The sequence below is a fragment of the Rana temporaria genome, chromosome 3 (assembly GCF_905171775.1).
Source record: "Rana temporaria chromosome 3, aRanTem1.1, whole genome shotgun sequence".
NCBI lineage: Eukaryota > Metazoa > Chordata > Amphibia > Anura > Ranidae > Rana > Rana temporaria.
In genome coordinates, this window is record NC_053491.1 from 60977506 (window position 1) to 61121684 (window position 144179).

Here is a 144179-nt window from a genome sequence, read left to right on the forward strand (position 1 = left end):
GGTTCTCTTCCACCGCCGGGGGGGTCGCTTTTATAAAAGCGCCCACCCCCCGGCGGGTTTCCTCCGACGTCTTCGGCGGGGGGTGGTGTGCTTCTCAGGGGGGGGCTTCTTCCGCTATTCGGGGGGGTCTTCTCCGCTATCCGGGGGGGTCTTCTCCACTCTCCGGGGTCTTCTTCTATGTTCGCCGCTCTCCGCTGTTGACTCGGCGCACCCCGGTTCTTCCTCCCGCTGTCCGGTGCCTTCTCCTTCAGGGCTGAGCGTCTTCTTCTTCTTCTTCTTCTTCTTCTTCTTCCGTGCTGTGACATGCACGTGGGTCTGGGTAGGTATCACATGGGTAGGTACCAGAGCATGATGGGACTGTGAGGCCTATATAAGTCCGATGCAAGCCGCGCACCATGTCATTGCAGCGAGAAGAGGCGACGTGTCAACATCGGGAGAAGAGAAGACGAAAAAGACGTCACAGCCCAGAAGAAGAAGAAGACGTCACAGCACGGAAGAAGAAGAAGAAGACGCTCAGCCCTGAAGGAGAAGGCACCGGACAGCGGGAGGAAGAACCGGGGTGCGCCGAGTCAACAGCGGAGAGCGGCGAACATAGAAGAAGACCCCGGAGAGTGGAGAAGACCCCCCCGGATAGCGGAGAAGACCCCCCGGATAGCGGAAGAAGCCCCCCCCTGAGAAGCACACCACCCCCCGCCGAAGACGTCGGAGGAAACCCGCCGGGGGTGGGCAATTTTATAAAAGCGACCCCCCCGGCGGTGGAAGAGAACCAGACGGCGGCGAAGAAGAGCGCCCCCCCCCCGAAGACGTCAAAGAAGAAGCCCCCCTGGTAAAAAGAGCTAAAGAAGACAGGGGGTGCCTCCGGAGCAGACTAATAAATTATTTTAAAAACCCTTGTGTTGTGTTTATTGACTTTAACATTTTTCCTCCAGGTGAATGGGTAGGGGTACTATGTACCCCATATCCATTCACTTAGGGTGGGGGGCCGGTATCTGGGGGCCCCCTTATTAAAGGGGGCTCCCAGATTCCGATAAGCCTCCCGCCCGCAGACCCCTACAACCAACGGCCAGGGTTGTCAGGAAGGGGCCCTGTCCTCATCAACATGGGGACAGGGTGCTCTGGGGTGGGGGGGCCCCGCACTGCGCCCCCCTGCCCCAGAGCACCCAACCCCCCCATGTTGAGGGCATGCAGCCTGGTACGGCTCAGGAGGGGGGGGGGCGCCGGTCGTCCCCACTCCTTTCCTGGCCGGCCGGGTAGCGTGCTTTGGATAAGGGTCTGGTATGGATTGTAGGGGGACCCCCTACGCCGTTTTTTCGGCGTAGGGGGGCTCTCCTTACAACCCATAACCGACCTAAGGGCCCGGTATGCTCCTGAGGGGGGAACGCATGCCGGATTTTTATTTAAAATCCGGCGGGGACTTCCCCCTCAGGATTCATAACAGACGCCGCACACGTGTAGAATTGGCGGGAATCCAAGTCGGAGCTCCCGTCGCTTCTATGACGCGCTTGCTGGAAAGTGCTGTCACTATTCAAGCGAGTGCGAGATGTCGGCACCCTGTCGTCGAGAATCAGCGCAATGCCGTTGTGCTAAAAACACATTCTCGGCGGCAGGTACTGTATATTTAAACCTCTGAGGGCATCCAATTAGAATGCCTCCTAAAAGTACCAATCATAACCCGCCTAGCCTGTTCTTCCAGCAGGGAAGAAGAAGAAGAAAGAAAGCAGCTGGGATTTCAAATCCCTAGACCGGTAATGCGGAGAACTGATGTCTCCTAGCTTGTGTTTGCCAGCCTATGGTACAGCAGGGCTGAGGAGGGATGGGAAGGGGGTCCAGTGTAAGTTCACCTTACAGATTTTCTATAAAGGAGAACTTGCACTTTAATTCACACCCAATATTCAGCAGAATTTAGCCATGCCCATTTTTATCATGGTGCTCTGTGTGCTGCATGTCTTCTCCACCCCAACGTGTCATCATTCATCGGAGAGGATTTAAAAAAAGTTAAAGAGGTTGTAAAGGAAAAAAGTTTTTTTCATAATAAGCATCCTTTACCTGCAGACATTCCTCTTTTCACTTCCTCATTGTTCGTTTTTGCTCAGAAGTTGCTTTATTTCGTCTCTGTTCTGTTCACTTCCTGCTTGTCTGATTGTTACTCACCAGCATGAAGGGAGGCTTTACTGCGGTGGTCAGTAATGTCCTCGCCCCCTCCTGGGAACTACATCTGTGCGGCAGGATGTGCTCTACGTGTTAGAGACTTCAAGGAGGTGTGAATTACTGGGCGTGCCGCAATGCATACTGGGAAATGTAGCTCTTACATGAACAAGCACCCCAAACCAGGAAGTGAATGAGAGAACAGAAACTAGAATGCCGGAGGTGATATAGATGAAGGAATTTAATAGGTATTTACTCGTTTTTTTAACAGAATCATTACACTATTCTGTCTGTCTACCTTGCAGACATTAATTTTAGGCAAAAAAATGTTTTCCTTTACAACTCCTTTAATCTGTTTATACCTAAACCTTGTGAATAAAACATACGTTTAGTTATCTAATGTCTTCTAATCCAGCCCCAGTAGAGGCGCATTATTTGTTGGACACCATACCAAGACTTTTCTATTTCTCTGGCTTTTAATCCTTTCTTTGCTGAGGAAGAATAAAAAAAGTGGCAAAGAATGATGACACACATCAGGGTAATATGCAGGGTTCCTCAAACACAGTCAAACACAGCAGTGTGCTTAACTGAGAGCCTGCAGCTAATTATGTTCTAGTTTCCTGCGCCTAGTGATGTATGAAACCAAGCTGCAAATTAGATATTTATGACTTTAATAAAAACCACTGAAAATCCACATATTGACGTTTATATGGGGCATGCAAATGGAATTAAATGAGCACTAATGTATCTTAACATCACATTAGGAAAGCAGTTTAAAAAATAAAAACAAAATAGCTAGAGATTTGTACTAAAACCATGGCAGTGTTGGTACTTGCTTATTTATGGCCTTCATTGTATTGCAATGTTTTGCCTAGCTTTGTGGTAAATGGCAGCGAAATACAGCTAGCAGTGGAGAATCGTAAATAGCAAGTACGTTTATACGAAGGAATTATGTTAATATAGAAATGAACTGTAGATATGAAATACGTTAAAGGAGAACACAGTCAGGACACTAGTACTGCAGGTTTTTTTTTCTTTGAATTTTTAATTTTTTTTGTTGTTGTTGTAAACTGCAACAGTAGCGGCAAAAAGGGTACAAAGCTGTTTTCAGTGGCTCAAGTCTCGTACACACGCTTGGTTTTCTTGGCAAGAAAACTGCTGGCAGAGCTTTCTTGCCGAGTTAACCGTGCGTGTGTACGAGGCTTTGAGGTCTCTCGTCAAGAAAACTGCCCAGAATCTAGACGAGAAAAATAGAGAACCTGCTCTCTATTTTCTCGTCGTGATTCTCGGCCGTGTTTTCCTGCCGAGAAACCCGAGCGTTTGTATACTTACCTGTCGCCGTGGAAACCCGCGCATGCTCGAAATGACTTTGACGTATGCGCAGTAGCTTCCAAGGCATAGGTAGGGTGTAGCAAGATGGCGGCGATGCGGCGCATGCTCGTCGTAGTCGATGACGTCACCGCGTTCGTGCCATTGAAAAGAACGGTGGTTCTTTTGAATGGCCTGTGTGTACACTCGGCCGGCAAGAGAATCTTGCCAAGAATCTCATCAGGAAAAACGTTTTTTTCCAGACAAGATTCTGGGACATGTGTACAGGGCTTAAGAGTGAAATTATTTGATAAAGGAAAGGGTGGGTGAAGATGCACACTTGGGCCCGGATTCACAAATCACTTACGCCGACGTATCTCGAGATACGCCGCGTAAGTCTATCTATGCGCAGTCGTATCTGTGCGCCGTGCCCACAATCTGAGATACGCCTAAAAATAGGCTTCCTACGACCGACGTAACTTGCCTACGCCGTCGTATCGTGGGCGCATATTTACGCTGTGCGCATTTTCCACTCCCATTGATTTTCTATGCACATATGCAAATGAGGGAGATACGCCGATTCTCGAATGTAGTTGCGCCCGGAGCATAATATACGCGGGTTGCGTAAGTTGTACGTCCGGCGTAAAGTTATTCCCCATATAGGAGGCGCAACTCATGCAAAGGTATGGACCAGGGAACACAAGCCACCGTATCTTTTGTCGTTTACGTTGTACATGAATATGGCTAGGCATAGGTTACGTTTACTTCGTAGGCAGTGATCCGTCGTATCTTAGGGAGTAGTTCCAACATGATTCTGAGCATGCGCACAGGGTTGCGGCCACGGGACGGCGCATGCGCCGTTCATTTTAAGTACTTTTATGACGCTTGGCCCATCATTTGCATGGGGTCACGCCTCATTAGCATGGCTCACGTCCACTTTCACCTACGATGGCTTACGGCAAGGAAACCCAGCGTATCTTTAACAGCGAGTGGGAGCAAGTGCTTGCATCTGTGCGCTGCGCCGGCGTAGCGTAAAAGATATACGCTATGGCGGCATAAATATGCGTCGATGTATGTGAATACGGGCCTTGATATTTAGGGTTCGTTTACGCCAGAACATGGTGCAGGAATCCCGCGTTCCGTGTGTGTTTCCAGCACAACATTCAAAACTCACTGGGTGTGCGATCTGCTGCTGGTATCAATATATTGCAAACAACACCTTAAATGTAGATTGCAAACACATAGGGGTGGATTTACTAAAGGAAGACAGACGGTGCACTTTCCAAAGTATAGTTACATTCTGTAAGTGCAGTTGCTCCAGATCTCTTAGTAATTGAGTTAAAGCTTCACTTTTCATAGAAAACGTATTCACATGCAGGGAAAAAAATATATATATTTTTGCTTGCACGATTGGATGATGGAAGTCAGCATAGCTTCTGCTCATTTACTAAGTTCTGGAGCATCTGCAAAGTGCACAGTCTATTTGCCTTTAGAAAATCAACCCCAGTGGCCCAGATTCAAGAAGCACTTGCGCCTGTGTAACCATAGGTTACACAGCGCAATTGCTTACTTGCCCCAGCGTTACGAATGCTCCTGATTCAGGAACATCGTAACGCCGACTGCAGCCTAAAATCTGCGTGGCATAAGGCTCTTATGCCACTCATATCTTAGGCTGCATTCTAGTGATGGCCGCTAGGTGGCGTTCCCGTTGTGCTCAGTGTATAGTATGCAAATTGCATACTAACACCGATTCACAACGTTGCGCGAGCCCTGCGTACGCAATTTACGTAGTTTGCGTACGTCGGGTTTCGCGTAAGGTTGCACATCCTAAAAGCAGGGGCAGCCAATGCTAAAGAATACCCGTCGTTCCCGCGTTGCGAAATTTAAAATCTATGTCGTTTGCGTAAGTGATTCGTGAATGGCGCTGGACGCCATTCATGTTCACTTTGAAGCAAATGACGTCCTTGCGACGTCATTTGCCGCAATGCACGTCGGGAAAGTTTCCCGACGGAGCATGCGCTCTACGCTCGGCGTGGGAGCACGCCTAATTTAAATGATTCCCGTCCCCTACGGGATCATTTACATTAGGCGCCCTTACGCAGGGCAAGTTTACACAGCGCACACGCAATTTACGGAGCTACTGCTCCGTGAATCGCGGGTAGCGCAGGAAATTCGCGGGGGCGCAGGGCAAAAACGCTGCCCTGCGTCTCCGTAACTAAGGGGCAAATCTACCTGAATCCGGGCCAGTGTGTTTTTGAAAAGTAGTGCGTGCTCTACTTTTTTGGGTGATCCAGTGCAATTTCTGCCCATTCAAATAAATTGGAGGAAAATCACACCGCCATCCAGGTGTGAAAGGGTCCTTAGTTTGCTAAATCATGATGCATCATAAACAGTTGCTATTTTTTCAAATAAAATATTTGTTTTCACCCTTTATTGCAGTTCAGAGCTGTAGCTTCTTTGCAACCTTGCCCCGTCTATCAGCATGTAATGCAGCGATTGTTGCACGGTATGTTGCATGGTGGGTTTCTTTATGGCGACAACAGTGGAACATATACACAGCCACTTGTTGTCTCCATTGCAAGCTTTTGTTACATGTGCATAATTAACTACTTGCCGACCAGCCGCCGCAGTTCTACGGCGGCAGGTCGGCTCCCCTGCGCGAGAGCCCGTACTATAACGTCGGCTCTCTAAGCGGCCCCCCGCTCGTCCCTGACTCCCGTGCCCGGCGGGTGCGATCGCCGCCGGGCACCTGCGTTACAGAGTGAGGACCGGGAGCTGTGTGTGTAAACACACAGCTCCCGGTCCTGTCAGGGGAGAAATGCCTGACTGTCTGTTCATACAATGTATGAACAGCGATCAGTCATTTCCCCTAGTGAGGCCACCCCCCTACAGTTAGAACACACCCAGGGAACATACTTAACCCCTTCCCCGCCCCCTAGTGTTAACCACTTCACTGCCAGTGGCATTTTTATAGTAATCCAATGCATTTTTATAGCACTGAACGCTATAAAAATGCCAATGGTCCCAAAAATGTGTCAAAAGTGTCCGAAGAGTCCGTCATACCGAAAAAAAATCGCTGATCGCCGCCATTACTAGTAAAAAAAATATATTAATAAAAATGCAATAAAAATAACCCCTATTTTGTAAATTGTCAGTTAAAGCGACGCAGTGCCGAATCGCAAAAAGGGGCCCAGTCATTGAGCAGCAATATGGTCCGGGGGTGAAGTGGTTAATCTGGTTCACAGGAGAGCAGAAATAAGTGTACTTCTGTGACCCATAAGAGAAGTAGAGCCAAAAGTGCTTTGACCATACTTCTCCTTTAACATACCTCCCAACTTTTTGAGACAGTACTGAGGGACCCCTAATAGCAAAAGTATGCAGGCATAGGAAACACCCCCCTGCCAGGCCCCATTAATGGAGAATTATATTAAAAAAAATGATTAGTTAAACCCACAAGTGTTTTTTCTTACCACTACTGCTCTTTTATGCTGGGATTTGAAATTTACAATAGCAGACATTGAGGAAAGGTTTAGCACTGGGAAACACTTTTTAACCTGCCTGGCGGTATCCCCGAGCGTGACTCGGGATCTTTTTTTCATGCTGCGATCGGTACCCCCGAGTCACGCTCGGGGTAGCTGTGCAGAGTGTGCAGCGGCGCGGCTTACCTGCTCGCAGCATCCACAGACAAGTTACTCACCTTGTCCCTGGATCCTGCGATGCATCCCCGCTGTGTGAGCGAGCGGGACCTCGCTCGATTCACACAGCGTCCTCCTGTGCCGCCGATCTCCGTTCCCTGCGACGTTACGACGCACGGGGGCGGAAAATGGCGCCAAATTCAAAAAAGTAAACAAACACAATACATACAGTATACTGTAATCTTATAGATTACAGTACTGTATGTAAAAAATACACCCCTCTTGTCCCTAGTGGTCTGTCCAGTGTCCTACATGTACTTTTGTATAATAAAAACTGTTCTTTCTGCCTGCAAACTGTAGATTGTCCATAGCAACCAAAAGTGTCCCTTTATGTCAAAAGTGGTTTTAGAGCAGCTAGAAAACAGCGATAATAAATTATAATCACTTGCAGAATTGTGCGATAGCGATTTGTGGGGAAATACGTCATAACAAAATAAAAGTAATGACAGCAACAATTCTGCAACTGAGCAAATTTCAGTGATTTTGAGTTGATTACATTATTGAATAATTTTTATTATAATTATATTATTAATTGTTATAATTATTTATAATTATTTATTATATTATAATTTATAATTTTGTTTTTTAAAAAAAAAATCATACCTGGGATGCCTACTAGACTCTTGTTTGGTCAGATTTAAGTGAGTTATTCCTAAAAATTACAGGCCTACAGTATAAAACGCCAAATTTCCTTGCAAATAATTGTACCGCTTTTGGTACGTAATTCCAGACAGAATCATACCGCCAGGGAGGTTAAAGGTGAATAATAGTGCATTTTATATACATCTATATAGATCAGACTAAAATGAGGGACAAAGGAGGAGGAGTAAGGGACAGAGGGACATTGTTCCAAATCAGGGGCAGTACCTCAAAATCAGGGACAATAACTTTTAACCCTATATACTGCTACAGAATTTCATCACTTAGGTTTCTGCTTTCACTCCCTCTGACTGCTGTGGAAGAAGCTAATTGACTGATCTGTGCACCATTCGCTTCAGTGGAATGCAGGGGAGACATCAGAGGTCTAATAATATGATATCATCTTGAGGGTTATTGGCCCCCTATCTAATAGCAATAAAGTTAACAAATGAAGTGTAAAAAATGAGTGTAAAAAAAGTGCACTTAAAAGTTCACCTTTGGGAACATGCCAGATGTTCCCAATGCTGCAGTCGCTGTGCGATCTCCCCTCACCCCTCCCTGTGACAGCAGTATAGGGATAAGTACCCTGTACTAGTTGTCACTTTGAAATCAGCACGGCTGTGCGGAGCTTCACCCACACAGCCGTGTCATTCATACACAAAGCTCCATGTGTGAATGATCTACAAGACCTGACATACTTTGCGGCTGTCGGTTTGTAGTTCTCACTGAACTACCATGATGCTTTGGAGCGCCGTGGTAGTTCACTGATTCTTCCTGTCAGTGTATCTGCTTGCCCACATGGGATGTACGGGCACACAGATACTCTGACAGATCTGGAGGAGATCTGCAGATCGCTGGTGCAATGCTTTACAGATTACATTTTTTTTTAATTTTTACAGGTAAAAAAATGTGTATTTATTATTTTTTTTCTAAAAAGTGAAATTATCCTTAAACCACTTAAAGCGGAGTTCCAACCACAATTAGCACTTTTTAAATGTATGTCCTTTCATCATGCGTTGTTATAATATAAATCCGGTCACTTACTATTTTACAATCCGCCATCGCTCCGCATAGTTATTCAAAAAAAGTTTTTTTCTTTTTTAGGTCTAATGAGCACAATAATGAAAAAAAAAAATTTGGGATGGAAACTCCACTTTAAGGACTGGCTCACATGGATATATGTCGGCAGAATGGCCGTATATTTACGTCAGTTTGAATTTACCGCATTGCAGACGTGCGTACGCCTGCCGCAAGCTCTGTGACTATGCCCGCGGGACCCGTTGACTCGATGTCCGCCGGTGTCCCACAATCGGGTCACAGAGCTGAAGAATGTGTAGATGCAAGTGCAGACACATCATCTCCCCGTTCTGCCTAGTGACATGTCACTCTCATTGGGAACAGTGATCAGTGATGTGTCACTCGTAGCCACGCCCCCTAACAGTTAGAATCACTCCCTAGGACTCACTTAACCCCTTTTTAGCCCCCTAGTGGTTAACCCCTTCCCTGACAGTCACATTTACACAGTAACCAGTGCATTTTTATAGCACTGATGGCTGTATAAATGTGAATGGTCCCAAAAGTGTCTGATGTGTCCGCCATAATTTCGCAGTCACGATAAAAATCGCTGATCGCCGCCATTACTAGAAAAAAAAAATATTTATAAAAATGCCATAAAACTATTCCCTATTTTGTAGATGCTATAACTTTTGCGCAAACCAATCAATACACGCTTATTGTGATTTTGTTTTTTTACCAAAAATATGTAGAAGAATACGTATCGACGTAAACTGAGGAAAAAATATAGTTTTTTTGGGGATATTCATTATAGCAAAAAGTAAAAATGATTGCTTTTTTTTCCAATTTGTTGCTTTATTTTTGTTTATAGCGCCAAAAAAAATGCAAGAGGTGATCAAATACCACCAAAAGAAAGCTCTATTTATGGGAAAAAAGGACATCAATTTTGTTTGGGAGCCACGTCGCAAAAAGTGGCCTCGTCATTTGCCAGCCAAATGGTCCGGGGCTGAAGTGGTTAAAGACCTTTAAAAAATGTTGAACCTGTCAGACCCCCACATACACACATAAGGCTTTTAGCAATTTCAATACTGGGCATTTTCACCACTCCGATGGGGCTACACACGATCGGAATATCCGATGGAAAAAGTCCAACTGACTTTTTCCATCTGATATTCCGATCGTGTGTACAAGGCATAAGTCAGACAAACAACCATAAGATTACAGAAGAACAATGTTTAACCTTGACATGTTGAGTATCTATATACTTGGCACAACCTATTTTTTTTATATTTTACCAAAAATCGGGTATATATAGACGTCAGTGTATTTTTTTACTGAAAATTTGCGCTTGATAAACTGTTGTGCTAATATTTTGTGACATGAATAAGCCCCTTCGGGTAAAAAATGTTAGCGAGGCTTTAGGCTGGGTTATGTTGCTTGCCAGCTATGGCTGAATATACTGGCATGCCAGTGAATTCATTGGAGTGCAACCTTTTGTGTTTGTTACATGTGTGGATCACGGATGGGTTCCTGGGATTGGCACATCCACGTGTTGTACAGAATCTTCATTGGTTAATGCTCATAGAAGAACAGGTAATTACTACGTACAGTATATGCATACATTACACCCACAAAGGAGATTAAGGAAAAAAGAGATACGAGATCTCTTTATTTATAAAGTGCAAATGAAAAAAAAAAATATTCATGCAATAGTGTGTTTGTGCCTCCATCTTTATGTAGGTAGAATTAATGATTTGTACAAACATCTATAAATATCTGTTTGACATCGCTCTTCAGCTAGAGATTTTGAAAATGACATCTTTAACATCATCGGCTGGCCGTGACCTACGATTCTTGACACGATCATACGCATTAGGCTTCTAGAACTTATCACTTTGACATGTGCCTCATTTTTATTTCAGTTGATTCACTTACATACATGCCACAAACATTTGGTTTCATTACTAGAAAATTCTGCACGATTCTGTATTTCTTTTTTTTTTGCATTATGCCATATTGGACAATGCCATTCTTTTATTTTTTATATTATGAAGTTGTTTGAGTAGAAACCAGTCTCTGTTATGGGGCAGTACAAGGAAAGAGGGGGGTGGAGGCGCCAACTGTGATATTCTTAATGTTTGTGGATAATGTAAGTATAGTATATATACTCACAGGTTCACTTTGAAATGAAGTCCATCGAGGATGGGGGTGTCCTTAGGTCTGTAGATGCCGGTCTGCAGGCTCTGGTGGTGTTTCCCTGACTTCTCAGAGATGTCACATGACAGGAAGCTCCGCGCTGTCCAGTCTGGAACACGGTGTGAAGCTTCCTGTCATGTGACATCGCTGAGAAGTCAGGGAAACACCACCAGAGCCTGCAGACTGGCATCTACAGACCTAAGGACACCCCCATCCTCGATGGACTTCATTTCAAAGTGAACCTGTGAGTATATATACTATACTTACATTATCCACAAACATTAAGAATATCACAGTTGGCGCCCCCACCCCCCTCTTTCCTTGTACTGTTTTGCTGACAGAGGTTATGGACACCCTCTGAGGATGGCTGCCTCTTCTTGCCTTTTGAGACACAGACTGACTTAGAAGTGCCATTAGAGCCACTATTACCATTGTTTTAAAGGCATCACATCACCACGAGCGCCGGAATCCCCCCTCTCTATGATCTGTTATGGGGCACATGGTTTTCCTCCTTTAAGATGATGGACATTTTGGAGTTAAACATCATACATGTTTAGTCATTGACCAGGGTCACATACCCTGAGAGCCGGTTCACACAGGGGCGACCTGGGATCCGACTTGGAGCCGTCTTAATACACACTACTGAAGTCGCTCCGACTTCAGAAAAGGTTCCTTTACTACTTCAATCCGACTTCTAGGCAACTTGTACCCATTGGTTTCAATGGAAGTTGCCTCAGAAGTCTGATCACTGTCTTAACTGAAGCAACAATACAGGAAGATAACATACATTTCTCAGGCAAACCCCTCCCTCCCCACTCCCTCCCACAGAGCTGATTGTTGTTTGATTGCTCACTGGAAAGCCTCCTGTCCTGGAGGCAACTTGAAGTTGCCTTGTAAGTTGCCTGATGATTCATACTCAAGTCGTGTCCAAGTTGCCTCCCAAAGTCGTGCTGGAAGTCGTGTTGCCCCTGTGTGAACCGACTCTGACAGGTGATAATTATTGTGTTACTATTCATGCTTATTTTAATTATACATATATTTCATGCTATACATTATTGGATTTGAATGTGTGATGTGTCAAACTCTATTGTCCTCAATTTTATGTCATTTACTAATACTATATATTGATTAGCTTGATGTAACCCTTTCCCTTATGAAACTAACTAGATGAGTATATCAATATCCACTTCCCGACCTCCTCATGTACACTTACGTCGGCAGAATGGCACGGATAGGCACAATCACGTACCTGTACGTCCTCTGCTAGACGTGGGTGGGGGGTCCGATCGGGACCCCCCCCCGGTACATGCGGAGGTCGGGTCCGCTCGGGGAGCGATCCGGGACGACGGCGCGGCTATTTGTTTATAGCCGCTCCGTCGCGATCGCTCCCCGGAGCTGAAGAACGGGGAGAGCCGTATGTAAACACGGCTTCCCCGTGCTTCACTGTGGCGGCGCATCGATCGGGTGATCCCCTTTATGGGGGAGACTCGATCGATGACGTCATTCCTACAGCCACACCCCCCTACACTAGTAAACACATACACAGTGATCCCTAAATGTTACAGCGCCCCCTGTGTTTAACTCCCAAACTGCAACTGTCATTTTCACAATAAACAATGCAATTTAAATGCATTTTTTGCTGTGAAAATGACAATGGTCCCAAAAATGTGTCAAAATTGTCCGAAGTGTCCGCCATAATGTCGCAGTCACGAAAAAAATCGCTGATCGCCGCCATTACTAGTAAAAAAAATAAAAATGCAAAAAAACTATCCCCTATTTTGTAAACGCTATAAATTTTGCGCAAACCAACCGATAAACGATTATTGCGATTTTTTTTACCAAAAATAGGTAGAAGAATACGTATCGGCCTAAACTGAGGAAAACATTTTTTTTATATATGTTTTTGGGGGATATTTATTACAGCAAAAAGTAAAAAATATTGCATTTTTTTCAAAATTGTCGCTCTATTTTTGTTTATAGCGCAAAAAATAAAAACCGCAGAGGTGATCAAATACCACCAAAAGAAAGCTCTATTTGTGGGGAAAAAAGGACGCCAATTTTGTTTGGGAGCCACGTCGCACGACCGCGCAATTGTCTGTTAAAGCGACGCAGTCCCGAACTGTAAAAACCCCTTGGGTCTTTAGCCAGCATATTGGTCCGGGGCTTAAGTGGATATAATAGTTATTGAGGGAGCTATGGTAATCTAACCCATTCCATATGTATTTCTGCTAGCTACTATATAGGGCTTTTCAAAATGTTTTACTTTTTTGGGCTGCATTCACAGTGAAAATGTGGGCACAAAAGTGCAACAACAGGATTTCAAAATGACTGCCAGTTGCCTCGCTATAATGTGAATCTGCATGCTTGTTGTGAGCTAATATCTCAAAGTTTTGACCCCAAAGCTAGCCAGTCAGCAAGCATTTTTATAAGGTCAGCAGTGGCACCCACTATTTTTTTCCATACAAGCTTCCTTCAGTTAGTACCTCTGTCACTTCATGGAAGATGCACATCTTTTTTAGTAGGAGATTAAATTCTCCTGGCCAGAGGAAGAACCGGAATTGTAAGAAGCATTGGAGTTGAAATAAGCATCACTTGATCTCTCCATTTGAAATAAGCATTACTTGGCCCCTCCTGTTAAAATAAGCATTACTTGGTCCCTCAAATTGAATTAAGCATTATTTGGCCCCTCCAACTAAAATAGGCATTATTTGGTCATGGCAGTAGCTGTTATGGCAATTTTATGCAAGCACCACAAGGCTGGAATAATTATATTCAGTCATTCTGTGTTTATGTAACTCGGCAGGTTCTATGTGGTTGTAGACCTCAATATATATGGCCTCCAACCTCTCTCTAATGCTTCTATTGCTTATCTCTGCTCTCCATGTCTTTCTTTATATTTCCCTCAGGCCAAATTGTCAACACAACAAATCATATTCCCGCTAAAAGCAAAGCAATTATCGCTTTGGTACCTCTGTTCAAAGCTGGTAAGCTGGATTGATAGAGGTTGCAGTGGGAGACATGGCTGTAGTGATATCGGAGCTGGTACAGGTGATAGTCTTGATAAAAGCATCTCTTTCAAAATTTCATTTGCTCATTTTAGAGTTTTCATATCTGTCAAACAGTTTTGATGTTGGAAGAAGCTACTGTTCGTCTCCATTGTACAATATTTGATGAACATAACATACTTTTTCCTTGCACTTGTATTATTAATATACAATATTTATATAGTGCCACCAGTTTACACAGCACTTTACAATATGAAGGAAGTCAGCACAGTTGCAATACAGTTCAATACAGAAGAATTATGGGAGCCCTGCATGTGAAATTTACATTTAAAAAGGGAGAGGGAAGTGGTACAAAACATAAAAGCCATGGGGGGTAAGCTGATGGACATGGTTGAAGTACAGTTTTTAGGTCAAGGTGAGGTCGGCTTCCCTGAATAAATGAGTGTTCAGGGATCTCCTAAAGGCAGACAGGGTAAGAAGTAACTGATAACAGATTGTGGTAGGGACTTCCAGAGGATGGGAGAAGTTCTAAAAAATGTCTGGAGGTGATAATGAAAGGAGGTGATGAGGGAACTGGAAATCAGGAGGTCTTGGGAGGAGTGGACACCATGAGACATTATCAATTGGCCCAGGGAAGAGGTCTCGAAAAAGAAAGGGCCTAAGGACAGAGGCCAAATATTTAGTTAGATTTGTAAACAGTGATTTAGGAGGTACAGTACATTGTAGTTCTCTGTATTATATTTCATACCAGTGCATTATCATAAACAGCCTAGTGTAAAAACAATAATTATCTATAAACCAAAAATCACTGACTGAGGGCGAGAAAGGGAATCTTCATAGACACAGCTTGAATGGCAGTAAAGCCCACAGTACTGGTGTTACAACCCTTGTTCACCTATATGGTCATGCTATCGTAGCAAGCTTCCTAGCACTGTCTGAAAATGTGTACATGTGCCTGGCCCAGCCAGAATACGTGCCATATGGAAATGGTGATAATTCTGTATGGCCCTATCCTGACTTTTCTATGGCAGTGAGCATCTAATGATATCTGTATTTGAGGTACGGTATATACTGTATGCATTTGATAATCAGGTTGGGGAATGTAAACTATGGATTTTCTGTGTAACTCTGTATCACTTTAAAGAAACACATTGATAGATACATACAAATATTTTCAACAACAAAACATTGTAACCTGCGGTGTAGGACAAAGTTCCCTAATGTATGTGGGAAAGGCATATTTTTATCATTTTGGATGGAGCAATAATTGTCAATAATTTTATTTTTTTGCCATTACAGAGATTTTCACTTTGCTTCTTGTCCCATACCCAAACAGGAAGTGAGAGGAAATCCCTGTAAATCAAGGGAATTTCTTGGGGACCCCCAGGTGACCAGAACTAGTGTACCCATTGGAAGATTTCCACTTTTCTGGGGACAATCCAAAGTTTGTGTGATTTCTTTTTCTTTCACTTTCAAATGATAATGGTAAACAGGACAAATAGAGAGGGTAAATCTCTATACCAGGGGCACAGACATCAATAAAAACTGACAGGTGTTCTAATCCCTCTCCACTCTATCCAAAACGAACACTTTTGCCTTTAGTTATACTTTAAGGCAGGGGTAGGCAACCTTGGCCCTCCAGCTTTGGTGAAACTACACATCCCATCATGCCTCTGCCTCTAGAAATCATAACTTTGATTGGTAAGGTCTAACAATGTCTCATGAGAATTGTAGTTTCAAAACCGTTGGAGGGCCAAGGTTGCCTACCCCTGCTTTAAGGCCTCCTTCACACAGCTGTTCGAAATAGTCAGTTGCACCATGAGACCCCTTCTCGACCTTCACATTGTGATTAGGCACGAATAACACTGCCTGATGAGTTAGGCAAGGAGTTGACGTTTTGCAAATGTCTCTATTCTATTCACCACTTTTGAAACTCGCAGCAAGTATACCATAAATGCACCCTATTGCATTTACAGTTTAGGTGCAGTTGTAAAGTGATAATTTCCCAGATGAAAATTGTAAAAAAAAAATTCCAGGGCATTTGCAGAGTCTTATTTGCTGCACAATAGGCAAGCTTGTTGGTGGCAACTTGCTAGAAACTGGATTGCTAAAGAACACAGGCCAAAAGAGCTGCAGGACCCGCAGCTTCCTAGCGCTTTCTGAAAAATGTCATATGCTGGAACCCATCTATAGAGAATAAGAACCATATGGAAATTGCCACCATTCTGTATGGTCCTACTTAACCACATTAGCAGTAAGCATCTAACACTATCTGTATTGGAGGTTTCCAGAACAAAAAAGGAATCAATTTGTTTCCAATGTGTATTGTAGGGCAATTATATCTTTGTGGACAAGATGCTACCAAAGGTTAACGCTAAATGTGTACATTTTGGAGCAGAAATGCCTCTTCAACTGCTTAGCCTATATCAAGTCAGCACAGTGTGACTTGGTATAGGGCCGGATCTGTTCGATGCTGGCCAATATTCACTATGGCCAGGTCTAAGACAGAATGTTAAAAATTAAAATCTGTTTTTTTTTGGTTATGCTTTAACACAAAGGCCTATAATTTCTCAACTCATTTGGATGTTTCTTTTAACTTTTTATGAGCAATAGCACCTTTTGATAAAGCTTAATTTTACAATTCAATCCTCTAATAACCATTATATATTCACTGTAATATTACAGTTTCATAAGCACTATACACAACAGTGAAACAGCAAAAACATTCAATAGGTAACAATACAGGAATGCCACATAAAATGAGCTTTCCATTTACAGAGGGCTTTTGAAAGAGATTGTGGGAGATTGTGATTCTGGGTTACTAAAGAATGAGTGTATATTGATATGAAAATGTATTTTAAAGACACTGGGCTGGATTCAGATACATTGGCGTATCTGTCCGCCCGGCGTAACGTATCTGAGATACGTTACGCCTCTCTAACTTTGGGCGCAAGTTCTTTATTCAGAAAGAACTTGCGCCCTTAGTTACGGCGGTGTAACGTATCTGTTGCGGCGTAAGGCCGCGTAATTCAAATGGGGATGTAGGGGGCGTGTTTTATTTAAATTTGTGTTGACCCCGCTTTTTTTACTTTTTATTTGAACAGCGCATGCGCCATCCGTAAAATATCCCAGTGCGCATGCTCGAAATTCCGCCGCAAAGATGTCATTGCTTTTGACGTGAACGTAAATTACGTCCATCCGTATTCGCGAATGACTTACGCAAACAACGTAAAATTTCAAAACTCGGCGCGGGAACGACGGCCATACTTAACATTAGCTACCCCTCATATAGCAGGGGTCACTATCAGGAGATACGCCGTCGTATCTCTTTCTGAATCCGGCCCACTGTATACTTTCAAATGTTTTTCTTGCTTTACCTTGGTATTAAATAGTTATATTCCATGAGTTGTTTGTGTGCCTTACCTTCAGGGCTTTTTTTCAGCGGGAACGCAGTTCCGACACCTCTAGCGCTGAATGCATGTTATGGTAATGGATACTGGGGTATGCTGGCAGAATCCATTTTTGTGTGAGGGTCTATTGTTGCTGGGGGTGGGGCAATTGTTGAGGGAGAGATCCATTATTGCTGGCTGCTGGAGGGTCTATTGAAGTTGACTGCTGGGAAATTTGTTGTTGGTGGGGGTCTATTTTTACTGGGCTGAATCTATTGTCGCTAGGGTGGTATTTTTTTAACAGGTGGTCGATTGTTGCTGGGGGGTATAATGTTGTGTGGGGGAACTATTGCTACTAAAGTGGATCTAGTGGTGCTGGGGGTATCTATTATTTCTGGGGTATCTATTGTTGCTGGGGTGGAGTCTATTTTTGCTGCGGGATCTATTGTTGCTGGGGTGGGTCTTTTGTTGCTGGCTGCAGAGCATTTATTTTACTGATTTTCATTTTATCATTAATAAATTCTATAAAAAACTACTTAGCACCACAAAAATAATACTTGCTTTTGTAGTCACCAAAATGGCTGGTACTGGAAAGTAGGTAGGGGTAGAACCGAGGGACGGTGCTCAGGGTGGGTAGGGGGCAGAGGCAAGTAGTGACTCAGAAGGGGGGGGGGGAGTTCCTGCACCTTGTCTCTGAGGGAAAAAAAGCATTGCTTATCTTGTAATGATGAGAGCAAGTATTGTGGCTGCAATTTATAATGGCATGGGTGATTGATTCCCTTATATCCATGTATTTCTATAGCTCACTTGTTCCTATTCATTAAAGGGACAGGCAAATTCTTATTCCCTGTCACCCCTGACAGGACTTCCAACTTCACCCGGTCTTCCTTCCGGGTTCGCAGACTCCGGTCCTTTGAGTGGCCAAGCCGCGATGATGTCATTCCCACACGAGTCACTGTTTACGGCACGGGTATACCGTTCCTTCAAAACGCATGCCTCGGTGATGTCGCCGACTGCAGAGGCACTCAATATCTCCTTAACAGTGCATGTTTAGGAGATATTTCTTGTGCCCACAGGTAAGTTTTATTACAGTGCGGGAAAAAAATATTTGATCCCCTGGTGATTTTGTACGTTTGCTCACTGACAAAGAAATTATCAGTCTATAATTTTAATGGTAGGTTTATTTTAACAGTGAGAGACAGAATAACAACAAAAATATCTTGAAAAATGCATTTAAAAAAGGACAAGATTGTAGACCTACACAAGGCTGGAATGGGCTACAAGACCATCACCAAGCAGCTCTGGTGAGAGGATGACAACAGTTTGTGCGAAAATTCACAAAGAGAACACAAGGTGTGCAGTAATTTTTTTTTAACTTTAATGTATATAAATAGATCAACTCACATTTAAGTGGAAAGTACAGGCATGGTATAGCCTGAGCTCTTGGCCTGGGAACCTCAGACAACGTCTGTCTAGGAGAGCAAAAGCCTGCCATTCCCTGTGTTTCACGCCTCGTTCTGAGGCTACCTTCCGGAGCCGGCGAATCCATCTGTCGGAAAGAACATCTCTGTAACCAAGGAACAACATGGCCCAGAACTCGGGAGCGTCACCCTGACATGATCTACACCATGCTTGTACTTTACACTTAAATGTGAGTTGATCTATTTATGTAAATTCAATTTTTTTTTTAAAACACCTTCACCCAGAGCCACCTCTCTCCTTGTTCTCTTTCAGCCCCCTGGAACATGGTTTCTGTTCTATTATGATGGCAGCCCTGCTTGCATCCTTTGGACGTTTTTTAACCCCTTCTTTAATTTATACATAGACTTTGTTTTAGACCCCCGCTCAAGAAAGCACATGCACGGGTCCATCTGAAGTTTGCTAATGAACATCTGAAAGATTCAGAGGATAAATGGGTGAAAGTGTTGTGGTCAGATGAGACCGAAATCAAGCTCTTTGGCATCAACTCAACTCACCATGTTTGGAGGAGGAAGAATGCTGCCTATGACCCCAAGAACACAATCCCCACCAACAAACACGGAGTGGAAACATTATTCTTTGGAGAAGTTTTTCTGCTAAGGGGACAGGACAAGTTCAATGCATCAAAGGGACCGTCAAATCTATGGTGAGAACCTCCTTCCCTCAGCCAGGGCATTGAAAATGGGTTGTGGATGGGTCTTCCAGCATGATAATGACCCAAAACACACAGCTAAGGCAACAAAGAAGTGTCTCAAGAAGGTCCTAGAGTGGCCTAGCCAGTCTCCAGACCTTAAACCCATAGAAAATATGTGTAGGGAGCTGAAGGTTCGAGTTACCAAGTGTCAGCCTCGAAACCTTATTGACTTGGAGAGGATCTGCAAAGAGGATTGGGACAAAATCCCTCCTGAGATGTGTGGAAACCTGGTGGCCAACTAAAAGAAAAGTCTGGCCTCTGTGATTGCCAACAAGGGTTTTGCCACCAAGTACTAAGTGATGTTTTGTGAAGGGGTCAAATAATTAAATGCAAATCAATTTATAACTTTTTTTAAATGCATTTTTTGGGATATTTATGTTGTCTTTCTCTCACTGATAAAATAAACCTGCCATTAAAATTGAAGACAGATAATTTCTTTGTCAGTGGGCAAACTTATAAAATCAGCAGGGGATCAAATACTTTTCCCCCCTCACTGTATAAGCTTACCTGAAGGTAGAAGTGTCCATGGGGACTTTACTACCACTTTAACCGCTTCTGGAGCGCTCCACGTACATTTACTGCAGCAGGTCGTCCATATATACCAATATGTGATTTCACTCTTTCTGGTCTGGGGGGCACGCCACTGGCGACCAGCTCCCGCTGTGATTGGACACAGCAAGAGCCAATCAGCGGGTCCTGTGTCCGCCTGGACCCACGATCATTCCCGAGGCAGACAGAACGGTAAACAAGTAAGATTGCCATTTTGTGACAGGAGAAGACAGATCTTTTGTTTCTGCTAAGCAGGTGCATGGATCTCTGTCTTCTTACAGTACAAGCGTCCCCCACCCCAGAAATCACTCCCTAGGGACACAGTTAACCCTTTGATTGCCCCCAGTGTTAATCTCTCCCCTGCCAGTGTCATTAGTGCAGTTACAGTGCATACTATTTAGCACTGATCACTGTATTGGTGTCACTGGTCCCCAAAAAAGTTTCAAAAGTGACACCTAGTGTCCAATTTGTGTGCCACATTGTCGCAGTACCGCTATAAGTCACTAATCGCCATCATTACTAGTAAAGAAAAAAAAATCCATAAAAATATCCCATAGTTTGTAGACGCTTTAACTTTTGCGCAAACCAATCAATATACGCTTATTGGGATTTTACCAAAAGTATGTAGCTGAATACAGCGATTCTATTTTTTTATTATGTGTTAAACTCACTAGCCTGCCGGTGCAGTTGTCATATTCTTCCCTACACTACACTAGGCTTCTGGAGAGGGGGCGATTAAACTGATCCTGTTGCTTTGTCCTGCATTAGTAAAGCTGGGGTTACTGTTTTTTTTTTTTTACTGTTCCAACCATATGCAAGGATAAAGTGAGATTCAAAATTATTATTTTATTTCGGTATTTTATTTTAACTTTTCATGCGGTGTTAAAAACCCAAAAGTACAGAATTATTTACACATTCACAATACAACTTTACAAGATATCTACACGTTAAAGTACTCTAAAGAACAGGATAGAGCAACTTATTTCAATGGTTACTTTTATATGCTGGACGAATATAAAAAAGATACAATCTGATTTAACCTTTGCACAAATGGATAAAGCACTTTTATTAAATTATTTTTTTTTCACCTAAATTGAATGTTAGAAACATCAACATAAATACTGATAGAACTCACATTACGATCTACAAGGCAGTACAATGTTATCCAAGTTAACAGAGTTTGTGGTTTGGCTTCTTCAGGCTCTAGTGCTCACACCACAATCTTACACATGAAAACACATCAGCATTTTCACTTAAAAAAAAAAAAAAAAATCCCGAATGACAACGTTGACATAGATTGCATAACTGGTAGTCATTAAATTAAAATATTGCCCCAAATCTAAAAATTAGAGTTCTCAGCTTTGGCCACAAGAAATACAGTTCAACATATTTTTATGTATTTTTTATATAGACTGTTTAAAAAATAATAATAATAGTGAAGTAATTAATTTTATTTCCCTTCTCTGTGTATAAAATATAATCTAGTTAGACACAAATTTAGCTGAAGGTTTCTTTTGAATAACACTAAAACAAATGCAACCTCTGCTTTGAAAACAGTCTACGTTATGCTTGATAAACATGGTTTAAGCACATCTTTCGAGTTAAAAAAAAAGACATATGTGACAGAGAGGTACTTGTAAACACATTGCACAGTTCTAGCAGGTGCTGCATTAGCTTAGAAATCTTCAGAAATGTCAAATCGTGTTACTTACTATCCCGGAACAGGAATTTTGTCCATAAGTAGTGTTCCAACCACAACCTGTGTTCTAAGGCTGTGTTTTTCCTCCTATGTAGTTGCCAATAGGGCTAAATCTAGATATTTATGACTCTCAAGATAAGGTGTGCTATATTGAACACACTTGACATACTATATTAATGTTTTTTTTTTTATGAATAAGGCACAAAATGCACAGATTCAGGTACCCTCACACTCCTATTTACAAAATATAGTCATAACCTGCATGACCAAAGAAATCACTCATACATGTAATATATGTGTTTTAATTGCACTACTTTTAAGCTTCCTATGTCGTTCTGGGCAGTGTGACTGATTTGCACGTTTATAATCTTTTTATGTAACCCAGTTGTTAGGTTTCTCCTCATCACATCATAAATTGCATCTTAAAGGCTGCATTGCTGTTTAAAGGCTCTAGATGCTTTAGTGGCCCTAATACATCCATCAAGTGCACAGAGCCAACGCAGCATCAAGAAGCATTTAAGCAGGCCAATTGCCTGGCCCTGTATTAAACAAAGTGAACCAGTTGATTGCAATAAATCTACTACTAGAGATTCCCAAACAATAATCTCTTAGGAGGTTAGTAGCTGTCCTTCACTGACCTTCTTTGAGGATTCCTCTTGGGAAACCATGACACTATATTTGTTAATTGTCACGAGGCCTGCATTTTCTTCCTGCTGTTGGATGACTGTTTTGTGCCGATCCTCCAAGGCTACACATGCACCTATGCTTTTGATGTAAACAAGTGCAAGAAACTCTTCCAAGCGTTGTGAGGCCACAGAAATGCAGATGTTGATTGACAAGGCAGATGGTGTCTTACCACAAGACTTCAGATCTGCAATGTACAAATAACCTCTGCATTCACAAAGGTCATGTGAACATTATGGGCCAAACTGTTTTATTTTAAAATCTACCCAATGTAAGCAACTTTTACATATTTTACAGGCACTCTGTCATAGGTTTCATGTTGTTCTTATTTAAACCTAAATTTTGATGGGACTGCTTTCAAGGTCCCAGACATTTAGGTTGCCCTAATGCAAGCTGATGTATAAGAAATGGCTTTAAGAAGCATTCTAAGACATAAATAAGTGTATTAGAAATGCAAACAAACAGATAAGGTATGGAGTATTTACCTCAGGCACATTTTCAGGCTTATTCGCTAAAGCAGTGCAAAGAGCACTGATAATGTGCAAAGTGCAGAAATCTAGAGCAACCAATTAGATTTCACGTTACAGTAGTCAGCCTGGATAAAAAGTCATTTTGATTGCTTCAGGTTACTGCATTTTGCGCTTTGCCTTATATAATAAACCCATTTATGTTAATGTTTCTAATAGACTGCACACTTGAATAGACAGCAAACATAAAAATGCCAGCTCTTGCATATAGATTTGTGACTCTTACCAGGTGATGTCTCATGAACCTATGTGTTTTAGGGCATGTTGGCAACCACTTAACAAAATGTTCAAGCTCTACCTACATGGGACAGCTGAGCGTCCCACCATCCACATAGGGTTCATTGAACAAACACTTGGCTGTTTTGCTGAGAACACTGCAAACCATCTATACAAGGGCATGTCTTATTCAGATGCTTTACATTGCGCTTAGCACAGCACAAGCCAGGTAGAACTAAGATGGTTTCTTAAAAGGCTGTCTACACGACCCATAACGTTTGGTGGCCACATCAATCTTAACAGGGAGAAATCTGAGCTGATATATGGCTAAGAACATCTTTTTAAAAATATAGACCATGTATTGAATTAATATTTTTACCACTTCTGCTATTTTAAAACAACTTGTGACATACATACACATAAAAAAAAATTGCTATCCAAGAAAAAGTACTACTTTAATAGAACTAGTAGTGCAGGTCACATCATATAACAATTGTGGAACTAAACTGGGATTTATAATAAAAATCAGCTTTATTCTCCTATTGTGTAAAATAAAAACGGAGCCCAATAACAACCCCCCCTCCAACTTGGCCAAACACTGCCTGGCCTCATCTGGAAAATGTCACCCCTCTGGGAGCTAAATTATGACAAACTTGCAAAAACTAAAATGTTCTTTATTATCAGTGTCAGAATAAAACTTTGCTTTGTAAGTTGTAACTAAAAGAAGTTTTGTAGCAAATGGAATGAATATACTGTGCCTTGAAAAAGTATTCACACCCCTTGCTATTTTTCATATTTTGTCAGGTTACAACCAAAAATATAAATTTATTTTATTGGGATTCTGTGCGATAGTCCAACACAAAGTGGCACATAATAAAGAAAATGATAAATGATTTTCAATTTTTCTTTTTACAAATAAATATGTGAAAAGTGTGGCATGCATTTGCATTCAGCCCCCTTTACTCTGATACCCTGAACTAAAATCTAGTAGAACCAATTGTCTTCAGAAGTCACCTAATTCGTAAATAGAGTCCGTCTGGGTGTAATTTAATCTCAGTATGTTCTGTGGAGCCCTCAGAGGTTTGTTAGAGGACCTTAGTGAACAAACAGCATCATAAAGGCCAAGGAACACACCAGGGTCAGGGATAAAGTTGTGGGGATGTTTAAAGCAGGGTTAGGTTATAAAAAAATATCCCAAGCGTTGAACATCTCATGGAGCGCTGTTCAATCCATCATCCAAAAATGGAAAGCGTATGGCACATCTGCAAACCTACCAAGACATGGTCGTCCACCTAAACTGACAGGCCGGGCAAGGAGAGTATTAATCAGAGAAGCAGCCAAGCCCATGGTAACTCTGGAGGAGCTGCAGAGATCCACAGCTCAGGTGGGGGAATCTGTCCTCAGGACAACTATTAGTCATGCACTCCACAAATCTGGCCTTAATGGAAAAGTGGTAATGTAGACAAAAACTCACCCAAGCTCTACTGCATGTTTGCAGAATGATGAGCTAAATAAACGATGCTCAGGCTTGTTGTGTCCTATAAACATCAAAATAGCAAGAAATGCCAGCAACTCGATTGCTTCTTCTAAATCTTTGTTGAGAAGTAACATCACTTTAGATGTCACACTGCTGTTAGTGCTCAATAAAGATTTAGAAGAAGCAATTGAGTTGCCGGCATTTCTTGCTATTTTGATCATTATGAAAGAGTGGCAAGAAGAAATCCACTGTTGAAAGAAAGCCATAAGAAGTCTAATTTTCAGTTTGCGAGAAGCAATGTGGGGGACACAGCAGACATGTGGAAGAAGGTGCTTTGTTCAGATGAGACCAAAATAAAGTTTTGGCCTAAAAGCAAAATGCTTTGTGTGGCAAAAAACGAACACTGCACATCACCCTGAACGCACCATCCCCACCACGAAACATGGTGGTGGTAGCATGTTGTAGAGATGCCTTTCCTCAGCAGGGACAGGGAAGCTGAATACAAATGCACGCCACACTTTTCTATTTGTAAAAAAAATGAAAAACATTTATCATTTTTCTTTCATTTCACAATTATGTATCACTTTGTGTTGGTCTATCACGTAAAATCAAAAAATACATTTATGTTTTTTGGTTGTAACATGACAAAAATGTAGAACATTTTAAAAAGGTATGAATATTTTTTCAAGGCACTGTATTTAGCCTGCCCATTGAAATGTTGACAACACACATTGATTTAAGAGGGCAAATAACTATAGGAGCATTGTGACACTATAGAAATCACTGATTTTATGTATTAAATATATAATCTTTAACAAAGGTCTTCAGAGTTTAAAGCCACTTCAAATCCAGGCCAGGGCAAGTCTTATGTAATCCTCATCGTGATCTGTTAACAATTCTTATATCTTTTAATGCTATATTACCTTTTTGTAACAAGCTGTCTACTTGTGGCTTTAAAACCAAAAGTAAGTGCAAATTATTTTACAGGGGCTCTTGCAATCTCTTCAGACCCAACATCTTATGTCCTGCTATATAACTAGTAGTTCAATTTAAGGAGGTCTGCATTTTCATTGATGGAAGTCAGGTGCAAAAAAGATTTGCCAGTACACTAGCCATTGTGAGTTTCCTTCAACACCAGCTTTAATCAATGGGATTCAATTCACCATGGCTAGGTACACCAAGCTACTAACTGATGCCAGGAGGAAACAAGCATGATTATACATAAATGTAGATTCTCCCCAGCATGTCCAGTGAATTACACATTTTTTTTTAATAGCAGCATAACAGTTCTAAGAAATCTTTACATTCTTGCACGAGGTACCTTGTTCAGCCAAGTCAATTATCTGGAAGGCAGGGGAGATACAGATGTTAACCTTCAGCTGTTCTCCCACTAGAATACTAGTGGGAAGAAATTAACTGTTTGTCCAGTTATGCTCATTGTAAACAATGGCACAGCATAGAAATTGCAATGAGAATCCTTACGTTCACATGTATGTGTGTATGAGAGACAAACACACACACACACACACACATACTAAACAGGTACACGTCAAGAGCATACAGAAATGCTACAGATGACCGATGATATGTATTGGACTTCATATAATAAAAGGTACATTAACTAAAAATGCAAACTTTAACTGAGACACTTTTTTGACTCTTGTGCAAGAGGCAAGGTGAATGCATACATATTAATATGTTCACATTTAATGGGATGACTACACACAGCGGCAGTTTGAAATGAAAGCCCGTTTTTTTTTTTTTTTGTTTCAAGTATATTTAAATTCTTAGTACTGTATCAGGTTTTTGTAATTGCAAGGTAGCCCCAACTGTGCTACATGTCCACTTACTGTATCTCCAAACAAAAGAAGCAAAATGACCAGCACTTTCCTCTGATTTGTTCATTACAAGCATAGTTTGCAGCTCCCATGTCTTGGCAAATCCTATTGTTACCAAACTAAAGACCATTTCTTTGGTCTGTCATGTGGGTACTGGTTCGACAAGCAAGCTTCTCTCTGCCTTAAAGTTTCTTTTACAACACAAAGTGTTATAACCATACACATATTAAACAAGATGATAGGTATCAGTAGCTATATTTATTTAGATGTCTAACTGTTGTAGTTTGTGGGGCAAATGAGGGTTTTGGTGGCACGTCAGGCTTTATTGAAGTTGTCCTCTTAATTCCCATACGAGGGAGAGTTCCATGTCCCGTATAGCTGCTTTGTCGTGATAAGGAAGTCTGTTGATGAACTATAACAGGTGTTCCTTGCATGTAGTCCATCCTTGGATTAGGACTTGGAGGCATATATCCGCCTCTATTAACACTAGGTTGTCTGGAAATCAAGACACCATTTGGTGAGTTCATAGTTTTGGGCATAGCTGATATTGAATGCCTCTGGGAAGAGTTTTTATGGTAACTTCTTTGTGATTCTAAAGATGACATTTGTCCATTTGGGGTAGAAGGCACATCCACCCGTTTTGTTGGGCTATTTCGTGGAAGAGTTGAAGAGGGGGAGTACAAGGATGCCTCCCTATTTGGAACTTTAGGTGGAATTTCAGACATATTTCCCATAGTGTCAAGCATCAGTGTCTGATGTGGCGTCTGGTGGGTATTCTGATGAGCTACTTGTATATCTGCCATCATAGCTTTGGGGTTCCCCGCAGATTCATTCAGATGTTTTAGAAAGTCGTTCAGCGTATTTCTGGAATCCACAGAACGTCGATGATCTCTTTTACTTGGCTGTTTAACCAAAGAATGCTCAAGGTTATGAAGCTTTTTGTCCGATTTGTGTGCATTGGAATTAGAAAAAGAAGTATTGTAATCATGGGTGGCATTTGGAAGAACAACTGCACTTGGGATTTGTCCGTGAGCAAGAGGAGAGTGAGGGGGAGGGCTTGAAGGAAAAAACTGTGGACTTTTAAGAGGGGTTTCTTTACGTGAAATATTTAAATTATTTTGAACTTTTTCCCACTGGTTTTTGATGGGCTGTAAGCTCTTTTGCTGAAGCACTGGTGTTGATTCAGGCGTCGGAAGTGCAGCTAGTTCAGGTGGCTGTCCTTGAACATCCATCATGATGACCTTGGTTTCACCACTGTGTGGAAGTTCCTTTCTACTAGTAAGTATATTAGTATAATGTTTAGGCGAATCAATACTTTGTTGGTATTCCTTAACAGGGCTGTCAAACAAACCATTAAGTTTGGCAAAGCTTCCACTGGAGTCAGTACATGATTGGGCAGACTCAGCATCCTTATGTATTTTTCTGTTTTTTCGTGCAAACATTTCCCGGTGGCAGTAGACAATAACTCCAGCAATGAAAGCTCCAAGAACAAATGCGGCCAGGACACAAGTGATCAGCACATTCATATGCACCATTTGATTTGATTCTCCCGAGTGTACTTCCCACCTTACACCTGTAAAAATAAACAAATGCCAATTTTCAAGACATATCTTTGCAACTCACAATAAGTCAGGGGTCTTCAAAATAGTGACAACTCATTAAATGTGTTTATCTAAAAAGGATCATTTGCATTCTGTTCACAGTCTCCCTTCTATTAAACCTTGTGTCAGTCAGGATGGAAAACAACTTGGAGAGGATAAATGATGAACGTAAAATTAAAATTAGGTGACAGCTACAACATACATATGGGCAATTACAGCTTGTGATAAATATAGGGTGTTTACTGCAATATAGTATAGGAGGGAGTTTAATGTTTGCTTGGTTGGAATTCCTATGTAATTAGTTTGTATTCCATGGCAGAACACAAAATAAGGCAAAATATGCAAAGATATTTCAAGAAATTCTATAATTTTACGTTACAAATTGTGCTTGGACAGAGCCTTTCCACGGCAAATTTCTGGGCAATTTGGATTGTAATTTGTTCTACTTTGCTGCGTTAGGAAACCTGTGCTCAGAGCCATGTTTATTTATGCTAATAAGATTTTTACAGCTGTGATACGATTACACAGAGTCAAGGTCAGAAAAAGCACCGCACAATCACATAATATTCTGATGGAAGTCAGAAGGTAAAAATAAATGTGTTCTTTCTTTGAGGCGCTTAACAAAAAATGTTACAACATGCAAATAATATGGAAATGTACCCACATTCATGTTTTTTTGTGTCCACTTATACTGTATATTTATTATAGAAATTAATATTGGTCAAGTCTATTTTTCACAGAACTCACCTGAGGCCAGGACTCCAGTGCATTCCTGGAAATTTAGAGGAAGTCCAAGATGCCAATTTAAGCATTTGGACTTGTGCACCTCAAGTTACCAAAGAAGACCTTCTCTAGGTGACTGGGAGTGGTTACTCAATATGTAACAGCTGCCTGGAAAAGGTATTCAGTGGTAACCTGTGTAGGCAAAAACTGCTGTTTAAATTCTAGACTCTGTTTCCCAGAACTGCTAATTGTGTGGAATTGTATAAAATATTGTGTCGGTTCACACAATAATCCCATACACTTGCAGGTATAATATGCAACCGGATTATCTGCTATGCTGTTTATATAACATCAATAAGAATTTGGCAAGACCATTAGTAATACTATATTGAAGATTAACTAACTTGTTCGAAGAAAAAAAACAGTATTAGCGCACCAGTAAAAATAAACCTGAGAAATATTTGAGAAACATATCTTGGATTTATACATTATACACAAGAGTAATTTATAAGCAGCTACATAACCATACATTAATACAATATGCTTTAAACAGCTGGCTTAGAAGGGAACGTTGATGTTAATTGCTTGTCACTATCAGAAAGGTAAGTCAGCAACCACAGACATACAAGAAGTTAAACTGCTCATACAAAGAAAAATTGAAGATAAATCCTCCAAAAACGTTAAACCCAGCTGGTTAGAACAGCTCCTACCTGAGTGCAATACTTCATGTTGCTATTATAATGTTTAGGCAAAGAATTAGTACTAGAACCAGAGAGAAAGCTGGATTATGTTAGTGGGAAGGCCTTTGAACATTTAGCAAGAAATGCTCCGGGTTATCAAGATTTGTTGGCAGTGTAGAAAGGAAAAACAAAACGTGCACACATAAATTACAACTGAAGAATGAACTCATTAAAAAGTAAACAAAGGAAAAAAAAAACAGACAACGCAAAAAGTTCATAATTTAAAAGACAGAAAACTTAAGCAAGGCACTGAAAATAATTAAGTGAAGTATGAAAGCAATGCATATCTAAACTAGACTTATTTTGTGTTGAGTATTTATAAGTGGGAAATCCCACACTCAATGTTTTTTTTTTTTTTAACCAATTAAAATTTTCCCTTTGACTTAACCTCATGTGCACCTCAAATAGCTTAAATTATGGGTGGCTAGTCAAATGTAATGCACCAATAATTGCAAGAAAGGTTATATTTTAAAATGGCTAGACAATTGGTTCATATCAGCCTGTGGCTTGAGAATTGCTTCATTAAAGGGATGTCAACCATTAAAAGTATTAGGTTCCCATAATCAGCACTGTATTAAATTTGAAAAAGACATCCTTGCTGCCTTTTGAAACAAGAATATTTGAGGAACTGTGCAAGGAACTTCATTACAGAGTTAGTTCGGAAACTATTTTAAATTGAGTAAGTCTCTTCCAGTTACTGGACTGTTTTTTAAGCTGTTAATGTAAGTTCTAAATCGATAAACTTCACATATTGGGACAGTTTTTTGGTACAATGACTTGGCCATCTGTAGGTCCCTTTGATTATGTAAAAAATAAAATGCCACAATGACGGAAGAGTGAAAGCTCCTAAATATCAATGTGGGCTAATTGTGAAGTTTTAGAAAATCATCATCTATTTTAAAGAAGAATCCTTTAGCTATGGTACATATAATTCACAATGCCATAAACTCAATAGCCGTGTGATGTTACTTGGTAAAACAAAATAGCAAATAATAATAATAATAATAATAATAATAATAATAATAATAATAATAATGAAATGTAATAAAACAAAATACCAAAAAAATAATGACATGTAATAATAAGAAACACACACAAAAAAAAATCAAATGCATTGTAAAATGCATTCAACATAAAAGAAAAATAAAGATACACTGCCATTTCTGAGTGTAGACCTACCATACAATCCTTACAGCAATTACATTCATCACTGTACAGTGTCCATGTTTTAAACATATAATAAGATGGCATCATGACCAACCCATCTAAAGTGATATTTTTAGGTTGTTATAAAAGCCAGTAAAGCAAATAGAATACGGTCACGTACATAGATAAATGTAATCTGTAGGCGGGCAAGTCTCCACTCAGTCTTCAACATTCCCCTTGAAGGCCTTACCATTTGGGACACCTGTTAATGTATCAGTATAATCAGATGAGTTTGGGTCATCTTCTTGGACAAATTTCCGAGCGCCAGTCATTCTGGGTTTCCAGGAACCAATCACTTTAGGGAGAATGACTGGACTACTTGTCATTGTGGTTACAGAAGTGGTAGGAACATCAATGTCTGTAGTAGCAAACAAATGTTTATTAAATTATATTCTGAAACATACCTCTAAATATCGATCTATTTGAATGTTACCTTACATAAGGAATAAATGGGTTTTCCACTTTCAGCAAAAAAGCAGACTATGTGGAAGATCTGTTAAGGTAATAGTAACCTACATCAACTGCAGTAAAATGGTTTAGGGTAGGGGGGAGTCTGCCTACCATCTATCATTTGATTGGACACTGTTGTAGGTAAGCTGTAACATATGAAGACAGCCAGAGGTTTTGGCTTAGAAGAAGGAAGACACATCTACTGTAGAATTCTGAGACAGAAATTAACCATTGTTCCTTGTATCAATGAGAACTAAACCACTATAAATGCTCTACCGGCCCCAGAGTAACACTGACCAATTGGGGTCGTATGGCTCCCACCATTAGCCATTAGCTAGTTTCCCTTCTTCCTAAAAGTGGAAACTACACATTATTGGAGTATTCTTTAACATAAACATTGAAACTTTGACATATACTCTTGGACTTTAACCGGTTACATTTTACATAACTAGAACATGACATAACGCAGAGTAATACAACATTTTAGTAAAAGTACAGTCAAGTATAAAGATGTAGTATGAATAATGTGACCATCATCTATAACCAATAGATGAAAAACACATTCTGACAAATGTATGAAGAGCCATAAGGAAAGCTGGCTGGCTGGCTTTCATGCTGTGGAAATGTCACATACTAATTAGACTTTTAATAAAAAATTTGACGCATCCATCAATAACGGGCAACTGGGTAACATGCGACCACACATAGGTGAATTAATTATCTTTAAAAAAAAAAAATACAAACGAAAAAAGGACAGATATCCATCCTTGCAATTAGTGAGTGCATGAAGTTGAAGCACAAAAATGAGGCCAACTGCAAAAGGAAGAGAGGAAGGGTAGGGTAGGGTCGGGCATAAGAGCAGAAAATGCTGAACCAAAAGAAAAGGCAGTTAATTTTAGATAAAATTAATAAAACTAACCAGATGTTGGATCGCCAAATATTTTGTAATCTGGTGTAGTTGTAGTAGACAATTTTTCTAAAATTAAAGGAACAGGTCATCAGTAAAACAAAATTAAAGGAAACAAAAATGTTACATAAGTTCGAAAAAAAAAAAAAAAAAAAAAGCAAAAAAAAAAAATGTATTTTCAATTTATTTTTTGGTATGTCCTTAAGCAGTTGCACATAGCCCAAAAATAATATACAAAGGAAAAAAAACACATTTCACATCGTGTTTTCATCAACTGCAAGACAGCTAAGCCCATGAAAAAAATAAGTTAAGATTGAAAGGTGGTATGCGCAATATGAGTGCACTCTGTATTCTTCTCTACAAAGCTCAAATTAAAATACTCTAATGAGATTAGTAAAGACCCGGTTCTTACCATGGCAGTCTCCAAGCTGTGCCGTGTTACCATGTTCCACATCCTGCTCATAACCAAAACTGTGTAATGAAAAAAAACACACAATAAATTTACTGCAAAATACTACTAGAGCAAGAAAAGCTCTGTTTTACACGTATAACGAATAGAATACATCTGAACAGCAAGTTCTAACAAGACAAAATGTATTGTGTATACATAGAAAGCCAATTTATGCTTGTTTGTACAGGAGAATTGTTCCGTGATAATTAATAGGATTCTCCAGAGAAGCAATACTTCACCTCCCAACTGGATTCAAAGCAGATATTACAATTCTCGAAAGGATTAATGTTTTCTGTCTCCTAAGTATTACTTTGGAAATACCAAATAAAATACACAGTAATTTCTGTCACTAAACAAAAATTATTTTATTCTAACTGAAGTCATACTGGTAGAAAGAAGAAACGCATAATCCTAATAAAACCATTTAGAACCTCTAGTAAACTGAAATCTATCAGCACATTTAGCAATTAGAGGGCGATTACACTTACAACATGCCAGGTTTGACTCTGCCACAGGTTTCATGGTTTAGCCAACCGCAATAAGGATCTCTTGAACTGATGCAAGACCTGTAGATTAACAAGAAAGCATTTGTCAGGCACATCTATGCTTTATTTTTAACAACTAGCAACCGCTCAAATACAATAACCATACGTACTTTTTGCATGAGCCATATCGATCACAGCGGCTTAGAGGCAGACGAACAATGCATCCTGAAAAAGCTACAAATAAGGAGTGGTGGTCTTTATCCATTTGCAGAGACACGACCCTTCGGTCTTCTTCATTGCCTCCATAACATCTGTAGAAGTAATATAGATAGGAATGAAATTATTGAAACCATTCATTTTATATACACAAGGATACAAGCTAAGTTCAAATGTGCATGTGAAAAAAACTAAAACTAATAATTTGACCTTGTGTGTGAAAACTTAAAGCCCTAAACTTGTCTCCCACTCTCCCATGAACATGAAAGAAAGAGACTGGTTGCTGTGGATAGCAACAACTGTACATTGTTGGTATGCCATGTTCTGTAAGTCATAGCAACTAATCATAAATCATTTTTTGATGATCTAATGAGTACTTACAATTTCAGCTTATTTTCTTTACTATTCCAGGTTTATGTTTAATAAGCATTTTTACGTTAAAAGCACAATTTTCCTATTGCCAAGAGAAGTGTGCATTTGTATAGGAGAGCGACTTGCAAGTGAAATCAATACATTTGTTTTGTACAAGGTAATGCTTACTTTGCACGGTTGTAAGCATCAATTTCTTCCAGTAATACACTGTCATTCAGAGAAAATGGATTAGTCTTGGCTAAGATCTTTAGAACAATCCCAGCTTCTGAGCCCACAAATATAACTGTGTAGTTAAGGTAGGGGCCAGCGAGATGGTCAACTGCAACAGCTGTCAATCTGTACCTGAAATAAACAGACGAGAATAATGATATCACATTTTTCAAACTTTTGTGACAAATTATGTTAATACAGGGGATTTTCATGACTCGTGATTACAGTATGTATGTGCTAACATACATAGGAAATTTTGGTTGTGGCCTGTTCCCATGAACATTACCAGTGGGCTATCTGTATATCTGATAGTTTAAAGGGAGTCAGTGTTTTTCCCATTCATGGTGAAATAACACTTCAGTTTAGTACATAAACCCAACTATTTCTGCTAATTAGCTTCTCCAAGATCTAGCGCCACCCTGTTTGATCCCTAGAGCTCTGTGAACTACCCAGATTTAGCCGTTCACTAGGTCTGTGAGCTCCCTTCTGACCAGGCTAATTGGGTTTTGGGGAAGGCAGGTAATGAACACTGAGAGAGCTTGGCTGTGAGGAAAACCTGTTCTTTTGCCCTAAATATGCAAAGTACAGGTTCTCTTTAAGTGCCACAGAAACGGCTCCTTTGACTTTTTTCTTTAAGCACTATAATGCAGCGTTAAGAGCGTTGTTTTAGAAGAAGTAGGAAAATGTTCTCTACCCATCTTTGCTTTCAATCTTCCAGAATATGCACATTTTAAATGACTTGCTGTTGTTAGATGCATACACGACCTAGGTCTAAAAATGTACAAACAAAAAATCCCAACTAGTCAAGTTATATGATAACTATGCAGGGATATGGGCTTTGTGCATGCACATATACAGTCATAAAGTCACTCTTGTATAATTATCTTTAGCCAGGGGCTGATAGCAACCTTTTCAGAAGTAATAAGGATTGTTTTTCTTTTTCTGAGCAACATTTTGTTGAAATACAATAAGTTATTTGAACATTTTTTTTTTTTAAATGACAGAAATATAATTAACTTTGACCCAGCTTTGCCAGATGTGCTTAGACTGAAAGCCAGGGGCCTGTGAAATGTCAGTGGTGTGGTTCACAAACTTGTTGATTAGAGACACTGGGCTTTAACCACTTCATGTCCATGCTATAGTCGAAAAATGGCTACAGCATGGACTTACTTTGCCAGGAAGGTGTACATGAAGGGCCCCCTCATGATTGCCCTGCCCGCATGCCACCAGCGGTGTGCGGGAGGTGAACTCTGATCGCAGAGTGCTTCAGACTCAGCTGATCACAGATCGGGGTAAGGGGCCAATCACAGCGGCCCTTTACCACGTGATCAGCACATCAGCCAATGACAGCTGATCACAGGATGTAAACACAAGCTGAGCACTGGCTTCTGTTAAAGGAACATCAGCACTGATAATCAGGACCCAACAGTGCCCACTAGTGCTGCCAATAAGTGCCCATCAGTTCCTCATCATCAGTGTCACCTATCAGTGCTGCCCATCAGTGTCGCCTATCAGTGCCCATAAGTGCCATCTATCAAAGCCACCATCAGTGCCTATATTGTATCTCTTTAAACATGCTATAAAGTACAGAAAAATAACTGCTGATGTGCCAGAAATACAGTGTGCTTCTACTGTCCTCTTTAATACGACCAAGCTCTGAATTCCTAAGCACGTGGTGTCAGGCCTAAAAAAATTACTATTTTAAAAACAATGCAAAGGCCAATGGAGTCCTTTGGGATATCAATATTACAGTCCTGTACTTAAGAACATGGGGCCAGATTCACAGAAGAGATACGACGGCGTTTCTCTCAGAGTATCTATGCGACTGATTCATAGAATCAGTTACGCATAGATAGCCCTTAGATCCGACAGGTGTAATTGTCTTACACCGTCGGATCTTAGGATGCAGTACCTCGGCGGGTGGAGTTTGCGTCGTATTCCAGCGTATTCCAGCGTCGGGTATGCAAATGAGCTTTTACGCGATCCACAACGGTTTTTCGCGTTCGTTACGTCGTTGCTAGTCTAGTTTCCCGTCGCAAAGTTAGTCGTCGTTTTACCTGCCCTAACTTTACACAGCCCATGTTAAAGTATGGCCGTCGTTCCCGCGTCAAATTTCACATTTTTTTTCTTGCGTAAGACGCCCGGGAATACGAAAGTACGCTACACACGTCGCCGTTCGAAAAAATTACGTCACTTCACGCAAAGCACGGCGGGAATTTAAAAATGGAGCATGCGCAGTAGGTCCGGCGCGGGAGCGCGCCTAATTTAAAGGCACACGCCCCTTTGAATTACACGGGCTTACGCCCAAGCAAGTGCTTGGTGAATCAGGCACTTGCAATGAAAATGCGGCGGTGTAACGTATATACGATACGTTACGCCGCCGCGATTCTACGTGAATCTGGCCCATGGTCTCTAAACCTAAATATCACATAGAAAAACTATTATCACCACCTAGGTAAAGTCATGCAATATAAAAGGTTACAGTTACAGTATTAGTAACTAAATTTAAATTAAAAAAAATCACAATAGAAGAAGTAAAAAGCACCCTTCACCTTACACCATTAAAAAAGACAATAAACATCACCCTAGGTTCAGACCATACAGTGCACTGCTATGGCTAGCAGCCAAATTAATTCAAAGACTTTTAACAATCTACACAACCCCCAATTATATTAAACCACCAACAGGTTCACATAAAGGGTTCAAATATTGGGAAGTCCAAAGTTTACAGCATTCAAATATTTAGCCTTTACGATGCCACCTATATAACCGCAAAAAAACAACCTAAAAATAAGAGCACACCACACCCCCTCCTTAACCACTCTTAAATTCCTCCAAGTTCAACAGTGCTTCAGCAGACATTTAAAGGGCAGTCTCAAATGAGAGATGATCGCCCCTGCAGTTTGGAGCCAGGCTGCCACTATGGTCTACACTTAAAAAAAAAGAGCCCCACATATTAGCTTGTATTGCTTTAGTGTTAGTGCTTTTATAAAGCTTCATACACACAGGCAGGATGTCGGGAGACATTTACCAGTACAAAAAATACCGTCTGACATTCTGCCAGTGCCTATGACGGTCTGGCTGGCTTCTGTTGGACATGCATGCTGGAAAACCAGCAGCTGACTCCCGATCAGCGCTCTCAGCCAATGGCAGGGAACTCTGATCGGAGTGTTTTGGTAACTAATATATAGGGATACATTACATTTCAGTGCATTGAAAAGCTCCATCTAAACATTGATTTGCTTGAGTAATGCATATTGTCTGTAAGGGAAAAGTCTGTAGTAAGTTAAACAATGGGATTTTTGATAAATAAGCTAAAGCCATTGTCAGATTCTGGTCATCGTTCATGCTCTTCAGTATTTAAAAACATTGCATGCTATCCAGAATGAAGTTGGTGTTGGATATCATACCTGACACGGGTTTTTGTGAACCAAGGCTCTTCGCTGATAGAAGGGACTGCAGAGTCCATCAAGGGATGGGACTTGATAAAAGCCAGAGTTTCATCTGGAAATTCAGTAGAAGACCTATAACCTTCAGCAAAGCCATGTCTTGCACAGCAACCAGGCCTAAAACAAAGAGAAAATACGGCCTCAATAAAACTTTCACCACAATTCATCATGACTTTAAAAGCCAATGCTTCATTAATTCACTAAATGGAACACGCCTGTATTAAAGCAATCCCCATACCTTGGTTTTGGTACTTTGTCTTCAGGTACAGCTGTCCAAACAGAGTCTGGAGTCTTTTGTTCTTTAAATCTTGCTCTGAAAGCCTTCTCAATGTCATCCATCGTAAAAGCGCAAACCGCGGAACCTGGTATACTAAACAGCAGAAAAAGAGAGAAAATAATCTTTTTGGTGTTCACAATGGAATAGAAGCTATTGTAAAGCCGAGACGAAAGTGAAGGTTTCCATTTGATGTCAGATTATTCCTCTCTTTACCTATTAAGCTGTGTAGTAAACACTCCAACAACAGTGGGAATTCCATTGATTTCTATTATGTCAGTTATAGACTGCAGAACATCAAAGTAGAAGAAAGAATCCCCTGGAACAGAGCAGTTGAGCCTTGCCTTTACAAATGATGTCCAGTGTTTCTCCAGGACTCTCTGTGATCCCCCTAGGTCGTTTTTACATATGCGGGCTACACGGGAATGTACAGCCTGTGAAAAATGAATAAAGCATTGATTGTTAGGAAATAGAAGTGCCCATCATTAAGAAAAACCTGCCAAAAGGATCCTGAATATGATTTTTACTTTAAGCATGCAAAGAGATCATGTGGGTTGTTGCTCTAACAGCAACCTCTTACTACAGTGAATCCACTGGACCTGCTTCTAAAAACTGGATTCTCTACAAAAGTAGAAAGCCTTCCATAGCCACTATTAAGGCATTCATCCATTAATCTCTTACTCTCTGAGAAATAAAGATATGATCGAATTGGTCACTATGGGCAAGTTCCCCATTTCTGTGGAAAATGGTCAAAATCCATACCAAAAACATATGTGCATGCATGAGTTTAAAGAATATCTATGGTCAAAATGGAATATATTTATTTCCACATTGCTCTTCAATGATTTCTAGCTTACTCTGAATGATGAAGTTTTAAATAATTTTATGACGTTCCCCACACGTTTATCTCCTTGAATTCTGTGAAAATAGTCACAATGCCCTGTGAATAGGCACTACTGTGTCATACATTTCACAGAGCCTGCCTTCTGAACTACAAGGTTTTTAGACAATGAATTTCAGGAGGCATAGTTGGGACAGAAATCACTGCTTGTAAGAAACAAGGGGTACCATGGGATATATAGTGCTTAGAAATGGAAAGTAAACAGCAGAAAAGACACTGCAAAGCATGCAGGGAACCCAGAAAGTTGTGGAAAGGGATGGCCAGCAGACAGGCACAACCACATGAAAGGAGATTTTTCAGGTAAGATTATATTGGATTGTCAATAATAACAATTGTTTGTATTGTTATTACAATGCTGAGGTTATAAAACAAAAAAAAGTGTATGCTGTGACCAAAGATTTCCTTTAAAAATGCTTGGAAGCCCACTTTTATGGTAGTTGAGCTTGGTTGAAAGTGGCTAAATGACAACAACAATTACTTTAAAAAAAAGGATGAATCCCTGGGGATAGACACTTTACTTAGCCCCTACTTGATACAGGGGGGGGTCCACTAGGTATGGTTGTGTATTCACTTTACAGCGCTGACTTGGCTGTTCTCACATGACAGGGCCATTACCCACTATCCCACCATGTTTTGGGATGTGGGAGCCATAGACCCACCAGGACCCTGGCAGCTATACATTTTTTGTCCTGTAAAACGCTAAAGAGAGAGGCAGTTGCACCATCTAGGTTTCCTAATGTGAACCTGATAGGTTGAATATATATATATATATATATATATATATATATATATATATATATAGTTACTTTCCTTTCTTTTTTTTTGGTTTCCTTTCATTATGTTAGTGGCCCTTGATCTAGTATTGAGCAGCCAGGCCCTCCGATTTGGCTGTGGGGCTCTCCTCATACACCACAGTTGGAGGTTCCACTCATGCCTGCAAATAGTCCTGGTAAGGCTTGATGTACAGGGTGGCTTTTTTCACTCTTGCCTGCGTACTAGTTGATTTATATTTCATGCCTCCTATTACAATAATTACCTTTGTACACTTACACTAAATTTCAGGAATGCTTTTCAGCCTTGCAACTCTTCTAATACTGCCTATAGTCATTGTTATTGCTTGTTATATGTTGACTGTAATTTGTTTGTACTTTTCATATATATTGCAAGGGCTTTTTCCCTGCTGAGCTGTGGTACATATTGTGTATTTTTTCTGAAAAATCATAATAAAAACTGATTATACAAAAAAATAGCACTCTACAAACACATGCTCCTGAAACTGTAGTATGGGGCTCTCCTTGTATTTTTTTCTTTCAATAGTTTTTAATGAATTTTTTTCAGAGAAAATAGAGTCATTGATACATTCTTTTACACAGTAGAACAATAAATCCACAGTCAGGCCTCGTACACACGACCGGTTTCCTCGGCAGAATCCATCAAGAAACTTGGTGGGAGAGATTTTTTGCCGAGGAAACCGGTCGTGTGTACGTTTTTCATCTAGGAAAAATGGTAGCAAGTTCTCTATTTCCTCGACAGGAGTCTGATTTGGCTCGTCGAGTTCCTGGTTGGGCTGGTTTCTGACGAGAAACTCGAGCATGTGTATGCTAAGAAACCCGCGCTTGCTCAGATTAAAGTATGAGACGGGAGTAAAAGTAGCATTTGTAATGGAGATAACACATTTTTAAAGCTGTAACAGACTGAAAAGTGCAAATCGTCTCTTACCAAAACCAAACTTTTATTTAACACGCAAACACATAAGATTAGCAAAAGCAGTCCCAAGAGTTGTGCAAGTGGAATCGAACTTCCCCTGCCGTTGCATGTGTTGTACATCACCGCGTTTGAGAACGAGGAGATTTTGTCTTGACAGTGTGTACGCAAAGCAAGCTTGTCGAGTTCCTCGACAAGCCTAACACGGAACTCGACGAGGAAAACGATGTGTTTCGCCCGACAAGTTACTCGGTCGTGTGTATGAGGCCTAATATAACATAAAAGAGAACGAGTTTCAAATATATATAACTGGCGGGGATGTGTCCTTTTAATGTCTGCTACCCACCTAACCAGGTAATATTTTGGCAAAGATGGTAGTAAGAATAGTAGTAAGAATAAAGAGAAAGAGAAAAAGAAAGGAAGAAAAGGATAGGAAAGAAAGAAGAAGTATAAAAAGAAGAATAAGATGTCTTTTCGAAATGTTCTACCAAAATTGTTTCATCCAATTCCTACGAGGATGTCAAGGGTATGTGCATGTTTTCCTGAACCATGATCCAAGATATTTTCCTTGTACTTTTTATGCAGTTATAGGTCCAAGAAGAATGAAAATCCTCTTTTGCGGCTAGACTTTTTCATGAACCTCGTGAAGTGAATGCTATTTGAATAAGTCTTTTACTGCCAAAACAACAGATAATAAAGACATATAAAAGCCCTTCTCTTCCCAGTTTATAGAAGCTTGCACTTGTTGGGTTTAAGCAGGAGCTCTAGTTTATCTGAATTAGTTACTAAAAGAAAGCAGACCGTATTTAACTGCAGTTTGATGTGCATTTTAATGCACCATTGAGCACAGCCCATAACATTCACACAGATCCCCCCACCTTTTGTGAAGTCTTTAATTAACCATGCGTAAATGGTTAAATAATTTACAGTGGAATGTCTATAATGCAGCCAAAGTATCATAAACTGCATTTGTGTGATTTAAATATTTAACATTTGGGAGGCACAATGGAACCTCTGTTGAAATATAAACATATTTATACATTTAATCCATGCCAAAAACAAAGTGGTGTCCTAATCAGAGTTGCACAACATCCTGCCAGCCATTTTGCTCTTGGAAAATCCATGTATTCTCTGTAATATTATTTCCTTTACTCTGTTAAGACTAAGCAAACTGTAATACACCTGGGCCATACAATGTACATTAGTCTTTTTAGGTCAGGTAAAGTCCAGCTTTGAAGATTAATTAGAGAAAAGATTGAAGCAAATATCATTTTAACAGAAACTGTGGTTAAGAAGCAGATGAAAATGAACAGCTCCAGGCTGATGGATAATTTCATAATAGCAGGGAGATGTATCAAGTGCTGGCTTGTTGTAAGAAGCAGGCTAGATTTTTAGTATTTGCAAACGGAAAGGCAGCATAACCTCGAAACACAGAAATTCTTTTTTGCTCAACTGTGACTCATAAAGTTGAATGTGCATGAATGTGTGTCAAAGGCTAGATACCATTTTGTATTACAACTTTATACAGTCTGTTCATTCATTTATGCTCTATGGCTATTTCCACTCTATTCTGTCACTATATTTGACCATAGACATTTATGATATAGCCAGAACAACATTACGACCCATTATGACCCACAACAACCCCAAACTACTGTAATGCAAGGATCGGGGGGGATCTGATACAAGGGTAAGGAAAAAAAGACCATTACATGTATAACTACATGAATCTATCTTTATTTTAGTCTTCTGTAATCCCCCACACAACAAGACTGAAAACAGAATAGTTAGCCAATCAGCTGCAATCAACAATATTGCCCTCCCAACTTGTGATGATCCCATTAGTATACTGCCATCTTCATTGTCCAGTAATAGGCTATGTTTCTCAGCCTTTTTTCAGTCAAGGCAGTCAATCTTGAGTCACCCTATTCTAAAATGTAAAGAAACTGATAGTTTTACACACATGTGAGCCACCGAACAATAGAGAGGATTTATTCCTTCACCTTTGCAAACCAGTGCTGACTACTATTCTAGCCTCTCTTCTCCCTCCCTCTGAAAATGTGACCCCAGTACTGACATACAGGGGCAGTGGATATATAACAAGGATGCTGTGCAGGCGCTAAACATTCTCCATTTCAACCATCATTGGTTTATAGGATGCCAGTGCCTGGTCCACATTGTGCCCAAGGTTGTAATGCTGCACAATAAAAATATGTGGCTTTGTGTACCAAAATCTATTTACTGGCTTGTTGATCCATTTTTGGGCAATTTTTAGGCTTTTTGTCAAGGCACCCCGATTGAAAAAGGCCGGGCTACAGCATGCTCAGATCAAGCTTTGTTGGTAATTGCAGTGTTTCCTTCAGAGAGGTCTAGGACCTATATTGCTCTATTAATTGAAAAGACATGAAGTAAATGGGTGCTGCAACAACTGCCAGGTCCAAACTGGTACCATAGGCAAAAGTATCTCTCTCCAGAATGCCAAGAAGCATTGAAATAGTGTCCAAGTCTTTATTCAGTGATCACATCCTGACATAGCGGTCCTGTGTTGCCCCAAAACATTGCACTTTACCACGGTTATATGATCACTAAATAAACGCTTTTACATTATTTCAAATGATTCTTGGTGTGCTTGCAATATATAGTATAGATGAATAAGACTGGCACAAAAGAATTTCAACTACTCTGCAGGAAAAAAGACAGTTAAAATACAGTATGCGTATATAAACTATGGGTTTAGTGGTCTGCCTGAAGTTTGCTTTTAAAATGTACAGAAATATAATAATATAAAAAAATACAGTATGAGATTCCCTTGACACAATTTCAAATCACTGGAACACCCCCAATTCAATGCTTACCTTGCCCAAATTGTTATGCTCCACAGCAATCTCTCGAAAGAAGAAGTAAATGTAACTTCCGTACTCTATCGCGTGCAGAAAATGCGGCTCTGGAAAGGCAGGGAGACAAATTTATGTATATTATCCAAACTACTTAAGAAAAGGCAAAATGCAGCTCTAATTCAAAAAGTTAACATAAGATTACATATTCCTGACCGGAGGTAGAAATATAGGTGGATTCCAGCTTAATTGATTTTGCAGCCTTTAATGCTGTCTAATGGAGTGTAAAAGGGCCTCAAAGGATTTACATTACAGCTTTTTTTTTTTTTTAAACAGTGGAATCAATCATGAACTATTTTGGAAACGAGGAAAAATATGCATTTAGAGTAAGGGCCTTGATGTATCAGCATGTAACATTTAGTTTCATCATACAGCTGTGTCATGCCTAAAAGGATCCAAGGTAGTTAATATGCATCGTATTTCTCAGAAATACTATTAAACTGAGTCACGCTTCATTCCCATATCAAGTAGGTGTCTGATCTCTATGTCATTAATAACTGCCAGGTCTTGAGTACCTTTTAGCCACTTGGAGTCATATTTAATTGTCCTCAGAGCAAATCCATCCCCCATGCTCCGATAGATCACGGCGTCACTGGCTTGGAAGTCTGCCATGGTAGCCGAGTATAACTTCCCATCTAAAAGAAAAAGGGAGAGCAAAACTCCTGGTGAGATGAGCCGCTTGAAAATAAAGCACTGTAGTGAACAACAATTAATTATCTTCAGTAAATGAATTACATAAAGTACGTTCCTAAACCATCTACAAAGCTTGAACCTGGATTGTATACAGAGAAGAAATACTTTGTTCAGTAAAAAAAAAACTCCAAAAACATTAAAGCATTGTTACATAAATCATGCATACAAAAAAATACAAAAGTTAGGCTTGTAACAAAAAAGGTTTAGCAAGGTAAGGTTTAAGTACGGTAATTTAATGTTTACATATACTTAATAACATGGTACAGCATTGGCTACCCATAGGAGTAAAAAACCTCCCTCCTGACTTTCTCAAGCCAATTCCTTGAATTCCCATGAAATCCAGATTCCATCTCTGTTCTATAAATATAAATGACTTTAATGAACAAAGAAACGTTCATTAAAGGATATTTGCACCTTTTTGATATTAAAATTCTGCTGCTACTTCTCTCCTTGCATCTAGCAGATTGCTACAAACGTATACTGACATTCATATATGCACAGTGACAGACTTTGATTTACAAGGAAGGACAGCGATAGGCTAACAACCTAAAATAATTTAAACGTGAAACTAAGCCAGATCAGTGAATTAAAAGCTGTGCCCACTTTGAAGAGTTCAGTCCATTTCCAAGCAAATGCAAGGCCAGAGTTTACCGGAAACTTTGCTAGCTAGCAGATTATTCAAGCCAGATTAATATTCTGACTACTGAATGCACTATTATATATTATAATCATTACTTTCACAAGGCTATATTTAATTCAGTAAAGTATAATTTACAATAAAACTCCTCTAAAATTATGATATCCATTTGAAAAACTGTAACAGCTTACACAAGCACATCTGTCATAAATAAGAAAGCCAAAAATTCTTACCAGCAAAAAGAGCCACATTGGTTTGTCTAGCGTCAAAAGGGCACCTTGCCAAGCCACTAATTTCTTCCCCATCATATTCTAAAGTACTTAACTGCAAAAGTTAAGCAACAAAACATAGCAGTGAGCCCATGAAGAAATACAATTTACATTACATGTTAAAATAAAATAAAAAAAGACATATTATATTCAGGCTACATACACATTGGTGGCTGCCACTGAGAATCTGAGATTTTTGCTGGCAAAGCTACGCGCTGCATGCAAAATCTATGGCCGGCATGGCTGCTGTTCATTCGAATAGAGCCTCTGACTAACCCTGTATGATGACAGTGTGCATTCAGGGCAGTGTTCCTGGCCACACTACAGCTAAATCGGCAGGTTTGTATGTGTTTAGTCATCTCTGAACACAGCAAACTCTCTGTACCAGGCACCCATGTTAATGGGGATTAACTGAAACATGCTATATTTTATTGTACTGCTTTATCCATTTATTATAAATGCACTGCCTCTTTATTTTATACACAAGGACATTTCATTTGTCATACATAGAATACACCTATCTTTATTGTGGTAAAATGATATGTAATGATTACAGGTCTACACAGTGGATAAGAATAGATTCTAGACACAATAATGCCCAAACTATCCCTAGTAGTCAGCACCACTCTCCCCATGTCATCATACCATAAGGCCTATCCTACCATAATATATTTTTTTTTAGTAAACCCAAAAATAACCATGCAGTTCACATCTATACTACAGGAGGTGGAAGTACTAAGTAGATAGTTGGGCTCCTGTCTCCTTGTAAACAACACATAGGTCCATTCTAAGAATTCCCAGTAAGTAGTTTTACCTCCATTGGCCCAAAATAATAAATCTGCACTCTGCTGAACCCATAAAGTGTAATGTGTATTGGGGGAACATGAAAGATGAAGAATAATCCCTTACCCTGTAGTATCTGCACATGGGATTGTAGGCGTTTGTACCACAGACAAAGATCATCTCGTCATTTCTTGGAACAAAAACCTTGATGTAGTTATGGCATTCATCCTGAATCACAAATACATGAAACGTTAGAAGTCTTAAGCTTCCTCTCTCTATCAACGTCATCTTTTGATGTCTAGCCTTCAATAGGTTAGTCTGGAAATACCTTGTGTTTGCCTTTCATTGCACAATTCTTTCGGTCTGCTTGACCCGATCTCCACGTCAACTTCTGAAGAAGCAAAACAAGCATATAGAAATGTAAATGAAATTGTCTCCTCTCCTTCGCTTTTAAAAAGTCAAAACCCATTTTAATGACCCTCCTATAACAGGCTCACTTACTCTGCTTGGTGTAATTTCAGTCTTGTGCACTTCATTTAAATTTACGGCATAAACTTGATCTCTGTGGAAGATATAAAAAACAGCACACTTTAGGAAATGGAGAGCCGGCCAGAGATTTATCCATGCATAGCATGACAAGTGTGTTTTTAAGGCCCTTGACAGACAATGCATATGTTCTGCCTTCCAGACATATTTCTTTGTCTGAGTGAAGGGGGTTACTGCTGGGTTACATTTTCAATGTTTAAAAAGAGTATCGCTTTCATTGTCTTTTGCTTGTGATAGAGCAATCTAGCCTTCTAGCTCCATATGTTTTTAAAAGTGGGCCAGTCGTTGTCTTAGTGAGCTCTTGTTGAACAAACATCTATCTGCAGAGACTCTTTAATCATAGTTCTTATGCAGGTCTTTCCAACAAAAGGGATCATCAGGTTTTACCCAAGAGACAATCAGGCTTGGCTATAGTATTTCACCATAATATTTATGAGAAAACAGAAATATTCTGTCTAATGTGTTTCAGAAATATTTGACAGTTAAAAAAAAGAAAAAAAAATACAATTAGCATTAAATATTCACAATGAACCTCATTTATGGAAACTGTAGAAAAGGAAATCAATTACAACCAATCATGCATAAACTGCATTGTTTTTAGTCTACTATTGTCATGTATCTAGTGGTATGGTATAAAAGTGAATGAGGTCTTGTATTTTTAAACTTTAAGGCTGACCATGCACAGTGAATTTCTTTTTTGTGACAGGAAAGAAATTTAAGCTATTCCCCCATCAACACAGAAAGTGCTAATGTGGGAATCCCTCCTACTAGGCCAAGGTCTTCTCGGGGGGAACCATTATTATTGCCAGCGGCTTTATGAGCCACTAGAGATAAATTGCAAGAGAATCGGGCAGGCTGGTTGTACCCAAGTTGGGTACATTTAGCCTGCACATTAAAGGTTTAAATCTCGGCCGGCTAATGCGAGATTCTAACTGTGTATGGCCAGCCTTAATGTTCATAAATACTGTTGAATTTATGAAAACAGTAACGGCACACAATATATTGAGGGTATGAAGAGACAAGAACAAAGAAGTGCTAATACATAGTCAGTTATAACAGGGAAATCATGTGTAGTGCACAAATGAATATTGCCAATGAACATCTGACATACAAGGGTCTCTGTACAACCAGTATTCTAGAATCTACCCTGTGATGACCAGGTCTAATATAATCAATAAAGTGATGATCAAGAACCTTATGGGACCTCCTTTAAATTGAAGCATTGACTGGATGCCAAACATTCATATGTTTGAAGCTTAAAGTGTAAGTAAACCCTCCTGTCGTTTTCAGCCAAGGGAGCTGCCATCTTAGCCTCTGTTTGATCTTCAACTAACATGATGCTGAACATGTGATCAGTAATGACACCAGCCATTGGATGGTTTGACAGTTTAGTTGAGATTACATCCAATGTGACAGTTACATTCCCGACTAGTGTCTGAAATGTAACTGTTTTTTGAAACTGTTAAATCTATGGGTTTACTTCTACTTTAAAGCGGTAGTAAACTCTGCTTTAATCTTGTACCTACTGATAAGCCTATAATAAAGCTAAACTATAGGTACAGTGAATATCTTCCAAACATGCACCGATATCACTGGCGCACGCGCACTGCGCTCTCAATGGACAACATGCCATCCACTGAGAAGGCCGCGGCTGTGACTCCTACACACTTGTGCAGGAGTGATGTCCCCATAGCTCGGCCATTCAAATGGTCAGAGCCTGTGTCACCAGTGGCAGGGTGCCACTAGAGGGATCCAGGATACAGGAAAGTCTGCCGTAATATGCTAGAATGTGGTACATACTAACACATTATGACATGAGCCTGTGGGGGAACCAGTTTTTATTTTTTTTAACGTAGTTTGCTACCACTTTAACCATGAGGATATATCTGTTAATGATTCAGTCACCTGATAATAGTTCCTAAGTCCAGCCTATCAAGTATACAAGCACTTTAGAATTTGGTTTAAGCCAATGCATTACCTTTATTTTTTAACGCTCCTCATCGTCCTGGAAATTGTGCATAGCACTTTTTTTTAGCGCAACGCACCACAACACCCAATGCAAGTGTACTAAAGAGCTTTAGAGTTGTAGTCAAAACACATGGCATTGCAATGTACAGCACTGTGATACGGCATGTATCACAAGGCATTTGCCATGTGCTCACGGTAATATCAACATGCACATTTTACTACTCGTTACCACAAAAGTATCAGTTGTGGACCGGCCCAAGTTGGTAAACTAGCAACTCTGTATCAGCTACAAATCTCTCTGATTATATTCTCTGGCATACAATAAAAAAAAAATCTGTAGCCAAAATACAGTACATGTCTTTGCAGCTACAAATTGCTGGTGTGTTATGATCACTAGCAGCTGCACAGATAGCGAGTGAAACTGCACACACTGCAAAAAGTAAATTGCTCGATAACAGAGTTACAAATGGCTTGAATTGCTACAACACAGACTTTTCATTAACTGCAATTGGATTTTTTTATTTTATTTCACAAAAAAATAAAAATATCAATTCTGTAGCCACTTAATATCGTTCCTGTGACATAGCACTTAGAAGCAAGAAAGAACATTGTTTTTGCTGCCCCAGAGCATAGTGACTCCCTAGGCATATGACAACTTTTTAATATGCTATTGACCTGACTGTAGTCATTCATGTTTATTCATGCTGTTGTTGCATGTTTTATTATAGCATCTTAAGCAGTAACTAAAAGAGCTACAATCCAAAGAAATATCTTCCCTTTCTTGTCAATTTTGTGATAAGCTTTGTATGGTAGAAGCCAGCGAGGCAGGCTGGAACACAGTGTATCACATGGCAGCTCAGTGTGACTTGGTAGATCTTTATTACCATTCCATTACTTTCTAAGCATGAAACACAAAATGCTGATAGAGATCACAGTTTTCATTTAAACAGAAGATTTTTCATGTGTGTTAAAAAACGAATTGCTAGAATAAAAATACAAGACCAATTTAAATAAAGAGATTAAAGAAAATTACCTTCCAGCAACATAAAGTGTGTCTCGAATTTTTAACATCAGTTGAAAGTCCAAGCTGTGCTGTGATTCATTGCCTGAAGGGCGTCCTCTAAATACTGGATATTGCCTTGAATCTGCAAGTTAAAATGGGAAACACCATCACTTTGGATTACACGGCTCAAGAATCAATATACAGCAGTGGCGTAACCAGAGTTATGGGCGCCCGGGGCAAAAAAAAAAATTCGCCCCCCCCCCCCCCCTATATAAACATCCACTTTTTTTTATAGTTACTTATTTTTTTCCCTCTTTTTATGTTTTTTTACACTTTATGTCATTGCTATTACATAGGGGGATAAAAATCCCCCTATATAATAGCACAGGTACACTGACAGGTCCTCTTTATGGAGACATTAGGGGTCTCTAGGACCCCTAATGTCACCTGGGGACCCCAAAAGAAGCTGATGAAGCACAGATCTGCTTCTTCTCTCTGGCTATAGCAGCCAGATGACTGACAGGTGAATGCAGATGTAATACACATCACTTCTGCATTCACAGCCTGGAGGGAGATCAGCAAGGAGGAAGATGCTGGTCTCCCTCCCATCTTACCTCCTGACACCCTCCCGAGCCGGTCCCGGGCCGCAGATGGGGCAGCGGATCCCGGGATTGAAGGTGAGGGGTCAGGAGGGGGGGCGGCGGCAGTACTGGAGGGGGGTAGGGGGGCACGCAGCCAGCACATATACACAATTGGCAGGCTATAGAGCCGCCGATCGTGTATATGTGAAAGTTCAACCGGTAATGGTACTGACCCCCAACACCTGCACTGACCAGACACCTACAATGACACTGACCTTGACACTGACCATGATGACACTGACCATGACCATGACACTGACCATGATGACACTGACCATGACCATGACACTGACCATGATGACACTGACCATGACCATGACACTGACCATGATGACACTGACCATGACACTGCCCATGATGACACTGACCATGATGACACTGACCATGACCATGACACTGACCATGACCATGACACTGATCATGACACTGACCATGACCATGACCATGACACTGACCATGACCATGACACTGACCATGACCATGACACTGACCATGACCATGACACTGACCATGATGACACTGACCATGATGACACTGACCATGATGACGCTGACCATACTGACACTGACCATGATGACACTGACCATGATGACACTGACCATGACACTGACCATACTGACCATGATGACACTGACCATGATGACACTGACCATGACACTGACCATGACCATGACACTGACCATGATGACACTGACCATGATGACACTGACCATGATGACACTGACCATGATGACACTGACCATACTGACACTGACCATGATGACACTGACCATACTGACACTGACCATGATGACACTGACCATGACACTGACCATGACACTGACGACACTGACCATGACACTGACCATACTGACCATGATGACACTGACCATGACACTGACCATGATGACACTGACCATGACCATGACACTGACCATGATGACACTGACCATGATGACACTGACCATGATGACACTGACCATACTGACACTGACCATGATGACACTGACCATGATGACACTGACCATGATGACACTGACCATGATGACACTGACCATGATGACACTGACCATGACACTGACCATACTGACCATGATGACACTGACCATGATGACACTGACCATGACACTGACCATACTGACCATGATGACACTGACCATGATGACACTGACCATGACACTGACCATGACCATGACACTGACCATGATGACACTGACCATGATGACACTGACCATACTGACCATGATGACACTGACCATGATGACACTGACCATACTGACACTGACCATGATGACACTGACCATACTGACACTGACCATGATGACACTGACCATGACACTGACCATGACACTGACGACACTGACCATGACACTGACCATACTGACCATGATGACACTGACCATGACACTGACCATGATGACACTGACCATGACCATGACACTGACCATGATGACACTGACCATGATGACACTGACCATGATGACACTGACCATGATGACACTGACCATGATGACACTGACCATGATGACACTGACCATACTGACACTGACCATGATGACACTGACCATGATGACACTGACCATGACACTGACCATACTGACCATGATGACACTGACCATGATGACACTGACCATGACACTGACCATGACCATGACACTGACCATGATGACACTGACCATGATGACACTGACCATACTGACCATGATGACACTGACCATGATGACACTGACCATACTGACACTGACCATGATGACACTGACCATACTGACACTGACCATGATGACACTGACCATGACACTGACCATGACACTGACGACACTGACCATGACACTGACCATACTGACCATGATGACACTGACCATGACACTGACCATGATGACACTGACCATGACCATGACACTGACCATGATGACACTGACCATGATGACACTGACCATGATGACACTGACCATGATGACACTGACCATGATGACACTGACCATGATGACACTGACCATACTGACCATGATGACACTGACCATGATGACACTGACCATGATGACACTGACCATGACACTGACCATACTGACCATGATGACACTGACCATGACACTGACCATACTGACCATGATGACACTGACCATGATGACACTGACCATACTGACCATGATGACACTGACCATGATGACACTGACCATGATGACACTGACCATGATGACACTGACCATACTGACCATGATGACACTGACCATGATGACACTGACCATACTGACCATGATGACACTGACCATGATGACACTGACCATGATGACACTGACCATGACACTGACCATACTGACCATGATGACACTGACCATGACACTGACCATACTGACCATGATGACACTGACCATGATGACACTGACCATGATGACACTGACCATGATGACACTGACCATACTGACCATGATGACACTGACCATGACACTGACAATACTGACCATGATGACACTGACCATGATGACACTGACCATGACACTGACCATACTGACCATGATGACACTGACCATGACACTGACCATACTGACCATGATGACACTGACCATGATGACACTGACCATGACAGTAGAAGTCCTGCAATACTCGCAAACCCCCCCCCCTCCCCCAGCTTGGTGAAAATCCATCCTCCTCAGAGTCCTCCTTACCTCTCTGTCTGACAGAATTGCTTCAGACTGAGTCCCGACTCTCTCCCCCGCCGGCCGCCAGCGCCATCCACGCGCAGCCCGCTCCATGCGCTCCCTCCACACAGACAGCGCCGTACCGCAGAGCACCAGAGCGGAGGGGAAGACGGCGGCTCACACTTTCAGCACCTGCCGTCTCCCGCCGCCATGTTCAGAGTTTCCCGGCGCTCTGTGATTGGGCGTATGGCGGTCATGTGCGGAGGCGGGACTTCCAGCCCCACTCCTCACATGACCCCCATATGCCCAATCACAGGGCGCTGGCGGCTGGACATTACACATGGTGGCCGCTGGCCGCTCGGAACATCCGCGTCGCGGTGACACGGGAAATTAAAATTAGGAGGAGGCACGGAAAGTCGCCCCCCTAAATGGTTCGCCCGGTGCAACAGCACCCCCTGCCCCCCCCCTTCCTACGCCAGTGATATACAGGATTGATTAGCTGTATATACTAGGTGTAGAAGGGTTTGGACTAATCCCTGTAGCAAAGTCTTGAATATAAATGAATAAAATATGACCAATGTCAGCAAATGTGACTTACTTCCCCCTCAAATGACATATTTTCTACTAGGACACATCAACTTTTCAGTAACTCTAGGGCTGACATATATTAAACTAAGTGATCCCCTATATAGGCTTAAGGGCATTACACTTAATATTTAATTACCTATCACAATCAGCATGAAATGCAGAAACTCACAGCAACCAATCAGAAAATTACATATATTCTAATATTAACTAGTGCAGGCAACTAATGAATTTTAACATAAGTAAGCATTTACTTACAGTGGTAATCTATAAAGTTGATAGGTTCATCGTCTTCAGGAAAACTAACTGCATAGACCAAAGATACCATTACCAGCACTTTGCCGGCAAGAAGCCCACAGAGCCTCATGGTTCATTAAACAGATGGTTCCTCAAATTTCAAGAAGAGATTTCACCTACAAAGAAAGACAATATTCATAAATTATTTGTGCTTTTAACCTGCAATGTTTAATATATTCTAAATCTGTAGTCGGCCACATTACCAATATACAACATTTATTTGTAGGATTAAGTGCAGTCGGATAAAAAAACATAAGGGGGCCTTGAGCAAGTTCATTCTAATGCAAATCAAAACACTAATGCTGAACATAGTTTTCTCATTAATTTCCATTATCTTTCTTCAATTAATGAGGGTTAGGTTCCTTAGTAGGTCAGATAACAGATAAACCTTATGGGGAGATTTACTAAAACTGGCGCACACAAAATCTGGTTCAGTTGTGCTTAGTAACCAATCAGCTTCTAGGTTGTCAAAGCTTCATTGAACAAGCTAAAGTTAGAAGCTGATTGGCTACTATGCTTAGCTGCACCAGATTCTGTGTGCACCAGTTTTAGTAAATCCCCCCCATATTTAGTACATATTTTTTTATCTGCTCCAAACTCAGGGTTCTTATGCTAAAAGGAATGTAAACCCTTCACTCTTTAGAACAAGGGCATCTTGACTTTACCACTTGGCTACTACATGAAAGGCTATTGGTGGTCCTGGTCCCCTTATCCTGCTGAGCAATGGTCAAATGTTCTTTTGGTAAAATGACCACAAAACCAGCAAGAAAAAAATCATACCAAAGAAAATATTTTGGGGATTACTTTTACATCTAAAATGTATTGATGAACGGAAAAAAAAAATAGTCCTCTTGGGTACTAATGACCTTATCCCCTTCCTCCTTTGTGCTTGGGTGCTTGTTCTCCAGGACAAGACACTGTCATGTGGTTCTTACCACTGTATAAGCTCTGAAATAGTCTGAAAAAGAGTTAACACAGGACTTTCTACTTGGAGCTTTGGTGGGGGACTGGGGTAGTATTGGAAAATAAGTATTAGCAGGTGAGGTGGTGGGCTATAAAGAGAACCTGGTGCTGTGAACTAAATGAGCAAAGTGATAGGTTCAACTCTTGTAAGCACTGCCTTTCGGCATGAACTTCTCTAGGCTGCACAGGTGGCTCATACAATGGGCATGGCTGACATCACTTAGTTCATCCAAAAGCCCACAATAGAAAATTAAGAGCAAGTGCATTTCAGGCAGATCAAGTATTTTTCTGAACTTAAAGGTCATTAAAAGGGATAAAACACAGGAATCTGTGCATGTATAGCATATGGGCTGTTTGATTTAGTCTTGACATACGATTTTAATTTGTTCCCTGCATGACACGGCATATATGCAGACAAGCTGCAGGCACTTATTGCTGTCTGCTTAGAATACACCATACATGATCCTGAACATTCCACTAGCAAACCTAGATCTCCCAGCGGGACTGGAAAGTATGGAACCTTTTACCTCAATGTATGCTTGTAATACCAAATATTCTCTCCTACGGATCAAATTGTATTCTAGTGAGATCTCGTGCTGAAATGTCATCAGGTCTGGAATGTTCCCAGTAAAGACTTAACAAATTGTTTGTTTTATTCAGAAAGACTTTTAATACGCACGCATGTGGGATTGCACGAAAGGTACACTACATGCTGAGGATTGCCCTACAACAAATCCACACAGCCAATAATTGCACTATACAGTAAAAAAAATAAAATAAAATGAAAACTTTTTTCGTTTTAAAGCAATGGGGAATAATCTCCTGGTGCGCTGCAAGGCTGTTATAAAAGGGGATTTAGGAGGAATAGCACGTTTGCACAAGCGTTGCCTGTTATTTTCGCAGTTCAGCTAGCTGGGAAAGGCATTATTTGAAATGCACAGATATCACCTTCACTGTTGAAAGAAGACAAATGATGTTTTGTCACTTGTCAATTTTAACCGCTAATTTATCAGTACTCTCCCTGTGGATTTATCTACAATAACAATTCATGTTACACGGGCGGCTGGGTTAAATGTTATTTGTTACAAATCCATGTACAATTCTGTCAGTTCCATTACTTTATTGAAATATGGGCTGATCTTATTAAAGTGGCATATAAATGAAGAGAAAATACATTTTTTTCAACTTGAAAACTAAATTCTTGTTTAGTGACAAGAAACGTGCACAGTCTCTCCATAGCTTCAACACTTGACCAAGGTGTTCAGGGGTTGGTCAACAAGCAGAGATTATGGTGAACACATACATGTATGCAGGACTTGTGGGGTTGATTTACCAAAGGCAAATAAAGTATTTTCTTTACTGTTGTTCTGGAAATGTTATAGATAGGCAACTCTTATCCTCATATTGATTAGTGGTTCCAAATTAATAATAACTACTGCAGTAGGGAACAGACACAAAAAGATACACTTGGCATCTTTACAAAATAACTGTTCTGTTTATATGACGCAATTGAAGTTTTTTATACACACGATTACATAGGTATCACATTAATGTTACAATTGTACTTTTAGGGGCGTAACACAGGCAGGCTAAATTCTAATCAGCACTCAAAAGAATGCAAACATGTAATACAAACATTATTAGTGCCGTGAGCACGAGTGTAGTGTGCAATTCATAGTCAAACCATACAAAAATAGAAGACAGTTTTATACTGAAATTACACATTTCGGGCTAGATTCATAAAGCCCGGCGTAAGTTTGTGCGGGCGTAGCGTATCTGAGATACGCTACGCCGCCGTAACTTAGTGAGGCTGGGGCTGGATTTACAAAGAATCTGCGCCCTAAGTTACGATGGTGTAGCGTACATCTGCCGGCGTAAGCGCGCCAAATTCAAATTCTGCAGAGGTGGACGTGTTTTATGTAAATAAAACATGACCCCACGTAAATGACGTCTCTAACGAACGGCGCATGCGCCGTTCGTGAAAGAATCCCAGTGCGCATGCTCGAAATTCTCCCGCAAATCGTCAATGCTTTAGACGTGAATGTAATTTACGCAAAGCCCTATTCGCGAACGACTTACGCAAACGACGTAAACAACGCAAAATTCGACGCTGGCCCGACGTCCATACTTAACATTGGTTGCTCCTCATATAGCAGGAGCAACTTTACGCAAAAAAAAAGCCTTACGCAAACGACGTAAAAAATAGCGCCGGGCGCACGTACGTTTCTGAATCGGCGTATCCAGCTCATTTGCATATTCTACGCTGAAATCTACAGAAGCGCCACCTAGCGGCCAGCGTAAATATGCAAGTATCTTGCTTTCTGAATACAGAAAGAAGATACGCCGGCGCAGATTTGATATCAATAGATACGCCGGCGTAAATTCTTTATGAATCTAGCCCTATCTTTACACTTTGCAAAATAATTTTCCCTTAGCTTAGTGAATGAGGGGAAGTTCTTCTGACTCCCATCATCCAATCATGGGCAAGCCAAATACACTTTTTTTTTTTTTTCATTTTCCTTGCATATGTTCAGGTATTGTTTGCAAAGTTTGCAAAAAATTACCCCACACAGTTAATAGCCCATTTGCCTTTGTGTCAGTGATCAATACTAACAATATTCTTATCAGATCATGGCGTAGCCATAATCGTATATTGAATAATTCAGCTCCTATATAATCATTAAAGCAGAACCGCAGGCAAGATAACAATGTTTAAATATACATATATTTGAATTGTATAGTAAGCTGTAAAATACCCCACTGTTACAAATATGTGTGTCCTCAGGTCACTCAGCTTTAGCTATCACAATAGATCACCCTGGCCTCATATAGCACACAGAGAGAAAGAAAGCCAGCCGTAGTCCTAACTCCTTGCCACCATGTACTTTATTCCATCACTAGATCAAACACAATCCTCCTGCTGACGCAATTTAATCGAATGAGCCTATGCGTAGAGCTCATTGTGAGTGAAATGCATCAGCAAGAGGAACACAGGTAGATTGGATAAAGTACATGGCAGTAAGGACCTTAGAATCTTCACACAATACATTCTGTAAATATTAAATTTCAATTATCCAATTGTGATTTGATAATTAAAGTAAATATTTTCATTTTTTTATTGTTTAAATATTCTTTTCTCCTTTAGGGTCATTTCACACTGCATATAAATACTCATCACAAAGCATTGGAAATGCATTTGACTTGATGTGAATCTAACCACTTAATGAATATATGCATTGACAAAAAAGGGCTTTAATGGCCAGTCACACATATATGTCCGTGGCCTGACGTTGTGTATTGTGAGCACACTGATCGAGTTGTCATTGCCAATCACTGTGGTCACATAATACAGAAGCTGTGCCACCTCCCAGGCATTAAAGCTCACTTACTGGGCCATCGGCTTGTACTTTCAAGTGCATTGTATTACGTTGCTTTTATTTCTTTTGTGCTAGTATCATAGCTTCTGTCATATAACACATCTGACGGCAGGACTTCCTTCAGTCTGAACTTCTACTGTATCTGGTAAGGAGCTCTGAACTAAAGGGGAGTCTGCAGGACAGGTCTGTACTTAGAGGTTAGGCTGGGGTCTGTACTTTGGGGGTATGTACCAAAAAGTTAGGCTGGAAAGTGGTGTCGAAAAAGAACTGGTCCCAGGATCTGTCCAGACATCAGAACTTCTCTCACCTCAGAACTGCTGCTGCATCTGCTAAAGATATCTGTACTGAAGAGGAGTCTGCATTGAGTGGTTAGGCTGCGAGGGGGTGTCTGTACTGAGGGGGTCTGTGCTGGGGGGTTAAACAGAGGTAGGGGGTCTGTACTGAGGGCTTAGGCTGGTAGGGGGAATCTATACTTGGTGGATGGGTCTGTCCTGAGGGGTTTTGACTGTGCTGGGTGAATCTGTAATGGAGGGGGGGGGGGGGGTTGGTTTTTGGATGTCTACACTGGGGGCATTTGTACTGGAAAGGGGGGATCTTTACTAAAGGGGATGTGGATGTTGAAAAATGATCAGTCGCTGCAGGCCTCGTACACACCACAAGATTTTTTTCGTTCAACACAGCATGTCGAAAAAAATAACTGACAGCTCAGGTCGGAGCCACTGTACTAATTTTATGATGTTAGTATATCGATATCCGCTGCTGTGTTATTGTGTTCTGACAGGGGGACGTGGGAATGTGGCCCCCACCCCCTTCGCCAGAACACTAGAGTTGGCGGACCATTTTCAGTCATGGGCCTTCCACAGAGGCTGGCTTCCGTCGGACCGGCTGCCTCAGCCGGTTTATATTGAACTGGCTGATGCCATCAAACATTCGGTCCATGTGTACTTGGCTTAAGTTTCATCTCCAGACATTCAGCAGGCTGAATAAAAGTAAACACGTTTTAACAGACCCTGCAGAAGCTAGAGATTGGACACAAATATACAAAAATCATGTTGATCAGATTTCAGCTTTAAATGTGTATTTGTTGGAAAAAAAAAACAGACCACAAACTATTGTATTTTCCCTTTAATTCGCCCCATTGTTCAGATACATGTAGTGTATTTGCTCTCAGCCTCTACTGTACTCGTATAACACTTCCTGACCAGCAGTTCTACGTGCTGGGTGAATTGCAACGTAAATTGCATCTGGTTAGTTCACAAATGGACAGCAATTTCTCCCCTCAACTCCGATCACTATAGAGCCATAACTCTGCACAGAGCACACCAGGCAATTCTAATTTACTATATAGACGTACTGAACTTAAATCAAACACCTATAAAAACATGAACTGCTACAGAAAACAAAATAATAAAATGTACTGCTAGACAATCATGATGGCAGCGTGTTTATTTTAACGGAACGTGCCTTCAACCATGTTTTGTTGACAGTAAAACAAAGTACAAAGCAAATACCATGATTTTTCTTTGGCTCTCATACATTGCAAACAGCAGACGCAGCAGAAATCTCGCTGCACGGGCACAGAAGAACATGAATGTTAAGTGACATGATGACAGAGTTAACAGATGTTGGAAGTATTACTTGTAGTTCATATTGCCTATACCTTCCACCTTTACCTACACGGAAAGTCACTGTGCTTGCTGTATGTAAGAAAAAGAACTTAAACCAGCAAACTGGCACAGTAGTGTAAGGTAAGAGTATACATTTGTTTTTAATTAAAAAGTATTTTCACTCAGTATTAGAATTTCATGGTTGGAAAGTACATGGGTTATGTTAATCCAATTTGAAGAATAGGATAGAACTCATGGATGGCATTCCGTCTAAAAAGAGAAATAGCTTAATATTGGCGCGACATATTGACTTGATGTAGACACACAGCCAGCGCCTAAGCGATGTCTCCTGGCATTCCATTGCTCTGTTCAGCTAAGGAGTTTTGCGTGAAGAGATATTCAAGTGAACAAAGAGTGCAGCATCAGCGGACACAGACATTGTAGCCTATGTGTATTTTAATGGTATGCAGTATGATACAAAGAAAAAGCTTCACCTTCACCCAACCGCAATAAGCCATCTAGTCAATACATGTCTCCTGTACTGAGCACCAAGGAGCACCCCATGTGTGCCAATAACCCATGCTGCCTCTCTATAAAAACCTACTTCTATTTCATGCGCACTGGAATTTTAAAGGGTTCATTCATGTTACATTTCCAAAAAAAACATGCGTACAAGCAGGGCTGTGGAGTCGGTAGATACATGTTTCGACTCCTAAATGTTCCGACAATCTAAATTTAGTAGGAGTCAGAGTTGGAGTCGGTGCATTGTTTGCTGACTCCGACTCCAGGTACCCAAAATTTCCTCCGACTCCTCGACTCCTCCTCCGACTCCACAGCCCTGAGTACAAGCATCCCCAGCTCATTACATACCACTGCTCAGCTTTTTAAAAAGTCGCTCCTTTTTCACTTCATTTTGATAGACCGTATCAAAATACTCCCACACTTTCACTTGTTCAGACTATGCACATGCGCAGTGCACTCATTTTTCCTCTAGCAGCGGCTATAGCACTCCGCTGAGCTCAGCCGCAATACACATTCACAGTTTGAACAAGCCAGAGGACCCACTGAAGCCTCGTACACACGACCGAGGAACTCAACGGGCAAAACACATCGTTTTCTTTTTGTCGAGTTCCTTGTTAGGCTGTCGAGGAACTCGACGAGCCAATTTTCTCCATTCCCGTCAATGAAATAGAGAACATGCTCTCTTTTTGGCTCGTCGAGTTTCTCGACAGTTTCCTCGACGAAAATGTACACACGACCTGTTTCCTCGGCTTAAAAATATCTCCCAGCAAGTTTCTTGCTGGTTTTTGCCGAGAAACTTGGTCGTGTGTACGAGGCCTCAGAGTGCTTTTCTAACCTGCAGACCATCCAGTTGTTTAGACAGAGCAGAGGAGTTTGGCTACCTGGACGTATTTGTGGACAAGGGAAAGGTCCAATAGACTTCTTCTCAATGTTCTCATTCCATTCTTCCATTCTCTCAATACTTAAATATGTGAGCAATAGATGAATCTTCTTCCCATCAAAACCACATTTGCCACCAAATTAATTGACCCCAAATTATAGGAAAGTCAAATGGGCATCAGACATATATCCATATCATGGAAAACATCATCTGGTCCACAATCCAAAGAATGCAAAAAAACATAAGAGCTTCAAATAGAGTAATAGAATTTATCAAAACCTCTTAAATTATAATAAAATAAGCAACACACCCATATGTTAAAAGTGCATAAGTTGCACTATACTTTTATATGGCCACCGAGCACCACTGGTTTGTAGAATTAAACTCCTTGCCCTTCCTTTGTATTGCAGAGCACTCTCAGCTCTGTGAAATTAAGACAGGACACGGATTACAGAGAAAGTCACATTTGTGCTTAAGCAGGAATCAAAATACTCTGTCTAAAATTACAACGACGCAGGCTGCTTTTGAGATCCTGACCCTAAACTGCAATGCATGCTATGTGAACTAAGGCTCACCCAAGTGCTAAAAGTCATGTAACCTCTAACCCTTGACTCTTCGAAACCATAAACCGTAAATAAATCTATAAGGGGAGACAAAAATAAATCTTTCATAAAGAAACCCTGAACAACTGTAATCATTTTAAAATGAACAATCAGATTCTTGCCTAGGCCCACTTGTGACACGCCTCTTTAAAGTCCGATGTAAGTCTTTTTTATTGTTATGATGTCAGAATGCTTAAAGCGGGGGTTCTGCGGGAAATCGTTTTTTTTTTTTTTTAAGATGTGCATCTACTGGTTTTAAGATTGTTAAGCGTGTACTCACTTGTCTGTAATTTCTATGCATCCGCAATGTCATTCGTCCATAAATGATGATTTATAAAATTTCATCCAGGAAAGTTTATTCTTGCTTGTGGGCATTGTGAAGCCCACAAGGAAATACTTCCGGGAATCGGTGAATGCTGATATCCCAGCATTCACCGCTCTAATGGCATTATTTACCTGTTTGCCAATAATTAAAATGGCGGAATTAGATTCGCCCTCGTCACGTGACCTGCTTCTTAAAATCCTGCAAGATTTCGTCTTTTGGCGTGATTACTAGTCTCATGGAAAGCATGACGCTGTGCTCCCAGGAGACATAGCGAAAGACTCCCAGGAAACACTCGGGCACTCAGAAAGGGAAGCGGTACATCCACTCCCGCGGGAGACAGACCTGGAAGTGTCTGCATATAAAACGAGATTAAAGGTATTCAAATGCTTAAAACATTTTCGGATAGTGAAATGTTTATCTACATTATTATCTGTTCTGGATAAGCTATACTTTATATTTAGGGTGAACCTCTGCTTAACCAAGTAAAGAATTGGGATTTGTTATTTTTCAATGCTTAGAACACAGAGGGGATTATTTACTAAAGGCAAATCCACTTTGCACTACAAGTGCACTGAAAGTGCAGTTGCTGTAGATCTGAGGGGGACATGCAAGGAAAATATAAAATAGCATTTTAGCTTGCAAATGATTGGATGATAAAATCAGCAGAGCTTCCCCTTATTTTAGATCTTCCCCTCAGATCTACAGCGACTGCACTCCCAAGTGCACTTGTAGTGCAAAGTGGGTTTGCCTTTCGTGTTGTGGTGCTGGGCCTCCTGTGGTCCAAAGTACTTCTATTTTAGGGGGAATAACAGTATTTATTGCCTGGTGCCAGGATAAAACCTATTTCAACAACTTGGAGGAACCTCGAGCCTTTAAAAACATAGCACAACCACACACACAGGTCTTTGTCTCTATTAAAAGCTTTTTCACATTATTTTAAAAGTGCAGCAGTACAGAACAGCCACAGCGGCATGGGGGACGTGGAGGAGACAGCTCACACATGGACTCCTGAGTTGACAGGCAGGGAGGGAGGGGGAGAGAGGAGAGACAGCTGGATGACGGAGGCACGTAAACTAACCACAGTGTCATGGATCAGAAGCCTTGATTACCATGGTCAGCACACTAAGGGGAACACAGGGACAGGCAGGATCAACCAGGTATTTTATAGCACAACACTTTGCTGTATATCCTGCTTTAAAGGAACGGGGTCATTATTTTTTTTTTTTAGGGCTACAACCACTTTGAAGGAGTTTAAAAGGTACATTTTTTTGTCTTCAGCAGAACCGCACTGTTTGCAGCATAGCATTAACACTTCATTGACCGATTTCACTTGTCTCCTGCAACTGCTCATTATCAGCCTGCACTGTAACTACAGAAACACGTCCTAATATTCCAGTTTGCTCATCAAAGTCTCTCGATCGCTAGCATGACCATTTTATTACCATTTATAGAGAAGGAACATCTGCCGCCTTTCGGATCAAATACATGTGTATGTTTTCTTCAGATTATGTAGGAGGGAGGAATACAAATGTGTGTGCTTTGTTCTACATAACTGTGTACTTAGTCTCTTCTTCTCTCTCTCTCTGTTCCAGACACGTCTTCTTCAATGAAAGCCTACAGTGCTTTTCTTGTTTGTCAGCAACAGATACATCAGATACAGCATTGGAGAAATACAGAGAATTCCGGGGCATGATACTAATTGAGTGTGATAGAACAAATGCCCATTCTGTCACTTAAAAACACTACTTGACTTGTTTCAAAGAATCTGCATTAACACCTCTTGATCTATGTCAAAGCGAAAAAAATTGTTTAATATTGAAACGATGAAGCCGCACTACTGAAAATCTCTGCTTTGATCTTAATTGGCTTCTGGTACTGCTAGTTATATTTCAGCTGTTTGCCAGCTTTTAATATTACAGAAAACCCATCCTTCCCCCTTGAACGGGAACAAGCTGGCAGAAATTCTTGAAAATAGATTCAGTGCTTTTTAATGATGTTGGTGCTTAGTGCTTCATTTAACTTACTCTGAGAACTAAATACTGCTTTGATTAATAAAAGCACTTTGTACCATCTTTTTCATGTGAAAAACCCTCTAAAACCCAAGATAACTGCACTCTTATTTTTAAATTTAGTTTTGAATAATGTATAAACCGAAGATTATTATATGTGCTCAGTCTACAAAATTCTCCTATTAGAAAGAACGAGTTTTAATAATATAACATTTTTTTTCCCCTCATAAAGTGCCGCTAGTGCATTTGGAAATTTTGCAGGCGAAAACGATTCCCTGCTCCACTGAGCTTATAATATTATTTTTGCCGGAGGCCTGAGATCACAAAACAAGTTGACACTGGGATCGGCACCAAGTTTTGCCAGCTAAAAGCCAGTGGTCTGTTTCCTAGACAGAACGTTTTCTACACCTAAAAGCATAAACAGCACATCAATCATTCTCTTTTGCAATTAAAACAAAGTTGTGTGCACTTCAGATTTAAAATGTTCTTTATGGTGCATGAGTGATCTTAAAATTACTGAAAAAAGGTGCTAGTCTTCTTTTTTTTTTTCTTTTACAGCAGACTTTAAGTCAAAAATTGGCTTAAAGTTTTTTGCCATGTATGTGTGACCACCAAACTGTGATGCCGCGTACACATGATCGTTTTTCGGCATGAAAAAAAACGTTTTTCAGCATTTCCAAAAAAACGAAGGGCCAGATTCATATACAATTCCGGCGGCGTAACATATTGCATTTACGTTACACCACCACAAGTTTTATGGGCAAGTGCTTGATTCACAAAGCACTTGCCTGTAAACTTGCGGCGGCGTAGCGTAAATCCTGCCTAATTCAAATGGGGCGTGGATCGTTTAAATTAGGCGCGTTCCCGCGCCGAACGTACTGCGCATGCTCCGCTTTGAAATTTCCCGCCGCGCTTTGCGCGAAATGACGTCGCACCAACGTCATTTTTTGAACGTCGACGTGAGTTGCGTCCTTTTCTATTCACGGACGACTTACGCAAAACAAATATTAAAATTTGACGCGGGAACGACGACCATACTTTAACATGGCAAGTCTAAAGATAGGCCAACAAATAGCAGCTTTAACTATACGCCGGGAAAAGCCGACTAGCGACGACGTAAGAGAATGCGACGGCCGATCGTACCTTTGTGAATCGCCATAAAAAGATAATTAGCATACCTGACGCGGAAAACGACGCAAACTCCACCCAGCAGGCGCAGAAGTATTACACCTACGATCCGAAGGCGTACGAAGCCGTACGCCTGTCGGATCGAAGCCAAAAGTCGTCGTATCTTGGTTTGAGGATTCAAAGATACGACGCGGCAAATTTGAAAGTACGCCGGAGTATCAGTAGATACTCCGGCGTACTTCTTCTCTGAATCTGGCCCGAAGTTTTTCCAACTTCATCATTAAAAACGATGTTGCCCACACACCATCGTTTTTGAAAAATGATGAACAAAACGCGGTGACGTACACCACGTACAACGGGACTCTAAAGGGGAAGTTCTATTTGCCTTTGGGCTGCTTTTAGCTGATTCCTTGTTAGTAAAATACGATTCGTGCTTTTTTGTCTGTTACAGCGTGATGAATGTGCTTACTCCATTATGAATGGTAGTTTTACCAGAACGAGCGCTCCCGTCTCATAACTTGCTTCTGAGCATGCGCGGGTTTAAAACGTAATTTTAGCCCACACACGATCATTTTTTACAACCCGAAAAACGAAATTTTTAAAAACGACATGAACATTTTGAATTTATTTTCGTTTTTCAGAAGCCGAAAAATAATGTGAAGCCCACACACGATCATTTTAAATGACGTTTTTAAAAACGTCGTTTTTTTTTCACGCCGAAAAATCATTGTGTGTACGCGGCATCAGAGCCCTGCCCCCTATTCCAGATATCAGGAAAGTATTTCGGGGATCTTACCTGCATATACATAACTCCTGATTAAAAGACGTAAAGCACTTCCATATACATGTAACAGTGCCTTCTCTTTTGCCCCAGCATCATGGGTACCTGTCATTGACTCCAATTTACATTGAGGGTGTCATCGGTGGGTCAAGTTTAGGCACGGGGCAGAACTGACATTTAATTGGTTGGACCTCTACCAAATATTGATGCTGCCACATAGCAGTGCATGATTGATGACAAAGTTGGCCACATAAAGAATGTCTACTATAGGCATGGTCTTTCAAAATAAATTGAGTATTTTGATCCAATTTTTAGCCATCTGGATTGAGTGGGACATTACATAGTAAACTGTACCACATCACATAAAAGTGTTGTGTGCACTTTTTTTAACATTTGCATAGAAAACGTAGTTATGAATGCAATATACAAAGGCTAATAAGCCAATGCTCTACTGTGGCACGTGAAATGCAATACATTTCTGATGGGATAAGGGGGAGGCTTGTGATTGCCTAGAGATTTTCCTATAGCAGAAAATTTCTGTCTCTGATAATGAGCACTTTTTTGCTTATCACTCAATAATTAATCACTTCAGCTCAGTCGTCTCAAGCAATGCTTGAATTGGTAATTTTACTTGCAAATGTTAGACATACAGGACTCTTTTAGTGGTGGCCAGAAATGTAAAAAGGTTGTGAGCAGGTACAAACATGATCAAACAAAACAGCTTGACAATGTGTTCATGTTTAAACCAATGTAGAGGGGAGAAGCAAATAGATATCTGTACAATTGTTTTCTGGGTGGAAAACAACAGTGAATAGAATTTAAATTCTAACCATAGTGCACACTGCTTGACATTTGCAAGCACTAAGATGACCAAAACACATTAGGTGAGCCTCCTGATCCATCACGTTCAGCAAAATCAAGAAATCAAGAGATGGTCTAAAGGCCACAAGGTCCCACCAAACTCCGGCTGGTGTTTTTAGATTGTAAGCTCTAATGAGCAGGGCCCTCTGATTCCTCCTGTATTGAATTGTATACCGTCGCGCTGTAGCGGTTGGTGCTATATAAATCCTGTATAATAATAATAATAATGTCAGGGGAGGAAATAATTGGACATGTTGCCAGTCTTGTCTGAATGCTTCTGTTTTCCCCTTGATTAGAAAGCCACCATAGCAAGTGTATTTAGTGTGCCTCCCCATCCCTCAAAGACTAAAAGTAAATAATTATAGCACTGGGCATAAAATGATAAGCTAATGCCATGCAATGCTGTCACAGTGGCAGTTATGGGTAAACTACTCAAACAAACAATAGGGAGTAAATAAACAGAGAATTGTTTGGAAGGCCTTATCATTTAGTTCCTCTGTTGCAATTAGTATATAGTCTATATCTATGTGAGATAAAAGTGGAACATCAGCCAAAGGAATCCTTTGTTTGGTGTTGGACAAAGTGAAAAGGTTTAGAACCTCTGCTGGACATTTATTGCTGCTTTTGTTCAATGTTGGGACTTCACTTCTTGCTCTGGTAGTGGCCAGTGCCACTAGGACACAAGGTGAATTCAAATCTCTCCAACTGGGATACTGAGAGCAATAGAACCATGTGTTATAGAATGGGCAAGGTTCAGAACCTTGATTGAGTTTTTACTGCAGTCTGTGCCCCCGCTAAAGAGGAAAAAGGTGTGTGGGTGTGGGTGTGTGTGTGTGTGATTGGTGCCATCAGGTGAAGGTAGATTGTTTTGTTTTTTTTGCCCTGCAGATAGGTCTGATGCGAGTCTGAAATTATCATACCGATTTTGGGGAAATTCAATGAAAAAAAATCACTTGTAGTAAGCAAATAGGAATGCCATAGCTGAAAATGTTGTTGTACAAGGATCATATTAGTTAACGTGTGATATACAGTACTTGTCTTTACTACATAAGGGGAGTGAGAGCAGTATTTGCTTTGCAGTAAATCAAAGAGAATTGATTGTCTTTTTATATATACATGGGATTTGAATAATGTACAAAGTTCCTAAAGGTAAATCCTACATATATCAAATACAATCAATACACGTAGCGGCAAGCATATGAAGGTTGTACTAAAATTGGTTATATTTGATGGTGCCAAAACTGAAAGCATGAATTGGATCACATTTTCAGGTATTCATTTTTACCAACTAAATATAGTATCTCCTGCAGATTTATTAAGTTTGCCCACTTACAAAGAAATGAAGGGACTAACATTTTTTTTATCAAAGGGGGACTTTTAAATGATAGAGACAGAATATCAACCAAAAATCCAGAAAAAAAAAAAAAACACAAACCAAATGCTATAAATTAAGTTGCAATTCAAGTAAAATAAGTATTTGATCCCAAAACAAAACACAACATAGTACTTGGTGGGAAAACCCTTGTTGGCAAGCACAGAGATAAGACGTTTCTTGTAGTTAGTGACCAGGTTTGCACACATATCAGGGGTGAATTTAATCCACTCTTTTTTTACAGATCTTGGGGGGCCAATGGATGGGGCCATGTATTGTAAAATCTTGGATGAGAACCTTCTTCCCTCAGTCAGAATACTGACGATGGGTCGTGGATGGGTCTTCCAGCATTACAATGACACAAAACAAACCACCAAGGCAACAAAGGAGTGGTTCCAGAAGAAGCACATTGAGGTCATGGAGTGGCCTAGTCAGTCTCCAAACCTTAATTCTATAGAAAATGTATGGAGGGAACTGAAACTTCGAGTTGCCGAGAGACAGCCAAGAAACCTTTAAGGAGAAGTCCAGCCCAAGCTCGTTTGGCTGGGCTTCTTCTATGGGTCACAGGAGTGCAATTTGTTTTGACGACTGAAGTCCACTTTCTGCTGACATCCAGGCACTGCATCATTGCGACAATAAAAGTCTGTATTCGCCAGGTGCCTGGACTGACCCATCTTAGCCTCTCAAGCCTCGTACACACGGCCGAGGAACTCGACGTGCCAAACACATCGAGTTCCTCGGCCAGTTCAGCACTGAAGCCGCCGAGGAGCTCGGCGGGACGAGAGCTCCCATAGAACAACGAGGAAATAGAGAACATGTTCTCTATTTCCTCGTCGAGCTCCTCGTCGGCTTCCTCGGCTGAAAGTGTACACACGACCAGTTTCCTCGGCAGAATTCAGCCAGAAACTCGGTCGGAAGCTGAATTCTGCCGAGGAAACTGGTCGTGTGTACGGGGCCTGAGTGAACCACTGAGAGCCTGAGACAACAGCTCCCTGCCCCTCCACAACTCAGCCTTCCAGTGAGCGTGGAGCAAAGCGGAGAAATGCTGATTGACAGCCAGCAGCTCTCTGCTTGGGAAGTTCCACTTTTGGGATAAAATAAAGTTTTAGCTAGAGTTCTTAGTCTGAACAAAGATGCAGATTCAATCCATGACTGGTATACACTTTTCCGTACGGGACAAAAAGAAAAGGCAGGTGGAATAATTTTCCAGCATCAGCCAATGAAGAGTTGCCACTCATTCTCACTTGCCAAAACCAATGAAAGGGGAAAAAAAAATATTCTATTGGCTACTATACTGATATACCTACTGCTCTCTGTTTGCCTTGTTGAAAAAAAAAAAAAGATTAAAGACTTAGAAAAATAAAACTTCCTTATGAATTATCTGGAAATTTTTAAATATTATTGGGCTGTGTGAGATTTCACAAGATATAGATTCTATGTAATGTAAAATGCATTGGATTTGTGATACATCAAAGGTTTATGTGATTTTATGATGCCCCAGGCAACGAAAATGCCACACCACATTCAGTCTCTATTCCAACAATCAATATGGACCAACAGCATAGAAGTATATTTCATGAAGTCAGCAGACTCGTGTTTACACGGATCAAAGAACTTGGCTAGGATACTTGGAAATAAACAGAACAAAATAAATCTGCATCCTAGACATCCATAACTCTGTTTGGATGTCCATACTAAAGATTACGACGTCCAAGACACGTCTGCTACCATTAAGCTCGAGCAAAGAACGAATATTTCTACTAATGCATTGAGACGACATATATGCATAGAATCCTCAATATTCTGAATATCTACATTTTTCAAACTTTAGTCCTGAATAAGAAAAATATCAGATTTTTACGGTGGTAAGGTTACATAGTTACATAGTTAGTCAGGTTGAAAAAAGACACAAGTCCATCCAGTTCAACCACAAAAAAAAAAAAAAACATAGTACAATCCCATAAACCCAACTCCATACCCACAGTTGATCCAGAGGAAGGCAAAAAAAAAACAGCAGTGCATGATCCAATTTGCTACAGCAGGGGGAAAAAATCCTTCCTGATCCCCGAAAGGCAAATCGGAATTTACCCTGGATCAACTTTACCTACAAATCTTAGTACGTACTACTCAGTTATATTATGTACATTTAGGAAAGAATCCAGGCCTTTCTTAAAGCAATCTACTGAGATGGCCAGAACCACCTCTGGAAAGAGTCTGTTCCACATTTTCACAGCTCTTACTGTGAAGAAACCTTTCCGTATTTGGAGATGAAATGTCTTTTCCTCTAGATGTAAAGAGTGCCCTCTTGTCCTTTGTGTTGACCGTGAAGTGAATAACTCAACACCAAGTTCACTATATGGACCCCTTATATATTTGTACATGTTGATCATATCCCCCTTATTCTCCTCTTCTCAAGAGAGATTAAATTCAGTTCTTCCCATCTTTCCTCATAGCTCAGCTCCTCCATGCCTCTTATCAGTTTGATTGCCCTTCTCTGCACTTTCTCCAGTTTCCCGATATCCTTTTTTTACCAAAACTGAACTGCATATTCCAGATGAGGTGTTACTAATGATTTGTACAGGGGCAAAATGATCTTTCTCTCTGGAGTCCATACCTCTCTTGGTGCAAGAAAGGACTTTGCTCGCTTCGGAAACCGCAGCTTGGCATTGCATGCCATTATTGAGCTTATGATCTACCAAAACCCCCAGATCCTTCTCCACTACAGATCCCAACAGTTGTACTCCTCCTAGTATGTATGATGCATGCATATTCTTAGCCCCCAAGTGCATAACTTTACATTTATCAACATTAAACCTCATCTGCCACATAGTCGCCCAATTAGACAGAGCATTGAGGTCGGCTCAAGGTATAACGCAAATTGAGTAGATAGACGCATAGCAGCACACCACAATAATTTAATGGAAACAAAGGACTACTCCTTTATGTATATGAATGTCTAATTCTCTTCTGAAGGGAATACTCAAGTACTTTTAAAGTACTTTCAAAAAATCAGAGTTTATAACCAGAAATGTATACAACGTGGTTATTAGGTGCAGCCAGAGACCACTTTGTGGGAAAGTTATACAGAGAGGGTCTCACAAACATCACTGCAATGCTCATTACTCCTTGATCTGTTTGATGAACGAATTACTGATTGACACACAATTCAACAGAAGAATCTGACAATGCATTAAGTAAGTGAGAATCCATGAAATGAGGCTCCCTATACACGCTCACCCTTAATGATATCCTGGTTCCCATCCAAAGGATTTCATCTTAATTACGATAAGGTTTATCTTGTCAGTTAAGAAATAGTTTAGATATATAAAGAAATCTTTAACCTAAAAATATTACTTCCCTGGGTTGCTTCACATTAAGAAAAGGCTTACATCTCCATTTCTTTACCGTTCTTTAAACTCAACAAATTTCTGAGTGAAACAAATAGGAATCCAGCAATGATGAGTCAACACTGTGATCACCGGGCCCTCATTTACATATGAAATACACTTTTGTATCTCCCATGAATGTATTTAAAGTGAAACTTTTCAGCTATTATAATAATAATGAATCCATTTCTCTCCCCATTGCAAAATGCTAGGATAAAGTTTGCAGCGCAGTTCTGAATATTTACACAGCCAGCATTTAGAATGTGGACTTTAGAAGTGACAATTTTCACAACCTATATAATATATGAGGAATTTTAATCCTGTTTGGTATCCAAACCAAGATGCATATAAAGAACGGCGCTCACCAATATGCTGGAACAGAAGACAATGCACATTTGACAGGGCATATGAAATCAATTCGGTTATCATCTCAACATTTTTTTCTCCAACTTTTGGTACTAGCCTAGTGGTTTTTAAATTCTGAATTGCTGGTTCTGTGCTGGTTAGCACAATAAGCCTTTCCAAAAAAAATAAACAAATCAATCCATGAATAAATGGAGTTGCAATTGGAAGGCAGAATAAAAAAAAAAGTATAAGGATAAAATTTGATTGCATATACAGGGCGCTTGCAGATTGCTTCCAAAATTATAGAGTTTAATATAAATAAAATATGTTGTAGGTACTACAATTTTATGGCCTAGCTGAAAGCCGAAGTCAAGGCAAAGTATTTTTTCATTTGTAGCAATTGGGGTTACCAAATCAATGCGCATTACCTTTCGCATTAAAGCTCTGCAGCCATCATTCTTGATATATATGATACTAAATCTCGGGCAACTGTTCTAGTGGGGGCACTGCAATAAAAATGTTGAAGTCTGACGATTGATCTTTTCGTAGAACTACAGAATTATCTTTAATGTTTCTCTTATGATGCTTCTGAGTAAAGTGAACCTGAACTGAAAAAGTGAAGATTTGCTACGTCATAGGGAACATCTAGAAATTGTAGTTCCTTCTGAAAAATTCTATGCCTAATGCCCTGTACGCGCGATCGGTTCGTCTGATGAAAACAAACCGATGGATTTTTTCATCAGATATCTGATGAAGCTGACTTTCATCAGTCTTGCCTACACACCATCGGTTAAAAATCCGATCGTGTCCAACGCGGTGACGTAAAACACTACGACGTGCAGAGAAAAATTAAGTTCAATGCTTCCGAGCATGCGCCGACTTGATTCTGAGCATGCGTGGATTTTTGACCGATGGATTTCCCCACAGACAATGTTTTTTTCTATCGTTTTTTTAACCATACGAAAAATTTAAAACAGGTTCAATTTTTTTCACCGATGGGGAAAAAAGTGATGGGGCCCCCACACGATCGGTTCGTCCGATGAAAACGGTCCATCGGTCCGTTTTCATCAGACGAACCGATCGTGTGTACAGGGCATTAAGCGTCATAACTAATGTGCAGTGTGAGATCCAAGATACTGCTGCCTCTGACTGCTAGTTAGTGTGAGATTTGGTGATGTCCCTACTGTGAAACTCATTGTTTTCCTTGCAGGAAAATAAGTCGTATATGAAAACTCATAGTGACAACATCTCCCTGCTTCATTCATTGTGTGAATTTGAGATTTCCCCACCTTCCCTGCTATATCCCAAGTATTCCTTCCACTAATCTTCAGGGGAACAGCTCTGGCAAGAGAAAGCAAAGCCCTGTCTCTATCAAGATGACTTGCCTCCATATTGTGTCTCCAAATTACCAAGGCATGGTAAGTTGGATATAAATGAGTATTTTACACTTTATTAGTGGTCTATAATAATATAATCTAACCTATGTAGTTCAAGTTCTTAAGTCTATGTAGTTCTGGCATTTCAGGATCAGAACAAGAAAAATGTTCAAAAGGAATGACTGTGCTTCTTAACCGGGGGTTCTTCCAGAGGTTCCTTGAGCAAATTCTGACTCTTATGCCGCGTACACACAACCGTTTTTCATGACGATAAAAATACAATTTTTTAAATTGGATGTTAAAAATGGTCGTGTGTAGGCTCCAGAGCATTTCCTCGACTAAAAAAATGGGCAATAATAATTTAGAACATGCTCAATTTTTTCTCGTCGTTTTTCTCAACGTGAAAAATGGTCGCGTGTAAGCTTTAACGACGGGGGAAAAAAACGCACATGCTCAGAAGCAAGTTATGAGACGGGAAATTAGCATAATCAGCCCAAAGGATGGCGCCATTTGAATGGAATTTTTCCATTATAGTGCCGTCGTACGTGTTGTGTGTTGTCACCGCGCTTTGCTCGAGCATTTTTTATCACGATCGTGTGTATGCAAGGCAGGCTTTAGAGGAATAACATCAAGAAAAACGTAATTTTTCCTGTCATGGAAAAAACGGTCGACACCAATAATCTTTTCAGCCATCTGTAATATGGCTTTCTTTCCAGTGGCCGCCAATGCATGGTGCATTCTTCCCACTGACCGTCAAAATAAGGTGCATTTCTCCCACTGATCGCCAATGTACGCAACATTCTTCCTACTGACCACCAATGTAGGGGCAGTCTAACTGATCAACAATGTAGGGCTATTCTTCTAACTGACCACCAATGTAGGGGCATTCTTCTCACTGACTATCATGCTAATGTACTACGAGTTGCAGACTTCATAATTATTAGCAAGTGTTCCCCGAGACCAAATAGGTATTTCAAGGGTTCTTCCATGTTAAATGGTTGAGAAAGTCTGGTCCAAGGTATAAATCATCAGTTAAAGCTATAAACAAATATACATCTAATACATATAAATGCATTCATAAGCTATTTACAACAAGCTATTCACATTACGCCTTTACCCAGAATCCTTTAAATCTTAAACTAGAGCTTACTTCACACCCAGACAAATGTGTCATCTGCTTCTAATATCTACATTACACAAATCAAATTCACACAAGCTATAGCATAAACTTCACAGCATTAGCACAGGTCTAAAAGCAGTCAAGTGCTAATAATTGAATTTCATGCAAAACACATGCAACACAATAGGTTAATTAAAGCTGAACTCAATGCAAGAAGTGAACTACACAAATTGTAAATTGGTTTGCCTGCCAATGGGTATTGTTTTGTGTGATGCAGGCATCCCTGTCACACTGCACATCCATAAAGTAGAACTAAAAGGTAAAACTTTTTTTTGCTTTTGTTTTGGATAGGGTGGAGATGTATTAGAACCTCTGTCAGTTTTAATTGCTGTCTGTGCCCCCCGTTAAGGAGATTCACCCTCTCTATTTGTCCTGTTTACCGTTATCATTGAACGTGAAAGTAAAAGAAAATCCAAAATTTTAGGTTGTCCCCAGAAAAGTAATAGAGCGAAAATCTTCCAACAGCAGTTCTAGTGACCTGGGGGGCCCCCAGGAGAGTCCCTTAATTTTCAGGGAGATCCTCTTTCTTCCTGTTTGGCTATGGAACAAGTAGTGAAGGGGGGATACAGATGGCAAAAAAATAATCCTCCCTTATTCTATCCAAAATGAAAAAAAAAAAAAGTTTCGCTTATACTTCTACTTTTACTTCAGTGCAGCAGTAGCACAGCTTGGTCAGGACCCCACCCCACCCAGTCCTGTGACTAAATAATGAAGGAGAAGCAGAACACTGTTGGAAGTCATCCTCCTGCTCACAATACTCTCCTCCCATCATCACATGATCCTGGCGGTCTTAGTGCTGTGCAGGAGATTACAGGAAGTTTAGATCAAGAGAGATTCTGGTACCTAAACTAGTTAAATTCAAAAATAGATTTTATTATGCATCAGCCATTGTATATCTGCTGGACATTAGGAACACCAACATTCACCTGGAGAATGTGAGATTATGTGACAAGCAGGCCCGGATTTCCCACAAGACCACTGAGGGCCAGGCCTTGGGGTGGCAGGACTCCAAGGGGCGGCAGTGGCATGGAGTCCCCCGACGCCCGGAACATACAGTTAAGGGCGGTAAGTTATGGGTGAATCCGCTCGCTCGTTAACAAGTGATTGCGGCGATGTCGCCAAAATCACTTGTAAAATATGTGCTCCCGTCCGTCCTGTAAAAAAACAAACAAAACCTATTTGAACTAACTGTTGATTTGGGGGGGGGGGGGTTCGGTTGGCAGGGAGGGGGTGCATTGTGGAACCTAGCCTTGGGGCGGCAGGCAGAGCAAATCCGTCCCTGGTGACAAGTGCCACAATTTATCCAGGATAGTAAGTATTTAATGTGAACCTGATTTTAAACATTCAAATATAAAATACGCTCCTAAAAACATTTATTTTTCTGCTCCTAGAAGCTGAAGCTCAAAAATGGCTAATAGCCTAAAGTAGTGTGCATGGACACATAAAAAACTATTTAGCTTCTAAGAGCAGGGAAAAAAATGCTAATAGCTTTTAGGAGCTTAAAGAAACACTAGTGTACATGGAGGCTAAATGTCTGATGATCAACGGGTGTTAGGTTTAACTTACTGAACAGATATAGCAAAAATGATGCAAGTTACTGAATAGAAGTTCATTGTCAGGGCTTACATACACTTTAATAATTCCACTTTGTTACTGGGTCCTGCTATTCCCTGGCCTAATGGCTTATTGGACAGTAGCAGTTTCCTTAAGCCTCGTACGCACGATAGGTTAAACCGATGAAAACGGTCTGAAGGACCGTTTTCATCAGTCCAAACCGATCGTGTGTAGGCCCCATAGGTTATTTAACCTTAGGTTAAAAAAATGACACTTTGCTTTTAAATTTAACCTATGGATGGTAACAGATAGGTCAAAACCGATCGTTAGTATGCAAAACCATTGGTTAAAAACCAGCGCATGCTCAGAATGAAGTCGACGCATGCTTGGAAGCATTGAACTTCTTTTTTTCAGCACGTCGTTGTGTTTTACGTCACCGCGTTCTGACACGATCGGTTATTTAACCTATGGTGTGTACGCACGACGGACCATCAGTCAGCTTCATAGATTAACCTAGGACAACGGTCCTTCAGACCGTTTTCATCGGATGGACTGATCGTGTGTAAGAGGCTTTAGACAGCAGCGGTCTCACTGGATGGCAGCAGTCTCATCAAGCCGTAGTAGCAGCCTCACTGGGTAGTAACAGTTTCAATCTCATCAGAAAGTAGCAATTTCATTGGACAAAATCAGTCTCATCAAAAATAGCAGTCTCATTGGATGGTAACAGACTCAAAGGAAAGTAGCAGTTTCATTGGGTGGTAGCAGTCTAATTGGACAGTAGCAGTCTCATTAGACAGTGGCAGTCTCAAGTCTCAACAGAGAGTAGAAGTCTCATTGGATGGTAGTAGTCTAATTGGACAGTACCAGTCTCAACCAATGACAATAGCGGTCTCACTGGATAGTAGCAGTCTCATCGGCCAGTAGTAGACAGTAGAGGCCTCATCGGACAGCAGGGGTCTCATCAGACAGTAGCAGTTTTACCAGAAAGTAGCAGTTTTCATTCAACACTAGCAGTCTCATTGGACAGTGGCAGTCCCATTGGACAGTAGCAATCTCTTTGCATACTACTGGTCTTAAACTATGCCGTAATCTCATTGGACAGTAGTGGTCTCACTGGATAGTAACAGTCTCATCGGACAGTAGCAGTCTTACAGGATGCTAAATGTCTCATTGCATGGTAGCAGTCTCATTGGATGGTAGCAGTCTCATTATACAGTGAAATAGCAGTTGGAAGGACCTATCAACTAAGTGAGGCCCCAATTACAAAATGCACCCAAATCAGAGAAGGGCACATAAAGTCTTTTCTGTCTAATAAAAATAAAAGCGGGTATCTTGTGGTTTAGGTTCGATTTTACACACACATGCAGTGACATTCTAAATGATCAAAAATGAATAAGATTTATTTATCATATGGGACACAAGATCTCAGTAGTGTGAAACAGACTGAAGCAACCCTGACATCACTTTTACTGCTTTGTATTCACAGTGCTGTACTAATGGGAGTACAGTGGATTTCATGTCTTCGGTTTAAATCTCCAATTCTACGGAGGAAAGCAGAAAGTGTAACATTCACATTGCTCTGTGCCTGGACACTAAACTAAGGCATTAATCTAGACACACTGTCAGTCAAAGTGACCCCTATGTCCCGTCCTTGATCTCCAGGCCCAGACTGTATATAGAGCCACATCTTTGGGCCAAGTTTAGATTAAGGCTGGCCATACAGCAGTAGAATTTAATTTATATTTTTTTCAGGTGGCTTGTAAATTTTTCAAACGGTTAGTGGGGTCATCTCACTGTTGAGAAAAATTAAAGGAGCAGGATGAAACTAATTTTCTTGAACAAAATAAATTCTAACTGTGAATGTGGCTTTTGTTTGGGAAAAATCATGCATATTATAATGAAATGCTGTACTGCACACACCAGCGCCTTGAATCCTCCATTGACACAGACAGTAGGACTCGACCCTGCCCCCTGCGTCATTGGATTTGTCCGACAGCAGCGGGAGCCAATAGCTGTCTTGCTATCAATCTATCCAATCAGGACCTGAGACAGCTGCATTAAGGTGAAAAACCTTAAGGGTTTACAACCCCTTTAAGCCCTCTTGGCAATAAGTGCCCCTTTAACTGTCACATCAGAGCTTCTACTGCTCACTCAATGAATGTTGTCTGTGTACTTTCCTTTTTTTTATATTTGAAGTTGAAAACAGTTACTTTTATATCAAACTATTTTAGAAAGCTCTGTTGCCTCTAAGTGACTTGGCAGATTCTAACTACACTCTTTCTCTCTCTCCGAGATTTTCCTGCCGGGAAGATAAAGCGTTGGTGGCTTAGCAACTGCTACCACATTAAAACTTAAAGTGTATGTCAAAGAAAAAAAAAGGGAAGAGGAAGAGCATTTAGTACACTTCTCCAATACATGCACATTGTCCCATGCTCCATCCCTATTTGAACACACTGCAAATCCAGATAAAAAAATGTTGATAAACCAGCAATTTCTTCTGTACCTTAAAGGGGTGGTTCCCCTAAAAATTAACTTTTAACATTGCATTTCCCACATTAATGACAATTAGAATCGGCTGGTTTTATTAAAAAAAAACGTCCGTAAGTACCGTTTGCTATATGCGTTCTCACCGCCACTTCCGGGTACGATGGTGGGGATGGGCGTTCCTAATTGATGGACAGGCATCCGACCGACGCATACATCGCGTCACGAGATGCCGCTCTATACAGCGCATGCGCACCGACGTTCGGCTTCTTTCGGCATCTCGTGACGCGATGTATGCGTCGGTCGGATGCCTGTCCATCAATTAGGAACGCCCATCCCCACCATCGTACCCGGAATTGGCGGTGAGAACGCATATAGCAAACGGTACGTACGGACGTTTTTTTTTAATAAAACCAGCCGATTCTAATTGTCATTAATGTGGGAAATGCAATGTTAAAAGTTTATTTTTAGGGGAACCTCCACTTTAAAGTGTTACTAAAGCCAGGACCCTGCATTCGCTATATCTGGTTTCCCAAAGCACAGGGGACATGGAAATGCAATAGTTCTAGTAAATATAAACTTTTAAATACCTTTTCTCATCAGCAGTTAGAGCAGGCTTGCGACTTCTATTAATGTCTGGTTAAAGCTTGTAGGAGGAGTTTTTATTGTACCCTGACTGGCGGTCTGGACAGTGCTGATTGGCCCTGTGCTGATCACATGCACTCTCCCAAGTAAAACATAACTCTCTAGCAATACACACCAAACTGAGCATGTGTAGCCTGACTCCTAATGCTGTGTTCTATCAGGAGAAGGGTTGGAGTCAGTTAAAGAAGGGGAGGATCATGGAGATATGATCACACAGCCTTTATACACAATGCAGAGGATTAACCTTTTAGGTTCCACACTGAGTATAACAAGCATGTTTGTCTGCATATACATTTTACTGTTGTGGGTTTAGTAACACTTTTTTGACATGAATGAAGAAAATCTGTGCATGGCCATCTCAAGACTGCCTAAGAACTGCAACCTCATCATTTAGCTATTTGCTATTATCTCAGAAGTTGTTCAATAGGGATTCTGGCCAATAGACACTTGGTAGAACTTAAAAATCTGTACAAGTAACACAATCATGGAAATTTTAAACGGTATGCATGTAAAATATTTATCTCATGGAATGAACTACAGCTTTACTACAGCTAAAATGTAAACTCTTGATATGTTTTCACTCATGAATTCATCAATATCATTTAAGACTGCCATAGACAATGGATTTGCTAACTGCCACTTTTTACTACTAGATGTCTGAAAGGTTTTCTTCTAAAAGTGGAGTTCCAGCTTGTTTTATTTTAATAAACACTCACATGATCCTTTGCGACTAATCCTATACATTAGTGGTCATCAACCCTGTCCTCAGGCCCCACTAACCAGGTTTGCAAGATAACGGAAATACATCACATGTGATATCATTTCCTGCTCAGTGATTGCAGTATTCTAGTCTGCATCTCCCCAAGGTAATACATAAAATCTGGCCTGTTAATGGGTCCTGAGGACAGAGTTGATGACCACTGCTATACATAATGGTATTTGTAATACATGTATGTTTTTTCACCCTTTCCAAGCGAGCATGGTTCCATCTTCAGTGTGGGCATCTGAAGGCCACTCATTCCTCCTTCTGGAATACAGCGCTGCTGGCTACCCAGCCTGCACCTCCCGATCTTACGCATTGCATACAAAGAGCAGCTTTGGAACTAGAAGCGGAGGCTGTCCATTGACTCCTTGGATTGATGACACTCATAACCCAGGAGCCAATGTGTGGCGGAAATGACGTACCTCGCTGCAGCAAGGTACCGAGGAAGCAGTTTTCTCCTTCAAAATAAGGTATATAAATTACAGGAGGAAAAAAAAAGTGTCCAATGAGAGATGGCACAGGGATCACAAATGTGGGGGTGCAAAATTTAAAAGGTGGGCGGAACTCCACCTTAAAGTTGAACTATTTTATAGTGGATAGTTTGCCGCCCCCCCCCCCCCCAAAAAAAAAAACACCAGCCGCCACTGTTCAAATATCAAAATGCCATAACCCATATCATCAAGCAAGGTTTATTTATTTTTTCCAACACCAGAAATGTTGGGCACAGAGAGCTCTTGTATATCTTTATCCAATAGTTTCATTGTCCACTGGAAAACTCAATTACCTTATAAACACATTTTGGCTTTTCCCAATTAAGATTCCATACACATTATAAATGTTTCATTTCACACATGAATCTTTTCAACTTTTGGGTTGCAGTGACAACAATGAAAAATGTAATTGCTTGCAGTGTTGTATTTGCAGCTAGCTTCATTGTGTTAGTTAATCAGACACTACAACTCCCATGGATGCGGTCAAGTTCAATAATAAAAAATATTTAAGCAATGACTGTCATTTGGTGAAAACCATACATTTAAAATAAAAAATAAAAAATTAAATGTAATCCATTACAGTTATCAATTTTGTCAGCTGCTTTGGGGGAATGGGAATGGATGGAAGCAAATTAATTTTCCTGGACTGTAAACAAATAAAAAATATATAGCAAAAGTGCCTGCATGAAGCTATTAAAAAAACAAAAACAAAAAAATTACCAAAGACAGGTCACAGACAAAGCAAACAAAACTTGTCCCCCCTATCCTGAATAGCTGTTAACCACTGTCAGGTCAAAAGGAGTTCTTCTGGAATTTGTTTTTCTCAGGGAAAAAAATAAAACATCAGTCCAAATCATGAAGAATTCAGAACTGCACATATTTATGCTTTGAACTGAATTGTTGAAGCCGATTGGGCAAAAAATGTTTCTGAACAGTGGATTGTTTGTTCATCTTTATCTGCAACCATTCCAGACTGCCAACAGTTTGCAGATTATGCAGAACAGATTGTATATGTAAAGACTGGTACAGACAGGCTTGCCTCATATTTTTATTTTTAGAAAGTGAATTAAAATATTATCAGGTCTATTTAATAAGGTTCATATTAATGCACAAAAAGCGTGCAAAGCAATCAGAATTTGTCCTTCGACGTGTGGTTACAGCTCTTTGCACATTAACACGACACGGCTCCTTCAATCCCGCGACCAAACAGAACAGCAAAACCATCAACAGTTGTGGCATAGAAACCTTTATGATAGATTTTTGCTACCAGACAATATATATACATAGATCCCTAAAACTTTATTTATATATGACCCCCATCTTCTCAAAATCGATCATCAACTGAGTGACCAATAAGGGTGACATCCTCCTACTTAAAGCCCAACTTCAGGGGGAAAAATACACAGCAACTACCTCTCCAATGGGCCCCCCACACGTTGCTAGGGTTGTATGCTTGTTAACTCTAGGGAATGAGGGATGAGGAATAAGGTGCTATACTTATGCCAGAAATAGATGGTCTGAACCATATATGGGTAGGCTGAATGTACCAATTTAATCGCTCACTTAACCTGGGTATAACCAGCCTGCTCGATTTTACATACGATTATCACTACCAGCTGGTATAGCCGCTAGGAACAATCCCCTGCCTGGAGAAGACAATGGCTCGGCAGAAGGGAGTCCCACATCAACACGGTCTGTGTTAAGGGAGAAATTAAGCCAATTTCTTTCCTGCAACCCATGGTTGCAGAAAATATATTTTCACTGTGTATGACCTGCCTTACCTCATTCCTCATTCCACACCCCAACAGCCTTAGGCACTCTACTCCATTCAGGTCTGTGGGTAGCCCCTCACCATTCTCACCCTTCATTGTTCTTAATGACTTCATTGTACAACCATGAACCAGAGGCTTCACAGTACTGTAACTGGTCACACAGATGGAGAGTGCCTTCTGGAGCAAGGAGTAAAGTATTAACAAGCATTCAACCCTTGCAATGTAATTCTTAGAGTTTGGCTTGAACATATTCTATAAAGTAAAGAAAGGCACATGCTGAATGGCTATTTCTGCAATGCAATCCCCTTGATACAAGGCCAGTTGAATAACAACGTCAGGTGTTAGCAACCAGGATGATCAACTTGATTTCATGTGATAGTACTAGAATGACCTTTGCTAAAGAAACAGTACGATTCACACTTAGATGTCAGAATGACTTCATGGAAACTCAGCAAAAAATATAAGCACATCTACATTTTGTACATTTGGAAATTTTTCCCTAGAACGCAATTTACCGAAAATATGAAATGAATACATTTTCAAATGGTAGAGGTGGGTTTAATGTATTTTTGGTGACTCATCTTCAATATAATTTTTTATTTTATTTTGAATCTTAGGATGTCTGTGCAATAAGTTAAAACAGAATTTCTATTATTTTTATATTTGTTCATTCTTGATGGTTATACTCTAAACACCCCATTCTCAAACCTGACATTCCCACTTTAGTAAACTTATATTGGTAAAAGAACAGCTTAAAATAAACCAATATTCAATTTTAAAGGTTTAAAAATTAAAGTCCTGTTGACAGCAGACACCACAGGATGTCTCCTATTATATTTAATAGCCAGAAAAGCCTATTTTCCCAGTTGACTTGGTTTCACATTGTAACTAAGGCTTTACTTTTCAAGACTTTATTAGAAGGTTCCATCAACTGCCATGTCAACCCCCACCCCACCTAATGAGATTTCCTTTACTAGTCTCACTGGACCACAGCATGGCACCTAAGCAGGGTTTTGCAGTCAAATCCAAAAAAATCCAGGCCCCAGGAAGAAACTGAAATTAAATCAGAGAGGAGCATAGAAGAGACTTTTATGGCTATCAGCAGGCATCCTGTGGCACCTACCTTTTGACAATAAGTTTAGTTAAAAGTTTAAAGTACCAGTTCACTTTAAGTACTTATCATCAAGGAAATCGTTGCTCTAGGATTTCTTTGCTGTTTTGTGATTTCATGAAAAAGGGGGAGTCAGTGTTTCAGCAAGGCCAGGAGCACCCAGTTTCCCACACGTCAATCGCCTAAACCCGTTAAGGTGAGATCATGTGATGGAGGCCTTGGTATTTGATTATATCACCAACACTGGAGGGATCCCAGAGCAGTAGTTTCTTAAGAGTGGGTAAAGTTTTAAGTGGCTCTTGATCCATTTATTAGTATACCTTGGCAGAACACCAGGATATGGTAAAGGCACTAAAATATTATATGCTAACAGTTGCAGACAAAGAAAATGCACAAACAAATCCAGACTTTTAGGGCTTTTTTAGGGTTAATGATATTGCTTTACACAGCTCATTTTTATAACCTGATAAAAATACACGCTATAAAGTCATCCAGACATCATAGGCCAATCAAGACTTGACCGTTGCTAGATTTTGATTGTGAGTGAGTGAGTAAACAACGTAAAAATATACGCTTGTGCCGACGTCCATACTTTGCATTACCTGCACCTCATATAGCAGGGGTAACGTTACGCCGGACGTAAGCCTTACGTAAACGGCGTAGCGGGCGCAAGTACGTTCGTGAATCGGCGTATCTAGCTCATTTACATATTCGACACATAAATCTACGGAAGCACCCCTTGCGGCCAGCGTAAATATGCACCCAAGATACGGCGATTGTGAGTGAGTGAGTGAGTAACGTATACAGCGCTAACAAATGCGAACTGAATTGCCTCAAGGCGCTTTTTGGCCAACTTCGTCCAAGGTCCTTCAGCAGAGATGAGTCTTACGTTTTTTCCTGAAGGCCCGATGGTTGTGAAAAAGACCTATCCAAAGATATATAAATAAAAACCCAAAAAAAAGAAAGCGGCACTCACGGGTCTTGAAAACTGAATGCACAATAATTAAACCACCATGGGTCTTGAAAACTGAATGCACAATAATTAAACCACCATTGGGCATTCACCTTTCAAGACCTGTGAGTGCTGCTCTCTTTTTTGGTTTATATGCACTACAGTCTTTACTGTACACCTGGGCCTATTTTTTATCCCTGATTTGTGTGCGGTGACAACCATTGGATATATATATATATATATATATATATATATATATATATATATATATATATATATATATATATATATATAATATATATATATATTTGCTGGTAGACATCCACTGGTGGACAGCGGAACTACAACCTTCCGCTCTGGGAACTACAGTGCCACCAGTAGGTGATCCAGGTCCTGACAATTTTTTATATATATCTATATATATATAGATATGTATAAAATATTGTCAGGACCTAGATCACCTACTGGTGGCACTGAAGATCCCAGAGCGGAAGGTTGTAGTTCGCTGTCCACCAGTGGATGTCTCCCAGCAACCTGCTGATCCCCAGTAATCAGTCTTCAACTGATGCTGGATGCTGGAAGGGTATTTAGTCCCTCTTCTACTGGTCTTTCTTGCTTCAGTGTTTTGCCTGATGGCCAGATTCATGCCTACTAAGCTATACTGAGGCCAGCAGAATTTTTTAAGAAAAATGTCTCACACTTGTAAAGGTGCCTAAAGCTTTAACAATCTTTTAGGAGCTGTTATAGGCTTAAAGCTCTTGGGTGATAATCCATTTCATTGGCCAGAATAAATAATTAGGCACGTTTAATAGCTTCAAGCGTTTTTTTTTCTGCTCAAACTTATTTTGTGTTTTTTTTTGTTTGCTTCTAAAAGCTCCTGCCCCTAAACGCTGAAAAAAAGCCTGTGTGCATGGAAACATAGGCTAAAACAGAGGGGTGTTTAGAGGCAGGAAAAAAAAAAAACACCTGACGCCCCTAGAAGCAACTGTAAAAACATCCAGGGCCAGATTCACGTACCGCGGCGTATCTATAGTCGGGCGTAGCGCATCTCATATGCGCTACGCCGACGTAACTTAGTGAGGCAAGTACTGTATTCACAAAGCACTTGCTCCCTAAGTTACGGCGGCATATCGTATATGGGCCGGCGTAAACCCGCCTAATTCAAGTAGGCTGGTAGGGGGCATGTTGTATGGAAATGAATCGTGACCCCATGTAAATAAAGGGCCTAACGAACGGTGCATGCGTGCGCATGCTCAGTATCACGTCGAATTTTCTCCCTAAGTTACGCTAGCTCAATGCCTGTGACGTGAACGTAACCTACGCACAGCCCCATTCACGTACGACTTACGTAAATGACGTAAAATATACGCTTGTGCCGACGTCCATACTTTGCATTACCTGCACCTCATATAGCAGGGGTAACGTTACGCCGGACGTAAGCCTTACGTAAACGGCGTAGCGGGCGCAAGTACGTTCGTGAATCGGCGTATCTAGCTAATTTACATATTCGACACATAAATCTATGGTAGCACCCCTTGTGGCCAGCGTAAATATGCACCCAAGATACGCCGGCGTACGGCAACTTACGTCGGTCGGCTAAAGCCAGATTTCAGGCGTATCTAGGTTCCAGAATACCGCGCATAGATACGACGGCGCATCTTTTAACTTACGCGGCGTATCAATAGATACGCCGGCGTAAAAGCTTCTGAATCTGGCCCTGAGTCTGCAGGAGTCTAACTATTGTCTGATCTCACTCCTGCCCTGCATCTTGTACCCTGCTGCCTCATATATGCTCTGCTTGATCCTAATCCCAGTTCTGGTTCCCCCTTCCTGCACCTCCAGTTTACCCTGTTGATCTGTGCTTCCCTTTTGTCTGTATATATTGTATTATAGTCAGTTAGGGTTTGTGTCACTTGGTTTATAGTTCACTATATCTTCACCTTTGCTGTGTATTCTGTTTGCTGATGTTTGAATGGATTCTGTTTCATTGCAAATAAATCATACCTAAAGCATACAAAGTCTGGTTTCAGTTTCTGCTAGATGGATTGACTCATTCATGCTGCAGAATGCCTGCATTCGGTATCTCAGACCGGGATATTGGGCACATTCCCAAAATATGCAGTAAAAATAAAAACAAAAGTGACCTGCATTAATCCCAATCCCAGTAGTGTTCCCGGCATTAAGCCGAAAGGCTACACTGCAGGGTACCCTTACCCGCAATGGACAGTTAAGTGTCCTATTATTAAAAACCAGCAGCTGCAGTATGTGTAGCTGCTGGTTTTTAATTTTTTTTTTTTTTTTTTGGGCGGACCTCCGCTTTAAGAAAAAAGGAGAGGTGGCTTTATTTACTTTTCAATATGCAACACTTTAAAACAAATACAACCAATTTTTAACAATTACCAAAAAAATAGAAATTGTTGAGATCATTTGGTAATGTGTTAGTATATTGTAATATATGATGATAATGTTATTGAGAAGAGAACATAACCAATAAAGGCGTCTTTTATCATACTCAACCTATTTACTTCCATTTGTTTACACAAGCACATGCATACAGAATTTCCCCATGTGCTATAGACAAGTGTCTGTTGGTGTGAGAAGTGATAGAAAGGGATTTCAACTATGCTATATATAGAATTTCCCATGTCTAGTTTCCAGGATATTGCTGCCATGCAGATTACCTCTTTCAGCTCCATTATATCAGCTTTCCTTATACTAATTGGGATCCAGCTACTATTTTTTCATGTGCTCATTAAGAAGGACATGCATTTCAAAATAAAGTTGTTTGCAGGACATATATTCTGAAACACCAGTGTGTGGTTGATTAGCACTGTGCTGGTCACTGGGGGATGCAACACTTTAATCTATGTAAAGCATCTGTCATTGCTTTATTTAAGGTCTATTATGTCTATGGAGAGAAAATACATTTCCTGCTTCTTCTGATGCTCACTGCCAGTTTTCCACTGTATTAACTGTGACATACAGAAAAAAAGATCTAAAGTTAATAGTAAAGTTTACAGTATAACTAAAGGCAGTTCGTTTTGGAGAGAGGGATTAGAACAACGTCTGGTTTTAATTGCTGTCTGTGTCCCCGTTAGATGAGATTCATCCTCTATGTTTGACTTATTCATCCTTATCACAGAGATTGGAAAAAGTTCCACTCTGCCCAATGGGACAGAGATGCCAAAAATACTGACAACAGATATTAACCTTCCTTATTCTACCCAAAATAAAAAATAAAAGAGAGTTTTGCCTTTAGTTCTACTGTAAGAGCCGGTTCACACACAGGCGACTTTGGGGGCGACTCAGCAAGGCGATCTCAAGGCGACTTGACAGGCAACTTGCAAAATGACTTCAGTATTGAAGTCAATGCAAGTCGCCCAGAGTCGCCCCCAAAGTCGTACAGGAACCTTTTTCTAAGTCGGAGCGACTTGCGTCGCTCCTATTAGAACGGTTCCATTGACTACTGTGGACCGCGACTTGTCAGGCGGCTGAGTCGCCTGACAGGTCGCCCCAGTGTGAACCGGCTCTTAAGGTGCCTACCGATGAAAGAACACTCAAGAACTATGCATTGAAAGGGTGAATTTGTGCCTTGGAAAAGAAGTGGAGAAGTGGGGGATTCCTTGGCACACATTCCTGGTCCCCTTAAAAAAAATGCATTTGCACTTTACTACAGTATCTAATCCAAACTAACTAATCAATCCTCGATTTGAAAATTCTAAAATAGGAAGGAGAATGTCTGATATGGTAGGGTAGCACCTACAGATAATAATTATTTGGGGTAATGCTACAGAAAGTTGTGTATTTTAATTTTGGTAGTTCGGTTTTCTGTTATTTTTTAATCTGTGTTGTTTATTCTTTGTGATTTTTACCTACAGGTAAGCCTTATTAGGCCCCGTACACACGTCCAAGGAACTCGACGGGCAAAACACATCGTTTTGCTCGTCGAGTTCCTTGTGAAGCCGCCGAGGATCTCGGCGAGCCAAGTTTCCTCATTGACTAACGAGGAAATAGAGAACATGTTCTCTATTTGGCTCGTCGGCTTCCTCGGCCAAAAGTGTACACACGGCCGGGTTTTCGCGCCAGAATACGGCTCCGATCGAGTTTCTGGCTGAATTCTGCCGAGAAACTCGGTCGTGTGTACGGGGCCTTATACTTGTTTGGTTTAGGAGATTTTCACCTTATATGTAGCCGCTGACGTCAGCGGCTCATGCGCTCTGGAGGTCCGGCGGGTGCGGCCGGAAAATCAGAGCTCCTTGCCGGAATGGAGGACTCACGCACATGCAAGGGAGTGACGTCATCGTGGCTCCGGCCACTAAGCGCCGGTGTTGCAAACCCAGAAGAAACGCCAAGGGAACATGTCAGCTCCATCAGCAGTGACTGGGAGGCGGGAAGGGGGCTTTGTTCTCAGGTAAGTATTTCATAATGAGCTAGTAATCGATGCATACTAGATCTTTATGACTTTGCCTTACAGGTTTTTATTTTTTTGTCGGGCATACAACCGCTTTAATGTATGGAGGTTTATTAGAGTGTAGTTATACTTTGTTTCATTTTGTGGTAATGGCTGTTATTGGGAATTTGTTATGTCTTTGTGCCTTGTTCTGTTCATTGTTGTGATCTTTTGCTGTCCTTGTTGAGTGTGGCATGTGTTGAAATAATTTCCCTTTGGGATCAATAAAGTATTCTGAATCTGCAAAAGATTTGGTGTCTGTAGGTACATTAAAGACTTAAAGAGGAGTTCTGCCCCCCAAAAAAATTAAGATCAGCAGCTACAAATACTGTAGTAGCTGCTGACTTTTACTATTGGGGCACTTACCTATCCAGGCATTCAGTAGTGTCCTCACCCAGGCTGATTCTTGAATCGGCTCTCTGGGGCTTGCGCCACCATCTTGGCTATCTTTCCTACTGCACATGGGCAAATCGTGCTATGCTTTGTGAATGGGCAGGCTGTGGGGGAAAGGAGGGGGAACGAAACTTCCGGCTCATTTTGCCATGACAAACCGAGCTGGAAGCGGGAGCGGGTACCTGTCAAAACCAGTAAAGAGGGGTGAGAGGGAGGATGCAGACAAGCAAAGCTTCCCCTTTTGGGTTGAGCTCCACTTTAAAGTATGCCAACTAACCTGTGTAAAAAAAGATGTATATATAGAGTACTTACTTATTTTCACCCTTCTCCGGTCCAGTTGTGTGATCCAGTTCCCCTGTTTCAGCCAGTGGCAGCTGCAAGGGAGAGGAGGGAGAACCAACAATATTGTCCTCTCCCTTGCAGCTTTCACTGACTGGCACTGTGGATCATGTAACTAGACAGCAGCGTGTTGAACGTAGGCAAGTATATACATCTCTCTTACACAGGTTAGTCAGTATAGGTATGAGGAGTGACTGAGAGCTCTGTCTAGTGGCTAATCTATAAATCCCTGTATTTCATAAATCAGAGAAGTATGAAAAAGAAAAGGCTTGTAGTAACGTGAAATATAAAATACTTTAACCCCTTCCCACCCAGCCCTGGCGTTGCTTTAATAGGGTCCGTACACCTGGAGACAGGAAGGATCAGTAATCTACTGTGATTGACTAGCACTGCGTTTAAGTGATCGGCAGCCGGTCCCACCAACTTCCAATCGTTAGTGGGGAACCGCAGTTGTCTTTGACAACTCAGTCCCTGTGCTGGGAGCATGCAGTGAATGTGATCTCCGGACAAGAACATCAGCAGTCTAGTGACGCAGTTATGCAGGAAGCAGCTGGTTAAAGCTAACTGCAGGAAAAGTAAAAATGCTCCCTTGCAGTGGCCTGTTCCTGCACTGCAAGGGTTAAATGTTAGTTTAGGTTTAGGGGACTTGGAAAAGTAGTTTTATAAACCCAGTCCTTTGGACATGAGGATGCCGAGGAACAGTCTATTGCCAGAGTGCCATCTGCTGGAGGACGCAAACCATAGTCGGAGATGAGCATTTAACCCTTGCAGTATGGATGCCATCCTGCTGCTAGGGAGCATTTTTACCTACCCTGGTTGGGCTTTAAAGAATGCTTGCGCTGTCTCTCTACATATATCACATCAAACAATAACTCAGTACACATACTCACTGAAAATAAACTATACTTTTTCTTTAAAGCTAACTAGAAATGCACTGGTTCTACTATGGCCTCCCCCTTGCTGCTCTCCTCTCTAGGGTTCGATGGGTGACCTCGTGAGTCAGTAGAGAAGGGATCCAGAAGAAGTACGTTTTTGGGTCCCCTGATGCTCAAGAAATGAAACGAATGCCAATGCAGGCACCAGTAAATATCTTGATGCTGGCTCAAAAGTCTGCCGAAGCTCTGATGTATTTTTATATCTGGTTTCCTCTTTTAGGAACTCAGTTCCATGATGAAGGTCACCACTGTGGAAATATGCCAGTTTCCGAGCTCCTTACAATCAATCTCATCAATAAGGGCACAGACAAGGTTCCTCTATTCATTCACTTTGATGGCAAGATAATTTCTTGCAGGATACTAAAAAGAGACAATAACAGTCTTGGACATATGGCTGTCATCACGTAGACCTATTTAGTTAGTGTATTATGTTTATGTCGTAGAGTACACAGAGTTTTCAGGGAAGTTACCTGCAGCTAAACAATTCATGGGTTTACTATTTTCCACATATCCTGAGGGCGAAAAATAAACATATCCATGGCTTATTTATGTTTTGGTACACACAATACTTTGAAACGACGTAAAAAGGCCAAACCACAGGAAAACAAAACGGATGGATCCACCCTATAAATAGACGCTGCTTTTAAAATGACACAAAAGTACTCAAATATCCTTCCGACATAAAAGAACTCGGCTGTCTGATCTCGGGTGATGACGGGAGTGGTCTAGACATACAACAATAGCCGTCCAACTCATGGAGCTTCTTTTAATCCCAGTCTCCATTTGGTTTTAGAAATGAAAACTGACTCCGCTGCCCAAGAGGCATAAAAAATAAATAAAAAATAAATGAATTATTTACATTGTAGATGATGGACATTAGATGCTCTGGGAATTCATTACAGAAAATATGGAGCTGCTGTATATTAGATTATTTACAGCTATTCTTACTGCTTATGATTTACATAGTGATGACATAGTAGGCAGCATTTTATAGAGATTTCCTATCTGTCCCTGTCCAGATGACTTTACAGTCTAATATCCCTTTGCACAGACACTCAGTCTACAATAAAGATGGACAATTCAGGGAAGTAGTATAAACCAAAGTCTGGAAAGACCAAATAAATCAAACAATTATAAATCACTTTAATCTAGGGGCCAACAGCATTATAATTTAGGATGCATCCATTTCCACTCACAACAACAACAACAACAATGCAAATAGGAATCCAACAGAGTTCCACCGATGTATTTTTTATTTTTTTTAAAGCCAAACTTAGGATCCTAACATTTTAAGAAAATTCACCGCTCTAATAAACATAATTGATGAAAAAATACCTTATATTCCGCTGTGTATAAAGTTCCCATATTGCTTGTGGGCATGTGAAGCCCACAAGCATTTAGTTCCGGAATACGGTGCAGCTGAACGACCAACATGCACCGCCCGTTCTTGCGCATTCGCAGGGTGAAAAGCTTTGCAGCGCAGGAAACCTATCACATTGCTATCACAACGGGCGGCGTCGTCAGACGTGCCCGCCCCGTTGTGATGGCAACCATCGCGTCACTTCCGGTTTTCGGAATATTGCGATGACGAGCAGCGGCCATCCACACTGACTCCTGGGAATTATGACACATAGCTTCCAGGAGACAGTGCACCTCCGGATATGACGGACATATCTGTGGGTGGCAGAGGCCGTAATCTACACTGACAACAGAGCTATCTAGGTAAGCTGTCAGAAAAAAATAATAATAATCCATTGCACAATCTATATGCTGCAAGAGTGATTTTCATGATAAGTTCTAAAAGTGGGTGGAACTCTGCTTTAAAGGGTAACTTATTTTATTTGCTATTTTCCCAATGAAAAATGATTCTATCATATACAATGGCTACACAAGTAATATTGTAATTGATTATTATTATTACCTTTCCTATCTGCAGTGCTGTAATTGTATATAAAATACAATGAAATATGGCAACCTGGAGGCATTCTGTTCACAGTTGGTATCCAGAAAAGTATATTTCTTGCTTGTGTAATTGGCTCACGATTTTCCCAGAAGTCTCCCCTAAGATATAAGTCGGATTTTCGACCACTTCTTTAACAACATTTTACATTGGCTACATCCTCCCAAAAGGTTAATTGCTTCTAAAAGGGATGCTGACACTGCAATTTTCCTCATTAGAACACTGAAAATGCATCAGCTGATTAATAATGAAAAAGCCACTCTGCACACAACGGCTATTTTTCCAGTGTCGCTTTTTTTGGGGGGTTTCACAACAAAAGTGGAGTTGCTTCTTTAAGCTAGCCATACACATGTACATTTTCAGACAAACATTCCTAATAAAATTCTTATCAGTACATGACATGCTGAATGTCGTTAAAAGGCACTTCAAAAAATGTTTGTCTTTAAAGCCTAGTACACACCATTAACCGCAGGGTTGAACGGAAAAAAAAACCTGACAGTTCCAGTTGGAGCTGCTGTACTATGGGATGTTAGCACAGAGATCTCCCCCACGGAGCTATTGTGTTCTGACAGGAGGGATGCTGATCGGGAAAGGGTCGGCCGCTGGTTTTCCAGCATGCACGTCTGATGAAAGCTGGCCGAACGGTCGGCTTCTGTCGGACTGGCTGCCATACACAGGAGCCATATTTTTTTAAACGTGGCTGTGCAGGGCTCCGCCCACTCGGATGCTTCACTCATTCACAGCGCTCTGTGAATGGAAAACTGTAAGGTGTGGCAGCCCTTTTGGCTGTCGGCTTGTAGTTTTCAATTACCTGCCACGGGGCTGTGAGAGCTCTGGTAGTTCATTAATTTTTCCTGTCAGCATGTATTGGCTTCTTTGTACGAGGTATGTGCAAGCCTATACACTGACAGATCTGCAGGAGACCTGCATGGCATCAGCGATCTGCTGATCACCGGTGAGATGCTTTACAGGCTCCCAAACACAAAATAATGCACATTTTTTTACCTGCAAAAAGATGTGCATTTATAAAATTTTGGGGAAAATTTGAACTTATCCTTTAAATACAAGCTCCTCCACATCTGGAAGTACTGGGTATTTCTGGGACTGAACCAAGTGGTTGAGGAAGTGTAACAATGGTAATTGTATGCTTGGTAATGGGGATTGGGGCTACCAGAATAGTGGTCGAGGGGTGGATTGGGGATGGGTAGGTACTGGGTAGAGGTCAAGGGGTGGTGATTTGGTTTTAAGAGGAATTCTGTGGCATTTTCAAAAGAATAGGATCTTCTAATGTAACTGCAAAAAATGCTGCATGTTGAGTGCGCTAAACTGCAATTTGCCTTTCAAGTCAATCAAAATGCTTTTCAAACGTGTATCGGGCCCAAGCAATGCAAAGCACAACATAGAGTAAAGCTGTCCATGCACAGAGGTTTTCCAGATCCTTTGATCCACGCTACACAAATGGACAAATCTGTGGCTGATGTATTTTGACAGCATCCCATTAAATGTCAAAATACCTGAACAGTGGCTCCATTTGATTGGATAAAGATACTGTTTGGCAGAATTTCCGCCTAGCTCCTTCCATTTTTTAATTGAGGGATATCGGGCAGGAGACAACCAGCAGAGCGAACCAATGAACAAATTTTGTCCGGGTCAACAGGAACCGACCAAATTTAGAACAGTATTACCTTCTTTACCCACTGCAGCCAATCAGATTAAAAATACACTGAAGCCAAATGAAGTGTAGATGGTTACTGTGGGATAATGCACAATGCATTCGTCTCTCTGCCTTACTGAATAAGTTTAAATGGGTTTAATAGAATTTATCCAGCATCCAGGGGCGGACTGACAACTCATGGGGCCCCGGGCAATAAAAGATTATGGGGCCCCTGGGCTTACAGATGGCCACCACGCCAGGAGACAGTGCAGAGACGGGGCAGCTAAAATCTCGAAATTTTTACATCAAAAACATGTCGGTTTCGGACATATCAGGGACAGATGTAAAAAAAAAGAAAACACAGATTTTTACATACTGTCCCTGGTTTTACTGAGCATGGCAACCCTGATGGGGCCACCTAGTGGCATGGGGCCCTCAGGCAGTGCCAGAGTGACTCAATAGTCAGTCCGCCCCTGCCAGCATCCCTACGACTATCCTGAGTAGTTACAGATAGTAACACTTGTTAGCATTGATTTCTCTTTAGATAATAGAGGAATTAACACATTTGGACAATTTGACATGGCTCCTTAAACTGCTGGAAAAAGATGTTTACTCCAAGAGAGAGCTGCAGCCGAAATGTATCAAGCTGCTCCAATCTCTAAGCGAAAAAGACCCCCTGTACAAATGCTAGGCTTTTTATATGGAGTCGACATCCAGGTAAAATTTAATAGATAAACTATAGGGAACATTGTAGGTACAGCGACTAAATTTCAACTGCTCATTTGTATTTGTATTGTAACAACGCACCAAAGTCTTCCAGGCATTTCCAGGTATGGCCTTCACCTTGAAAAACATTAGCTGTAGAAGGAATGAAAAATAATTCTACAAGAATAAACATTTTCCCTCACTGGAGAATTATTAATGGGTTCTGTGAACTCGGCACATGCCAAGCACAATAAATCCACCTGTGAATAGTACACATAATAGGGAACGTAAAGTGAGGGGAAGTGCATTCCAAGGAACCTGAGTTTAGGTCACACATCCAATCTATGGGGGGGGGTGCCCTATTCTATTGTAATCTTAATTCCTATGAGCACATCTTCTAATTAAGAGGAGATCTAAACATTAGCTGGGTGGCATTTAGTATGATAAAGCTTGTAGTCTCCACCAGGAGTTTCATGTGACAACGTAAGACCACAGTTGGTAGACAGTTGGCACCCAATAACAGGAAATGCCTGAACAGGGGCCTACATGGAAAGGTCAACAGTTGTGCCAATAAAAGATGCAGATTTAAAAAGAGCTGAAAATAACTGATTAAAAAAATTAAAAAAATATGAAAGTTTGGTGACTGGGTTTAGCTCAACTAAAACTCACTTTAAGGTTCTTTATCTCAATGTTGGTAAATCAGTTACGGGATCATGAGATACTGCCCCACAAATCACATTCAAACAGGATTTCACTTTATCTGACTGGTGTATATAGGGAAATGGGGTAATCAATGACTTTTATGTGACTGGTGTATATGGGGAAATGGGATAATCAATGCTTTTTATGTGACTGGTGTATATAGGGAAATGGGGTAATCAATGCTTTTTATCTGGTTGGTGTATATAGGGAAATTGGGTAATCAATGCTTTTTATGTGACTGGTGTATATAGGGAAATGGGGTAATCAATGCTTTGTATCTGGTTGGTGTATATAGGGAAATGGGGTACTGAATGGTTTTTATGTGACTGGTGTTTATAGGGAAATGGAGTAATCAAAGCTTTTTATCTGGTTGGTGTATATAGGGAAATGGGGTAATCAATGCTTTTTATGTGACTGTTGTATATGGGGAAATGGGGTAATCAATGCTTTTTATGTGACTGTTGTATATGGGGAAATGGGGTAATCAATGCTTTTTATCTGGTTGGTGTATATAGGGAAATGGGGTACTGAATGCTTTTTATGTGACTGGTGTTTATAGGGAAATGGGGTACTCAATGTTTTTAATCTGGTTGGTGTATATAGGAAAATGGGGTACTCAGTGCTTTTTATCTGAATTGTGTACATGACGTACTCAATGCTTTTTATCTGATTGGTGTATATGGGGTACCCAATGCTTTTTATCTGATTGGTGTATATGGGTATATATGGGGAATCATGTTTACAATACAAACAGATGCCCATTGATAGTGTAGGTTGGAAAATAAAAGCAAGATCGAATTTCTTGCCATGTATAGAACACATCTTTCCCGCTAGGCGCTATGTTTTCTCAATCAGACCCACTTTCTTTACAGTGAGAGCTGTGAAAATGTGGAACAGACTCCCTCCAGAGGTGGTTCTGGCCAGCTCAGTAGATTGCTTTAAGAAAGGTCTGGATTCTTTCCTAAATGTACATAATATGACTGGGTACTGACATTTATAGGTAAATGTGATCCAGGGAAAATCCAATTGCCTCTCGGGGGATCAGGAAGAATTTTTTCCCCTGCTGTAGCAAATTGGATCATGCTCTGCTGTTTTTTTTTTTGCCTTCCTCTGAATCAACTCTGGGTATAGAATTGGGTATATTGAATTGTACGATATTTTTTATTTTATTTATTTTTTTATGGTTGAACTGGATGGACTTGTGTCTTCTTTCAATCTGACTAACTACGTAACTATTTGATGCTTGTAATCCAAAGCTCTCGCATATCAAAGCGAGTTTCCCCATAGAAGTCAATGGAAACAAAGATAATTCATTCCTCATTGACTTCTATGGCATGCAATACCGCATGTGGCCAGAGGTTGGGGGGGAACAGAGTATTTCCGAGTGATTCTGAACGGATCGGAAATGTTCCCTAGTGTCACTGGCGCCCCCGCACCTCTGGCCAAATGCGGTACTGCACACCCCATTAGCTTGAATTCTGCTTGTTTCGCGAGACAACACGCGCAAACAGAAATAAAAAAAAAGTTGCTTGTAATTCAAAAAACACTTGTTAACCGCGTTACTAGAAAACCAAGGTTCTACTGTACATAAAATAAAAGCTAAAATAAAACATTGAGGGTTTAATATTACTTCTTTACAAGGCTGTTCTATAAAAAGGCTCCTAAGGCTTATCCAGCACTTGAAATACAACCATCATGGATCAGAAAATGACAAAGATCATGGGAGCTGACATACAGAATTTTGTAAGAAATCTACGGGGAGACCACGCCAAACATAAAATTCACTTTATGACTGTGTTAAGTTTTGTTGCTAGGACATAACAATGCTGGCAATGGTGTGAAAAGGATCGAAAAAAAATGCTCCAGCCAGCTGTGTTGTTCACAGTCGGGTAATTCCTCTGTAGCTATGAATGGATGTGGGGCCAGTAGCCTGTTGTGGCCAAGGACAGGATGATGGATGGTCTACACACTGTGCCCAAGTTACAGAAGAAAGGCAGAAGTTCACTGCTCTGCTGTTAATATTCTAATCTGGCTTTGTTAACAAAAGGAGCGACGAAACTGGAAAGTTAGAAGGAACTGACACCGCTCATGTTATTTGTGTACACCGGTCACTTGATGCTCTTCATACTTCCCCATCAGTCTGTTGGAAGTGACACCATTTACTGGTCATCCTGTTTGAATAAAGTAAATCAACTTATTATTAGCTGCGCTGAGCCTTGTACGAGTGACACCCAATATATACCATGACAAGCCTCCCGCAGTTTCTGGAATTGGCAGCGGACCGGAAAAATATGGTTTTCCTTTAACATTTCTCAGCTACAAGGAAAAAAAAAAGAAAAAAGAAAAGTCTGAACACAATCTCTTCTGAAGCTGAAATTGGCAGCTATTCTCCGAGCGAGTAAGAACTTAATTTAATGGCTTACACGGATTTCTGACTGTAACCGTAATGGCTTACCTAATGTATGAAAACAGATCATCTGTCCTAGCAGATTCACGCAAAGCACTCGCTGCTTTAATTGCACACATTTTCCTACTTACTTGAGAAAATATTAAGATATCGTTGAGTAAATACGTCTCCAATGTCACAATTAGGGTTCAGACAGATGGACTAAAATAGACATTTTTGTATGCCTAAAATCTCCCGGTGCATTGCCGTGCCTGGGGAGCCGCAAGTGCCACGTACAGCCTGCTATACAAGTGAATGGCTGTATGCGACTGAGCGCGTGCGGCAATTTTTTTCTGAATGCGTTCAGGAAATAAGTCAAGTGCACATTTATGGGTAAACACTGATGCAAACAAACACGCATCAGCATCACGCCCCGGCGGGAGAACGCACTGGGAGATTTTACACCAGGGGCTAAAAAATAAAAAAATAAAAGCCTAATTTAGCGTTATTTCTGCGAGCTGCGAATTTGCAGCCCATTTATTTGAATGTGCTGAAATTGCACTGGAACGTCTAAAAAATAGTGTTACTACTTAAAAAAAAAAAAACGCGATGTTCCAAATTACAAGGTACTGCAGTATTTGCAATTTTTAGCGGGACTGCGACATTGTGGCGGACAAATCTGACCCCAAAATGTCACTTTTTGGGGACCGGTGACATTATTACACTGATCAGTGCTATCAAAATGCACTGATCAATGTAAAAATGACACTGGCAGGGAAGGGGTATACATTAGGGGCAATCAAAGGGTTACGTGTGTTGCCTAGGTGTGTTCTAACTGTAGGGAGGGGTGGGCTACCATGGACATGACAGAGATCACTGTCCCCGATCCCTGGGAGCAGAAGATCTCTGACATGTCATCCGGCAGAACGGGGAATCGCCCTAGTTTACATAGGCAGTTCCCCGTTCTGCCTTTGTACACAGTGATCACCGGCGAAAACTAACAACTAACACCCCCTCTGGTTTTCAGTGGGTTTTTTACAATGGGGAAGGCGAGTGCTGTAAAGGCAGTAACATGCGCTGAATGCATCAAAAACACTAGAGGTGTGTTTTTGGTGCAGTGCAATTGAATTCAATGGAGGCAACAGGCCTAGAGAATGCAACATGCCCTAAAATTGCTGGACATGATGCCAAGTGACATTATGCCCTGGTGTATACTACTATCGCATCTGCCTGCCATTGTATAATTATATAGAGCATCGGCAGGCGGTACTGGAGTGTTAGGCTAGCCATAGAAGGATCAAAATTCTTGCAGTTCAGCAGAATTGGACGAATTTTGATCCTCCTCTGGGCAGGCTGAATGTACTGAAGTCGATCCACTGATTGACTTCAGTACAGCCAACCTTTTGTTTTTTTGTTTTTTACCTGATAACTGCTGGCAGTTATAGCTTCCAGCAGTGATCAGTATTCTGCCAGCCGGGACGGCTCCTGATGCTCTTCGCATAAGAACACAAAAGCAATGTGGGAGGAATTCCCCCATCATCACAGTCGGTGTTGATAGGGGGAAAAAGAGCATTTTTTTTTACTTCTGGTAATGTCCTGGTAAACAGAGGTATTGGAAGGATATTTTGATGTGTGTATAGAATACTACCATCCCTTTATGTCCTTCTATAAGACTGTGGGGTTAATTTACTAAAACTTGAGAGTACAAAATCAGGTGCAGCTCTGCATGGTAGCCAATCAGAATCTAACTTCAGGTTGTTCAATTAAACTTTGACAATTAAACCTGGAAGTTGATTGGTTTATATGCAGAGGTGCACCAGATTTTGCACTCTCCAGTTTTAGTAAATCACCCCCATTGTCTTCTTGGCTTGGTGGGTTATTTGGCCCCCTTCACAGCTATACGGACCTTACTTGCCTTATTATTTTTTTCATGCTAGGAAGCGCATAGTTCTGTCTTGGAAGAGTTCTAAACCCCCATCTGTAGAGCCCTGTAAGGTTTAGGTGAACAAAGTCCTACCCTTTAAAGTGGAGGTTCACCCAAAAAGTTAATTTTTAACATTAGATTGAGGCTCGTTTTGTCAAGGGGAAACGGGTGTTTTTTTTCAAATCGAAGCTGTACTTACCGTTTTAGAGAGCGATCTTCTCCGCCGCTTCCGGGTATGGGCTGCGGGACTGGGCGTTCCTATTTGATTGACAGTCTTCCGACAGGCTTCCGACGGTCGCATACATTGCGTCAAGATTTTCCGAAAGTAGTCGAACGTCGGTGCGCAAGCGCCGTATAGAGCCGCACCGACGTTCGGCTTCTTTCGGCTACTCGTGACGCGATGTATGCAACCGTCGGAAGCCTGTCGGAAGCCTGTCAAACAAATAGGAAAGCTCCGGTCCCGAAGACCATACCCGGAAGCGGCGGAGAAGATCTATCTCTAAAACGGTAAGTACTGCTTCGATTTTAAAAAAACTACCCGATTCCCCTTGACAAAATGAGCATCAATCTAGTGTTAAAAATTTTTTTTCGAGTGAACTCCCGCTTTAACAAAGCCCTACCCTCTAATTAAGCCACACATTTGAATAGGGGGGCACTACCTAAGTTTGATAAGGTTTGGGGGAGGATAGGTGGCTTCCACTCTCTTACGGACTAGTATTAGCTTCATTTAGTGCCATCTTTTCTTTTATATGGGTTTTTGATATGTACCCCCATTGACCCAGATAGGGCAGGTTAATGGTCTTCCTGCAATAAAAATGGTAGAACCTCAGGGCTGAGGCCTCGTACACACGACCAAGGAACTCAACGGGCGAAACACATCGTTTTGCTCATCGAGTTCCTTGTTAGGCTGTCGAGGAACTTGGCGAGCCAATTTTCTCCATTCTCGTCGAGGAAAAAGAGAACATGCTCTCTTTTTGGCTCGACGAGTTCCTCAACAGTTTCCTCGTCGAAAAATGTACACACGACCGGTTTCCTCTGCAAAAAAAAAAAAACAGCAACTTTCTTGCTGGTTTTTGCCGAGAAACTCGGTCGTTTGTACGAGGCCTAACATCCTTCGAAGGGTGGGGGCTGTTCTAAGGATCATTATATTTTGGCTGTTTGTATATAGGGAGGGCTGTGTCCTTACTGAGGAAGCTGTACGGGTCAAGGTGGCAAATTTCACAGGCATTGTTCATGGTTCAAAGTAATGCACTTCTTTCGTTTTGTGTAATTATTTTTGTTTTGTTTTTTGGGATGGCTTACCGTATTGGGGTTGGCGGTCCTAAATGTTTTATTTGTGTATTGTAATTGTTTATTAAAAATAAAGGGAATTTTCCCCAAAAATGCTTTTCTAGCATTTAGCTGGGTTTTCTGCATCTCTAAGCCTCTAATGTGAAAAAGGTCTTAATGCATTTTCATACATTATTCATGCACTGGTCAATATTAGGCCTGTTACCATGGGCTGAAAATACATGCAAATCGCATCATACATGCTTTACTATTACTTCCTATGACTCTCTAAATGCACGAAAGAGGATAAGAAAAAAAACTTGAATAATAAAAATGTGCTAGAGCGCACAGATGTGAACAGGCTCTATCTATAACATTGCCTTTGATGACACATGTTTGAGCGCTACCAACGCACACCAATAAAATACAAATGTGTGAATGAGGCCACAAGAGTTTGTTTAGGTCTCTCCTCATATTATGCAGTTTTGGTAAATATAACGATGGCCGTACACAGAGCGATTTTATATAGGATTTACCCGTATTTATCGGCATATAACACGCACAGGCGTATAACAGGCACCCTAACTTTAAGAGGGAACTTTTAGGAAAAAAGCTTTCCACAGCCCCCTGCGTATAACACGCAGGCACAGTTCACCCTCTATTTTCAGGGTAAAAAAGTGAGTGTTATACGCCAATAAATACAGTAATTTTATTGCCTGGAAGAAACATACCATCAGAAAATTGAAAGGATCGTTTGATGCATCCTAATTTCCCATCCAAATTAATCAGAGTAATTTTGATAAAGTCAAACGGTTTTGCTTACAATTGATCGATGACACAGTAGGAGCTCATTCAGATGGGTGGCCGCCATTGCCAACGAGTATTGCACCACAAGCCCACCCAGGTGTTACAACAGCGAATGAATATTCGCTATTGAAACACTGATCCTCAATCTGGCCAATCAGAAGCGGTTATGAGACCAGTTTTCCGATTGGTCCCTAGGAAGGAAAGGTAAGACGCACCGATGCCTGTGGAGAGCAGGGGAAAGGGGAAGCCGCCCGCAAGCCGGGGAAGCAGCCAGTGAAGCACAGCGTGAAGTGCTGCCCACCATAGATGGGGTAAGTGCTGACTGATTTATTTTTGGAGAAATGTGGCTTGGAGGTGCTATGTCACCTTATTACATCATTACCATCGCATTGTTGCTGCCCCTTGGCACAGTTGCAGAACAGCAACGGTGTGGCCCAACTTAAATCAAAGCTAAAGGCATCCTTTGGCATAAATTTGCATTGTGACTGCAGCAGTGTTTACTAGTGAAGCATTGGGCCATGTTACCCTGTGACTTGGTGGTCAAACCATGGCTATAAACACCTATTTACATCACTCCCCCATATAAACAAGGCCTTTGGGGGGGGGGGGGGGTGGATCAAAACTAAAGCAGACAGGATCTGGAGCAGCTGTGCCTGGCAACCAATCAGCTTCTATCTTTCATTTTCCAAACTTAACTGAACAAGCTAAACATAGAAGTTGATTGAGCATAAATGGGAATGTGGGAACACAAGAGGTGAGGGCAACAGTACTGACACTTGTTTATTTTTACATGGATAGTGGTAGCACTTACACTAAGGCTGGGTTCACACTTGTGCAATCTTAGATATCACATGTGATTCGCACCACACTACTGTGCAGATCACATGTGATGTCTGTGCGATGCGAATTCATCCATACAAATTGTATGGCTGAATTTGCATCTCATTCGCAAAAAAACAGTGCAGGACCCTTTTTTAGGTCCTCACTGGAATCGCATGGGTGTTCACACCTATGCGATCCGATTCCTGCACCATTTGGCAATTCGCACTAAGATCCGTGAACTGATCTGGGGAGGTCATTAACTTTGCATTGACACCCACAGCAGTTCGCAGATGTCAGTGTGAACCGCCGGCAGGCGACATGTGACGCGGAAACCTGCAATAGAATTGCGCTGGTTCCCGCATCGCATATACGTGAACCGGCTCTAAAAAGGGAACAGCGCTGTTTTTTTTTTTATACATGCTGGTGGTTGTATGTTTTTAAGCCCAACTCTTTCTCCTATAAACAATGGCGCTGAGTCTTTTCCAAACCAAACATGTTACTTTTTTCATAAAAGCTGACTGGTTGCCATGCACAGCTGCGCCACCAAATTCCCTCATTGTGTCTTTTCAAAAATTACAAGGATTCAAATCAGATTTTCTGATCCTGTGAAGAATCGTTTGATTAGATCGTTACATGTATGGCCACCGCCATAAAGGGAACTGAAATCGCACAATCAGATTGAATAGCATATGGCCAGCTTAAAGCGGGGGTTCACCCTAAAAAAAAAAAAAAAAAAAAATTCTACCATGATATCCAGCATACTAGCGCGAGCAACAGTATGCCTTTATTTTATTTTTTTGCGCCGTACTCACAGTTTAATCCCGTAGTTAAGTTTCAGACTCCCCGCGAGGAGTAGGCGTTCCTATGCAGAGGGGAACATGATTGCCGGCAATGGCGCGTCACGCTTCCTGAAAATAGCCGAAATAGGACTTGGCTCTATAGCGTATAGCCGTATAGCGCCGTGAAGAGCCGAGTCCTACTCCAGCTATTTTCGGGAAGCGTGACGCGCCATAGCCGGCCGTCAATCATGTTCCCCTCTGCGGGGAGTCTGAAACTTAACTACGGGATAAAACTGTGAGTACGGCGCAAAAAAATAAATAAAGGAATACTGTAGCTCACGCTAGTATGCTGGATTTCATGGTAGAAACTTGTTTTTTAGGGTGAACCACCGCTTTAAGTAGGTAGAGGAGGGTCTGATTCTTTTTTCGGCTGCATGTGTTTGGCCAGAGATGCCTTCTTTACTGTGTGGGAGACAAATGACATATCTGCTGAAATAACTGCATCACCTGTTGTGGATGATGACAGTCATATCACATTGTGCATCAGTGCAATCTACTTTCCCCAAAGCAGCAAGGCATGACCTCATAAGCCCTAATATATACAGTGCTAATTAGATTTGTAGGAGGTCACACAATTGTGTGTCATTGTAGAATCACTCTATTTAATTTCTAAAAGGTTCTTTTTTTAATATTGCCTGAAGAAAGCTTGCGAAGTCACATCCGATTCACACATGCCAGTAGGGACACGTTGTAGCTGATGACTGCAGGAGTAATTTCTTATTTCCATCACCAATCAAAGCAAGGCTTATGTCTCCTCTATATATCCCCCCTAACCCTAACTGGTTATATCCAATGAATATAAACTAGGGTGGCAATTACTTCTTTATTAATGCAGCAGTTATAATGGCTTTGTTATCCTTCTGCAGATCTTTCAACTAACAACTCCCATCAGCCTCTTTAATAGGAGTTGTAGTTTAAAAACATCTTATTATATCATTTTTGTAACATAAATAGATGTATAGTCAATAATGGGAAAACATTTAATTACATGCTAGACCAAATAGCAACTGTTTTTTCTATAAATTTCTTCTGTGTATAATTAATTTTATGGCATATATATTGTTGCATAAATATGACAAATTTAACAATGCCTTGAAAAGGGTTCTCATTTATTTAAGCTGGTATAATTAGATGCATGAAGTATGCAATTAGATGTGAATGGCAGGACACATTCATCTTTCTGTAAATTTCCTTGGCGCAAGGTAAATGTTTACAGGTAGCGCGTCATCCACCGGTGCGGGTTGGAGGAGGTTCATTAGGTAGATAGTTAGGTTTACCACATGAATTCCTAGCCTGGGGCAAGAGGAGCATGGTAAAAATAAAACTTGTGTTTATAACCTCACAGAAGGAATTCCTCATCCTGGGCTTTAAACATCTTCAGCAGAGCATTAAAAAGCTACAGGATACATTCTGAGCAGGCTTGTGCTTGTTAATTGCACAGCTAGCCCTGTGTTGGGGAAACAATAGCAAACCATCACTTATTTTACCAGAAGAGTAGTAGAGAGCTGGAACCAACTACCAGGGAAAAAAAACAACATCCACTAGAATAAACCCACACAACATAAACAAAGATGTGCCCTTAGGCAAAGGCATTAATAAGCAAAATAAATATGAAGATTAGCAGGATGACTTGGTCTTACTGCCATCAACACGTTGTTCTTTTAAATTACGATCACTCATTAGAGTTGGGTGTTTTCCAAAGAAAACTTGTTACATTGTACATGCAACATTAATGTTTAATACAAATGTTTCTGGTGTAAAAATGGCATAAAATAGCCACAGATGAGTAGAAGGATGACTTGGCGTGGCCTGCCATCAACATATTATTACTCCAATATACAACAGCTCAACACGGTTGAGTTTTTTTTCCAAAGCAAACATTTTACTGTGTAAATACATCGTCAATACGTTGTAAATACTTTCAGTGTATAAGGAGTGTGTCATAAATGCTATTTCATTGTATAAAGAATGTATATAATCATCAAAGAAGATTGGAAGGGTGATTTGGTTTTGCCTGCCACCAACACATTGTCCCTTTAATTTACAATAGCTCAACTGTGTTGGGTCTTTTCCAAACCAAACATGTTACTTCTTAAAAACAACATCAGTATGTTATATATCCTTTCAATGGATGAAGAATACTTCAAAAAATACTGTTTTAGTGCATAAAGAATGTATAAAATAGTCACAGAAGACTGGGAGGATGACTTGGTTTTGCCTGCCATCTACACATTGTCCCTCTGGTTTATAATTGCTCCACCAAGTTGGGTCTTTTCCAAACCAAACATGATATTTCTTAAATACAACATAAATATGTTATAAATCCCTTCAGTGTATGACGGATATTTCATAAATACTATTTTAAAGCATAAAGAATGCATAAAATAGTCACAGAAGAATGGAGGAGTGACTTGGTCTTGCCTGCCATCTACACATTGTCCCTCTACATTATAATTTCTCCACCAAGTTGGGTCTTTACCAAACCAAACATGTTAGTGGTTTAAAAACAATATCAATATTTTATAAATAATATTTCTAGTGTACAAAGAATAATTTCATAAATAGGTTTTCAGTTTGAAATAAAGCATAAAGAAGTCACAGATGATTAGGAGGATGACTTGGTCTTGCCTGCCACCAACACATTGCTCCTCTAAGATTACAATAGCTCAAGACTTGGGTCTTTTACAACCCAGACATATTATTTTGTAGATTCAACATTAATATTTTATAAATACTTTCAATGTATAAAGAATGTATAAAATAGTCACAGAAGATTGGAAGGAGGAGTTGGTCTTGCCTGCCACCAACACATTGCTCCTCTAAGATTACAATAGCTCAAGACTTGGGTCTTTTACAACCCAGACATGTTACTTTGTAGATTCAACATTAATATTTTATAAATACTTTCAATGTATAAAGAATGTATAAAATAGTCACAGAAGACTGGAAGGAGGAGTTGGTCTTGCCTGCCACCAACACATTGTCCCTCTAATTTGCCATAGCTCAACAGAGTTGGGTCTTTTTCAAACCAAACATATTACTGTTCAAATACAACAACATCAATATTTTATAAATACCCTTTTCCAACATATAAAGAATAATTATTTTAGTATATAAAGAATGCATAAAATAGGCACAAAAGATTGGAAGGATGACTGGATCTTGCCAGTAATCAACACATTGTCCCTTTAATCTACAATAGCTCAACAGAGTTGGGTCTTCTCCAAACCAAATTAAAATGCAACATCAATATTTTATTATTTTTGCGGTGTATAAAGAACATTCCTGAAACACTTTTTCATTGTGCAAAATCATATTTCAGCGTGTAAAGAATACATAAAATAGTCAAAGAAGGCTGGAAGGATGACTTGGTCTTGCCTGCCACCAACACAGTCCCTCGAAATTCACAATAGCTCAACAGAGTTGTCTCTTTTCCAAACCAAACATGTTACTTTGTAAATACAACATCAGGATGTCGCAAATATTTATTTTAGTGTATCACCACAACATAAAATAGTAACAAATGAATCTCAGTGTTCTAGACATAGAAATCCTGATCTCTCCTAGAATGCAAGGCACAAATACATGTCACTATACACACACACATCCCAGCTATTTCTACTCAGCAGCAGATCACAGGCCATGCTGGGCTTTGTAGTTCCATCACAGCCCCCCTCCCCACAAGAAGGAGTTAGATCCAGCATAACAAGTGCCAGTCCAGCCCTCTACTTTGAGCTGGGTGAGGTGTGGTTTCAGTAGGTGGTGCACAGGCCATGCTGGGCTTTGTAGTACCATCACAGCCCCCCTCCCCAAAAGAAGGAGTTAGATCCAGCATAACAAGTGCCAGTGCAGCCCTCTACTTTGAGCTGGGTGAGGTGTGGTTTCAGTAGGTGGTGCACAGGTCATGCTGGGCTTTGTAGTTTCATCTCAGCCCCCCTCCCCAAAAGAAGGAGTTAGATCCAGCATAACAAGTGCCAGTGCAGCCCTCTACTTTGAGCTGGGTGAGGTGTGGTTTCAGTAGGTGGTGCACTGCACTAAACCAGATTTTCAGTCCAGGATTTCTCTTGCAAAGCTTAATCCTCGCACAGGCTGTGACCTTTCAGCTGCGATCAGGCTTTGCACACAAGATATCTGAACCTTGCTTCATCACACATCCAAGAAATAAAAAATAAAAGAAAAGTTTATGCCTGTGTCTTGTCATGTTGCCTGGGAAGGCTGGAGCTCTGCGATCCCAGCACTGCACAAAGATAATAGAGATCGCAGCCTCTCCTATTTGTTTCCATGCATAATTGATATTCACAATGAAATCTAGCTGCCTGCTTGCTTACATGCATGCATGGGGGGGTACCCAAATGCTGGATAAAGTTCTAGCAATACGCACTAATACAACTGCACGATCCATCTCTATTCATCAATAATAAATACAACCCATGCAATTGCAACTTGCTAACAATGCAATGGAATAGGAGCTTTGCATGGAGCCAACACCAGTGAACAGGTAGCCCCATGTCCCCACATCACACAGTAGAAATGGTCACTTAGTACAAAGGATAACTTACCTATAGGAAACTAATTGTCGGGAAGGGGGGGATCGCTGGCAGCTACTTTCCCATTGCTGAGCACACAGTGCAAATCCTGCTGGTATCCATCTAAGTTTGCATTGTAGGCTTCCTTGCTTATAGTCCACCAAGGCAGGATTCCCATCCAGGGGTAAGTAGGAGTTCCCAGGGACAATCCAGAGGAGGGTTATTATCGCAAGGCTCTGCACATCCCGGTGTGTCCTATAGACCAGCACTGTCTTGAGGCCCTGCTGTAAGCTTTCTGATCTTCAAAGCTCCAGCTTGATCAAATGGCAGAGAGACAGTGGACTGCCCTAACCCCCCTGCCTGCACCAGCACCTCCCCCTGCACACTCCCATCCCCCCTCCTCCTCCTTCCCCAACACACAGCTCAGCTCCCTTTACAACTATTTGCAATCACTTCCATGCACACACAGCCAGGGGCATAGACGGTCCTGGCTTGCAGAAAGTTTGCCCCTGGCTGCCCGCAGGCTCTCCCTGCTACCTTGTGTGCCCAGGCTGCAGGGTGGCACTGGGCTCAGTCTCAGCTTGCATGCTACACAGATTGCTTGCTGGATCCCCTGGCTGGCAGGCTCTCCCTTGCTAGCTGGGGTGCCCAGGCTGCAGGGTGGCACTGGGCTCAGCTTGCATGCTGCAAAGATTGCTTGCATGATCCCCTGGCTGGCAGGCTCTCCCTTGCTATCTGGGGTGCCCAGGCTAAAGGGTGGCACTGGGCTCAGCTTGCATGCTACAAATATTGCTTGCTGTATCCCCTGGCTTTCCCTTGCTATCTAGGATGACTAGGCTGCAGGGTGGCACTAGGCTCAGCTTGCATGGCACAAACAGCTTGCATGCTGGATCCTCTGCCTGGCAGGCTCTTCCTTGCTATCTGGGGTGCCCAGGCTGCAGGTTGGCACTGGGGTCAGCTTGCATGCTACACAGATTGCTTGCTGGTTCCCCTGACTGGCAGGCTCTCTGGGGTGCCCAGGCTGCAGGGTGGCACTTGGCTCAGCTTGCATGCTACACAGATTGCTTGCTAGATGCCCTGACAGGCAAGCTCCCCCCTGCTATCAGGGGTGCCCATGCTACAGGGTGGCACTGGACTCTGCTTGCATGGTACACAGATTGCTTGTTTTATCCCCTGACAGGCTAGCTCTTCCCTGCTATCAGGGGTGCCCAGGCTTCAGGGTGGCACTGCATGCTACACCGATTGCTTGTTGGATCCTGCTTACCTCTAATGGCAAAGCGATCTGTTTATTCTTCTTTCTGCTGTTGCTCCCTTCATAGAATAGTAAAGTCATGAGAAGCTTTCCAGCAGCAGCAGCTAGAGCAGGGCAAGCCAAGAGAAAAACAAACTGAGACAAGGCAAATGGTGTAATTCGATCCATCTCTAGTCAATCCATCAAAAGATCAGTAGGCTGCTGCTTACCAAGCCAGGGAGCCACCCCCAGCTCTGGCATCCTGCAGCACACATGCACATTTGGGTTGTCCTCCTCCTATGTCTTTTTTTTTTTCTTTCCCTGTATGGATGTGTGTCTATTGCTAATGCTGGAAACTCTTAGTGACCCCAAGGTGGCCTCCCCCCCCCCCCCTTTCCAGCAAGAACAGTGCCCAGCTGAATATTAAGACAGTCAGTCCTCCTCTGCTCATTATCCCCATCTTATTACAGACATCCTGAAGACAGATCATCTCTCTCTCTGCACCACAATCTCAGCAAAGTTCATTCCTAGTTTTCTTTGGCAGAAGAAACACGTTATACTTAGCAGCAGAAAAAGCAATCAGCGGAGGTGCTTCGTTTCCCCCCCACCCCACTGTAAATTCAACACACACATTCTCATTTCTTTTTTTGAACTGAGCTCGACCGGCTCGATGTAATTTGCTGCGCTAATAGGAGGGCTGATTTACTGACATCTGCGCATGCAAAGCGTTTTGCAACAAAATAAGATGCTAAGGGGCCGTTTGTCTGCCGGCGCAATCTGTGGAAACAATTCAAAGCGAAACACGTTGACGTTATTGGCTTAGGAAATAGTTTTCGCAAATAACAGTCGACGGCGACAGGGGATGCAATATAGGGAATAAAAGGGTTATAGGTAAACATAGAGATAGGGGGTTATTTATGAAAGGCAAATACACTTTGCGCTACACGTGCAAACTACTAGGTGGATTCAGAAAGACTTAGGCTGGCGTATCAGTAGATACGCCAGCCTAAGTCTGAATGTGCGCCGGCGCTAATTTAAGCGTATTCTGGTAACCAGATACGCTTAAATTAGGCTCAGATACGAGCGGCGTTAGGCCCCGTACACACGTCCGAGAAACTCGACGAGCAAAACACATCGTTTTGCTCGTCGAGTTCCTTGTGAAGCCACCGAGGATCTCGGCGAGCCAAGTTTCCTCATTGACTAACGAGGAAATAGAGAACATGTTCTCTATTATGCCCGACAAGATCCTCGTCGGTTTCCTCTGCCAAAAGTGTACACACGACCGGGTTTCTCGGCAGAATACGGCTCCGATCGAGTTTCTGGCTGGTGTGTACAGGGCCTAAGTGTCTTACACCGTCGTATCCTAAAGTGTACTTTTAGGCTGACCGCTAGGTGGCGCTTCCATTGCGGTCGGCCTAGAATATGTAAATGAGTAGATACGCCGATTCACGAACGTACACTTGCCCAACGCAGTAAAGATATGCCCGTTTACGTAACGCACTTTCAGGCCTAAAGTTATTCCATCAAATAGCTGGAATAGTAATGTTAAGTATGGCCGTCGTTCCCGCGTCGAAATTTGAAAATTTTACGTCGTTTTGCATAAGTCGTCCGTGAATACGGCTGGACGTAATTTACGTCCACGTTGAAACCAATAGGACCAATACTTTGCCGCAATGCACACTGGGATATGTACACGGACGGCGCATGCGCCGTTCGTAAAATACGTCAATCACGTCAGGTCACCCCCCATTAGCATAAAACACGCCCCCTCAATTAGCATAAACACGCCCCCTCAGCCGAATTTGAATTATGCGCGCTTACGCCCGCCCGATTTACGCTACGCTGCCGTAACTTAGCAGGCAAGTACTTTGTAAATCATGTACTTGCCTCGCTAACTTACGGCGGCGTAGTGTAAATGCCATACGCTACGCCGCCGCAACTATGCGCCCGCCATCCTGAATCCAGCTATACAAGTGCAAAGTGCACTTAAAATTGCACTGAAAGTGCACTTGGAAGTGCAGTCACTGTAGATCTGAGAGGGACATGCAAGGAAAATCAAAAACAGCATTTTAGCTTGCACATGATTGGATGATAAAATCAGCAGAGCTTCCCCTCATTTCAGATCTACCCCTCAGATTTACAGCGACTGCAATTTCAAGTGCACTTTGCACTTATAGGGGCAGATCCACAAAGAAATTACGCTGGCGTATCCATTGATACGCCGCGTAACTTCTAGTTTGCTCCGGCGTATCTTTGATTTGTATCCACAAAACAAGATACGCCTGAAGCTGTGCTAGATCCGACTGGCGTACGTCTTAGTACGCCGTCGGATCTAAGGTGCATATTTACGCTGGCCGCTAGGTGGCGTTTCCGTAGATTTCCATGTCGAGTAAGCAAATTAGCTAGATACGGCGATCCACGAACGTACGTCCGGCCGGCGCATTTTTTTACGTCGTTTCCGTAAGGCTTTTTTCGCCGTTCACAAAAAACGTCATTCAAGTCGTGTCAAGAAAAATTAACATAAAACACGCCGACATCTTTAACATTTGAATTTCGCACCCTTACGCCCGCAGTTTTACGCTACGCCGCCGTAACTTTAGAGGCAAGTGCTTTGTGAATACAGCACTTGCCTCTCAAAGTTGCGACGGCGTAGCGTTAATACGATACGCTACGCCGGACTAAAATTACGATACGCTACGTGGATCTGGCCCTTAGTTTGCACTTGTAGTGCAAAGTGGATTTGCCTTTTGGAAATAACCCCCACAGTGTTGTAGCTTATGTACTGCAAACTGCTAATTGCTGCAATATACTATTATTATTTTTTTTAAGTTATTTTATTTTTTTATTTGTTTGCATATAGATTTGTATTGGTATTTCTTCGGTTACAGTGCTTACATCATACATACAACAAAGGCAATAGGTTTCTTGCATAAACTCAAACACTTATGTTAATAAACATAGTGTACATTCCGATAAGACCCCCTCAACTTCACCCCACAGACAAAGGGTGGGTATTCAAAACAGAGGGACCATTCAGTCTTTAAAATACCAAAGAAGTTAAAAAATGACTATGCAAATAGGACAGAAAATTATTGTAATAATATTCATCTACATTATACAGTGCCAACAGAACTTTAGGATATAAAGAGAGACAGTACAGTTAAAATACAATTCACGGTAGGGAGGTTAGGGGGGGCCTTGCTTATAAGGGAGGGGCAAGTGATACAAAAGGTAATAGATATTGGTATATCAATAGACAAGAGCTGTTCATACCATTATGCCGGCCATGACTGAGCAAATTGCTTTCCTGCAACCATAGGTTAGTGTTGATAGGCAGGGCCGTCTTAATGGCATCATAGGCCAAATTAATGCTCTGGGGTCCCTACAATGATGACAGTGCAGGTAAACAGACATCAAGTAGGTAGGAGGCAGACTGCCTGCCCTGTGTATCTATCACTCTCAGTGCTATCATGGGGCCCCCAATTTCGGAGCAGTGTGGGCTCAAGGACCAGCTGCTTTGAGAAAAGTGCGGGGGCCACCCCATGCAGCTGGAGCCCCTGGGCAGTGCCCAGGTGTGCCCTCTCATTAAGACAGCCCTGTTGATAGGACAATCCCTTCCGCTGAGCCATTGTGTTCTCCAGGCGTGGCAAGTCATTCTTGGCCAGCAGAACCCAGTGATTAATGCTAGTGGCTATAGTAGCCGCTAGCAATGATCGCATGCTAAATCCAACAGGTTGGTCGTACCCAAGTTGATCTGTCAAGCAATCGATCAACTTGGGCACATTCAGCCTGCCCATACATAGTTCGAATCTCAGCCAGTCCATGCAGCCGGGATTTAACCCTTCTATGGCCGGCTTTAGGAAATTTTTTTGAACGGTGAAATTCTACCCTATTTAATAGAAGGAGTAGAAGCACAAAGTAAATTATTACCACTGTTCATTTTCTGGGGTTTGGGTAGCTCTTTTAAATCACTCACAAGTAGACCACAGATATTGGAAGGCATTTGCAATGAAATTTACCAACCACTAGATTTTTTGTTAGATTTTTTGTTAGTCTAAAACACTTATGTCCTAACTAAAGCCTCAGGCCTGGTACACAAAAACCAGCAAGAAACTTGCTGGGAGATATTTTTTTTGCCGAGGAAACCGGTCGTGTGTACATTTTCGTAGAGGAAACTGTCGAGAAACTCGACGAGCCAAAAAGAGAGCAAGTTCTCTATTTCCTCGACGGGTATGGAGAAAATTGGCTTGTTGAGTTCCTCGACAGCCGAAGACCTCGTACACACGGCCGAGGAACTCGACGTGCCAAACACATCGAGTTCCTCGGCCAGTTCAGCCCTGAAGCCGCCGAGGACCTCGGCGGGAGGAGAGCTCCCATAGAACAACGAGGAAATAGAGAACATGTTCTCTATTTCCTCGCCGAGGTCCTCGTCGGCTTCCTCGGCCGAAAGTGTACACACGACCAGTTTCCTCGGCAGAATTCAGCCAGAAACTCGGTCGGAAGCTGAATTCTGCCGAGGAAACTGGTCGTGTGTACGGGGCCTGACAAGGAACTCGACGAGGAAAACGATGTGTTTCGCCCGTCGAGTTTCTCGGTCGTGTGTACGAGGCTTCAAGCGTGAGTTCACTGTTCTAGCCAGGCTTCTGTCAAACGAGCATGCTGGAAAACCAGAAAACCAAGCATCTGATGGGCATCTGATCAGTGCTGGCAGCCAATGGCTGCGAGCACTAACCTGTGAGTTCTGTCAGAACACCATAGCTCAGGGAGGAGATCGCTGCACTAACATCACATAGTAAATACAGCGAGCTCCTCCCAAGCTCCTGCATTTTTTTTTTACGTTCAGCCCGCTGGGTTGAACGAAAAAAAAGAGCTGATAGTGGTTACCAGGCTTTACCCTTAAAGGGGTTGTAAAGGTACAATTTTTTTTACCTAAATAGCTTCCTTTACCTTAGTGCAGTCCTCCTTCACTTACCTCATCTTTTGATTTTGCTTTTAAATGTCCTTATTTCTTCTGAGAAATCCTCACTTCCTGTTCTTCTGTCTGTAACTCCACACAGTAATGCGAGGCTTTCTCCCTGGTGTGGAGTGTCGTGCTCGCCCCCTCCCTTGGACTACAGGAGAGTGAGGACGCCCACTAACACACAGCTCCTTTCTCTATCTGCAACGTAGAGAGCATCCTGACTCTCCTGTAGTCCAAGGGAGGGGGCGAGCACGACACTCCACACCAGGGAGAAAGCCTTGCATTACGGTGTGTAGTTACAGACAGAAGAACAGGAAGTGAGGATTTCTTAGAAGAAATAAGGATATTTAAAAGCAAAATTAAAGGATGAGGTAAGTGAAGGAGGACTGCACAAAGGTAATGGAAGCTATTTAGGAAAAATAAAATTGTACCTTTACAACCCCTTTAACGCTGCTGTTTCCTAAGCTACTGTAGTTAAATGTGTCTGGAGAGGGCACCAATAGAATTTGTGATTATTCAATTTTAGTCAAAACAAAAGACCAAGCAACAATCTTCTAAAATTTGGGGGCAGCCATTGCTGACCTTCTCCTGAAAGTGCTGGTTGAATTGCTATTATGTTGACCAACTGTTTTCAGTATTTTTTAAATTAAGTGGTTGATTTACTAAAAGCAAATAAACAATTCACTTTACAAGGAAATTTGTCCTTAACTCGGTGAAGCTCTGTTCACTTCCATCATCCAATCATGTGCATGTAAAAATATTATTTATTTTTACGTTCCTTGCACATGATTGGGTATTCTTAGCAACATTTTTTTTTACTAAATTCACTAAACTAATAGTTTTTCAATGCAAAGTGCACATTTTCTTGCAAAGTGAACAGTATATTTGAAAAATGGAAAAAAGGGAAATCGGGCTTAATTAATGGCAATTCATGAATCAATGAGTGAATTAAAAATGTGTAACAACATTAATATCCACAAAAGGTATAATATGTTGAAAAACACTCTTGATCAATAGTATTAGTAAAAATCCATAATGATCTGAGAGAAGTGCAAAAATACAAAAATTGTCTATAATGATGATGTGTAAAGTTAAACGATCATAAAGTGGTCGTAAACCCTTTACAACCACTTTATGTTACAGGTAAGCCTATAATAAGGCTTACCTGTAGCTACCCCGGATATCTCCTAAACCTGCACGGTTTAGGAGATATCCCCCTGTCCCCTGCATGTACCAATGTCATCTACAGCTTTCAGTCTTAGGCCTCGTACACACGACCGAGGAACTCGTCGTAAAAGAAACATTGTTTCCTCGACGAGTTCCTTGTCAGGCTTGACGAGAATCTTGTCAAGCTTTCTTTGCGTACACACTGTCAAGACAAAATCTCGTCATTCTCAAACGCGGTGACGTACAACACGTACAACGGCACTATAAAGGGGAAGTTCGATTCCACTGGCGCCACCCTTGGGGCTGCTTTTGCTAATCTCATGTTACTGCGTGTTAAGTAAAAGTTTGGTAAGAGACGACTCACGCTTTTCAGTCTGTTACAGCGTGACGAATGTGCTATCTCCATTACAAACGCTACTTTTACCGAAGGTGCGCTCCCGTCTCATACTTTATTCTGAGCATGCACAGGTTTCTAAGCATACACACGAACATATTTCTCGTCGTAAACCAGCCCGACGAGAAACACGACAAGGAAATTGAGACTCCCAGACGAGGAAAAAGAGAACTTGTTCTCTTTTTTGCTCGTCGAGATCCACGACAGTTTTCTCGACGAAAAAGCTCTGCCACCAAGTTTCTTGATGGATTCTGTCGAGGAAAACGGTCGTGTGTATGAGGCCTCAGTCTCAAACTAAAGCAAACTGAAGCAATGACACGTATGTGCCATTGCTTCAGTCAGTGTGCTGTTACCAGCGGCTCCCACCCGTAGGCGGAGGATTGACGTCATCGTGGCTCTGGCCAATCACAGCGCCGGAGCCACAATACCTGGAAGTAACCCCCTGGGAGAGATGTCGCCGACCGGAGGGGGGTACGAGGACCGCTGTGGGGGCTTCGATGTAAGGTAAGTAATTCATAATGAGTTAGTATGCTATGCATACTAGCTCATTATGCATTTGTCTTTCAGTTTTTTTTTTACAAGGGTTTACAACCACTTTGAGGATCTAAGAAAAATGCAAAAATGCAAAAAAATTACCACAATAGTCATAAGTGATCTTAATGGTGACATGATCCATCCTCCATCACCAAACACACTCACTGTGAATCCACCACCAGCTGTAGGGACTGCCTACCGACTCCTGGTGACCCCTAGTTATAGGGGGTCGATATACACCTGTGGCTAAACACCCAGCCGGGGCCTTTGTCCACGTCTCAATGCTGCTCCACGCTTCCAGTGTCACCAGTCAAGTAGGAATGAAGTTTGGTACCAAGAAAGAAACCAAGAGGCTCCGCATAGCGTAAAAATCCTTTAGGAGGTTTTATAATATAAAATCCATAAACTCACAGCATACAAAATATAAAAGAACGCCTAAAACTTGGTGTGTCGGCCGTACACAACCAAATACAGCCCACCCGTCTGAACACGGGAGTGGTTAATTTTCCAGATGTTCTATAGTGCATTTTTTCACATTTTTATGAACAGTATATTTGCCTTTAGTAGATCAACCCGTCTGATTTAAAGAGAAAGTAAACTCAAAGAAAAAAATGCTATGCGTACTAGCTCATTATGAATTACTTACCTAACATCGAAGCCCCTGCAGCCGACCTCGTCTCCCCTTTGGGCCACCGACATGTCGCCCGGGGCTTGCTTCCAGGTATCGCCGCTGTGATTGGCCGGAGCCGCGATGACGTGCGCGCAGGAGCTGCCAGTAATGGCACAGACAGAAGTAGCGACACATAGGTGCCATTGCTTCAGTTTGCCCCATTGCGCATGTGCCGATTACATCAGCACATGCAGGAGACAGGGGATATTTCCTAAACCATGCAGGTTTAGGAAATATCCTGGGTAGCTACAGGTAAGAATTAATATAGGCTTACCTGTAGCACAGAGTTGTTTCAAGGGTTTACAACCACTTCAAAACTAGTAGGCCTTGAGGAAAAGTCAGAAGTCTTTATGTTCATACTTGTTTGGAGTTAATAACTCGTAAGTAGTAAAACATGAGGATTACCATGACCCCCTTTACAGAATGACAATGTAAAGGCAGTCTCCATGCTTGTAACAGGAAAGGTTTCTGATAAACATTTTTGGCAACATTTTCCAAAAGGTCCCTTTCTTTATGTTTTATGAATTTAGTAAATTAACAAGTAAATTCTGTAAGGCTCCATTCACATCTCCGCGACAAGCAACGCCGCGTACGCAACGGAATTTTGCCGCAGATAGTGTATCTTTTTTTTATTTTTTATTTTTTTCAAATTCTTCCCATTGCTGTCAATGGGCGAACGCCAATGTCGCCTGAAAAAAAGGGTCCGGGACTTTTTGACAGGCGACAGGCGTACGACGTCTATGAGATGTGAACCATCTCCATAGACAGCAATGGGAATTTCCCCCTCTAGCGGCACAAGCGTCCGGCGTCGGGCGTTTTGTCGCCTAGATGTGAATGGAGACTAAAGCACTACAAAGAGTAACGGTAATGTGCAAAGTACAGTAACCCATCGCATGCAGTCTAAAATCAACTTTCAGCTTAGACTGCTACAGTAGAAGAAATGCTAATTGGAGGCATGGGTTGCTCTTGGAACTGTCCCACTTAATAAGCCTATATGCTGTGTAGCTTTGCATAGACATATAGTTATACCCGTAGGTCTAGGTACGTGTCAGATTTGGCCATGGACAGTAATGATCACAAATGATAGATCATGCAGACCTTAAGGGAGGCTGTTATACACTGGCCTCATAAGTTGTGCAGCCTCTGTCCACTCACATCAATTGTCCCTTGCCTTTGATATCTAGTAATTACAAGTAGATGTAAGTCAGCATCAAAAAGACTTGTCACTACACACTAAGTAAATAAGAACAAGTATGACCCAAAACAATCTCCTCATATTTGACTGCTACTTAAGTGTCTGACATCCTTGTATAAAGTATCTCTTTTGACATTTGGTATTGGGGTTACCACCTGAGCCATTGCATGTTCAAGATGTGCTCCTATTTTTCTGCAGAATGGTTGAAAATGTCATTAATCATGGAACCATGATGAGCAATGAAATTTTGACATACTGACAAATGTCCAGGTAATGGACATTAGTTAGGCATATTAATTGTTTACACCTCAATTACAAATTCTAGCACATTTAAAAGAGATTTCAATGACAATTCCAACCAAAATGGTTCATTTCAAGTTTTGACAGTAGGGAAATGCAAGAGCCATTGTTAGGTTTCTATTCATGTATCTAAGGCTGGCCATACATTTTCTTGTACAATTTTCCTTTAGATTTACCAAAACCATATAATATGAGGTCAAGCCTAATCACTTTTAATCTGTATGCAGCACATACACTATATTATCAAAGTATTGGGACGCCTGGGTTTACACACACATGAAGCCTCGTACACACGGCCGAGGAACTCGACGGGCGAAACACATAGTTTTCCTCGTCGAGTTCCTTGTTAGGCTGTCGAGGAACTCGACAAGGCAAGTTTCTCCATTCCCTTCGAGGAAAAAGAAGACATGCTCTCTTTTTGGCTCGATGGAATCCTCGACAGTTTCCTCGTCGAAAAATGTACACACGACCGGTTTCCTCGGCAAAAAAAAAATCCCAGCAAGTTTCTTGCTGGTTTTTGCCGAGAAACTCGGTCGTGTATACGAGGCCTGAAAGTTAATGGCATCCCAGTCTTACTCCATAGTGTTCAATATTGAATTGGCCGACCCTTTGCAGCTATAACAGCTACAACTTCAACTCTTCTGGGAAATCTGTCCACAATCTGTCTCGCAGTCTGCGCTCTAATTCATCCCAAAAGTGTTCTATCTGGTTGAGGTCAGGGCTCTGTGCAGGACAGTCAAGTTCCTCCACCCCAAACTTGCTCATCTATATCTTTATGGACCTTGCTTTGTGCACTGGTGTGCAGTCATATTGGAACAGGAAGGGGCCATCCTTAAACTGTTCCCACAAAGTTGGGAGCATGAAATTGTCCAAAATGTCTTGGTATGCTGATGCCTTAAGGCCTCGTACACACGATAGGTTAACCAGAGGACAACGGTCTGATGGACCGTTTTTATCGGTCAAAACCGATCGTGTGTGGGCCTCATAGGTTATTTAACCTTAGGTTAAAAAAAAGCCAACTTGCTTTAAAATTAACCTATGGATTCCTAACCGATAGTTAGTAGGCACGTCCATCGGTTAAAAATCCACGCATGCTCAGAATCAAGTCGACGCATGCTTGGAAGCATTAAACTTCTTTTTTTTAGCACGTCGTTGTGTTTTACGTCACCGCGTTCTGACACGATCGGTTATTTACCCGATGGTGTGTAGGCGCAACGGACCATCAGTCAGCTTCAAAAATTCCCATAGACACACTACTAAACTTTGTGGACAGCCTTCTCAGAAGAGTAGAATCTGTTATTGCTGCAATGGGTGGGCCAACGCAATATTGAACCCTACGGACTAAGATTGGGATGTCATTAAAGTTCATTTGTGTGTAAAGGCAGGTGTCCCAATATTTTTGGTAATATAGTGTAGTTGGAGGTAAATCTAAAGAAAATTGTATAATGTATTTTTATTTGTCAGTTTAAGCAAAGCGATTTCCCTCCACTTTCTGAGCATTGACACAAGAAGTAAAGAAATCTCAATTGAGACAAAGGCAGCAAAAACAAGAAAGAAGTGAACACAAGTTTTACTTCCTGTCCCTTATAGGGGGCATTTACCTAACGGATCGAAATTCTTACCTTTCCCCACTTGTCCAAAAAAAATGGAAAACTGTATCTGTCTTTTTCTTTTCCCAGACAGGGACCACTTTCCCAAATATGTATTCTCCTTTCCATGCACTGCTCCAATCAGCTGCCAGAACTGGAGAAATGAAGCCCTGTGTAAGCTCCAGACCAGCTCCTCCCCTAAACCCATATTACAGTGAATGAAGGAAAGGTAGGTAAAGTCATTGGGCATTAAAGCAAACTTATTGCTTTTTCCATGCATAGGCAATCCACAGGTTTCCTTTCAAATTATTCCCAAAAGAAAGCCTAATATAATTTTCCCTCTTCTTCGGTCTGCCTTTACAACTAATAATATCTAATAATTCAATTGCTTGGTCATGCTAAACACTATAAACCGTTACCACAATTCTGTCCTATAGGGTTTCTCTCATATTTGTCTCTTATGCTGGCTGTAGACATCATTTGGTGGTGAGATGTTGGGTCAGACATGTGGTCATAGTCTAATAAATTACATTTTTTATTTTTTATTACACATATTTAACATTCGTCCCTGCCCCCCCCCCCCCCCCCAAGGCACTTACAGTCTAAGGCAGTGGTTTCCAAACTGAAGCCCGGGGCCAGATGTAGGCCTTTGCTTGCCTTTATCAGGCCCCCGGGACACTATTCCTCCCATTGGCACAATTACTTCTACACCAAAAAATTGGGCATAATTTCTTTCACTGATATCAACAATAGGGCACTATTCCTATGAGTCTCCCCCAACAATGGGGCACTGTCCTTCCCACTGACACCAATAATGGTACACTATTCCTTCCCCTGATATTAACAATGGGGCTCTATTCCTCTTAATGACACCAATGAGAGCACGCTATTCCTTCACCTGATACCAACTTATTCCTCCCAATGACACCAATGATGGGGCACTATTCCTTCCCCTGATACTAACAGTTTAGCATGATTCCTCCCAATGACACCAATGATAGCTCACTATTCCTTCCCCTGATACCAACTTATTCCTTCCAATGACACCAATGATGGGGCATGGCGGCGGTGCTTCATGGTGACGGTTAATAATGGAATGTGGGGTTCCAGCACCTTGTACCTCTGGACCCCTTTACATTACACAGCACCCTGGACCCCTTTACATTACACATCACCCTGCACCTCTGGACCCCTTTACATTACACAGCACCCTGCACCTCTGGACCCCTTTACATTACACATCACCCTGCACCTCTGGACCCCTTTACATTACACAGCACCCTGCACCTCTGGACCCCTTTACATTACACAGCACCCTGCACCTCTGGACCCCTTTACATCACACAGCACCCTGCACCTCTGGACCCCTTTACATTACACAGCACCCTGCACCTCTGGACCCCTTTACATTACACAGCACCCTGCACCTCTGGACCCCTTTACATTACACAGCACCTTGCACCTCTGGACCTTTTTACATTATGCAGCACCCTGCACCTCTGGACCCCTTTACATTACATAGCACCACACATCTGGACCCCTTTACATTACACAGCCCCCCCACAGTTTGTTACACAGATGCCCCCCTAACAGTTCTGGACCCCCTGCATGTTACACATACCTCCCTACAGTGCAGACCCCCTCCCTACAGTACAGACCCCCCTCCCTACAGTACAGACCCCCCTACAGTACAGACCCCCCTACATTACAGACCCCTTCTACAATACAGACCCCCTACATTACAGACCCCCTCTACAATACAGACCCCCCTACATATGCCCGGTATGCCCTATGGCCAGTCCGGGCCTGAATACCAGCAATGGGGCAATATTCCTTCCACTAATAACAATAATGGGGCATTCTTTTCTCTCATTGATGCCAGGGCATTTTATGCTCACACTGGTCAAAGTCCGGCCTCCCTCAAAGTATAAATGACAGCAACATGGACCTTTGTTCAGAAAGTTTGGAAATGCCTGGTCTAAGGTCTCAATCTATCATGCATACATATACATACTAGGAACAATTTAGACTTAAGCCATTTAAACTACCATCTATTTTTGGAGTGTAGGAGGAAACTGGTGAACCCAGAGGAAACCCACTCAAGCTAGGGAGAAAATTCAAACTCAATGCAGGTATTGTCCTAGTTGGGATTCAAACCGAGCACCCTAGAGTTGCCAAGCAGGAGTGCAACCCACTAAGTCACTGTGCTGTCTATGCTTTTCTGTAAAGATCCAGTGGATTACATGCACATTCAGAGTACTAATCATTATAGTATTGCTTATAAAGGAGGGAATGAGGAGGCCGAACATATACCGATGGTGCTGACCTTATCCCAACATAAAAATAGTGGCCCGGATTTAGCTAGATTTGCGCATTTATTACGGAGGCGCAGGGCAACGATTTTGCCCTGCGCCCCCGCAATTTTTTTGCGCTGCCCTCGATTCACGGAGCAGAAGCTCCGTAAATTGCGCCGGGTGCGCCGGCAAAATGCCTGGCGCAAGCGCGCGCAATTTAAATGATCCCGTAGGGGGCGGGAATCATTTAAATTAGGCACGTTCCCGCGCCGATCGTAGAGCGCATGCTCCGTCTGGAAACTTTCCCGACGTGCATTGCGGCAAATGACGTCACAAGGACGTCATTTGCTTCAAAGTGAACGTGAATGGCGTCCAGCGCCATTCACGAATCACTTACGCAAAGTACGTAAAATTCAAATTTCGCGACGCGGGAACGACGGGGTATACGTAACATTGGCTGCCCCTGCTACTAGCAGGGGCAGCCTTACGCAAAAAACGCCGTACGGAAACGACGTAAATTGCGTACGCAGGGCTCGTGCAACGTTGTGAATCGGTGTTAGTATGCAATTTGCATACTATACGCTGAGCACAACGGGAACGCCACCTAGCGGCCATCGCAAGAATGCAGCCTAAGATATGCGGGCATAAGAGCCTTATGCCGCGCAGATCTTAGGCTGCAGTCGGCGTAACGAGGTTCCTGAATCAGGAGCACTCGTTACGCCGGGGCAAGTAAGCAATTGCGCTGTGTAACCTATGGTTACACAGGCGCAATTGCTTCTTGAATCCACCCCAGTGTTCTGCTGAAAAAACATCTTTGCCAATCACCAGGTCCTCTAAAAATGGTTGACTGTGGATATCTTCTACTGACTGTTGTTACATATAGACAGGAGAATTATTGCCTGATCCAGCCAAAATGAGCTCATGTCCACGGCTACCTGAAACAAAACATAACATTTTCCTAAAAATAAACAGTTAGCATTTGCTTAGCATCCCAATGGGATGGTTAAATAGTTCCAGTGTTTTGTAAACAGAGGATAAGAATTAGCATAAGGCACACTGGGCCAGTGTCTATGGAGCAGGGGAGGGTCTCCATTTAGATGTGTCCTTAGGGTATGTCTAGGGCCTGACACACTAAACACAATAAGCCTTTTCCCTGCACATGATAAACATTCCACGCCCATTAACATTGAAAATTGAATGACAAACCAAAAGGAACACTATTCAACAACTTATTTACAATTTGTATACGTTTTTCAACATTTACAAAGCTTGCTCATGTATACTAGCAATACAAAACATGTGCAGTTTTCCGAAATATAATATATAAATATAACTCTCTTCATAGGGAGGTCTAGTAGATCATTTGCTTAAAATAAATCCCAGTATATTTTTAGCCTTGCTTTGTAGACACACAAAGGGAGTCAATAATGTACATAGGACTTGCAGAGGCATATCTATCAGCAGACCAATTCCTAATTAATTAAATTGAATAATAATAAAAAAAAAATACACTTGGCAGTATGGGTAGATGAATAGATAGGGAAAGCACCCAGTGCTTGCCTATTTCAGAAAAAAAATAACCATTGCAAAAATATCTAATTGATTGGCAGAGAGATTGGGTGATTGGAGAGTCTTCTTAAGCCTAGTACCATGAGATTATCAGATGAATGATCGTCCTTTTTTTTTTTGCATGCTAGTCTCCATATCGAAAATGAATAGTCCGAAACTTCTCGTACGACAGATTAAAAATTCAGAAGTGATGTAATGCATTTGTATTGTATTTTGATTTTGTAATTATAATTATTGTAATTTGATTTTGTTTTCTTTGTAGATCATTTTCTGACATAATATACTCCTGAAGAAGCGTGCCACCGCAAAACATGTAGAGTTTGCAACTGGAAGAATAGTATAACATTGCGGAACTACTGTGTACATCTAATTTTTCCAATTTGCGTCAGAAAAGTGGATGCTCTACATATAATAGCATCTAGTGTCTAGTATCTACTTCGTTATGCTTTTTATGATGTATATTTTTGTATAATAAATGTATATTTTTTGTAATCTTACTGTGTAAGTCTATATTGTAACGTGAAAGTCCATATCACCTCCACAATATTCAAACTTTCTGTATTTTCAGACTAAAAATTTAATGATTAAAAAAATTGCACGATCTGGTTTCGTACGAGAACATTTTTCGTGTTTGTCCCTTTCGGACAAAAGCTGTAATTGGATCAGATTATCATTTGATCACCTCAAAAGCGATATTTTTTGTACAATATTCTGATTGTGTGTACTAGGCTTTAGACCTTAAAAAAATTATATTTGCTATAAGCAATTGACATATCAGGGGGGTTGATTTATTAACCCCCCTGGCGGTGTTCCCGAGTCTGACTCGGGGTGAGATTTCTTGGCTACGATCGGTAACCCTGAGTCAGACTCGGGCTCGCCTCGCTGCAGCCACAGACAAAGTTACTTACCTTGTCCCTGGATCCAGCGATGCCACCACGCTGTGTGAGCGAGCGGGACCTCGCTCGATTCACACAGTGTCCTCCTGTGCCGCAGATCTCCGTTCCCTGCGACGTTACGACGCACGGGAGTGGAGAACGGCGCCAAATTCAAAAAGGTAAACAAACACTATACATACAGTATACTGTAATATTATAGATTACAGTACTGTATGTAAAAAAATACACACCCCCTTGTCCCTAGTGGTCTGCCCAGTGCCCTACATGTACTTTTATATAATAAAAACTGTTCTTTCTGCCTGCAAACTGTAGATTGTCCATAGCAACCAAAAGTGTCTTTTTATGTCAAACATGGTTTTAGAGCAGCTAGAAAACAGAGATAATAAATTATAATCACTTGCAGAATTTTGCGATAGCGATTTGTGGGGAAATTTGTCAGAAAAAAATAAAAGTAATGACAGCGACAATTCTGCAACTGAGCAAATTTCAGTGTTTTTGAGTTGATTACATTATTGAATATTTTTTATTATAATTATATTATTATTTGTTATAATTATTTAAAATTATTTATTATATTATAATTTATAATTTTGTTTTTTAAAAAATGTCATACCCGGGATGCCTACTAGACTTTTGTTTGGTCAGATTTAAGTGAGTTATTCCTAAGAATTACAGGCCTACAGTATAAAATGCCAAATTTCCTTGCAAATAATGGTACCGCTTTCAGCACCTTTTTTCTGAAAGAATCATACCGCCAGGGAGGTTAAAGGCAAAAAGACTGTGCACTTTCCAAAGTGCAGTTGCTCCAGAGCTTAGTAAATGGAGGTAGAGCTTCACTTTGTAAAGTGTACCCAATCACGTGCAAGGAAAAAATTAATTTTTGCTTGCACATGATTGGATTATGGAAATCAGCAGAGCTTTTGTTCATTTACTAAGCTCTGGATCAACTGCTCTTTGCAAAGTGCACAGTGTATTTGCCTTTAGTACAATAACCCCTTAATTTTGCAGATTTACAAGGGGAGTCAATAGTGCACACCGGATTTATGGAGGAAAATCTATCAGCAGACCAATTCCTAATTAATTAAATTAAACATAAAAAATATAATAAAAAAATAAATTTGGCAGTATGGGTAGGTTAATGGATAGGGGAAGAGGGATGAGTTGGTGGAAATCATCCAGTGCTGGTCTCAGAGAAAAAATAGCCATTGCAAAAATGTCTATTTGATTGGTGTAGGGATTGGGTGGTTGGAGAGTCTTCTTATGCCACGTACACACAACTGTTTTTCGAGTTCTAAAAAATTACGTTTTTAACGGTCTAGAAAAAACTTTTTTTTTTTTCAACCCGATCATTAAAACGGCCTTGCCTACACACGATCGTGGAAAAAAAATGCTCTAGCAAAGCGCGGTGACGTACAACACGTACGACGGTTCCATTCGGATGACGCCACCCTTGGGGCTGCTTTTGCTGATTTTGTGTTAGTAAAAGACGATTTGCGCTTTTCTGTCTGTTACTGCGTGATGAATGTGCTTACTCCATTACGAACGCTAGTTTTACCAGAACGAGCGCTCCCGTCTCATAACTTGCTTCTGAGCAGGCATGTTTTTTTCACGTCGTTAAAGCCCACACACGACCATTTTTTACAACCTTAAAAACGACAATGGTAAAAACGTTGTGAAAAAATAGAGCATGTTCGAAATTTTTAATGCCCATTTTTTAGATCGTGAATTTCGCTCTGGAGCCCACACACGATCGTTTTTAATGACATAAAAAAAAAACGTAATTTTTTAGAACCCGAAAAACGGTCGTGCCTTGCGATTTGTTATAAGCAACTGACATAAAGTATTATAATTTTGCAGTAATAGTATTAAACCTAAATCTAAAATGAACTTCAGGGAGCATGCTACGTGTAAAGCTGCCATTCACCACTTTATATTGTTCCTGGAATTACACTGTAGGCAGTGCAGAGACAATGAATGTATTCTGAACGTAGGAACCTGTACCGTAGTGAACTTTAGTCAAAACAAATTGATTGATCAATAAACGTAGCCATGTGACAGCGCCAAATCTTTACAAGCAGCTAAGTGAGCCACAGAAGCACGGCAAACCTGAGTGAATGAACTGTAAAAGAACACTTGAAAAAACAATATTTTACTTTATTCAAATACCTAAAGTACAGTAGAAACTCTGGTGGAACAGTTGTAACCTTGTAACCTTTCAGGCATATTGTTGCAAATTTCTTCTAGTAGTTATGTGCCTCTTAAAGGGTCAGTCCAACAAAAACGTTATTTTAGATTTTAGTACATATCATAGAGGCACGTCATTTAATCATTTCTTATGTCTCTTAATTTTTTTTTTATTAACAAGCCCAATCCAGCTTCTAGCCAGACAAAAAAAATCACTATTAGGTGGATCCTTACCTTGAAAGAGAAGAGGCGAGGAATTGCTCATGCTTTAGGCTGTCACACAAGTTGCATGTGAGTGATGAGTTATGGGGTCCAGCATTATTGGGGGCCTCGTTGGTGAGAACTAAAAGTACTTTGGGGCAGATTCACATAGAAATACATCGGCGCAGCATATCAGAGATACACTACGCCGCTGTAACTTACTTTTGGCTTGTATGAATCCTGGAAGAATTTGCGCCGTAAGTTACGGCGGCGTAGTGTATCTCTGGCGGCGGAATTCAAATCGGTGATTAGGGGGCGTGTTTTTTATTTAAATGAAGCGCGTCCCCGCGCCGAATTAACTGCGCATGCTCCGTTTCTAAATTTCCCGCTGTGCATTGCGCGAAATGACGTCGCAAGGACGTCATTTTTTAAACTTAGACGTGACTTACACCATCCCGATTCACAGACGACTTACACAAAAAAAATTAAAAAATCAAATTTCGACGCGGGAACGACGGCCATACTTAACATGGCAAATCTAACTATATGCCGCAAAAAAGCAGCTTTAACTATACGCCGGAAAAAGCCGACTACAGACGCCGTAAAAAAATGCGCCGGCCACTCGTACGTTCGTGGATTGTTTGCATACCCGACACGGAAAACGACGTGAACGCCACCCAGCGGACGCCGAAGTATTGCATCTTAGATCCGAAGGCGTACGAAGACGTACACCTGTTGGATCTAACCCAGAAGCCGTCGTATCTTGTTTTGAGGATTCAAAACAACGATGCGACGCGGGAATTTTGAAAGTACGCCGGCGTATCAGTAGATACACCGGCGTACTCGCTCTGTGGATCTGCCCCTTTTATCCTAAAAGCAATGTAGACAAATCTGCATTCCTGGTTTGTCTAGAGGAGTTCTTTCCAACTGGTGGTAAGCCTTGTGTAAACCTTCTACTCAAAACATTACACTGGTTCAGATGGGATATGGTTAGTACATGATTAACTATTTTAGTAGTTTAAAAGTAATATATAGTTTTTTCAATACATTTTAAATATATGTACAGTATATCTTTTATAAATATATATATAGTATCTCACAAAAGTGAGTACACCCCTCACATTTTTGTAAATATTTTATTATATATTTTCATGTGACAACACTGAAGAAATGACACTTTGCTACAATGTAAAGTAGTGAGTGTACAGCTTGTATAACGGTGTAAATTTGCTGTCCCCTCAAAATAACTCAACACACAGCCATTAATGTCTAAACTGCTGGCAACAAAAGTGGGTACACACCTAAGTGAAAATGTCCAAATTGGGCCCAAAAAGCCATTTTCCCTCCCCAGTGTCATGTGACTCATTAGTGTTACAAGGTCTCCGGTGTGAATGGGGAGCAGGTGTGTTAGATGTGTTGTTATCACTCTCACTCTCTCTTATTGGTCACTGGAAGTTCAACATGGCACCTCACGGTAAAGAACTCTCTGAGGATCTGAAAAAAAGAATTGTTGCTCTACATAAAGATGGCCCAGGCTATAAGAAAATTACCAAGATGGTAAAAAAAGATGAGCTGCAGCACGGTGGCCAAGACCATACAGCGGTTTAACAGGACAGGTTCCACTCAGAACAGGCTTTGCCATGGTCGACCACAGAAGTTGAGTGCACGTGCTTAGCATCATATCCAGAGGTTGTCTTTGGGGAATAGACGTATGAGTGCTGCCAGCATTGCTAAAGAGCCTGTCAGTGCTTAGACCATACGCCGCACACTGCATCAAATTGGTCTGCATGGCTGTTATCCCAGAAGGAAGCCTCTTCTAAAGATGATGCACAAGAAATCCCGCAAACAGTTTTCTAAAGACAAGCAGACTAAGGACATGGATTACCGGAACCATGTCCTGTGTGTGGCCGCAACTAGGTGAGGAGTACAAAGACAAGTGAGTCTTGCCTACAGTCAAGCATGGTGGTGGGAGTGTCATGGTCTGGGGCTACATGAGTGCTGCCGACACTGGGGATCTACAGTTCATTGAGGGAACCATGAATGCCAACATGTACTGTGACATACTGAAGCAGAGCATGATCCCCTCCCTTCGGAGATTGGGCCGCAGGGCAGTATTCCAAACACACCTCTAAGATGACCACTGCCAGAAGCTGAGGTTAAAGGAGATGGACCAGCCAAGCCTGTCTCCAGACCTAAACCCTATTGAGCATCTGTGGGGCATCCTCAAATGGAAGGTGGAGGAGCGCAAGGTCTCTAACATCCACCAGCTCTGTGATATCATCATGGAGGAGTGGAAGAGGACTCCAGTGGCAACCTGTGAAGCTCTGGTAAACTCCATGCCCAAGGTGGTTAAGGCAGTGCTGGAAAATAATGGTGGCCACACAAAATATTGACAATTTGGTCCCAATTTGTAAATTTTTTCTTAGGGGTGTACTCACTTTTGTTGCCAGCCGCTTAGACATTAATAGCTGTGTGTTGAGTTATTTTGAGGGGACAGCAAATTCACACTGTTATACAAGCTGTACACTCACTACTTTACATTGTAGCAAAGTGTAATTTCTTCAGTGTTGTGACATGAAAAGATATAATAAAATATTTACAAAAATGTAAGGGGTGTACTCACTTTTGTGAGATACTATATATATATATATATATATATATATATATATATATATATATATATATATATATATATATATATATATATATATATATATATATATATATATATATATACACATGGGGCATATTTGTATTGCATTACTTATTTAGGCTATGGGGTTGATTTACTAAAGGCAAATAGGCTGTTCAGTTTGCAAGGAAATATTCAGATTGCAAAGAGAATTTTTCCCATAGCTTAGTGAATACGGTAAAAATTCACCTTGCAAAGAATACCCAATCACTTGCAAAGAACATTAGAAAAACAGTACTTTTGCTTGCACATGATTGGATGATTGAATTCAGCAGAGCTTTACTTCATTCTCTAAGCTAAGTAAAAACTCTGTTTCAAAGTGAACAGCCTATCAATCAATCGTAGTAAATCAATCCCTCTGTCTCCTGCGTTGAATTCCTTCCTACAAGATGGTTGTGCTTTACTGCTCTGTCAGTCACTGCAATGCTACAAGTCATTCAATTCATTGAAAACAATATGAATGCTGTGTGGCAGATACCTTTTCATGGTAGTTATGGAGTATTGGCACTGAGCAACTAAAGCCGGCCATACATGGATTGAAATTAGAGCAGTTCAGCAGGGACTGGCTGAATTTCGATCCATGTATGGGCAGGCTGGTTGTACACAAGTCAATCTATTGATCAACTTGTGTACAACCAGCCTGTAGGGTTTCTCTTGACCGATCAGTGCTGACAACTATAGCCTGATCAATGTTTTCTGAAAGCAGGGTAGTCTCCCCATTGTCAGAACAACATAGCACATGGCGGGAGAATTACGCCATCCACATTGAATGTGTGGTAGGGGGAATCGGATAATTTTTTCTCGTTAAACCCGCTTGATGAGAAAAAAAGGGGGTAAACATATCGGCTGTCTAAAATCTTCTTATACATTACAGTAACTATGTATCGATGAGCAAGCATGTCAAAATGTCATATAGGGCACGGGTGGCCTAAGCTCATGCAATCAAAATTTTGGCTTATTTCCCCCACCCAGGGAATCCCAATTGCTTTGTTTTTCCGCCCATAGACAAAATGGTTTTATGGAACTGCACTCAGGATTATGTTGACACATGTATAAACACTCAGGCCTCGCACACACAAACGAGTTTCTCGGCAAAAACCAGCAAGAAACTTGCTGGGAGATATTTTTTTGCCGAGGAAACCGGTCATGTGTACATTTTTGTCGAGGAAACTGTCGAGAAACTCGACGAGCCAAAAAGAGAGCAAGTTCTCTATTTCCTCGACGGGAATGGAGAAACTTGCCTTGTCGAGTTCCTCGACAGCCTAACAAGGAACTCGACGAGGAAAATGATGTGTTTCGCCCGTCGAGTTCCTCGGTCGTGTGTACGAGACTTCATATAGCATATTCTTGAAATACACCCATATGGTGTACAAGTATTTAGATCTGTGTCTGTGCATACCTGAAGACAGCTGCACATAGTCATGCACATCTATTGGCTGAAAGCAGAAGCTGGGCATCTCAGGTGGGTAAAATAAGCCAAAATGTATGTTGCATGGGTTCAGAATGCCCATGTGCAAGAACTTAAAACTGACTTAGGACCCATTACTCCAGTGAGGGGCACATGCATCGGTGTGCTGCAGTGCCATTCACGGTGAATGGTACCCCAACGCACCTTAAAAACGCATGGTGTCCTGTGCATTTTCCTGAGATTGTGAGTATAGAAATGTTAAAACTACTATATAGCCTCTAATAAACATGGGTAATGTATTGATAGATCTATAGTACCTTCATCCCAAAAACATTGAGAAAAGGACCAAATATTTGGTCTCCATCCAAAAATTCCAAAAGGTTGGGGCTACTGGACTATCTTGGTATAGGTAAGAGAGATGAAAGCAAGTATAAAAACATTTATAGAAAAGTATAAAATATATTTTTATGAATACATAATAAAAAAAAAACAGCACAAAATCATATACAGATTAAAACATGGTGGCAATCCATACATATCACCAAAGAAGCAGCCACCATGTTTTTAATCTGTTTATGATTTTGTGCTCTTTTTTATTGATTATGTACTATTAAAAATATAGGGCCAGATCCACAAAAACCCGGCGCAACGTAACTTTTTCAATTTAAGTTACACCGCCGGAAAATTTCTACCTAAGTGCCCGATCCACAAAGCACTTACCTAGAAATTTTCTGCTGTGTAACTTAAATCCGGCCAGCGCAAGGCGTTCCTAATTTAATGGGGCGAGTCCCATTTAAATTAGGCGCACTCCCGCGCCGGCCGTACTGCGCATGCTCACGACGTCATTTTCCCGACGTGCTTTGCGCGGTTTTACGTTGCGCCGGGTTTTGAGAATCGTGACGGGTGCAAAAAATACGAGTTGCGGCGGGAAAAAAAAAATGTGAAAAAAAAAAAGACGGCGACGCGGGATAGAAGGGTCTACTTTTACAAGGCCTAAACAGTTTAGGCCTTGTAAAAGTAGCCCTAATATTGCGACGGCAAACTAATACTTACGGAGAAAAAACGAAGCGTAAAAGCTTTGTGGATCTCCGTAAGTGCTAATTTGCATACCCAAAGCGGCATTCCGACGAGAAATGCCCCCAGCGGCGGCTGCGGTACTGCATCCTAAGATCCGACAGTGTAAGTCCCTTACACATGTCGGATCTTCTGCCTATCTATGTGAAACTGATTCTGTGGATCAGTTCCATAGATAGAAACAGGGATACGACGGCGTATCAGTAGATACGCCGTCGTATCCCTTTTGTGGATCAGGCCCATATTTTCTATTTTTCTATAAATGTTTTTATACTGCTTTCATCTCTCCTACCTGTACCGAGATAGTCCAGTAGCCCCTACCTTTCTGAATTTTTGGTTGGGGACCAAATAATCCAACCTCATTTTCTCAGTTTAGGAATGTTAGTAGAGGGTAGAAATATTACTGGTTATTTTTCCCATAATTTGAGTTTTGCATGGGCATAGGCCATCAACAGAGGAGATATGATTAGTAGAAAACTCAGGTACAGAAATGTGAAGCCTCGTACACACGTCCGAGGAACTCGACGGGCGAAACACATCGTTTTGCTCGTCGAGTTCCTTGTGAAGCCGCCGAGGATCTCGGCGAGACAAATTTTCCCATTCCCGTCAAGGAAATAGAGAACATGTTTTCTTTTTGGCCCGACGAGATCCTCGACAGTTTCCTTGTCGAAAAGTGTACACACGACCGGTTTACTCTGCAAAAAAAAAACAAAACAGCAAGCTTCTTGCTGGTTTTTGCAGAGAAACTCGGTCGTGTGTACTAGGCCTAAGGGTTTTAACTGGTCCAATCCATCGCTTCCTATTGAAAACGGTTGGGGCCTTGTTGGGACATGAGAACGTCATTCAAGGTGGTCAAAAAATTTCTGGATTCGATCTTATGTCCATTGCTGGCTTTAGATAGCCTACAGAAGATCACAATGACATGATGTATGTCTTGTATGTCTTCCCTTCTCTTTCCACACCCATCATTTGCACAACATCACAGACACTTCACTGTGCTCATCACACATCACAAAAAAAGTGTCAACAAATATCACACCATCCTGACAGCTTTTCTCCGAGTCCTAGCACATCTCTTCTTGCCAGCTGTCTCCTGCATCCTATCTATTGTTGTAGCAAATCTGCATTTATCGCTAACAGAACCTATAGACATTACACAGACATCCCCCAACCTTTCAATGATCAGGAAGAATGGGAAACAACTGGGGTGTCTGGGTAACCTGCAAATGTTACCAACAATATCCCCTCTAATTCTGTGCTTACATGGTTATTGGAGGAGCTAGGGGCCAGATTCACAGCTGAGATACGACGGAGTATCTCAGATACTCCGTCGTATCTCTCAGAGTATCTATGCGACTGATTCATAGAATCAGTTACGCATAGATATCCCTAAGATCCGACAGGTGTAATTGTTTTAACCAGCGTCGGGTATGCAAATTAGGAGTTACGGCGATCCACGACGGATTTTCGCGTTCGCTACGTCGCCGCTAGTCTAGTTTCCCATCGCAAAGTTAGTCATCGTTTTAGGTGCCCTAACTTTAGTCAGCAAACGTATTGCTGTCTAAAGTATGGCCGTCGTTCCCGCGTCGAAATTTAAAAAATAACGTTGTTTGCGTAAGCCGTCCGGAAATACGGAATTACGCTACGCGCGTCGCCGTTTGGAAAAATGACATCACTGTGTGCAAAGCACGACGGGAATTACGAAACGGAGCATGCGCAGTAGGTCTGGCGTGGGCGCGCACCTAATTTAAATGGCACACGCCCATTTGAATTGGCCCGCCTTGTGCCGGAGGCCGCCAGCGTAGTTTTCATCGCAAGTGCTCTGTGAATTAGGCACTTGCGATGAAAACTTGCGGCGGTGTAACCTATCTACGATACATTACGCCGCCGCAGTTCTATGTGAATCCGGCCCTAGATTTTTTTTTTGTGTCAATAGTCTGTTGTTCCTTCAAGATGAATGTTCCATACAAACAATGACACATGCCACGGTTGCAGTATCCAGAACAGAGGTTTGGGCTACTGAAACCGTGATGTGTGTCATTGTTTGTATGGAACATTTAATAAATGGACTTCAGGAACATTGGTGTGCAGCCAATTTCTTTTCTTATTCAGTCTTCTACGGCAGGCGAGCCGAGGCTTGCACCCATGTGAGGAGTCTCACACTATTTATTGTGCCTGGAGTTTCTCACCTGGAGCAGCGATTATCTTTTGCTGTCTAGTTCCTTCAAGATAACAACAGTGCTGGTTTGATCAGCTGGACATACAGGGGTTTATTTACTAAAGCTGGAAAGTGCAAAATCAGGCTCACTTCTGCATAGAAACCAATCAGCTACCGGGTTTTGTTGCCAAAGCTTAATTGAGCATGCTGGGGTTAAAAGCTGATTGGCTACCATGCACAGCTGCACCAGATTCTGAGTGTACCAGTTTTAGTAAATCTACCCCATAGTGAGGGGAAAAAAGCATTTGATCCCCTGCTGATTTTGTACGTTTGCCCACTGACAAAGAAATGATCCATCTATAATTTTTAAAGCGGTGGTTCACCCTCCATGACAACATTTTAGCATAAAATGAGGCATAGTAGCGCGAGCTACAGTATGCCTGTCTTTATTTTTTTAGCCCCGTACTCACTGTGCAATCGTAGAGACAAGATTCCGACTCCCCGCGGGGAATGGGCGTTCCTATGGAGAGGGAAGGTGATTGACGGCCGGCTCTGGCACGTCAAGCTCCCCGAAGACAGCCGGAACAGGTCTCGGCTCTTCACGGCGCTATACGGCGCCTGCGCACAGACTATGCGCAGGCGCCGTGAAGCGCCAAGTCCTATTTCGGCTATTTCCGGAGAAGCGTGACATGCCAGAGCCGGCCGTCAATCACCTTCCCTCTCCATAGGCCATTCCCCGAGGGGGGTCGGAATCTTGTCTCTACGATTGCACAGTGAGTACGGGGCTAAAAAAATAAAGACAGGCATACTGTAGCTCGCGCTACTATGCCTCATTTTATGCTAGAGGAAAAAAAAAAAAATTTATTAATAGGGTGAACCCCCGCTTTAAGGTAGGTTTATTTTAACAGTGAGAAACCGAATAACAACAAAAATATCCAGAAAAACGCATTTCAAAAAAGTTATAAATTGATTTGCATTTTAATGATTGAAATAAGTATTTGATCCCCAATCAGCAAGATTTCTGGCTCCCAGGTGTCTTATATACAGTTAGCGATCTGAAATTAGGAGCACTCTCTTAAAGGGAGTTCTCCTAATCTCAGCTTGTTTTCTGTATAAAAGACACTTGTCCACAGAAGCAATCAATCAAATTCTAATCTCTCCACCATGGCCAAGACCAAAGAGCTGTCCAAAATGTCAGGGACAATATTGTAGATCTACACAAGGCTGGAATGGGCTACAAGACCATCGCCAATAGCTTGGTGAGAGGGTGAGAACAATTGGTGCGATTATTTGCAAATGGAATAAACACAAAAAACTTTTAAATCTGTCTCGCTCTGGGGCTCCATGAACAATCTCACCTAGTGGAGTTTCAATGATCATGATGAGAACGGTGAGGAATCAGCCCAGAACTACATGTGCGAATCTTGTCAATGATCTCAAGGCAACTGGGACCATAGTCATCAAGAAAACAATTGGTAACACACTATACTTTAATGGACTGAAATCCTGCAGCGGCCGCATGGTTTCCCTGCTCAAGAAAGCCCATGTACAGGCCTGTCTGAAGTTTGATAATGAACATCTGAATGATTCAGAGGAGAACTGAGTGGAAGTGTTGTGGTCACATGAGACCAAAATCAAGCTCTTTGGCATTAACTCAACTCGCCGTGTTTGGAGGAGGAGGAATACTGCCTACAACCCCCAAGAACACCATCCCCACCATCAAAAATGGAGGTGGAAACATTATGCTTTGGGGGTGTTTTTCTGAGGACAATTTTACCACCTCAAAGGGACGATGGATGGGGCCATGTTCTGTCAAATCTAAGTGAGAACCCCTTCCTTCAGCCAGGGCATTGAAAATGGGTCATGGATCGGTATTCCAGCATGACAACGACCCAAAACACACGACCAAAACAACAAAGGAGTGGCTCAAGAAGAATCACATTAAGATTCTGAAGTGGCCTATCCAGTCTCCAGACCTTAATCCTATAGAAAATATGTGGAGGGAGGTTTGCGCTACCAAACATCACCCTCGAAAACCTTAATCACTTGGAGAGGATCTGCAAAAGGATTGGGAAAAAATCTCCCTCCTGAGATGTGTGCAAACCTGGTGACCAACTACAAGAAACATCTGACCTCTGTGCTGGCCAAAAAGGGTTTGCCACCAAGTACTAAGTCATGTTTTGCTAGGGGGGCAAATATTTATTTCACTCATTAAAATGCAATTCAATTTATAACTTTTTTTTAAATGCATTTTTGTGGATTTTTTTGTTGTTATTTTGTCTCTCACTGTTAAAATAAACCGACCATTAAACTTATAGACTGATCATTCCTTTGTCAGTGGGCAAATGTACAAAATCAGCAGGGGGTCAAATACTTTTTCCCCTCATTGTAGGGTAGTGTACGTTTGGGTCTTTATGACTTGTTATGTCACCTAGGTGAGCACCAATGGTCTGGTGAGTGTTTGCTGACACAACTGCCCCCTCCATAAAAGTACCCCAAGCTACATCCAATATTGGTGAAGAGAAGTTTCAGCAACCTCAGATCTCCATGTACAAACCCAGGGCTTTTTTTCAGCGGGAACGCGGGGGAACGCAGTTTCGGCACCTCCTGGACTGACTGTATGTAATGTCAAGGGGTGCTGGGGTGTGCTGCAGGGTATTGATGCTCACTGCTGGCGGATCTATTCTAGCTGAAGGGGATCTATTTTTGCAGGGGGGTCTATTGTTGCTGAGGAGGTCTAGTGTTGCTGGTGGGGGACCTATTGTTGCTGGGGGGGTCAGTTGTTGCTGAAGGAGACCTACTGTTGGGGGAGGGGTCTATTGTTGATGGCTGCCAAAGAGTCTATTAATGCTGGCTGTGCGGAGATCTGTTGATGCTTCCGGGAGTCTATTGTTACTGGGGGGGATTTTGTTGTGGGTGGTACATTGTTAGGAGGATCTATTGTTGCTGGCTGAATGGGAAACCAAATTCTATACAAATTACTTAGCACAACAAAATGATACTTGGTTCTGTATTGTCTAAAAGGGGCGGTACTTGGAGGTGGGTAGAGGATGGAACCAAGGGACGTTGCTCGGAGGTGGGTAGGGGGCGGAGAAAACAAGGGACTCGGAAAAGGGGAGTTCCTGCACCTATTGTCTGAGAAAAAAAGCCCTGTACAAACCTAATGATCTTTTTTGAGGAATTATTGGGTTTCTACTTTTATTCTTTGCTGCAATTCTATTTGGGCTGAAGAATCTCCCCACTGGATCCACAGACATAAATAAAAACTCACTTTATCCAAAACAAAGCAAATAAACAACCAATTGAATGTAGGTTGACTTTAGGACTTAATTGACAAGGGTGGCCAGGGGGGTAAAAACAGGAGCTCGATTTGCGCCTCCTGAGCACCCACTTACAGGGGGATATGGCAGCCAGAGCGGTTTGTACACATGCTGCACAATGCTTTGCGACCACAATAAATTAACCTTGTGTGTCTAGTTTGAGAGAGGGGACATTATCTGTCAAGCTCACCTATTGAAGTCAATGGAACAGCTCAACGAAGATGAGCCAAACACTTGGAGGCAGTATCGGCAGTATTGCCTCCTGAAGCCTGCAAGCCTCTTCACAGTTGCCTCTAAAATGTGATATACCTTAAACGCTTTTCCGGAAGGGGGGGAAGGTGCCAGTTAACATTGCCGCCTGTATGAAAGAGGCCTCAGGGCTAGGAACATGACATTAAAACAGATATTGTAAATGACAAGTTAAAAATTTGTATTGTGTGCTGACATGACAATTGTTCTGGACACTCAGATGGCAGGATCATTTCCTAGTAGATTAAGGGGAATAATGGAAGGCCATACTGGAAAGAATCTCTGAAATTTCCACACTTCAAACAGTTAATGTTTAATAGCTTTTTGCTGGTAAAAACGGTCACATTACCAAAGGCCCTGCCTTGCTTTTATGCGGTGTGCACGTCTAGACATCTCTGGGGTGGGTAAAGGAGCATTCATCAGTTGTATTGTTTATTACTATTTGATTGTGACTAAATTAGTCAATGCATAAGCTTTTTTTTTTTAACAGAAAAGTTTATTTACCAAATTAGTATTACAATAAAGTCAGCTTTCGACAATCAAATATTTCTTAGTTACAGTATCAGTTTGAAATATCCATATTCAGATGTTAGCATCCTACAAAACCATGATAATATCATTTCTACATTTCTCAACCGACGATAATTCCCAATTATGTTCCCTTCAAAGCCCGGTCCACCATACCATTAGGGTACTCAATCTTTCCCCCCTGTTTATGGGGGGGCGTCAGTTACATAGCAAGTGCATTTAAAATAGTTTCAACATGGTATGGTCGGGTGACACTCGGTGCAAGAGGGGGTTGGTAACCACAAGCCAAAAAAGCGGGAAATCCATCACTTGGTCCCCCTTCTCTCTGGCCCCTCACCCACTCGCATCCACCCATGCAGACCACACCTTATCAAATTTGGCCGGGGAACTGCCTACAGGCGTCGGTGAGTTTGTACAGGGGTAGTACCAAATCAACTGTGTTTTGCCAGGATTTCAGGGTGGGGGGTTCGGCCGACTTCCAATGTACCATTATCTCCCTCCTGGCATTGAATAGTGAGAAAGTAATGAGTTTAGCATACCTGTCCCCCTCAACCACCCCCAAGTAGCTCAGCAGGAGCACCATTGGTTCCTTTGGTACAGGTGTCCCCAGCAGTTTGCTCAGTTTCCCTACTACATGTTTACAGTAGGCCTGGATTTTAGGGCAAGCCCACACCATATGCCTATGCATAAGCTTTAAAGAGGAGCAGAAAAAAATGAAGAGTCAACAGTTACAAATACTGTAGCTGCTGACTTTAAATAGTAGGACAGTTACCTGTCGAGGGATCCAGTGGTGTCTTCACCCAAGGCGATTTTTCAATCGGGTGCTGCCACTGCCATCTCCACTAAGGGAAACTGGCATTGAAAACCTTGTGGCTTCACAGCCGGTCCCCTACTGCACATGCATGAAGTCTATGAATGGGCCAGCTGTGGGGAAGGAGGAGGGGGTGGGACCGGGTACTTGTCAAAATCAGGTACTTGCTCCTCCCAAAAGGTGCCAAATGTGGCAACGGAGGGGTTGGGGGGGGCAGACAAGTGGAGTGTCCCCTTTTGAGTGGAGCTCCGCTTTAAGCTGGTCATACACCTTTAGATTTCTCAAAGAGGAACCAATCAATTCTTCCATTCACACAAAACATCATGGATGGAAGAATCTACAGATATTCTAACAGCTATTGACAACTATTTATTCAGCAGTCGGTGGGTACCACTGCTGTTGAATACCCAAACGGCAGCTGCATCAGACTTTAGGCAGTCACTGTTCCTACAACATTTTTCCACTCCAAAAAGTTGGGTGGTGCCAACAGGTCCACCATCCACTCATATTTTAGCCAGTTTCAAAATCTGAGCAGTTTTGGCTGGCTTTAGGAAAAGTATTGTTTCTATGGCCAATATTCACACAGACCTGTGGGTCAGATTCACAAAGGAGATACGACGGAGTATCTCAGATACTCCGTCGTATCTCTCAGAGTATCTATGCGGCTGAATCATAGAATCAGTTACCCATAGATAGCCCTAAGATCCGACAGGTGTAATTGTTTTACACTGTCGGATCTTAGGATGCAGTACCGCGGCCGCCGCTGGGGGGAGTTTGCGTCGTAAACCAGCGTTGGGTATGCAAATTAGCAGTTACGGCGATCCACAAAGGTTTTTCCCGTCATTACGTCATCGCAAGTTTTAGATTCCCGTCGCAAAGTTAGGGCTGCTATTAACATGGTGTAAAATTACTCCACCATGTTAAAGTATGCCCGTCTTTCCCGCGTCGCTTTTGAATTTTTTTGTTTTCCCGACGTAAGTACGTTAATTTCGCGCAAAGCACGTCTGGAAACTTGCGACCGGAGCATGCGCAGTACGTCCGGCGCGGGAGCGCGCCTAAATTAAAAATGGTACTCGCCCAATTTGAATTGGGCCGCCTTGCGCCGGACGTGTTTACGATACACCGCCGCAAGTTTCCAGGTAAGTGCTTTGTGGATCGGGCACTTAGACTAAAAAAACTTGCGGCGGTGTAACGTAAACGGGTTACGTTACGCTGCGCCGCAGGTACGTGAATCTGGCCCTATATAAATATAGGTTTATATGTTGATCTATATCTGTCCAAATTGTTAGACTTTGTAGAATTCACCTTCATTGTGTATAAATAATGTGATAATAACACAAAGCATTTGTTCTTTGCACAGAATTTTTTTTCTTTTCATATTGTAAATAACAGATGAATTTTCCTGCATCGAGAAATACTTTACCACCAGGCAACCCAGTAGAGCTAACATCAGTAATCAGAGTAATATAATGTACAAGCCTGAGAACGCTAAGTGCCGGTCTCTCTGGGTTCTTTCTCGCTGCAATTGGAACATTACGGCAAGAAGTAATGTTTGGCAGCCTCAGAGGGTCACATAATATCCTAGCTTTTCTGTGTGCATGTGTTTGTCCTTAATCTGCAGAGTTTGCTTTATCAAAAAATAAAAAACCTTCTGTATTGTCCTTGTATGAGGATCATTCCTTTGTCCATGGTTATGTGGCTTCTGGACGTGGCAGCTGGGCTGTAAACTGATAACAGGTAAAAAACAAAGCCGAAATGGAGGGAAGAGTAAAAGAGAAAGGCTAGAGCGGTGTGGGGGAGGAAGGATCTAAGAATCTAATTGTCTAAAGGGCATAAGAGCACTGAAAGTGAGGAGGGGAATGTGAATATGTAGGAACTTGTAGAGCCTAGAAAGACTGGTTACAGAAGATATAGCCAGCAGTCATATTTTTCCTTGCTAGTAAAACGCTGTGTTTACTTAGCTGACACGCCAATGTCTTTTGATGCTGCGAAACAATTTGCAAAAGAAAAAAAGAAAAAAAAAAATCTGTTGTATTTTGCATTCATCCCAAGCCTGAAGAAGAGTTTTGCTGAGCAATATCTGAATCCAAACTGGTCACATGAGATTTTGTAGATACAATCACAATCCTTTCTGCCAAAGAAATGCTTACTGTTTGTCATTTACCTAGATATGATTGGCCCCATAGTGAAATCGTTGTTTGCCAACCTTCACAATAAAGGCGATACTCTTATGTATTAATGCGCCATTCGAAAAAATAAAGCAGCTTATACAGTAAACAGTAAAGTTCAGCCTATGAACGTCAATGTTCTCCCTGCTTGTGCGTAATACATGCTTTGTAACGTAAAAATGTTTTATGTGTTTCAAAATCAGTTAAAGCATATAGGCAAAACTTTTTATTTTGGATAGAGGGGTGATGGATTAGAATGCTTGTCAGTTTTTATTGCAGTTATGTCGATTTATCTCTATTGTTGTACAGTTTTTATTGCAGTTATGTCGATTTATCTCTATTGTTGTACAGTTTTTATTGCCACCCCTGTTAGAGAGATTCCACCTCCCCATGTGTCCTGTTTACCATTATCATTAAAATTAAAAGTAAAAGAAAATAAAAAATGTGGGGTTTTCCCAAGAAAATTAAAGCGGGAGTTCACACAAAAATTTTTTTTTAACCTTAGATTAATGCTCATTTTGTCAAGGGGAATCGGGTAGATTTTTTAAAATCTAAGCAGTACTTACCGTTATAGAGAGCGATCTTCTCTGCCGCTTCCGGGTATGGTCTTCGTGACTGGGCGTTCCTATTTGATTGACAGTCTTCCGACAGGCTTCCAACGGTCGCATACATCGCGTCACGAGTAGCCGAAAGAAGCGGAATGTCGGTTCGACTCTATAAGGCGCCTGCGCACCGACGTTCGGCTACTTTCGGAAAATGGTGACGCGACGTATGCGACCGTCGGAAGCCTGTCGGAAGACTGTCAATCAAATAGGAATGCCCAGTCCCGCAGCCCATACCCGGAAGCGGCGGAGAAGATCGCTCTCTAAAATGGTAAGTACTGCTTAGATTTAAAAAAAACTACCCGATTCCCCTAGACAAAATGAGCCTCAATCTAAGGTTAAAAATTTACTTTTCAGGTGAACCTCCACTTTAAGAGAGGAAATCTTCAAATGGGGACACTAGTTCTGGTGACCTGGGTGTATCCTAGAGATTACCTTAATTTGCAGGGATTTCTTCTTACTTCCTGTTTGGCCATGGGACCAGCGCTGTATCCTGGCCTAGGCCAACAAGGCCCAAGTCTAGGGCAGCACTTTGCAAGGGGGCAGCATGGAAAGAGTCCCCGCCAGCTTGCGCTACACTATTAGTGTAACGTCAGTCTTATGGGGCGGACTGGGCTGAGGGGCAAATTAGTCTAGCGCCCCCGTAAAGTGTCCGCATTGCTTCCGGTATGCGGCCGGCATTCCGCAACTCTAGGGGGGGGGGGGTTCTAATTTTGACTGTGCCATAATCCTGGACCACAAACCTTGCTCACTGTGTTATATGTTTTCTGGCATGGTTATATCTTCTTATTCCTCTCCATAAAATTATCAGAAATTTGTGCTTGAAGTAGAACTATAGGCAACGCTTTTTTTCCCCATTTTGCATAGAGTAAGGGAGGGTTATAGCCCCTGTCAGTTTATTTTTTACAATCCCTGTCCCATTGCAGATATTTCCCTTCACTTCCTGCCCCATAGCCAAACAGGAAGTGAGAGGAAATTATGCAAATTAAGGGAATCCTTTAACACCTCCCCCAGGCCCCCAGAACTAGTGTCCCCACTCGAAAATTTCAGGACAGGTCTTAAACAGAAAGGGGTGTGGCCTTGACAGGAAGAAGTGGGCCATATTTAAATTAGGGGGGTGCAGGAGTTTAGTCAGGCCTAGGGCCTAGGGCAGCACAAAAACTAAATACACTACTGCATGGGACAGGAAGTGAATGTAAATCTCCACAATGGGACAAAGTTGGCAAAAAGGGGCTCTTTAGCACATGATCAGCTGTGTCCAATCACAGTTGATCACGATGTAAACAGAAGCCGGTTATCGGCATTCCTTTCCTCACGCTGACAGCGTGAGTATGAGGGAAGAGAGCCAATAATGGCATCTGTAAAAGGGATATGTACACTGATAATCAGGGCACTGATATCAGTGTCCTGATTATCGGTGCAGTTCCAAAAGTGCTCACCAATTCTGTTTTTCTGTACCCACCAATTCTGCCAATCAGTGCTCATCAGTGCCACCCATCAGTGTCGCCTATCAGTGCAGCCTCATCAGTGCTCACCGGTGCTGCCTCATTAGAGCCCATCAGTGCTGCCTATTAGTATTCACCAATGCCCATCAGTGCAGCCTATCGGTGCCCATCAGTGCAGCCTCATCAGCACAGGAGATAAATTACCTGTTTGCAAAATTTTATAACAAACTATGAAAAAGTTTATTTCTCAAAATTTTCGGTCTTTTATTTATTTAGCAAAAAATAAAAAACCCAGTGGTGATTAAATACCACCAAAAGAATGCTCTATTTGTGCGGGGGAAAAAAATGATACAAATGTTGAAAACTGGCCTGAGCAGGAAGGGGGTTAAAGGTCCCTGGTAGGCAAGTGGTTAAGATGTAACCAGACTCTTTTTTCTTGTTTTTTTATGAGATAGAGGATAATTAAAACCTCTGCCAGTTTATTTTTGCAGGGAATCTCTACAAAGAGAAGGAAACTCCTATCTAAAGCTAGCTATAACGGCATAGATTTATTTGGTTCAGCCTGCAAATTGGTTATACAGGCTTTGACCATGCTTCTCCAAGCTGTTGAAAAGATAATCCACTTAAACGTGAGCATTAGGAAACTGCTGCAAGCAGGAATGTTTTGTCAACTGAAAACTCTACTTTCTTCGGGGGCAGGAAAGCAACAACTGGTTGTGGCACCAACAAGGACTTACCAATGTTTTCCCATCTCCAGTCATCCAAGAAGACCAGTGATGTAGGTAAACAGACATATTCAGAGACTTTGGAGGTCTGATTGGAATTTACATCCGAGTTTGAAATCCAATGCCCTGGGGTTACTATATGTTATGCCCTACACAGGCATAGTTCCTTTGCCACTATTGGGTAAATAGATGGCTTCTTTCTGATTGTAATGGCAACAAGCTCTTGTTTACTTTCTTCTAACTTGGAAATCTTCTGCAATGTCTTGGAGGCCTGTGATGGGGATGCAGCCCAGTATGCTGCTTCATTCACCTCAACCCCTGGATCCTTGGGGAAGTAATCTAGTCTATGAGAGGACTATTGGGGCAGAAGGTTTCTGCTTTTGACACTTTTAGTTCTGCTAGAAGCACACTGCTGGAAGTGATTTCCTGGCTTCACCCAGATAT

General features: G+C 41.6%; 1 protein-coding gene across 5 annotated transcripts; it reads right to left on the bottom strand.

Moving 5' to 3' along the window:
* Positions 1-26405: 26405 nt before the first annotated feature.
* On the bottom strand, positions 26406-108721 carry SEMA6D (semaphorin 6D). Of its 5 annotated transcripts, none has more exons than XM_040342660.1 (19): positions 108636-108721; positions 53136-53290; positions 49067-49178; positions 46021-46081; positions 45848-45910; positions 45646-45747; positions 44701-44791; positions 43653-43772; positions 43099-43187; positions 37855-38072; positions 37603-37734; positions 37326-37481; positions 33874-34047; positions 33288-33428; positions 33121-33198; positions 32594-32652; positions 32194-32250; positions 31015-31182; positions 26406-28127 (listed from the first exon to the last, which is right to left on the bottom strand). In XM_040342660.1, exons 2-19 carry the CDS (start codon positions 53242-53244, stop codon positions 26800-26802), a joined length of 3258 nt encoding a protein of 1085 aa, XP_040198594.1. In that variant the 5' UTR covers positions 53245-53290; positions 108636-108721; the 3' UTR covers positions 26406-26799. The 5 variants fall into 5 exon arrangements, with proteins under 5 accessions (XP_040198594.1, XP_040198593.1, XP_040198595.1 ...); XM_040342659.1 differs by lacking the exon at positions 108636-108721 and adding an exon at positions 107405-107714; XM_040342661.1 differs by lacking the exons at positions 32194-32250; positions 108636-108721 and adding an exon at positions 107405-107715.
* Between the last annotated feature and the right edge of the window lie 35458 nt (positions 108722-144179).

Excerpts from the sequence above, each read along its gene's own strand:
- SEMA6D (XM_040342660.1), bottom strand. The coding sequence starts at position 53,244 with ATGAGGCTCTGTGGGCTTCTTGCCGGCAAAGTGCTGGTAATGGTATCT. Across the intron at positions 46,082-49,066 it reads ACACTTTATGTTGCTGGAAG|AGATCAAGTTTATGCCGTAA; the intron begins GTAATTTTCTTT and ends TATCTTCCACAG. Across the intron at positions 38,073-43,098 it reads AGCATAACAATTTGGGCAAG|GCTGTACATTCCCGTGTAGC; the intron begins GTAAGCATTGAA and ends CATTTTTCACAG.